The sequence below is a fragment of the Maylandia zebra genome, linkage group LG17 (assembly GCF_041146795.1).
Source record: "Maylandia zebra isolate NMK-2024a linkage group LG17, Mzebra_GT3a, whole genome shotgun sequence".
In the NCBI taxonomy this organism is placed as follows: domain Eukaryota; kingdom Metazoa; phylum Chordata; class Actinopteri; order Cichliformes; family Cichlidae; genus Maylandia; species Maylandia zebra.
The window spans coordinates 37,683,852-37,828,030 of NC_135183.1; the positions used below are offsets into that span (position 1 = coordinate 37,683,852).

General features: G+C 40.7%; 4 protein-coding genes and 2 long non-coding RNA genes across 8 annotated transcripts in view; 4 read left to right on the forward strand and 2 right to left on the reverse strand.

Moving 5' to 3' along the window:
• Window positions 1–2,775, forward strand: part of syn3 (synapsin III) — a 136,755-nt gene extending 133,980 nt beyond the window's left edge. For both annotated transcript variants that reach the window (XM_076875720.1, XM_024805808.2), the window contains exon 14: window positions 1–2,775. This exon is cut by the window's left edge and continues 2,984 nt beyond it. The gene's annotated coding sequence lies outside the window, so the exon portion shown is untranslated.
• Window positions 2,776–15,259: 12,484 nt separating this feature from the next.
• Window positions 15,260–65,972, reverse strand: rerg (RAS-like, estrogen-regulated, growth inhibitor). Of its 2 annotated transcripts, none has more exons than XM_004553858.4 (5): window positions 65,758–65,972; window positions 53,343–53,490; window positions 28,004–28,060; window positions 19,933–20,006; window positions 15,260–17,165 (listed from the first exon to the last, which is right to left on the reverse strand). In XM_004553858.4, the coding sequence occupies exons 2-5, from the start codon at window positions 53,401–53,403 to the stop codon at window positions 16,755–16,757; spliced, it is 603 nt and encodes a 200-aa protein (XP_004553915.1). In that variant the 5' UTR covers window positions 53,404–53,490; window positions 65,758–65,972; the 3' UTR covers window positions 15,260–16,754. The 2 variants fall into 2 exon arrangements, with proteins under 2 accessions (XP_004553915.1, XP_004553916.1); XM_004553859.4 differs by lacking the exon at window positions 65,758–65,972 and adding an exon at window positions 65,630–65,744.
• Window positions 60,357–64,598, forward strand: LOC143413206 (uncharacterized). The gene is made up of 3 exons (XR_013093821.1): window positions 60,357–60,463; window positions 61,048–61,201; window positions 63,851–64,598. It is a non-coding gene; the product is annotated as an uncharacterized LOC143413206 (long non-coding RNA).
• Window positions 65,973–71,179: 5,207 nt separating the features above from the next.
• Window positions 71,180–92,496, forward strand: LOC101479155 (plexin-C1). The gene is made up of 16 exons (XM_004553857.4): window positions 71,180–72,479; window positions 73,503–73,625; window positions 78,570–78,704; window positions 78,779–78,879; window positions 78,956–79,061; window positions 79,140–79,305; window positions 81,100–81,202; window positions 82,685–82,760; window positions 83,131–83,169; window positions 83,264–83,397; window positions 86,084–86,263; window positions 87,209–87,317; window positions 89,036–89,221; window positions 89,301–89,456; window positions 91,484–91,580; window positions 91,707–92,496. The coding sequence occupies exons 1-16, from the start codon at window positions 71,475–71,477 to the stop codon at window positions 91,760–91,762; spliced, it is 2,772 nt and encodes a 923-aa protein (XP_004553914.3). The 5' UTR covers window positions 71,180–71,474; the 3' UTR covers window positions 91,763–92,496.
• A 27,032-nt stretch (window positions 92,497–119,528) lies between these two features.
• Window positions 119,529–123,688, reverse strand: LOC101481754 (macrophage mannose receptor 1). The gene is made up of 4 exons (XM_076875788.1): window positions 123,365–123,688; window positions 122,759–123,145; window positions 121,716–122,066; window positions 119,529–121,495 (listed from the first exon to the last, which is right to left on the reverse strand). Exons 1-4 carry the CDS (start codon window positions 123,396–123,398, stop codon window positions 121,152–121,154), a joined length of 1,116 nt encoding a protein of 371 aa, XP_076731903.1. The 5' UTR covers window positions 123,399–123,688; the 3' UTR covers window positions 119,529–121,151.
• A 20,010-nt stretch (window positions 123,689–143,698) lies between these two features.
• LOC143413167 (uncharacterized) overlaps window positions 143,699–144,179 on the forward strand; it is a 1,292-nt gene continuing 811 nt past the window's right edge. Inside the window, exon 1 of the long non-coding RNA XR_013093773.1 lies at window positions 143,699–144,140. This is a non-coding gene — a long non-coding RNA (uncharacterized LOC143413167). The remainder of the gene's footprint in view (window positions 144,141–144,179) is intronic.

Sequence of the window (144,179 nt, forward strand, 5' to 3'; positions counted from 1 at the left end):
CTCATCTGTAATCTCAGATTTACTGCAGTGTCTTGTGTTAAACACTTTTGCAATTATCTCGTAGCTTTTGGTACTGTGTCAAAGTGGACCAAATCTGCATTTGATTGTGAGGCCCCTTAAAGGTTTACATTAAATTGTTCCATCTTACCTGTAAAGATTATTGCCACTTCATATATAATACTGCAGTGTGATAAGCCATAACCAAACCGTGAGTATTTCCTATCCCTTATGTGCCACGCAATAATGGCTGTGACGTTGCTGAAAAATTTAAATGTTAACTTTAAACACTGTGTCTATAGCCTAACTTGTCCTGGAGAGAAACAGCAGTTACTCTTTCTGGATATCAAGGTTATCTCAAGATATAATTATTTGCTCATTCTGTCAGGGTGAAAGATGAAAGAACTATGATGTCACTTTTCTCACATTTTGGGTTTAAAATACAGTTTAGGATCTGGCACGTTCCATAAATCTGTTTTATTGGGTCAAATTATAAACAATGACCGGACATCAAATAATTTTAGTTTTGTCACTACTGTAGGTTTGCTTCCCTTTTGTCTGAGGGTCAGATGTGGACCCGTACCTGATAGTTTCTGAGCTGATTTAATTGGAACTGAGCTGCAATGTTGATTGGTAACTACCTCAAGTTCAGCAGTGCTCTGCTGAAACTGACAATAGAGTGGTAGTACTGGACAAGATTTTGTGCACTGAGCATGGCTTCATGTTATAACTGATGTGCTCATAAAACAATAAACCTGCTGTGGTAAAACAACATCTAAGTGCAGAAGGAATGAGAGGAATACAATTTTGTTAAAGTCAAATATCGAGTCACACATTTTAAAATTCTTTGTCTCAAAATTTCCCCCCCAGTTTATACATTTCTCCAGTTTTTCAAAATTGTATTTAATTTTATAAATTGTCTTTCCTCTTTCATAACATTTCAGTTAAAGAAAACATTTTGTAACGTGTTACTAGAATGCAATATAAATTGAAATGATTTGGGCTCTTGAAGGTATCTGTGTCAAAATCTTATTTGAATATTGTATCTTTATTATTTCAAGTGATGTTGTGCTTACTATACTGTACATGTCACAGATTTCATATTTATGACAGATATTTTGATGTCACTTTTCAGAATTTTACTTCCTTTATGATGAAACATAGACTGTATATCAAAGATGGACATGGCCACTGCGCTAGCATGTGTTGGTTTGTAGTTAACAATCCCAGAGCTTTCACTTTCACATTTTGGTCATCAACATTTTGGTCTTTTGAGTGTATTTGGAGCTGATTAGTTAACACTTAGACTAGCTAGTTAGACTTGTTACCAAAGTGCATCCGTTATTCACTGTGATATTAATTTGGATGCCAGTTTTTGCTAACACCAGGCTTAAACCAAATGTGTAAACATAAAAAGGCTGTCCCCCTAAAACCCCTAGTGCTGAAAAAGCAAGGATGAAATTACAATTAGGAGGTTAGCTTACTGTCATTAACAACTTAACCATGGGCTAAAGCACTGCTAGCTTTAAATAGACTTAAAGCTAGCATTTAAGACCATAAATACATCAAAGTGTGAGAATTTTCCCATTTCAATGGAAATTTACAATGGAATCCAGTAGAGTCGCCCCCTGCTGTCATTTAGAGAAAATGCAGGTTTAAGGCACATCCTCACCAGCTTCACTTTTCATGTCCATCTTTAACATACAGTTTGTGGGTTTAAAAGGGCACTCTCACAGGTATTTACGCCCCAGGTTTACTTCTGCTCGCTCTCTTTGTCTCTATAGATGTAAGCATTTCTAGTAATCCCAAAAGGTTGATTCTGTTCTGGATGTAGCGTTTTCAGTGGGAGAAACAGGTTTCCCCAACCTTGTAAACAGGACATTTGCAGAATAACTGTCACTTGAAATGTACTGTTTCAGATTGGGGAAACCTGCAGTCAGCTGAGACTGAAGACGTCACTCGGATGAGTGACGAAATGTTTCTCCCACTGAAAACACTACGTCCAGAACAGAATCAACCTTTTTGGATTTACTTACCTGGACGATTGAGCATGCATCAAGACATTTCTAAGAATAGTTCACATATCATTTGTCATCGTAAAGAGAGGTGTTTGAGTTAAGCAGGTTGATAGCTATCTCAGCCAATCACAGTGCCAGATTCACCTGTTTCTCCCAAAACAGGTTGCTGATGTCACCAGTGCTATATCTGGGAACTTTTACAGTGTGTATGGAACGTATGCTCATTTCATAAAGCTTTTTTTAATTTCCCCAACATTGTTTTCATTTAATATATAACTTGGAGCAAAGGCAATACTCTGCTACCGGGGTTGGCTCATCGTGATTTGCTCTGGGTGTGTTGAAGTGATGCATAGTGTAAGACTGAATTAATATGCAGCCACAGAGACTTACAATGAAATACAGCTATTACTGAAAGCAAACTCAACTCTACTTTAATGTGGCATATGTACATGAGAGAAATAATGCCGTTGCACGGGTTCATTTGCCAGTTTTTGAGTTCACTGTGTCCCTTCCTCTCTGCTGAATGGTGGGTGATATTGTAAGTGTATTAATGTTGTGTATATTGGTGTAAATGTGGCATGAAAACCAACCCCTCTTGTGTGCCTCAGGTGTATAAATTTAGGCGTTATGTGATCTCGATGTCTGGCTGCTTATTTGTGAGAAGTGTGATGTAATTTATTAGTATTAACATTATTTCTGTACTTTTGTTCTTTTGTCTGAACGAAAGATTTCTGTTAATAAAGTAAAAACTTTTATTATACCTGTTGCCGTGCATTCCAGTCTCTATCAGTCATCTGCTGAGCTCCACTTGATCAGATTTGAAGGTTTTTTTCTCCATTTATGGTCATTGAAACAGAACGTTTGGCTATTACTGTACTTTTAAAAGCCCTGTTTGAAAAACGCAACTTTCAGAATATGTAGCGATAATCCCAAAATCCTTTCATCTTGGATTATTACCCTTTTTATATTTCTCTTGGCATGATGCTCAGGGTGTTAAAAGCTGTCTGGCAACACAAGGCCAAGGAGAAAGAAACCTGCCGGCATCCAGTGCTTCTTTTCATCTGCTGCCCACTTCACGTCAGGTCCAGAAATTAATTGTGTTAAGAGATGATATTAAACACACTCAGCTGTGAATATGTCACTGAGCACACACGAACGTGTTATAAATTCTCAAACAGCACGATCATCATTCAGGTATTACTACTTTACGACCGAATGTGACTGCCAGACTCGAAAGCCCAGCTTTAAGGAGTAAAAGACACAGTACAAGTTAAAAACAGTAAAAATTTCCTTTTCTAACTCGTTCTAATTCAAAGTTCCCACTCTGGTACATCCAGGTGACATGTAACACTCATGAAACACGTCCCAGTTAATATAAAGCATTTTAAACTCGAAACACAGTGGGTTAACAAACTCTTTTACTTGTCTGTTTTCTTGGGATTTGAAGCTCCTCGAGTTATTTAGTATGAAATCAAAGAGATGGCAGGCTTGTGTTCTGCAGATCATCCCGGCTGCATTTAACATCAACTGATTTAAAGAGGCAGAGACTGCAACCTAATTCTTCCCCAAGAATTCATCCCACATGCTGATTTATGTTATCTTCACAAAGGTGTTAAACTTTCTTCCCTACGATGAACCTCTGACCTCTCACAGCACCCGGTGCCTGCTCTCACTCTTTGTTCTGCAGCTCTCAGTTGTTTCACGAACCACAGTTGCATACCAGACCACTGGCAGCCTGATGGTAATCTGCTGCCAGTGTAATTTCTTGCATTCTTAAGGTGGAATGTCCAATCTTTTATCAGCCGCAGGTCCCTGCCTGCCTGCCTGCAGCCTCCACTGGCTGCAAAGAAATCCATTCCCACCACACTGTAGTGTGCAAATATCGATGAAAAATAGATGTAACTAAATTACTCTTCACCTCTTACCTCCAAATGCTGTTTGGGGCAGGAATCAAAGGGTCTTTACACATTTCCACAGTAAATTGATTAAACCAGTAGGCCAGTAGGGGGCATAGTCCATTCAGCTATACCCAGTCCACCCCTCCTAACTGTTTAAGGATATTTAAGCCTTCATCATGTTTCAGGGAAAGCACCTTCACACATCTTCATTTGCATCTCCTGGAAAACAAGTCAGTGCTGTCTCAGACAATAGTGGCACCAGTCTGTCTCTTAAGGATGGAAACTGGGAGTGATTTACCTGCAAGATAACAGACCAAAGTATTTTCAACTTCACTTATTTTCCCTAACATGCCAGCATTACATCTTATTGAGTTTAGGGCGCTGTTACAATAGATGTGTGGTGCAGTTGGGATCTGTCTAAGTCATGACACAGTACAATAAAGAAACATTAAAGCGCCCCCTGGTATACATTTTTAAAGGAATAATATGAAAAAGAAAACTGTGTAAAGTGGGTACTGTCATCGTTCTCAGTTTTTAAAAATATACTTGCCAGCACATCAGTCCGGTATTACACAGGATGCTTCAAAGCATGAACAGCTTCAATCCAGCAGCATCAGAATGGGACTTGTCCAGGTAAATGTGAAGAGGCAAGAAGGTGTTGCTTAGCAACAAATGGAACATCAACACGTGAAAACTGCACAAATAATTATTACATTTTGCATCAATGTTGTTTGAACACACACGCAAGCACTGCAGTGGTGCAAAAAGCTGCTGCTAGAGGATCATACATAAACAGGTCCTGTATGAAACTGTGAGAATGTAGCATCACAGTTTTCAGAACAAGTTTCGCTCAAACATTTGTTTGAGTTTATGCTCTCTGCATAGACTGTATCATGGATGGATTGTTTTTTCCCTCTGTGCTTACAAAATCCAGTTATGACCTTTTCTTCCTGCACAAAACATGACAGCAGTATTCATGAAAAAGCATGCCATACACTATTTAACTTCAACACAATTTGGTAAAACTGTTACGTATTTTAAAGTTTGTTCTGAGAGTCAGCGGAGGTGTGTCCTGCAGCTACATCATCTTAAACGTGGATCCGTAAGAAATGTTTCAAAAAGCTCCAACAGAAAAAGATGGTGAAATTGCAATGCACCACTTTAACCCTCAGTTTCCTCCCTAAAGTTGGGCATTTTAAAAGGAGACTAAGGAATGACTCACTTTTGGAAGTAGCCTCAAGTGGCAAACTGAGGAACTGCAGTTTTGTCACTTCTGCAGTGGGTTGAGTTAAATACTTGTCAGTGTCCAAAACGACTCGCAATCCCTGTTTTATATCATGATAAAACTAATCTATCACAATAGTCAAATTACATATTTGACTATGTTAAGGCTGAACACAAATGCTGTGTGCAAAATGGTGTGTCCAATGCTGGGAAATGTTTTATTTGTCTCTGATGACTGTCATGTTTTCTCGTGAAAGCTACAAGTCAAAGTGTGTAACTAGGAAGCCTGCAGGAAAGAGGGCATTGATTTCAAATCTATATTTAACCATCACTCTGTTTTATTCAGTTGTCTAACCTGTTACAGTTGGACATCATTTAACCCCTGTTTGAACACATATGTGTAGGTGGATGTGCACCCATGCGCCGACGTGTCCTGTATTTGGACACTTGAGCGAGTGTACATGTGAGAAACCCTGCTGTATCCTCTCAGACCTGCCCACAGTACAACAATGCCTCGGTCACCATAGTGAATCCCTTTAAAACAAGGGAAGGCCTTGGTTGTCATGGCAACTGCAATGCTTCATAAAGCACAGAAAGATGGAAGTCCTCTACTCTTGTCTCCAGACTTTGTTGTATCTCTGCTGACGTTTCTGTGATTCTACAGTAGGAAGGAGTGTTCCTGTCACTGGGCTATACATCCTTTATATCACTTTCACAACAAGAAACTGACACATGAAAAACACCAAAAGACCAAATCATCGGGAGAAATTTTGAACCCTGTGTCCGGCGCGTGTATAGATATGGACAAAAAACTGAACAAACTATCAGTGCAAGACCATTTTTAGGCACTTCTTGAGCTGGAATTTTATTTCCTTTGTGTGACGTGCTCCCTGTTTTTACAGCTAAGACATATTTCAGTAAAGAAAAATGAGCAGGTAGGGTGGTGGTGGTTTGTGGAAAGCGGGAGAGGTTAAGTGGTTGCTATTCAGAAGCACACAGATGTGTTTCTGTCACTTCAAAGGTCATTAAACTGACTTAGAGGTGGGTTTTGTAAAGTGTTAGTAAAGCCTCCTGCAGTTTCACGAGTTTCATCTCTAACTCATGACCCTTTCAAAGAAACTCATGGTGCACCATTCTACTAAAAGATGTTTCCTCATTTAAAGTTTTGATGGTGTTACTGGAGAGACGCGTCCACAACACTCAACCCCCTCATTATAGGGATCAAAAGTTCATATTTTTCTTTTAATTTGTAAATATGTGTTCAATCATCAATCAAGTTCATAAAGTTGCCTTAAATCGCTGAGATATGTTGATATTTCTATTGAAAATTAAGTGTTCGACCTCCATCAAAGGTCATTTTCAACCCTCAAGCTTTACACATTTGAAGATTGTCATTGTATTCATTATACAGTCACATGAAAAAGAAAGTACATTCTCTTTGTATGTATCAAGACACAATAAAAATAATAACCTGGTGCTTGAATACATCCTCAGGTGAACAGCAGTGACTTTTAACACTGTGTCATTATTTATTTAATAATAGCTGGTGATGGTTATGTGTATGACTTTCAGTGTCTCACATAATTGTGGAGGAATTTTGGCCAATTCCTCTTTACAAAGTCATTGAAGTTCACTTTTCACACTCCTGTTGTCCAGCAGGCGGTTCAGGAGCATTCAGACCTGCACTAGCAGACACAGGAATAGTTTCTACCCACAAGCCACCAGGCTGTAGAACTGCTGACATTCTGTACACACCATTACACACTCACGACAATTACAGGACTCTACACACGGTCACTTCAACAAATATTTCTTAAATGCTCATTGCACAAGTTTTTGCACAAACTGTAAATACCAACAATTGTCTCAAATTCTCTAAATTTAATACTGTAGTATTTTGTTTTTATTATATTTTATTATTATTACCACAATTTTCTTGTTAATTTCTTCTTAAATATAACGGCACACTTTCTACATGCTCATGCAAAGCTGAGGAGCACAAGCCAAAGAAGTGGTTACACTGTTTATCTGTATATGACCATAAAACTTGAAACTGGGCATTAATTTATCCACAGTTCTTTTAAGGTTTCACTACAACATTTCATCAGGTTTGACTGGGCTATTGCAACACTTTGGTACTCTGTTTTTTCAGATTTGCTGCTGAGCTTTGGTATTCATGCTCTGTGCATCATGTCCGTCCAAATATCTTCACTTTGGTCTTGGCTGTTCCAGAAATCTTGCTGTTGTGCAAATCCAACTTTGCAAAGCTAACGTCTGCTGCTGTGTTCTTTTTGGAGAGAAGAGGTTCTTTGCTCATAACTCTTTCAAACAAGCCTTACACATTTAGTCTTTTTCTAACTGTACTGTCATGAACTTTAATTTATAACAAAGTAACAGAGGCTCGTAGAGTCTGAGATGCAGCTCTTAAAGTTTTTTTGCAGCTCCTCTGAGCACTGTTTGATCGGACCTTGGGGACGTCCACTCCTGGGAAGGTTGGCAACTGTCTTGAATGTTTTCCACTTGTGTATGAGCTTTCTCACTGTAGAACCATGCACTGCATATTGTTTGGAAATGGCCTTTTAACCCATCTCAGATAGATGAACAGCAATAAATGCCTCTCTAAGATCAGTGTTTTCCTCCTTTGGATTGTGTTAACAGACAGCTGAATGCTCAAGCAAACTGCCAAAAATGTCTGCTTTCATAGAGCCGCTCACGCTTGCTGATGATCACTTCAGCGAATAGATTTGATCAGCAGCGCTTGGGTGTTACTTACTCTCTAGATCTCTATGAAAGCAGTCCACTTCTGGATTATGCTTTTATTTCTGTTAAATTAAATGGCACAGTGTAATATGTCACATGTCCTTGTTCATCTAAAATTATATGAACACCTGTTAAAATCACTAAAACCTTTGACGTTTCACATGGCTGTATTAGAAAAAAACAGTTTTGTTTCACGCTTACGACTCCGTACGACATTTGAAAAACATCTGAGTTGATGACGTTTTTCTTTTTTTATCATTTTTGGAAACAAACTCTTTAAAGTTTAAATTAAACAGCGTGTCACCAACCCGTTCTCAGAGGAATCATGGGGTATTTCCAAGAGAACAAAGTGAAGAGAAAAGAAGAGCTTTGAAGAGTCGATTTGTTTACAGAGGGAACATTACCCCTCTCTGCACGCCTTTCATTTCCTCCACTATGAAACTATCCTGTTTTTTTCTTCTCTCTCCACTTTGTGAAGGAAAATTTAATCACCGAGGTCAGGGCAGCACGTCTGCTACCAAACATAAAAATAACATCTGAACGTCCGAACTCACGTCTACTGATTTGTAATTGATTCATATAATAAATTATAATCTGTTGTGTCTCGGTAATGCTGTACATCTATTTTGTTTTATAAGCGTGTGCTGAATCACTGCAGAGCTCATTTTCCCCATGATTGCATATCTAAACAGGATGTATGGGGATATCAGCATCGAAGGATATGAGAGTTATTTTTGCTCCAGAGATATGAGCAGCAAGATTAGCGTGCTTTCCAAGAGGTTTTGCTGAATGCAATTAGTATTGGAAATGTATAATTTTCCCTTGTGTGTCGCATCAGTACTACTTTCTGTATAATAATTCTTCCATCTGTATGATTAAAAAAACATTTATTCAGCATCTGCTGCTAAAGATCAGTCTTTGAACCATTGCTGCTTTGTTGTCCACTGACTGAGCAAGTGTCTGGCTATGGCAATGGGAAATTAGTGATCAATAAGACAATAAAGACAATAAAGCAATAAAGACAACTAAAGTGAAAAAAAACTAAATATGTAATAAGTGTGTAGAGTCACTGTTAAACCTTGTCTAGCTTTGTAAAACTGTAAAGAGGTAAAAATCAGTCTGTAAGTGTTTTTATTGGAATATGTTTACCTCCAGTGGACTGTTTCCAATGGTCTACCTTAACTTTTAACCTCTTAAGCCCCAAAGTGGTTTCTGAGCTTCCTGCTCAAAAATGAAATGCCCAAAATTAATTCATTATTTCTCTGCAATTACAAACTCTGTGCTTACAATCTTGGTATCAAAATAAAGCTGACTCTTGTGAACTTTCATCAGAGGTGTAATTATTGCAGCAAATATTACTGTGTCAAAGGTACTGAGACTGGAACACAGAAAAAGTTAGTAGATTTTATCCTCACCTAATTTTTTAATTTACTTTTTTTTTTTTAGCATATAACTCTTTTAAAAATATGCCTCAGTTCACATTTCATTGCAGAAATTAAGTAACCAACATATAAACATCATCTGTGCAAAGATTTATGTTTCTAACGTGAAACAGTGAAAAATTACTGCACCGTAAATACATGAATATCCAGACGTTGAACAAAAAATGTCCAACTCTGGCACACAATGGACACCATGCCAGTTTAATTTTTTAGGTATTAAAGAGCAGAAATTATTTAATTTTATTAACAGGCCTAAATACGGAAGAGGATTAGGGCCACTGGAAAAAAACAAAACAATTCTGACTTTAATCTCAGAATTCTGAGATTAAAGTCAGAATTCTGACTTTTTTTTCCAGTGGCCCTAATCCTCTTCCGTACCTAAAAATGCTTTTTTTTTAAATATATATTTGTGAAGAATTAACCACACATTTACATGGCAATGGCCCTTTTCTGCCGTCCTCTGGCCCTTTAAGCTCTGAGAGGCTGTAACTTTGGTTTCTTTTGATCAATTTGCATGATTGACACCACCTGAGCCAATAGGATCACAGTAACGGTGACACTTCGGGTCACTTCAACCAATCAGAAGTTTTGAGGTCAAATCTCAGCTGGGCACAAATTTACTTCATGTGGCGTCTGTCCAGGTGTCTGCAGGTGGGTCTAAAATGGAGCTTGTTGATGGAAAACGGCTCTGATGCAGCTGGGCAGGTAACTGCTGATAATCACGTGGCTAACGGCTACCGATGAAAATAATGAAATCGGAAGCCAATTTCTGTTTTAGCGCATTTGTGTTTGTGTGGTCTTCTTTTGTGGCTCATTCAGTGAATTTTGGTCTGATCGTGGTGAAACTTGGTGTTTGGAGTCAGTACTAGCTCTGGAAGATAACCAGCCTTTCTATAGCCGGTTACGTGAAGTTTGAAGGATTTCTGGCTCGGTTTTGTTTGTTTAGCAGACGTGTGCACATTTACTTAACTGCTCGTTTAATCATGGCTTGTTTTCGTTTTGTTTGGTGGTTGTAGAAAGTGTTTATATGAGATTTTAGCTGAGATTCAGAGGTTTCTGTGGATACCACACATGTCAGAACATATATTTCTGACCCCGTGTTATAACCGATTAAACGTGATCTCCTCCTTTTTGCTTTTTGGCTTAAGTGCCTGGAAGTTAAATTCTGTATGTTTTTCTAATGAGTACTATTATAGTCCCTTCGCACAGAAGTGTCTCAATTTTGAAATGAGTATTTTCAACAGCTTTTATTTTTTGCTCCTCTGCTCAGTAGGACATGAAACTGTATATTGAGACACCAATCAAATCTGATTAAAGTGAGATTTTAAAAAGCTTCATAATTGTTTCAACAAGCTCGTGGTAGCTCCATTAATGTCTCCGGTCTAATCACTGCCTGTTAGCTGTATTCATATCACCATTATTAACTGTGTTTTATGAGGTTTTGTGGATGTGGGGATTGTGTTCTTGGGATATTCTGCTGCCATGGGGGCCAGTTAGCTGCACACTGAAGCTGGCAGAGCCTGAGCCGGACTGTTCACGGCACCGTGCACTGCTGGAGAGCTTCCATAGAAATGTGAGTGTGATTACATAATGTTAGAGCGACTTGCAAACAGTTTTGGGATTAATGCCCTACAGATTAATTAGCTAAATTCTCAAATGCGCTTCTGTTGTGACAAGAAGCTTAAAGTAACGTGGTGGTTTTGAAATTTAAAAACATTATAAATAATGTATTGTGATGGATTAAAAAAAAAAAAGTTATCCTGTAATGAAAAATGCTCAGTTTCCTCGTATACTGTAAACTGGTAACTGAGCAGGTGCATGACTTTCCCCCCTACATGACATAAAACCTTGACCTCAATCATATTTAAACACTCAGCTGTCTGCACGTTGATAATGAAGTCCTCCCTATGGAAACATGTGGAGTGCCCTAGTCACGGCACTGGGTCATGGACCCAGTGCTTTGTGTTTATTGGTGAACTGATAGTTCTGATTATTATTATTATGATTTATGCTTTTCTGCTTATGTTACATCTTCAGTCCTTGGATTGTGGTTTCTGTTTTGTATCATCTCTGGGCTTCAGGTTCCTATGTTTCCACGTCTTAGTGTCCAGTCTGCGTCTTGGTGCTTTGTCTCAGTTTCTTGTTTTACTTTTGTAGTCCTTGTCCCATGTTTATGGTTTCAGTTCTGCTTCCCCGTGTCTCATCATGAGTGCATTTTCCCAGCTGTGTGTTCATCCCTCGTCCTGTGTCGTCAGGTTATGATATGCTACGCCATGTATTCCCAGTTTAGTTAAACTCTCCTAGTTTGAGTTTTGTTTTTGCTCAGTACTCATGTGTTGTGTTGCCAAGTTTGTTTTGCCAGCAAATAAAGCTGCTGCCTTTAAGTTAAAAATTCCATCTCTGAGTCCTGCGCTTGGGCCCAACCACTGCCAGCCACACAGCTCACTGTGACAACACTTTGCTTTGATCGTTTCTGTTGTGTCTGTCAAAGGACTGCAGCTCCCACAGACGTCTGCTCTGAACCTGAAATGAACAAATTCTGGCCTCAACCTTGCGACTTTAAATTAAATTTACATCGTATTCTCATGTGTCAGGAGTGTCGACAGCTCGTTACTGAGCAGAAATCACCGTTGTAGTGGGAAGTGATTGTCTCCCCGTCCCCAGCAGCAACCAAGGAGAAAGATGAATCCATTTATCGTAAAATTGTGATTTCTTTTGTTTTCCTACAGAGGAGAATTGGTTTTCACAGCGGTGGTGAGCAAAACGATTGTTAAAATATCTTTCTATACTTTAAACCCTGCTCCTCATCTCCACTGTGCTACCTTTTGCATGACAGTTCCTGAGTGCTGTGTGGGGAGGTCTCCCATTTATTCCAAAGGTTTGTTTCACTGCCTCCACAGTTAGCTTCAGCGAGCTTTGTGAAGCAGCACAAGAAGCAGCTGTCCACCCGCTGGCAAAAAAGTTGTCCCCAACATGTGCAGTGTTTTCCTTGCCAATTTTCTACTGTGTATTTGTGGCGTTTATTTATGATCAGATAAAGCGATTTCCTTTGGGAGCCACACCTGCTTTGCTCTTGGTTCCCCCCTGCACCCCACAAACATCCCGGAAAAAATGCTGTGTGAAAGCGTATTTGCTGATCCATAGTTCAGTTTCGTGTGGCCCACCTCCTCCCACACACACACTAATCTAAGACACAAAAAGCAAGTTGCAGTCACAAATCTCCTTGGCTGCCACTGACACTGCCTCATCCATCCAGAAGCAGAATACTGTGGTGTCAGCGTGATCCGTGTGGGAGTACCAACAGTTCACAACCCGACCAACTTCCGCAGCACTGCAGCGTAACGGCATAAGGAGAAGGCACACAAGTTCAGCAGTCATCTCCCCTTCCTTTTGCTGTGTTTTCTGACCAGCTCTGCTGAATCTTCACTTATCTGTATTTTAACACAAGGAGGCGGTTTGAAGAATCATCATTAATGATTCCCTTCGGCTTTAGGATGGATTTTAGCATCTTGAAGTCCAATGCTTCAGCCTTGTTGCTGTTTAGTTACATTGGTTCTTAAACTGTGGGGCGGTGGTGAGGTGAGTTGTGGGTGAACAGGAGAGAAATATAAAGTGGAACTACGTAGAGTGAATTTAATTTTTTAAGGGGAGATGATTAAAACAGAGGTTGATGATGCTGTGGTGCTGATTTCACTACTGTTCATCTTAGATCACAGGGTGGTGAAGTGGGGCATGCCAGCAAAGGTTTGAACCACTGCATTAGATCATTGCTATTATCACTGTGGGTTTAATAGCAACTCCAAATCAGCACTGAATACTCACATTCCTGTGCTTAACTGTGGACTTCAGTCCTATTAATGCACTGTCCCAGTTCACAGTGAAGTATCACCTTTAATCACTAAATTAAAAGTAACTAAATATGGCTCATAATGTAAACAGCAGGGATGGCAAAACCATAAAATGCTCTTTTCTCCTGCTGGTCAGGATAAGAAGGAACCCTGTGGCTCCTTTCCTGGGTTATTATGAGATTTCCCACTGTAGTAATTATCTGCCAGATCGCTGAGCCACTCCTTTCTGCTTCATTTACAGTCTGTCTGAAGTAACAGGGTGTGCTCAGTGAGAAGTTTCCTTTTTTAACACAGGAGAATGTCAAAGATGTGTTGACTTTGAGCTTCTTGGCTGCTATATCGCATATGGAAGAAAAGCTTTTCGACGTGGTCCTTCTTAATCTAGAACTGCAGGAAAACAAGAGCAGGTATAACAAATGTTTTATAACTGCTGAAACAAAGCGCTACAAGAACCCTAGTGTACTAATCTAGGCAGCATTTGCAGTGAGGGTGACACAAAATCACTGTTCATCAGTCTATACATGGAGGTCACAAACACACTAATCAAGATTTAATGCATGGCAACGTTCCACCCAAGTCTAATAAGATAAATTAAAATTATTACAGTAAATGTCTAATAGTACAAAAAGAAATTATATTTTATATCCAAAATGTCAAACCTGAAAAGAAATGAATGAAAACTGCTATTTGACTGGTAAGCCAGAGGTTTACAGCAAAAGCGGCAGTTCTCAAATTTTATACCTGATGCTTAGATTGCATGTGTGGTGGGTAAAATTAAGCATTACTATGGATAATTTGCAAGTATCAGATGGTGTGCAAAAAACAGAAAAGGTTAAAATGTTACCCATGAAACACCTTATTACTCAGCGACTGCCATCTTGGCTACATACAACAATGGAAGTGTACACCAAACAATGTACAGCCTGTTGAAGGTGTATATAGCTAGTTCACTCACTTGGCCCACGTCCTCATTTTAGGTTTGACAGCATTTTAGTAGATAAAGGTGAACGGCTTGGACATGAATTGAGCTGCGGTTTGGGGAAGGCCTGAAAGGGGACTGGCGGCGGCTCCGGGACCTGGCAGATCCCCATGCACTAAACAGAAGTTAAAGAATTGAAAAGGGTAGGGAGGGTGGGGCACGTAAACAAGAACAAACAGATTGTAGAACTGGGGGAACATATATAGATAAGAACCGGAAGGAGTGTGTTTGGAGGCGTGGTCCTGCTCCTGAAATTCAGATACTTTGTCTCCAACAAGAACTGCCAATAATGTTAGTTCTAGCTAGCTAGCTGTTAGCTAGGAGCCAGGACCTTGCCTGTAAATTCATGTACTACACGAAGAAATACATATGAGGATGGTGCATTAAAAGCATGCTAATCCAAGCTGAGACACTGAGTTTAAACGGGTCAGGCTTTGTTGCCCAGTTGCAGTGATGCTGGAATCTGGTTCTGTGAACCAGAACTGGTTTGCCAAAGAGAAGAAACTGACTCTTTTTTTAAAGTGTAAAAATTGCACTTGAGGTAACCATCGTTGTTGGACACAAAGCCACTGTGGTTCATGTGAGCCAGTAGACTTAATCAACATCGGTTTTACAGCCTTTTCTCTAAGTCGAGACATTACCAGAGTCTGCAGTACAGCACCAAAGTAAGAGCTGTGGTGGAGCGTTACATCATTAAGGTTTCTTCTAATGAAAGAGAGACACTGTGGAAAACTACTGGAACTGGACGTATTCACATCTTTTAATTTGAAAATCCATGGTTATGTTAACGATTAGATTTGAACTTATACGAATGTCAGCTATCAGCAATGTCTCCATCCCCTTTGATCGCAGCTGATACAGGCTTTCATCATTTGAATATTTCATAATTTTAACAAATAAAAGCAGCATTTTGTGTTTGGAGACTAATATGTAAATGTGACATTTGATGGTGTGCATCCTGACTTTTAATGATCTGCTTGGAAGCATCTGTACCAATCAGTGATGATTATTTGAAACTGTTTAAGTGCTTCTCTTAAATTTTCTGCAGCCACTGAGGACGTTTGCATCAATTATGACCAACAGGAAAAACTGGTGTGATATGTCAGTCTTTTATTGTAAGTGCACAGCTGATTAGTTTCATCAGAGAAGTTCACATAGATATCACATTTCTACAATTACAGTATATTCTATTATAGATGACTCTTGGTTCTGTACACACCTAAGACACAGCAGTGCTTAAGGCTATATATTCTGTTGAACATGCTGTAGTTTACAGTATTAACATTATCGCCATGAAGAACATCCCAAGTATGTGATGGTGCTTCCTTTTGTTTAGAGCAGGGGTGTCCAACTCCAGGCCTCGAGGGCCGGTGTCCTAAGATGTGTCCTTGATCCAACACAGCTGATTTAAATGGCTAAATGACCTCCTCAACATGTCTTGAAGTTCTCCAGAAGCCTGGTAATGAACTAATCATTTGATTCAGGTGTGTTGAGCCAGAGTGAGAGCTAAAACCTGCAGGATACCGGCCCTTGAGACCTGGAGTTGGACACCCCTGATTTAGAGAAAACAACAGATATTGTATGCATATTAGCTTTAAGACGTTCCAAACCTGCGGTGCTTTGGGTTCCTTGAGGGGAAAAATGTTCAGTTCATGAGTCCTGGACAAACGCACACACCCTGACAGCTAATGTCAAAGGAACATCGTAGACTTGATCGTAAGGATTGCTTGCAAGACAGAGACGGACAGCTTTGTAGATCTGTCTGGAACCAAAATGAGTGAAACACAGTAGATCTACGTTTATCTAAAAGGAGTCCTCTGCTCCTGAAGTTCTTTGACTGCTGCTGACAGAATAGTACAACAGCCCCCTGCACATGAGATAGAAACAGGAAACTCTAAATCTTACTGTGCAATGTCAAAGTTTTGGATTCCCTGCATGTTAAATAGGAGAGCGTGCATGAATCATTTTCTGGATACTCTCTGGTTTGTTTAATATGTCAGTTTGTTTGATGAAAGAATAAAAGAAAAAAATTAAGAACCTTGCCATGTTCCTGATCCTTTGTGATCTTAGCTCAGGGGTGGGCAATCTCAGTCCTCGAGGGCCGGTGTCCCTGCAGGTTTTAGATGTGTCCTCGAACCAACACAGCTGATTTAAATGGCTAAATTAGCTCCTCAACATGTCCTGAAGTTCTCCTGGTAACGAACTAATCATGTGATTCAGGTGTGTTGACCCAAGGTGAGATCTAAAACCTGCAGGGACACCGGCCCTCGTGGACTGAGATTGCCCACTCCTGTCTTAGCTAGTCGACATGACTCATCAATGTCTGTCATCTCAATCCAAAAGCATTTCAGTTTTTTATTAATGAGAAATCATCTTTTATGGCTCCCAAGCCAAGTGTCATTCGTTGTCTCTTACAGCCTGAAAAGACAGTGCACTTGGATTTTATTTTTTTTCATCGAATAACAATTAGAGAATAACAGAAGAACACATTTCACACTTAAATCAGTCATCGTCCACTGATGGTCCAAAACATTTGAGCGAGAAAAGCAATTTTTGTTCCTGTCATCAGGCGGTAGCATGGCTCTTCCCTAGCTGCTGATCTTGGTCAGCATCTTGTTGATGGCCTGTTTGACATGAGTGGTGGAGCTGCGGCGTCTGGCTTTTCCCTGAACAGCTTTGCGGCGTCTCACCTCTCTGCAGAGCTCGTGGAACGCCTCGGCCACAGCGCCGCCCTCGTCGGCACAGGCAGAGCATTCGTAGAAGGCACACGCCATTTCGGCTGCCAGCCGCTCTCCTTCCTCTGTACCGACTTGCCGGACGTGGTCCAGGTCAGACTTGTTGCCCACCAGAACCAGAGGAACGTTCTTCGGTTTCTTCACCTCCTCTAGGAGGCTTCGGAGCGGCCCCACCTCCTCAAAGCTTCCCCGATCCGTGATGTCATACACAAGGACAAAGCCGTCACCCCAACGCATGTGACCCTCCCTCTGCTGGATGTCCTCCTGAGAAGAAGACAAGACACATGGTGCTGAAGCTGATTTAGAGTTTTACAGATTTTCCCATGTTTTTAAATAAAATGATGATGTAATAATGATTCATATCTATTTTATGTGTGAAGCTTTAAGTCTGTAGAGACTTTGCTGAACAAATCCATGTTAGCAGTTCCTGTTTCCAGTTCCTAAATTAAGCTAAACAACTGTAGCTTTTTGTTTTTGTTTTGTTTTTTTTACTGTAAAATTATCATAAAACACCAACCAAAGAAAATCTCAGGTAAAAATAACAGACGGAGCAGCTGGGGAATTTCAGATGTGCTGCCTTTACCTTTGGGTCCAGTGAAGCTGTAAAAGTCATATTAGCATTTTCCTGTTTGTAGATTTATGTTGATAATGTAGTTTCTCTCTAATTTTCCCACCAAGAAAACTTTTCATTTAATATTTTTGACTCAAATATTATTTAAACAGAACAGGCTGCAGTCAGCTTCTTTAATATGCATATACATTTTTAGCTCTTTTTGTGTTTAAACATAAAAAGACGTGTAGTCCTTTCTGATCTAAGAATCATGTTTAGTTCCTAACATTATCTTTGCACTCTGCCACACCCTCTTAAGCCCTACATTGAATTCTGCAGCCATCTGTGTAATGCAAACACTCGAGCATGTGCTCTTAATTTGATCATGTGGCTGCAGAATCATCCATGACCGATCAGAAAACACCTGCTTGGACTAGATGGAGGCCCAAAGGCTCTGATCTCACAGTTACCGACAGAGGAAGCTGAACAATTTATCGAAGAGTGGCCACATTTTTCAAAAATAGAATATTAGGAACCTGAATGGGGGGGGGGAAATGTTTTGCATGTGCATAATATACAAACAATATATATCTGATACAGTATGGTGCTGAAAACATTAGATATATTTAATGAATATTCATTTTAAAAAGGCACATTTACTATATATATATATATATATATATATATATATACACACACACACACACACACACACACACACACACACACACACACACACACACACACACACACACACACACACACACATCCAAATATGCTAAATAAATAATAATAATTTCTTTCTAACCCATTTTAAACATTAAGGAATGATTTTGTTGGAAGGAAGTTTTTTGATTATGTAATTTTCTTGTACCAGATGCCAGAAAACGACTTGAAAATACTGCATTCCTCCTCCAGAGGACAGATGAGTCTGACGTTTGTGAACCTGGCCGCCTTCTGAACTTAAGACTCCACCTCCATAAATTACAAGAGTTAGCACAATGCTTTGATACAATCATAGCCGTGAGAGGTCTGACATTCACTGAAGTCGTGTCTGGAAACATTCAGACCTCATCCTAATGCCAGCTGAAAATAGACTACATTGTAATGAGAGCAAGAGAGAGAGATGGCTTGGCTAAAGTGTCGCAGGGGAAATCAGCCGCCAGCAGAACACCTACGCAGCAGTGCAGCATATTTATCTTCAGCCCAAGGACTTACGCAAGCTCTCGCTCATGGTCAAACCTGGCAATACTTCTATTATACTCCAGGAAATTAACATCTTTAAGTGCCATCCACTCTCACATCCAGCCAAACAATTCTTCAAAACACCTGAATAATCAGAGGACAAGTTAACTGAATGATGTCTTTTCCATCTATTTCAGTCACATTCACATTCATATTTAATTAAAGTACATTTCAGAGTTGAAAAACACTTGACAAACACTTTTTCAGTCGACATAGACAGTGGGCTGTACACCTACTTTTGGCACAAAGAAACAACTGTGAAAATGAATGATGCAGAAAGACTTGTTATTTTTTTTTATTTTTTACAGACAGTTAGTTGGCATAAGGACTGAAGATGATTCATAAAGTGGATAAATGCTTGTTTTGTTATAAAGGCTTTGTCACAGTCTCAAAGGCCTAGAGCAGGGGTCCCCAACTCCAGGCCTCGAGTGCCGGTGTCCTGCAGGTTTTAGATCGCACCCTGGGTTAACACACCTGAATCAAATGATTAGTTCATTACCAGGCCTCTGGAGAACTTCAAGAAATGCTGAGGAGTCATTTAGCCCTTTAAATCAGCTGTGATGGATCATGGATCACCGGCACTTGAGGCCTGGAGTTGCCTACCCCTGGCCTAGAGACTGGTTGGAGACTCCCAGCAAACATCTGTCCTAAGAAAAATGTGTATCGCCCAACCAGTAGGTAAGTGATTTCCAGAGGTTGAGTGTCTTTGAAATCAGTTGCTAAAGGCCCAGCCAAACACCTGTCACACTCAGAGAAAAATGTGTATCCCATGACTGGTTTCTTGAAGTTGCAAACACTTCTCCAAAGTAAAAGTTGCATCTTTTGAAAGTTGTTGGTTTCAGCGATAAGGCAAAACCTTTACTTTGGAGGTGTACCTTCTGTGTTTCCAGTTCATACTTAGTTGGGGAGTGTTTCAAGACAAGCTGGTGTCTTCCAAACAAACTACAGGTGGCTGCTAGCGAGCAAGGCAATAACTAGTTTAGCACCCTGTTGGCAACTTATTTCACCCTACGACAGCCAGCAACCTCCAGAACCACTCCAGAGTAGTTTTCCCTTGTGACCGGAAGTTGCCGAGAGGTTGCCAACTTGTTTCTGGGCCTCTGCAACTGTGCAAACATCTAAAGAAATGCCATGAAATGTTTGATCTCACTACCACCCAGAGACTACCCAGTGTAATCAAAAACAGCAACATAGGCGATAAACTACTGAAAAAAGTTACCTGACAAATTGTCTCACCTGGCCTGCAGTGTCGAGAATCTCCATGGTGACAGCCTCATCGTCGATATTGGCTTGATGACGATATGTTGATTCTGCAAGGCAAAAAATGTGAGGAAATATTTTATGCAGCATTCAAAAAAAGAACTAAAGTGAGTCATTACTGGAAAACTGACACTTCCTAACATGGGAGTGGAACTCTTTTGAATATTCAGACGATGACACATAAAAGTGATGATTACTGTTTGCAAGAAGCTTACTCACACTAAAACCCTGCATCTTATCTAAGCTGTAATTTTATCTAAAATATGTTGGTGACAGGGCTGCTGGTGAGAAGTTTCAGGAAACTTGCAGGACTGACGCAGTTTACTGCATCACTGTAGCCTTCTTAAAACAACGCGCAACACATCAGAAACACATAGCAGATACCTTTCAAAGTGACGGCTCCAAACTCTCATGCTAGTTATAAAAACATAATGTGACAAAAAAACAAACATGTACTGCAAATGTCTGTGAAAGTTCTCAGCCAAAATGTTCCCATTTTGGACAGATGGTTTGAAAGAGGAGTGAAAGACGCCATCTATGTCTACTGTGAGCGACCATCTTTGAACAGAGGCGGGGCTTACGACACCAACTGTCTGCCATCTATAATCCAGTTTTGAGAGCCTTTCCCAGACACCTTAACGCCCACTTACATCCTGGGCCATCTGACCTCAGGAAATCACATGATAGGGTGGGGCTAGGCTTCTCAGTGAGCTCACCAGGAACCTTGGCTGGTTGTGACCTACACCCGTTTTCACACCTTGGCTCGTGTGATTAGGTAGAGGATCAATAGGGGGTCCATGTCCCTTTTGGGGGGGACACTCTCACAGGGCTTAAATCTGGGACTCTCCACATTTGACTGTAGAACTGAAGAAGCTGCTTGAATGAGAGTTGAAACGTCTTCAAGCAGCTTGAAGAAGTCCAGACGCTTTTCTTTTCAAGCTCCTTAGACTTCACTGCAAATGTTTTAGAAGTGTGGGCATCACAAAAAGCCAGTCAGAATGACGAACATGATTACATGCTACTAGCCAGCTAGTAATATATGGTTGTGATCAGACGTTAATATACACTCTTCATGTGCATGATGACTGTCATGGGAATTTTAGGCTTTTAATGCTTTTTTTGGGACTGTTTTTTCCCCAGGGTGGAATGCATGCATCTTTAATGATGTGAAGCTTGTTGATGGCTACCAAAAGCATCTGGTTAAGGTGCAAAGTTGCATGTAACAGACACCGGTACTCCGTGCACATTTTGTACACACGTGTAGAAGTTGCAGTAAGCTGCAGCAACAGCAGAGGGAGATGTTTTATTTCAAGGTAACATGAAAATAGTTATTGAAAAGTGTTTAAACAGACGTTATTAACGCATTTACATCTAAATACATATTAGCCTTTCTGGCAATTAAGGAGCCAGAAAGGATTAAGCTTATGTTTTTTGCTGAAAAATAAAATAAAAAAAGTAAAGCGCCTCGTGGCGACTGCTGTTGTGTTGTGCTATATAAATAAAATTGAATTAAACAGAATCTCCACCCTTAAAATGACTGCAACTGTAGCTCATCTGCAACAGTGGGTTGTTTATTAGTTACCATGGGGTCATTTTCTAGTTCTAGTCCTTTCAGGTCATAAACCTCTTTACACTTTGACCCTCTGTTTGCTGATGATAAAAGCCAGGCAGGCAGTGCAATCCCCCCTGTTTGACACAGTCAGAGCAAAGGCATTTGGGTTTACAGCTTCCCTTTAGAGACATTAGCTAGTTGTCATTGGCACCACATTTGTTTTTGAGGAACCATGTATTAAACATGTTCATGCCTGAGATGGGAGAGCATCATTTTTAGGTCAAAACAACTGCTTTTTGCCTGGTTCAGACAGATGCTGGGTAGCTTGAAGAGAGAACACTCTTTCTCTTCTGCTTACATTTTGGGGACAGGTTTTTCCCAGCATGCTGTCAGACTCTCCTGGTTGCAGGGTGAAGTTTGACTCTTGCAATGACCTGAAAACAGTCTGAGCTTCGCCTCTCTGTGATTTGAAAAACAGGATGAGAGCTCTGTATTGCCGGCACAGGTGTGAACTGTGACTGTGACCTTTCATTTGACCTCAGTCAGAGAGCAGGTTATCTGCCCGCCCCCCTTCGCTGTCATAAAATCCCATCTGTAAACACCTCGCAGGCAGGATCGAGGCTCCCTGAAACCTTTTTTGTGCAGGCAAACTGCCGGGATTTTCCATCGTATGACATTTTCCATGACAGGGCTTAAACCGATGCTTTCTTCTAGCATTCTGAGTGATTTCACAAAAAATCTCTTACCTCTGCTATCATGTACACAGAGGTCCAGGATTCCTGACTCATTTGTCCCAATGTCTAAAATGAGCAAGTACTCCATGTGCCAGTCACAAAGACTGTGCAGTTCATCTTTAGACATAATTTGAAATGTTATTTTGTTTGTTGCTCCCAAACGTCATAAAAATGCAGTGTGCATTTTATTTAAGCCATTGCAGAATTTTGTTACTGAGTGTTTGAACCTTTCAGACTAGACAAACACGAGGAACACGCTAACATGACACACAGGAACGAAAGCTGCGCCCACACTGGAAGGAATGAACTTCAAACCAGCTAAACTGTGTAACAGTTTGTAACACTACAAAGTCCGATTGTGCTTCTGTTTATATATTTACTGATTCTTCTGGCATGATAGTTGTAAAAGTTCTGGGAATCGTCCCATAAACATAAAAAAATCTGTCCAGTCTCTCATTCAAGATCATCTTCGTGTGCATCCCTGGACTGCTTTCAGCAGGGAGTTATTTTTAGATTATTCCTGGAGCTCTGTGCCGGCTTTAATTTCACTACAGTCCTCAAACTTCCAAGGTCTTTATGGACCATGACAGGTCAGGATCACAACCAGGAGCGTAGTTTTAGTCATAGTTTTTTTTCCTCTTTCACTGTACACTGTGAATTCAGACTAATAAAGCAGAAATCTGCTTCTATTGCCACTGTGTCCAAGTATACAATGCATTTAAAAAAGTAAGAGAAACACCCTTCAGTCACCAGCCAACATACCCTGGAAGTCCAGCCACTTCCACAAAATGAAAGTTAAGTTTTAGAATTTGGCAATGTGTCGGTGTCAGTAGTGCGATTTCCAGGGAGTGATCTACACAACTGCACTGGACGTTTGTCAAAAACACACCAAAAGGGGCCCATTGAAAAGGTTAAGGTGTTTGATTTATTTATGTTTTGGTTTTAACTACATAAGACTGTTTTCTATGAACCTAAAGCACTACACATTTGATACCAATGAAAAGAACTTTCATAGTACGTATTAAAAGAAAAGCTTTGAAGATAAGTTCTAAAGTATCACTTCAATCGAATTAAATGCTGTATTTCAAATGTTTTATTCTGACTAAAAAAAGATTAGGTCTTATTACTTTAAAAACCCAAGCCAAGAAGCGATGGAGAGGACCTGTCAGACTGATGTTCAGATTCTATCTCACGAGAGAGTTTAAAATGACAGGTCCTGCAAGGCCCCCTCTGCTGTGTGCCAGGTGTGCTCACCTCTCCGGGGGGGATAAATTGTGTTGTGTGATGTAAATGAAATGTCACAGGGAGCCAGAGGAGGAAGCAACTGATGCAGCTGTTTGGCTGCATTCACAAGGAGCCTCCTTAAGGAGAACCAGAGTCACGCTGTGCCTCGTGGGACAGCCTATTTCAGGAGCCAGCTCCCTGTCAGCTCCCAATCTGTCCACGTCCACACCCCAGTGTATCTGTTGATAAAAGCACTGGCAGGAGGCAGTGCTGGTGGTATGATTTAAGCAGGCTCACCATCCTTTGTAAGGGTCTTGGGAAGAAACAAAAATGACAGTGCAAACAGCTGCTTTACGCTGTTTTGGGATCAGGCAGGGAAAAAAAGTCTCAGTGTCGACAGTGAAAACCATCCAGTTTGTTGATGAACTCTGTCAGTGTGCGCTTCCATAAATTGCTCCAACAAACCAGAGAAAATGGTGCAGAGCATGAGCAAGCAAAAAAGCCGTGTGATATAATATAAAGCAGAGCTGCTGTTGTCATGCCAAACCACAGTCGCGGTAGCACACAATTAATTTCTGTGAGCCAAAGGAGATTAGAATCTGTAACCAGACGGTGTGCAGAGACAGAAATAACTTTTGCAATATTGTGGCCATGTGCAGTCTGAAGTGTTGTTGGTTCCCATTGTGCTGCTGGAAATGAGAGCCATGTAGTGTTTCTGCAAACTCAGTCTCTGTTGCTACCAGCCGAGAATTTAAACATACAGAGATCTGCACGTTTTTTGGTTTTGTTTTTTTTTTTTTTTTTTACTCCTGTTTTTGCATCTTTTAATTCTCTTCAATGATTGGTTCCTTAACTAGAGATGGAAAAAAAAGAGATTAAATTCTTGCCACACATTTTCTTTCTTTGGATGTGCAGGCTTTTATATGTAAAAGCTAAAAAATGCAGCGAATGCAAAAAGTGCTTTCTTTCTTAGTTATCAGAACTCACAGTTTTTTTTTTTTTTTGTTGTTGTTTTTCCCCACTACAAGCATGCTGACACAGACGATGGGCTAAGTTAAGAGCTGAAAAAGTATTAATTCATAAAATTAGCCCTTTTGGACCTTAGTTTAGTCTTTTAGCTAATGAGTGTGCAGTTTCACAGTCAGATGTATGCTTCCTCCGTCACATCACATCATATCCAGCACGAACACAACAACTGTGTGTGTGTGTGTGTGTGTGTGTGTGTGTGTGTGTGTGTGTGTGTGTGTGTGTGTGTGTGTGTGCACACAAGCACACTCATTCTTCATTCAAGTACTGATCATATCTGGAGATGCCCACATGTTCGTATATTTACATGATTCTGAGAATATGAATTTAATGTGTTAAGCAGTGGTTCCCAGACTTTTTTTGCTAGGCCCCCCTTTGTTTTACAAGAAAATGTTCGCGCCCCCCCTTCTCACGCACGCACGCACGCATCCTCCAACCACACACACCCATATTTTGCTCCATTGCGGTTCCTTTCACACCTCAAGCATTTAGTAAACAATTAGGAAAATACAAGTAACCTGCAATAAATTACAGGTAGAAAGAATGTAAACTACTAACTCTATTACTCTACGTCCACGCCTACAGGGGTATTTTTGGACATGCAGCCGTTTCGTCCACATGTAAACGGCGTTTCAAATCACTAAAAACGGAGATATTTTAAAACTCCTTTTCCCGTTTACGTGTGGACGAAGAATACAGAGTTCGTCACGCAACGTCAAAGGTAGGTGCCTTTTTTCACGTCACGCTGTGCGCCACGTTATTGTTTACATGAGATGAATTGCAGAATGGCAGATAGAGACAAAATACTGTTAATCTGACTATCTGCAGGTTTTACACGCTTACATATACACATGCATTTACCGTCCCTCCATTTAGAAAGGCAGAGGCGTCACGATGTGATTATTTTACTGTATATGTAATAATATTCAACATTGCCATCAATGCATTTTTCAAAAAATGCCTCTCTGTGCAAAATGGGTTTAAAAACATAAACAACTGTGGGATACTGTTTGTCCGTGATTTGAAGAGCCCAGCGCTGCTCCCCACGAAGGGAAAACCAATTCTGCAGGGGAGACCTACCTCGGCACTTGTGCAGGTGAAGCCAAAGGGAAGACATGCTTCACCATATTTTCTAGTCTTTGGCTTAGAATGAAGTTGGTTTGGAAACATATTCAGCGATGCTTCATCTCCTGCTTTGCATTTCTGCATTTCTATCCTGCAGAAAATTGTCTTCGCTAAGCCTGAATTTTTTGCAGTCACAGTAAATCTACTGTCCCCTGAAATAAAATCTGCCTTTGAAGATGCACAAGATAGCTCTGCTTGGGCTGTTTCGTACATCTAGGCTGAAAAGGGACAATTCACTGCAGGGAATAAGATCTGAGCTTGTTTGTAAACCTGATCCAGATAAATAGGTAGATAATAAATGGAGATGAATGGTGAGCAATAGCTACTGGAAGGCATACTGAGATAGATGGAGTGCAGCCCCCACTGCGGCAGTAATTCTCCAGCATGCAAACCCCCTACCTGTGCGATCTGCTCATAATAGTGTTTTAATGATGTTTTGAGCACTTTGAGGGTAATTTCATCCAGGCAGTCTGATTGGTCACAGACACCCTCCAGCGGTGCTGTTATTTCCATTACAGACCTCAAGGGGTTGTGACGTAACCTCTTGTTGTAACCAAGGAAGCAGTTATTGCTCTTTTCCTGATTTCTACCACATTCCCTACTTTGAGTTTAAACAGCAGACGTGTAATATGAAGCTGGCACAGTGGCAATACATTATACTGTAAAAAAGTAGTAAGATGTGGATGGGTGGCAGCTGAGTATGATCTAAATGCCACGTAGGCTAAATGTAAAAGAAATCCAGAATCATATCGCTTTAAAGTGTTTCCTCTTTGTTGGTCTAGCACCTGAACATATCTCAGCAGTCTCACAGGCATATGTTGAGATGTCACACAGAGGCCATATTTATTTTTATTTTTATTCCTATTTATTCTATTTATCCCCTTCGTATATTTTATTTATATTGTCTCTGTATTTATATATATGTGTGTGTGTGTGTGTATAACTCTGTAACTTCGGTCGTTGCTGTGCTTTTTTGGAAATCGAATTTCCCAGAGGAACCCACCCGAGGGATTAATAAAGTTCTATCTTATCTTATAATGACTGTGATCATTATGTTATTATATGAAAATGGATTAATTATGCTCCTGAGTGCGGTCTGCTTTATGTTGGTGATTGCACTGTACTGCACCATGTATTGCTAAGAACAGGCAGGCTATTGAAGGAGCATCATGTGAACAGTCCAGAGGCGCTGACCTGCCAAGCACAGCCAGGAAATGAAAAGCACATTATAGAGGAGGCACTTTGTGTCCCATAATTACAATGTAGAGAACTGGTTCAACCAGAGTATGAAAAGGCCAGTTCTACTGTATATAATGCACTGATAAGAGAAACCCCCCAACAACAATTTTACATTACGCTGAGTTGTAGCAGTTTCAGCACTTTATCCCAGAATTTTTAATGAATCAATTATTGCTTTTATTCTGTTTTCACCAGATAAACATTTGTGCAGAAGATTAAAGTGCTAGCTCTGTGCTGGCCATGATAGTGCCCATGATATAACTCCTGCACCTAGAATTTCCATTTTCTCTTTTTCCTGTTAGATGAGGAGATTTGGTATATATTAGTGCTGTCTGCGTTAATCTCGTTAAATCTCTCATCGCAGGGTGTCAACGCGTTAGCGCCGTCCAGCCCCACATGCAGGGCAATCCACGTTAACTCGCTAACGAAGATTTGCCGCATTAATGCAGTTATGGAATTAACGTTATTTTAATGAGATTAACGCTAACAGCACTAATATGAATCTATGCTAACTATGAAAACTAAAATGAGCAGCAGCTAGCTTACCTTAGATTAAAAGCTGGAAACTAGCTGGGGAAAGCCATTACCCTAGCTGTGCCAAAAGCAAACACATTTTCATTATGTCATCTTTAGAGAGGTTCATGCAGGAAAAATGCCTGAACAAGATGTTTCTCCTGCTTTCAATTTTTGGCTAAACTTACAGAAAGAGGGCACAAAGCTAAAAGTAATGCTAGGCTAGTTACAGAAGATTTCACATTAGCGGTAGCATGGCAGAAAAGAATCAAGGTGTTGCAATGGTCCAATCAAAGACCAGACCTTGAACTGACTGAATTGCTGTGCTGGGACTTTAAGACACCTGTGCCATATAACACTTGTATGACAAAGTCATACAGAAAACCATTACTTCAAGTTATTGCTGCTAAAGGTGGTTCTACAAGTAACTGGCTTAGGTTTTGTAAAATTAGTGGAATCTGCTGTGTGTTTTTTACACCTGGGGATAGCTTTAAATAATCAACTTAGTTAAGGACTACATGTATTATAAGAACTTCATATAAAACCATAAAATTGACAGTGTGCAATTTCTGCAGATACAGGAGATGGCAGTAACAGCAGCAGGAGGGGATACACGTTTCTTGGGCTGTCTTACCAAGTGTGGGGTCATACTCCCAGATGAAGCGTCTGGTCAGAAATCTCACCACCAGAGCTGCAAAGAACCACAGGACAAATGTGTTCAGCATATGAAATCAGCACACGAGACACACAGCAGGGTGGCAGTTTGATTTTAAGTATTAAATAGTTTTCTTTTTTAAATAGACTGCATACTGATTCATGAATACACTTTTTACTACGTAGATGAAATTAACTAAAAATTGATGACCATTTGTTTATAATAGTGAAGCTCAATCTACAGCCCTAATATGTACATCCACTAACATGTATTCTCAGAAAATCAGCTGTGGCTAACGCACCGACAGTCCATAAGATCCAAACCACTTTAACACACATTTCATCTAAATGCTAATACCCACTGGAAAACGTCCAGCTCATTAAGACAGAGTTCAAACAACCTTGAAACATCAGCTCTCAGGTTTTATCAAGAGCATCTTCTTCTCTGAGACAGGATTGTTGGCCTGCCTTTGACAGTATCAGCCTTCCTTTAAAAAAGCATCCCCAGTGAGCCAGTGACTCACTGTCTTAATGGTTTACCATCAACAAGCAATCTGCCGCACAGAAATGTCATTTATGCAGGCTGAATTAGACAGCCCTTCCCTGTTTATCAGGCACAGCCACACACCAAACCCTCTTTCTCAGAGTAAAATGACCTGTAAACACTGGTGTAAAATGTGTTCAGTTAGCTGAATGCTGCAACATTTCTCCTTTTAGTTCAGTTGTTGGGAGGGGTGATGTCACTGAAAAAGAGACCTGCTGTATCAGTTTACTTTATGTAAAGAGATTAGCAGAGAAAATAAATGTGGTGGCTATGAGCTCATTCACTTTCACTCGGAGTGAAATGAAATGATTGAAACCACTCTCGTCTGTCAGTGAAATATGGATTCAGCTGTAGGAGGTGGGCATCTCTGTCATGGTCCAAAGGTTTTGTCTAGTATTTGCTGAATTTTGGTTCCTTTTGTTGATTCTTTTGCTTCTAATGTTGTGTTTCACTGTCTTTGCCTCCCTCTGTCTCTTGTGTTCCAGTGCCTTCTCTGCTCTTTTATTGGGGTTAATATGAACCTTCATGTCTTAGTTTTAGCCTTGCCTTTTTGTTATTTTCTGTTTACTTTGATAATTGAGGTTGATTGCGTAAAGTGGTCAGTGTAAAGTTATGTCTTTTAGTCTTTATTTGGACATTGGCTGCTTTTTCACTCATGTTCCATCCCGTCCTTGTACCTGACCATTTCTAGATAAATAAATCAGTACAGGTATTTCACATTTTCCTAGTAAACTATAAAGAAATGACAGGTGGCTTGAGATTCACCATTCAGCATCTAAATGGACCGTTTCTCACGTAGCGCTTTGGTGCTTGTTTGATTGTGTCCATGTATTTATACAGTCTTCCCCTGCATTTAAGTTCTAACGTTCACACACCAATTAACTCACACAGGGATACTTTGGCCCCCCAGTTCGAACCACCAACCTCCCAACTGGAAGATGAGCAGCTCTACCTCCTGAGCCACGACCACCCTTCATGAAGTTCAAAGACGTTCCACAGGAAGACTGTAAGTCTATTTACTTCATTCACCTAAAGCTGGACCATTTAAATGAGCTGAGTTTTGCACTTTGGCTCAATATCGACATGCTAAGCTTTACTGACCTACCAGGCGTTCACCGGATTGATTTGTCAATCCGTGTTCTTAAAGGTAAAAGTAGGGTAACTTTGTTCTTTTATCAGCATTTAACTTTCTTCACAGTGGTATAAATAAAACAGTATGGCTTTAGAACTTATATTATAAATGAATTTTTAGTAACAAATATGTTAAAGCAACATTAAAGCCACCCAAGTCTCTTCACACTTTTTAATTAGCTTCGACTCACTGCCATTGGGACTGCCTGGCTTTCATGAGTCCAGGTGGGTCTCTGTGTAATCATGTCAGCTTACTGAGCTCCTACTTATGGAAAAGAGCTCATGAAGGAACAGTTCCTCCTTTGAACTTGAAAAAACAGGCCTGTCTTCCAATTAACCAAGTAAAGGAAGAAAATCCACAATGAAAAAAGGAGTGAAGGTGAGCCAGTGCCTTTGAGCTCAGGACAGTAACTTTCACGCATGAGGCAGACTGCAAAGCTTTACCATTTTATCAGCCAAATTGGTCTTTTACTTCAGCGTTCATCATTCCTGTCTTGCTGATTTTGTTCCTCAGGAAATCACAGCCTCCCTTTCTCGCTAACAAATTCAATGTGTTTTTAGGCAAAGGGAGTCCGGGTCATGTAACGTTCAATTATCCCCTGAATGCAGTGAAAACAGAACAGTGGCAGGTAATTTGTCAATTTGCTGTTGACAAAGCAGACGAGCGTGCATATTTATTCTCGGAGCACTTTTCCTTTTCCCGTTCAACCCTAATTTTGCCGTTGAGGTTTTAGTGGCGGTGGCCTGGATTCCAGGTGGCGAGAAAAACCAATGGGGTGTGAAGTCCTTTTCTCATTAGATGTAACTCTATCTCCTGCTTTTCACTTCCACGGGAAAGAAAGGTACACACGGCAGAGAGGAGCCTTTGTTAATGTGCATCAGTGCACATTGTGGCCCAGATTCACTGAAGGATTGCAAACAGAATAATGTGCAAGGTATCGCCAAGCTGACCAGAACACAAAAACAGGTGATTTACTGACTGTGTGCAGAGAGAGGAAAGCTGATAACAGCGCTGGCATTTACAAAAAAGCCTTTCTGTGCTCATCACATATTGCTTATGTGGATACCATTTTCTAGTTTGATCCTTTTTTCTTTTTTTTAACAGTCTGATAGAGGCGTTGCTTTGGCTAAAATGGAGCCACACATTTTGCAGCGACTCTGAATTAGAGTTGCATTTATGCTTTTAGCAGCCTGTGTTATTATGTTTTGAAAGGTGTGATCAAAAACTGGCATTTAAAAAAACAAAAACAAAAAACAGTCCAGCAGGAATAATGACCTTCCGGCCACAAATTTCAAATCAGAAATCAGAATACTAAAGTGAGTGGCCGACTATTTTTTTTTTTTTTTTTTTTTTTTTAAATGACTGAATTTGCATAAGCAGGAACACCCTGAACACACATCTGTTTGTATGGTGGTTGGTAATATCCAGGCGATGCTAAAGGGGAGACGGAATGAAATTTAATAATAAAAATAATAATGGATTGGATTTATATAGCGCTTTTCAAGGCACCCAAAGCGCGTTTCAATGCCACTATTCATTTACTCTCACACACTGGTGGAGGCAGCTACAGTTGTAGCCACAGCTGCCCTGGGGCAGACTGACAGAAGCGAGGCTGCCATATCGCGCCATCGGCCCCTCTGGCCATCACCAGTAGGCGGTAGGTGAAGTGTCTTGCCCAAGGACACAACGACCGAGACTGTCCGAGCCGGGGCTCGAACCGGCAACCTTCCGGTTACAAGACGAACTGCCAACCCTTGAGCCACGATCGCCCCATATGAAATTTAAAAAAAAAAAAAAGAAAAGAAAAAAAACCAACCTAAGAATTAAACAGATGTTAAGGCAAATCCAAAACAAGACACAAAAGAAAAACAACTAACAGAGTAAAACAGGAAGCAAGTTTAATTCAAAATAGGAACTGAAGCCAAATAATGACCAAGAAAACCTCTAGAACAGTAAAGCAGTCTTAACAGGAATTTGAAAATCAACAAGATACAGATGTAATACAATATAATTTAAGCCTAATATTACATTTGAATTCATAATAAGGCCTCAAAACTGTAATTCAAAACTCAACCAACTCGACTATATCAACTGAGAATTCAAAATAATGAAAAAGACCCAAGGACCATGAAGCAATGTCCTGGTCTGCTTTGGTGAAGGCCCACTGTGGACTAGATCAATCTTCAAATACATGGTAACTAATGTTGCTGTCTGCTACACATTTAGCATAACTGGGACCAAAAAAAATAAACTAAGCATTAAAAACAGGCTGCTGTTTGGCAATAGCAGTAAAGTCTTAGAGGTAATAAACCAATAATAAGTAGTATGTGCTTGCTAGCATCAGCTAATATTAATCAGCTTAAATTGTGTTTATTCTACAGCAGCTTATAACTCCTGCATTGACTTTTGTCAGTGTCACTGGCTACAACATTACCGCTCCTTAGCCACAAATAAAACAGGCTGTGTGTAGCGATGGAAAGTAGATCAGAGTAGAGCCGCTGTTTTATATTTTCTCTGGTGTTTATTCTCTGGTGTCACATAGCCTGCATCATGTGGCTGGTTGAAAAATTCTCTTTATATTAACTATTGCCTTATAATGTCTTCAGCTGCTAACGGTTTCTTCACAACTTGACATTTCCCAACAACTGACCGCAGCTGGAGTCAAAGTAACAAAAAACAGATCTGATCTTATCAAATTGTTCAGCTCAGACTTCATAGGGCAGCTGCGAGCTGATGGATGACAGAGGTTTCAGATTTACGTCAGACACACCATCCGTAGTAGGTGTTTGCCAAAAGCTTCTTTTATCTGAAGTGACCTAATCACATTAGCGGCAGAATGTTGGACTAATTGCAAACAAAGCAAGAGCAATTAGTGGCGCCCATGCCCCTGTTCTGAACCAGTGTTGTGTTACTCATTGAACAGTCTCTATTGATTCCTCATGACCATCAGACGAACACCCACAGCTCTTTAGTTCCTTTCAGCCACAAAAAAACACCTCTTCGCTGTCTCTCCCAGAGCTGTGGCTCTGCAGTCAAGTCCTGTACCTATTGTGTTCGTGTCACGTTGGGTCATGTCACACAGCCAGCTGTGCTGATAAGACTGGAGGAGAAACGGTTACATGGGAACTGCCTTAAAAACAAATAATAGAAGCGAGAAAATTAAAATGTAATAATAGAAAACTTGAAATACTATATATACAGATATGAGAAATAAAGTTTACACAAGACTGTTTTCAGTCTTGTGTAAACCACCCACGCTGTTTCTCTAGGAACAAAGAAGGTAAGTAGCAGTGTGACCACCTCTGTTAAAGTGTGGGCATTAATAGAGTTTAACAATTGCACCAGGATGATGTCTGTGCTCAGACTGTGCAATGATCAGGGAAATTACAAAAAAACAAAACAAAACCAAGAGCTACAAACTCTACAAGTGTCAGTCAGCAGGTTAAATGTTAAAGTTCATGACAGTACGATAAAAAACTAAAAAGACTCAACAAGTAGGGCTTGTCTGAAAGGGTTACCAAGAGAAACTCTTTCCTTTCTATAAAGGTGCACCTAAACAAAGCACAAGATTTCCAGAAAAATGTGCTTTGAGCAGATGAGACTAAAGTGGAGATCTGTGGCCATAAAGCAAACTGCCAAATGCTGCACATCAGCACAAACACATCACACCAACTGTTGAGTTGTTGGTGGTGGAGGGGTGATGATTTGGGCTTGCTTTGCAGTATCGGACCTGGACACCTTGCAGTCATTGCTGTGTAACTGAAAGCTACTACATGACAAACCAGCATACAAACTGAGCTAAACTGAGCTACATTTTCCCCTTGATTTAGTGAAGATTATCTAAAGAGAGCAGTAGCTGGGGGATCAGAGGGGGTAATGTTAAGTACAGCTGCCTTCTACCAGGTGGAAAATGTTACCACATATTTGGACGCATGGGTTTGATATTAATATGACTTCACGGATAACTTTATTTCTATAATACCCGCGAGAGCTCAGAAATACTGGCAAATGTGATTAAAAATAATCAGCAGCAATTGAATTTCACACAGAATTCAGTGTTGGATCTGGTTTAGACAGATCATAGCATTTGCCTGTGCAGATTGATGCCATCAGACTTGTAGTACATTGGCTGCTTTTATGTTTTATGTGAACAGAAACGGGATGAATCATTAACAAGACATTTCTGGGGTTTTATTGCATTTGGTTTAGAAAAAAATGGCCACTCTGCTGCTTTGTTGGCAGACAAGAAGCAGCAATTTACACATAATGTTCTCCCCAAAAGCTTGTAAAGAGTAACACTTACCAGGAATCTGTAAAACAAAACGGACAATTTTGTTCTGATTCTGTCAACAACTTTGAGATTGTACGATTCATTACTAGTTTAGATGACTAGAGGATTACTATTTGTGCAGCCGGCCCCACCCCTTAGTCAATATCATAACCATTTACTTCAGAGACGTTGACAGGATTACAGGTCACAGCTCGCTCTCCTTTAATTATCGATTTATGGTTCCTGCAAATCCTCTCAGCAGTTAAACGGAAACTGAGGAAATGAAGACGTTTTATTTATGCAGCTTTGCAGATCCATTACCCCCTGGTTCGAGGATTACTTCTGAGAATCTGAAAAGCTTCTGCAGGAACTAAATTATTTAAGAATGGTTAAAGTCAACATAAAGTGATGGACAGATGAGAGAAAGGCGTACAGCAGCGTGGCAGCTTGATGCTTACAGCGCTGACACAAATGTATTCAATGTTTTTATTAACTTGAGAGATTTCACCTCATTTTAAAGTACTGATGAATCTGAAAGCAGTTTCATGGAAACAGCCAGCATTTTTTGTTGCTTTTTTAAATGCCAGTCAACTAATTTCTCCAACTGTGGAAATGAAAACATTACTGTGCTGGACTGTTTCTTTACACACGCCAAGATGTGACAGCCCTCATGCTAAAAACAAGCAAACATATGACCTACAAAAGCTCCCAAACCACTTCCTGAACAGTAGGTCAGGTCACAGTTTCCAGTCTCAGAGCTTTCCCAGACTTCCTTTCACCACCATTTTCCCTGGGGCATGACTGTATCTCATACCACCAACCAATACACCAAGCTTTCTTGGAACAGTTGAATACCCATAAACCATTTTTCAGCCATAAGGATGTGTGTGCTTGTCTGTTTAACATGGGCTGTTACGATTCCCAAAGCTGCCAGGGTAAATATCCAATCCATCTTAATACAGATAGATGTGAGGGCAGACATCTAATCATCTCAGTCCCATTCCAGATCAGATTACAGCTCGCCAATCACGCTCCCATTCATACATATATATTTTAAATCGTTTTAAAAGCCCATAAAGAACGGATGTTGGAAGTCTGAAGTGAGTGGAGTAACAATAACACACAAACCAGTAAACATGTCAACTCCCAGGATTGATGGTGTTACCCTCTGAGCTGGAGTTCAGAGCCTGAGCATCTGAGTGCGATGCATGAGGATGAAATAACACGAACTTTTAGACCTTTGTTAATCAAAACTACCAGAATTAAGAAATAGAAAAGAATCCTGTAGAAAACTTCACTGATTATGTTGAGACCTAAAATGAAAACGTATCTGTATAAAAGCAGCTCAGCGGGACAGCTCTTTGTTTCGAGCTTCAATTTTTAGCATGTCCTGCTTACTTAGAGGTTAGTGTGAACCAAGCATGACTTCAAGACAGCGCAGCAACAAAATTGTTACATTAGGATTTAGCTTTTAGTTACATGACTAGTCATGCTGGCTGCTGCCATGACTCCATTACGCCGCCTCCTCCAGTGTTTTGGTCCTGAATGCTGTCAAGGTTTAGGTCTAATGTTGCCACACACCCAATCGCATAAATGGAATATAAAAGTAAATCAAACTGAAGTCAAATTAAACTTTTACTCAAGTAAATGTACAAAATGTTGCTAATAAAATCAGTGGTAATGTGCATTATATAATTAGAATAAGATTATTGAAGGATTAGTGTATCACTTGGAGTTTCTTGTAATTTTGGGTTATTTAAACTAATATAAAGCATTACACTTTATTCAAAAGTAAGTCGAGGTGAGGTGAAATATATTGTGATTCATTTATCTGTATAAACTTGCACTAAAGTAGCAGTAAATATAGCAGATAACCTTCTACCACTTCCTGAGAGCTTAATAAATTTACATTCATAAAATCCCATGTCAGTAAAATCCATCTTTCTTGTCAAACTTGATAGTGACATAAAAATATTGGGACTGTTTAGCACCAGTGTTGGGCAATAACGGAATATGTGGACCGGCGTTACATATTTAAAATACGAAATATGAGTAACTTTATTCTGTTACAGTTGCCGCTCAAATAGGTGATAATTAGAATACAGTTACGTTGTGGAAATAAATGGATTGCACGGCGGTCTTTTCCTCTTTCTTATGTTTGGCTATCTTCTCTCTAATTTTGGTAATTTCACACATTGCTGGAAACCCAAACAAAACACGCAATGAGAAGCTCTAATGTGAGCATCCTATAAATGTTGATGGTGTCAGTTACACAATGGACCCGGAGCCAGCACAACAGATCCAGCAGTGCACGGGCAGGAATGCATTTCATACTTGGAAATTCTGACACCACTTTACCTTTAAAGAAGAAAGGGATGATGGGCAAAATCTGACTGTGCAATGAAAACTCTCTCAAGCTGCTCTCAGCATCAGAAGACTCCAACCTAAAGAAACATCTGGAAGTAAGTTCTATTTTAAAAACTAACGTTAGCCTGCTGCAGCTACCTTGTTTTAGTTGTGGTAGCTACCTGGGTTATGTGCTCTGCAGCATCTTCGATGTACTATTGCTGTGTGATTTATTACTATTACTGAAGGCTACTCACCAACAAGCTAACATCTAACATTAACTTATGTTAACACAAGCAAATATATTGTCTATTCAGAGAGATTTGGGCTTAACGGCCAATTGGTAGAGAAAAACAAATGAGAATTTGCAGGATGTGATATATCTGACTACAATCAAACCCCAGTTAAATAATATACAAATTAACTAAATCAAATCAAACTAAATATTCAGCCCATTCACACCCTCAGCTCTCATCTGATAGTTTACCCCACGAACAGAGGATAATTGGGGAACTCCAATCAGGTGAACATCATTAGGCTGTAATCATGTGTGCACATCATGAATCCAGCCTTCAGGGAGTTGACATCAAAAGAACATTGATTAGTGGACTTCAAAACAAAAGCACAACAAAATCAAAACTTCCTGTCAGACACTGCAAGAGTGTGCTTCACCTTAGTGAGGGAGGTGCTTCCCAGCACCCCCACAAACACTATAGTGCACAGCAATAATTAAGTCATTAGCATCAGTCTTGCCTGCCTTGCTGTTCGTCATCAAGAGCATATATATAAGATTGTATTCAAATTTTAATTAGCTGACAAGTGCTAGCAGGTTCCTTACTGGGAAAAGTCAAGGACTGTCAGAGTGAAACTAGAGCCTCCATACTGATACAGCTGCTGTTAATTAATTTGATATTTTCACAATAAAATGTATTTAATATTGACCAGAAGGTCAATGAGGCAGTAGCTCATCCGGCCCAACATTCCTCACAGTTTACTGGTTATTTTCTGAAAAACAACAAATGCGACTTTGTCCTTGAGCACAGTTTGAATGTGTGCAAGTTTGTATAGATTCTGACCAATACTGTAGGAGGACTGATTCTGGTGAGCTGTGGAGGCACACACGGATGTGTGGATGAATGGATAGTGTAGACCTTGGAGCTCGCAGCTCCAACAGCAAAAATGGGAACATTATAAAGTCAATATTTAGTAACTTCCCAGCAATGTATTTTACAAACTAGCTGGCAACCACCTTTCTCTGTATCTGATTTAAAAAGTGAGTACTGTACTTACAGTGCAGCGTTCATCATATTAGATTTATCTGTGAGGAGCCAGTATCGGCTCAACGACAGATAGTTTGACCTTTAATGTCTTTCTCGCATATCTGAAATCAAATTACTGTTTAAAAAAATTATATCAGTTGGGAGTGTTAAATCTGCTACGCTGTGATTACAAGCTGCATACGAGCCGTAACTGTATGTAAACAGGAAAGCAAAGTTTAGCAAATGCTCCAAGGAGCCTCAGCTATGTTCTGTTCCCAGAATACCAAACGCAGTAATACTTGAAGAAATCTCATCATCTCTCTTCCCCTCCTGATCAGATTACAGCTGGCCAATTATCACCACATGACTCATCTCTTTTTCTTCTCCATGCCTACTCATTAGTGACAGAGGTTCTCAGATTCCTGCTCATCATACAGCATTTAGTTTAATGAGATGTCGGCCATAATGAGCACAAGTGCTCTTGTGAGAATAATAGAGGAGCGTTCTGCTTTTCTGCCATGTTTACTTTGCCATTAACCATAGTAAGATTAATAATTAACCCTTTTCATAAACAACATTAAAAACAGAAAGAAAATGTTTTACATGAACAGCTCTCGAACAGCTGTATGAACCCCACTCAATCTGTCAACTACCAGTTTTTAATCTCAAATCCCCTCCTCAAAAATACTCCAAATTAAGCACGCTGTCGGCATACTACAAAATCAAAGAGCTTTGTAAAACATAAAAGATTCATAAATCATCCGGTGGTGCCCAGGAGCAGCAGCAGTGAAAATGAACACATTTGTCTTTGTATCAGTGTGAACAGCGTCCGACCTGATGCTGCAGACGGCCTATTTAAATGCCGTTGTGTGATAAACACATTCCCAGCGTCATGAGTAGATATTTTGGCAGCTAAATTGGTTTCGCTGCCTCAAGCCAGGTTCTGGTAATAAATCAAACGGCAATTAAACCATCAGGTGTCGCGCCGTTTTACTCTGCCGAGCTGTTAAATCGCTCCCCTCTGTAAATCTCTAATGCAGAGGGATTTGCTACACTTGCGAGCAATCTAATTAGATACGACAGTAACATTACGACTGAGAGAGATAACAGGGATTCAGATCTTCCGCATACACAAATATAATTTAAAGACCTGCACGGCACTTAGAAAGCTCGACTCTGATTCATCTGTGGCTGCTTTCAGCTCAACAACTGTTTTTGCATCACTGCCTGTTTTATCTTTAAGCGATGTCTGCTCCTTTTTTCGTCTACTGCTTTGAAGCATCAACTTTGGCATTTTGACCACCACCATCTTGGTTTTTTCTTATGTGGACGAGACAAGCGAAGGGTGGAAATCTGTGGGAGTATCTTTTTCTGTATGTAAAAAATAAATAAATAAAAAAAGCCACTTCCCAGTGATTGCATTAAGAAAAAGCTGGTGATGTATCACACATTTATAGCCTTTTAAGATTTTGAGAAAGACTTAAGCATACAGCAGTGGAAAAGTAATTTGGCTGGTTTCTTTGGGCATTTAAAGGTGGAAATGGGAGCAACAACACGGGGTAATGCCTGGATTCTCCATTGAGCACATTGCAGTTTATGGTCTCCGTGTCAAAAGGTTAATGATTTGTAATCGGGGTCTTTGCAGGTTAAAGATTAAAGTGGCTCCAGAGAGAAGCTGCGCAAATATTTAATAAAACTGGCATAAGTGAGATCACTTGGCTGACAACAGTAGCCATCTGCACTCTTAATTCAATGACTTTTCTTTTGAGTCTGTTGAACTACATCCAACCTATGTGGCCACTTCATTAGATGCACCTGTTTAATTGCTCATTCATGCAAATATCTATTCAGTCAAACACATGGCAGCAGCTCACTGCATTTACAAGATGACCTGTCGGACAGAAAGGGGAAGAAAGGTGATTTAAGTGACTTTGAATGTGATTTGCTTTACTTGGTACCAGATGGGGTAATCTGAGTATTCCAGAAACTGCTGATCTAATGGAATTTCCCCACACAAGCATCTCTAGGGTTTACAGGGAAAAGTCAGAAAAATCAAAAATATCCAGCGAGCGGCAGCTCTGTGTGTAAAAATGTCATTTTCACTCGATCTCTGCCAGCTACAGAGAACCGGTGAAAATGAATGGCTGAAATGCTTTAAGCTGATAAAAGGGCAACAGTAACTTAAATGACGACTTGTTAAAAGGAAAGCATGCAGAAGAACGAACAACCTGTTCGACACTGAAGCAGCAGAGAAACCTCTACCTCTGTGAGCAAAGAACAGGAAAGTGAGGCCCAACAAAATTGGACAATTAAAGATTGGGAAAATGGTTTGACGAGTCTCAGTTTCCGCTGCAATATTTGGATTGTCAGAAACATGTTGCAATGATGTTAGGGATCTTTCCATGGCACACCTTGGGCACACCAAGTTAAAAGACCATACTATCTAAATATTGTTGCTTGTCTTTTGTCATAAAGCTCAGAAACTGAACCTCAAACAGCCCTCAAGAGGCCTCCACAGTCGCGAGATCCCAGTTCAACAGAGCACATTTTGGGATCTGGTGAACTGAGAGATTTGCATTATGAATTTGTAGCGGACAAATCTCCAGCAACTGTGTGATGCTGTCATGTCAATATGGATCAAAATCTATAAGAAATTCTTCCAGCATCTTGTTGAATCTGTTCAATGAGGAATTAAGGCAGTTCGGAAGGCAAAAGGAGGCCCAACCTAAGAGTGCAAAGTTGTATCTAATGAAGTGTCAAGTGAGTGTACTCAAATCCTTTGCCTTCAGAGTTCATTTATTCACTAATAACTTCACTATGGCCAGCAGACATCTTTCTCATCTAATCAGATTATTTTCACGTCAAGCTCAAGTAACTTAATTACAGCTAAGAAGTTTCAATAGCAATCAGCTCTGTTAGTATAGCACTCCAAAGAGGCCTAATCACCTCTTGTAAATCACTATGCATCTTGAGTGGAGCAGTGTGATGTATCATGACGACATACTGTATGGTTCAGAGCAAAACTACCCGCACAAAGAGGGACTCCAGTCATGACAACAACAGAGGTCTTGCAGTATTACATCTAGGCGAGTGATGCGAATTGATTTTAGTCTCTTCTGACCCAAAAGTAGTTTGTCCCATATTTTTGTCAGTACGGGACAAACCGGCTTCACATCCTTTGGCTGAATGCGCGTTACCTTCACAGGCAAAGACAGATGTGGCTTTGTTTGAGCAGTGCATATTAAGTTCATTTTGAATGACAGTAAAGGTCGGATAAACTCCCCTCCACTAATCTTTGGATGGGATCCATGAACACACAATGGCAGAGGGTGATGCAAACATTTTCCTCAGGGCCCTGCAGCTCTGTAACACAGGACACCAGAGAGGCTTTGATTTCACGTCTCTGAAGATGGAAAAGGACAGAGGCTTGCACTCGTGGGGTTAAAACAGGAAGGGCGTGAGGATCCCAACACCACACTCATCCCTTTAATTTAGTCTTCTAACAATAGCACCACAGCGCTATTCATCATGAACCATTTGCAAGGCTGATGAGACGCTGCGGTGACCACACCTCATGGAGCGATCTTCACTGCGGTTACGGGCGAAAAGGTTAAGTGCTGTGTAGAAGAAGCAGCTGAGAACAAGCAAAGCAAATATTTTCAAGAACAGCCTCAGTATTAAAGCTTTCAATTTTCCTTGCAGCAGATACTTTGAGCCCTGTGGAGCTTAAACAGAAACCATTCAAGTTTAACCACTTAATGCATAGTGCATCATATTTGATAGAGTTTTTGAGCCTTTACATCATCACTGGAATTTCATCACTGGGGCAGAGATTTCATGGCTCAGGCTTTAAAGTGATATTCATGGTTGCACAGCCAGTTGATAGTGGTTTGGGCCATTCTTTTCTGTGAAGAATTAAGACTTATGTTAGGACTATATTCATAAGAAGAGCCTTTCCACCCACACAGATTTATATTTGGTGGTATAGCTCTAGCTCATGTCTCTTGAAACATTCCTGTGCATTTGTGGGCATGTACAAAAAGCCTAAGATAATAACTGAGTACTGTATGTCACTTAAAGGAGGAAAAGCTGGAAAAAGGTGGGTTGCAAAGTGGCTTGCTAATAATTGCTAATGCAAAAACCCACCTAAAGATCAGTATTTGCATTCTTTACTTGTTTATTTTCTCACATTTGAAAACTTTTAGTTTAATATGCTAAAACAGATCTCAGGACACTGATGGAAAAGTCACCAGTATCATTAAGGGGGCAAAATTTGCTAATGCTAATAATGGCTATAAGCTGAAATGCATCGCTGATTTAGCTAAAAGCTCCCTACAATGTCATAGACTGACTAACTGCAATAAACAATGATTTGTGGAACAATCTTTGATGTGGTGGTCGACTTCTGTCCCCCTCTATTATTCCATATGAGCTTATCAGCTGTCATGATTTGCACAACCACAGCAAAGAGCCACAGTGGAGCCTTATAAGGACAGCATTGATCCTGGTTTGGGTTTTTTAGGCTCTGACAATCTGCAGTTTCACATAAGCATATAAATTTGGTATCGATAATTAAGAAAACTGTTGCAGTAATATCCACTTCTAATGTCTTCCAAAAGGCATGCACACATACATGCATGCAGAGTAAAAATCTGCAGTTTTTGGAGTTGAATGACAGAAAAGCAGAAAGATGCTACTGCCCAAAAAATGTGGGAAGGCAGAGGGTGGAATAAATCAAATAGAGCTGAAAGTGGCCCTGAATATTAAACAGTAAGCTGAACCTCAGCTGATAACGCACCCCGAGAAGTAAAAAAAACAAAATACTTCATGGATTCATCATGAAATTTTCAATGAGCTGCTAATCTCCAGAGAGAGAGAGTGTGTGTGAGAGAGAGAGAGGTTGTGAAAAGCGAGGAGGAAAATAATCGGTGATGAGTCACGCACCGGCTGAGGACAGCGGCGGCTGTCCGAGTACATGAGCGGAGAATGGATGTGGATGTGTGGAGGCTGAGAGGAGTCAGAGGTGTGCGCTAAAAATAGTTCAGCAGAAGAAATAAGCGTGGCCACTCGACAAACTCATCTTCCTGTGACACAGTCATTTCCTTTTATGGCTCCTCTTTATCTTTGTATATGGCAAGGAAAGACTGATTTTCTGGTATTTATACACAGAACATTGGCTTCCTTCACTCCAGAAATACATCATTTGTAGTAATATTAGTAAAATCTGTGTAGGTGTGTGTCAGGTGAATAGGAACACGGGGGAGGGTTGGATTCTGAGGCCGCCAGATAGCCTTAAGAAGGCACAAACAGAAAAGGTGAATAGCACAGTCATTCTTTTCCTTTCTGAGGACAAAAAGCAGCTCTGGGCAGGAGATGCAGCACATTCAGAAGGAGAGGGAGTGGAGGAAGATAGAGAAAGACCAGCTGAGTGTGGGCATGCTAAGGGAATTCACTTTCTTTGACATTTTAATGAAGCTTCAGAGATGGTAGAGGATGAGGCATCAGAGGGACTGATGATGTCTATCTGCTGTCTGAATAGTCCTGCTCCTTACTGTAGCTGAAACTCAAACATGCAGTTAAGACTTTATTCTTAATGACCTCGTTTCACACATACGTGACGAGAATTTTAGACACGTTGAAAGTTTGTGAAAAGGCACCATCAATTCAACAGCTTGCAATACTCAATATCAGTGAGTTCTCAAGGAGACAAACCACTTCCAGTTCACCCACAGCAGCCCACTGTGGGCCTACATGCAGTCCAGCTTTGCCAGCAAAAAAAATAATCAAGCTGGATATCTACACTGATACGGACTGGATAAAGTGTTAGGCACAAAAGATGCCACATCACTTGATGGAAATTAATATTATTAACCTACAGCAAGGGTGTCCAAACCCAGGCCTCGAGGGCCGGTGTCCTGCAGGTTATAGTTGTGTCCTTGATCCAACACATCTGATTTAAATGGCTAAATTACCTCAACATGTCTTGAAGTTCTCCAGAGGCCTGGTAATGAACAAATCATTTGATTCAGGTGACCCAGGGTGAGATCTAAAACCTGCAGGACTCTGGCCCTCGAGGCCTGGAGTTGGACACCTCTGACCTACAGAGAGCTGAATTCAAAGACACCCAAAAAATCAAAGTGAAAAAAATATGCCCATTTTGCAGCAACTCAAAGTGATAGATGTAGTAGTTTTTATAGCTCCCACACGGTTGACCTGACAATGTCTGGGTATGCTCCTAATGGCATCCTACAGGATCTCCTCACAGATCTAAACCAGCACATCACTGAGCGTTTGATTGGTTAAGTCCCTTCTGTGACTCTGTCCAGCTCTCATAGAGTAACTTCTGGCAATTACACACAGAGCATTTAAAAAAATTAAAACTAAAGGCATATCATTCCTTTGCCTTCATAGTACATGTTAAAGAAATACTTGTGTGATATTGATCTCTCATCTGGCCACTGCTGCTTACTCAGTTTGCAAATGACAGCACTAACACAAGCTGATCGTACCCATTTCTGCAATAACATGGCTTCATTTTTTGGAAAATGGGAGGAAGTACTGATGAGTCATCTACTTATATAAAGTCTGAACCAAAGCATTTTATTTAGTGACATAGCAACATAGCCATCTCTGGAGCCATATAGCCACCATGCCTAAAACATGTTTTTACGCTGGCAGCATACGCTGAACATGAATTCTGCAACAATAACCTGAGTGAGAAGTCATTCTTCCTTTGTTGCCCTGACTATACTCATCAGCCGCTGTGCACAGAGTTATCAGGGCATGCAGGGTCAACAATTTCCTTTCACACAGCAAACACTCAACTTGCACACTTAATTACTTTGGAAAGGCATGTTCAGATAAATACGCAGCCTTACTGTAGCTTTCTCAGCTTTCTGAATAAAAGAAAAATACTTCCTGCCCATTTTAAAAGGTAATTAACGTCCTCACCTTTAACCTGCAATCCTTCCAATCAGTGTCCAACTTTAGCAAAGAACCAAGTGGAGATCCTGCTGATAATCTGATACATGTCAGCTACATAACGGCATCCAAATCCAATCACTCATGCAATTGTGTCCGGATTAGAGATGGCACGATACCACTTTTTTATGTCCGATACCGATATCATAAATTTGGATATCTGCCGATACCGATATGAATCCGATATAGTCCATATTTCTGTAAAGTTATTTATTTCATATTCTGTATAGTTTTTCATATTTATATCCTGTTCATAGCCTGTACATAGCTTGTACTCACTACAGCCTGTACATACTTATAGTTATAGCATATTCACAACATACTTCATACCGTGTACATTATAACATACCATAATAGACCCATTTCTGTAATATACTTACATATCTATACTATTGCTAATATATATTGTAATATATCTATATCACTAAAGCACTTCTGGATGGATGCAAACTGCATTTCGTTGCCCTGTACCTGTGCATGTGCAATGACAATAAAGTTGAATTCTATTCTATTCTATTCTATAGTGTTTTTTAATCAACAAAACTGTTTTTTAAATATCTTGCTGCATTTTGTATAAGTTCATACTCAAGTTTAAAACAACAACTACACTAAAGCTATTCTGTTATACCTGTATGCAAAAAAAAAATATTTCATAGTTCAGCAATACTGATCAATCTAATAAACTTAAACCTACACCATCCTCCCTATTCTGGTATTTTAAAGAGTACTTAGCATATATATTAAGCAACCTAACTAATAGAGTTCCAACTCCCAGCAACAATAAAAATAAATAAATAAAAAATAGGGAACCACCCCTCACGCTCCACCTCATGATGCTTAATCGACGTAATCAACCTTAATTTGATGCAGTGTGAAAAAAAAATGCACAGAAATCAATTATTTTTCAAGAAATATTAAATAGATTCAACATCTTTCTTCAACAAAATTGCAGACTGCACAGATGGTACCTTCCCAAAGGAAAAAGTACTATAGCTTACTAGGGTATATATATTAGACTTAATAGTCACTATATACAGTAATTGACTTCTATTCATTTTACATCAAATTAAAACTTTGGGTGTCAGATAATTATTTATTAAAAGCTAGACATTTTAAATGAGAATAAGAAAGAAAAGTATGTCTTTGCCCCCTTTTCCCTGTTAATGCCCTATCGGCCCCCCTGGCTAAACTTTGCTAGATCCGCCCCTGCACAGTTACCAGTGTCAGCTACGTAGAAAAAGATCCTGGAGTAGAAAGTAATATTAAATAAATTCTAACAACAGCTGATCAAGCTTAAACGTGCTGCTGTTGTTCAGCCGCTGGTTTCCTCTTTCTGGTGCAAAGTGGGCCAAAAACAAACCAGAGTCACGGACTCCCGACAGAAAAGCCGATCAGCTGATCGTTAAGCAGCTTCATGATTGAAGTAGCAGCCAGAAGAGGCAGTCGCTTGTTAAGCTTAACGCAGGAATGCTTTACAAACATTCAGAGATGGACTTACACACTTGCTTTACTTCTCTCGGGATAACTTTATCGGAGATGAAATGCCGGGTTGCTAGCGAAGCTCCACATGCTATCCAGACCACCGACAGGTCCCGCATGCCACAGCCGCTCTATCACGTGATGCATACTGCTCCGACGTGCTAACGTTCTGAGGTGAGTTACGGCGTGTTGCAAGTTTTGTGAGGTGCTTTCGTGATATTTAATGGATCGGATTACATTTTTTATTTTTCTCCGATATCCGATCCAGTAATTTAGGTCAGTATCGGACCGATACCGATACGTAATATCGGATCGGTCCATCTCTAGTCCGGATGCATCTTTTTTTCCCCTCTCTCAAGCAATGATCAGCTGATCCTGATCAAAGAGAAGAACACAAACGGCTGTCGTTTCTTTCCGTTGGCTTCTGCCTGGAAAATGTCTATAATGCATGAAAAAGAGTCGAATGCTAGTGTTTTAAAATCACCTCAATCAGGGCAATCACTAAAGAACAACCTGACTCTTGGCAGTCACTTGCTTTTTTTTTCCTTTCATTTGGACCTTTTGTTTCTTGCCATCTGCTAAGAGCCCAAGATTTACCTCTTTTAGCTCTGTTTTGGTCTCCACGTATGAAATTGTGCATTAAGGCGCCATACTCATTTTCTACTTCAATCATATTCCAGGAACACAACAGTGCAGACTTATTAATCTGACATACTGTGAGAAATTAAATTCATGCATTATTTACTGGACGTTCCTGCTGTCTGGTGATCTTGATAACTTTTTTTAAGCACCTGACCTCGGCTGCATGTTCGTGAGCACCTACTTGACTTTTCACCTAAACACAGAGAGGACTGGCTTGCTGAGCGAATAAGCCAAATTTAAAAGAATAAAGCCTTGAAATTTGATCAACTCTTATGTAACATATTCAAGTGCATAAAAGTCACTTAGCGCTTTGCACAGCACATCACTCACACTCTAAAAGCCATTTGGGAACCTTTTCAGATCTCTTATCTAAAACCAGTCAAATCTACTTCCGACCCACTGATTAGAGCACTTGTTCTGGGGCATAATGCAGTCTATGAGTCACACCATATGGCTGCTCACCAGGTCCGGTACGGAGAAAGCAATCAGGAGGAGTCAAATATCCAGTCAGCTTCACAGCTTTGGGCTCTGTCAGCTGTCAAAGGCTGAGGATGTGCCTGGAAGCTCGAGCAGCAGGACAGGCAATTTGCGCTCTTCTGCTTCTGCACCCTCGGAAATAGCTTGACTGTGCAATGTGAGGAGGTACACACAAGCATTGTTGATGGATGTCAAATAACTGGTGAGTTATTTGATCACTCTCCAGGTATTTCATTTCACCCAGCAGGAATCACAAGCAGTTGATTTTGGGAGCAGCATGGCCGCTGCAGTCAGAACGTTTGACTGTGCCATCTTTCACCAGGTTTGTTTCAAAATCAGATCACACTGTAAAGTCAAACTCATTTTCTTCATTAGAGATTATATTACTGTAAGTGTTACAACATCTCATCCATATTTTGTTTTTCTGCAAAACGAAAACGATACCAAATAATCTTTTTACAGTAGTTTTTCACAGTAGAGTCCAGTAGTGTCTTGTTTTTGTGGCCTCGTCTCCCCTGTCCGCCCTCTGAATGTCTGTTTACATCTCCAGACCATACATCAGGCTGATCCACGGTCCTCTTCTTGGCATTGAATGTGGTAAGCAAGTGGTATTTCAGAAGCAGACACATTTTAGCTCACTCCTTTGTTTTTGTTCTGCTGTCTGGCTGTCAGACAGGCCAGTGAGAGGGGGGGAAGGCGGCATGTTTGAGGAGTGATGAGACAAGAGTTTTTACGAGCTGGCGCTTCACACGCCTTGAAGTTAACTTTCCGAAAGAATTTCCAGAGAAGTTTCAAAGCACATTTCCCTCTGTTAATGTGAATGCTGTATAAACAGACAGAATCAGTGAAAGCCAGCCTGTGAAAAACACTTTCTTACAGTTATTTTTGTTTATTAGTAATTACTGTCAGCACATTCACAGCAGAAGGAACAGAGCACACACGATCAGCTTATGAAGATGACAAAGGCAACAATACTAGTAAACATCATTTTAGTACTAACGTTGCTTTTTATATGTGGACTGAAACATTTAAGCTACACTAGGCTGAAGTCACAACAATGAACACCTCAAGGCACTTTATATTGTAACGTTAAGACCCTACGATTATACACCAACAATCAGATGACCCCTATGAGCAAGCACTTGGCAACAGTGGAAAGGAAAAACTCCCTTTTCACAAGAAGAAAGCTCTGGCAGAATGAGACTCAAGGAGGAGGACAGGACAACAGACACCTATGAAGAGAAGCCAGTGTGGGAGAAATCTGCTCTCTCTTTCTAGTCCCAGTACTCCCACTCCAGCCTTTTGGATCAGTTGAAGGCTTCTCAGGGAGTTTCTTTTAGAACCACCTGATAATAATGAATTACAATAGTCCAGTCTAGAAGCAATAAATGCTTGAACTAGTTTTCACCGTTTCACTCTGAGACTTTCCAAATTTTGAAAGAAAGGCAGGAACATATCAGAAATTACTTCAGGATTCCTCACAGTGTTACTGGGGATACCATGTTTCTAAAACTTTAGGGCAGAGTACAGTAACCTCAGTTTTATCTAAACTTAGCGACATGGATAGAAAAAGCTGAGTATCATTGGCATAGCAATGAAAATGTACGATACGCCTTTTAATAATACTGCCTAAGGCACAGGTGTCAAACTCCAGGTCATTGTAAAGAAATGTAATGTAATGAAATGTAATACTGGCAAATAAGAGCAGTTTCAACTAGAGATGGACCGATCCGATATTACATATCGGTATCGGTCAGATACTGACATAAATTACTGGATCGGATATCGGAGAGAAATAAAAAAAATGTAATCCGATCCATTAAATATCAAAAAAGCACCTCACAAAACTTGCGACACGGCTCCGACAGTCTCGGTCGTTGTGTCCTTGGGCAAGACACTTCACCCGTTGCCTGCTGGTGGTGGTCAGAGGGCCCGGTGGCGCCAGTGTCCGGCAGCCTCGCCTCTGTCAGTGCGCCCCAGGGCGGCTGTGGCTACAATGTAGCTGCCATCACCAGTGTGTGAATGTGTGTGTGAATGTGTGTGTGAATGGGTGGATGTGTAAAGCGCTTTGGGGTCCTTAAGGACTAGGCCATTTACCATTTAACTCGGCACATAACCGTAGCACGTCGAAGCAGTACGCGTCACGTGATAGAGCGGCTGTGGCGTGCGGGACCTGTCAGCGGTCTTCCGATTACAAGGCAAACGCCCAACTCTTGAGCCACGATGGTAAGGCTCAAAAAATGTTAATATGAATCCCAGGAAAAGGTCCTCTCTGTAATATTCTAAAATTTATTATAACTGTAACAATCTGTCAGTGTGTGCAATAAAGATCCTGGAAGTCATTTCTGCTGTGAGTCCTCTCTCTATACAATAGAGCTGTTGAAAGATGGCGAGGCAGCAGAGGGAGAAAGTGCCTCTACGCTCAGATATTGACTGATGTTCTCTGCAGTGTTAAACATAATAATCTGCTGCTGTATTTTTCCTAATACAGCATGTATTAAAAGTCAGAAATAGCTCATGGAACAGAATATTTACTTGATGTGCAGCACTCTGACAAAACTACTGAAAAGCCTTGCTGCAGAGGAGCTAAGAGAGCTCACAGCATCTGCTGTGTGTGTGTGTGTAGTAGGCACAGCAATTGGATAAATGGGTCTTATTTTCTCACTCCACTCCGCTCTACGTCTGCTGAGTCAATAAACCAAAAGACTGCAAACTGCTAGAAGAGCCAGACTTAACACACTCAGCTCTTTATTAGAGCTAGAGCTCTCTGCAGGAGTCCAAGTCAGACCCTCACAGGGAGCCTGGCACCCTGGAACCCCATCAAACAATTTTGAGACACCCCAGAGGTCTGCTGCTGATCATTCAGAATAATCACAGCTAAAGTGAAAATACCACCGGTACTGCTGTCCAAAGTAAAGATGAAACACTGATACCCGACATTTTTTTCCAAGTTAAACTAAGTATCAGAAATCTAAAGTGTTTGGAATCAGAAGGAACATTTAACACTCAAGGACTGCAAATTGTTCAAGGTTTTCGTCGGTTGAATTGATAGCAATTTGAACAAACCTGACAAAACATGCAAACAAACAAAAATGCAGCTCAAAGATGGAATTTAGTGTTCTGAAAGAGATTTATGAAGTTCACAGTGTGCCTCCAAAACAACATATTAAATCTGCTTAACGTTGTTATTTTGCTTTTCCTCCCTGTTACAATGTGCGCGCAGGGGGAGTGTAATTTATTGCCCAAATGCAGATGTTTTCCCACTGAGAAGCAACCTGATTGATCTGATAGCATCTGCCAGTTTCCAGTGAAGGCCTATGTTTAGATGAGAGCTGCTCATTGCTGAAAGGATCACCAGGGCTACACGAAGCATCAGATGTGGCAACAATGCCTGTTATGCTGTGCTCTGTTTTTGTACATTAAAATAAAGCAAAAGGGAGACATGCTGGTGACACGAGGATCAGGCAAATACAAAGCTGCAGCTGTCCACGTGAAGATCAAATGTCCATGTGAGAGAGGAAGAAACCTTTCATTGAGCAAGTGGCTTTGTCACCAGAAGAAGGAGCATCAGTCTCATTGTTCTCAAGCTTGTTACAATTTTCTGTTCTTCTACACTTTAGACAACAACTTAGGAGACGAGCACTCCACCAAAACTCTGGAAAAGGCCTGTGAGAAAGTTCTATAGCTCAGTCCTCGCTGAAATATTCCCCTTATCAGACTCCTTGAGAAGTTTTTCACAGACACTCCGTCTGAAAGGATGAAACCAACTGACTTCAGTGAGCTGTGACTTCTCTTTCAGAGTTATAATGAGCTGCAGTTGTACTGATATCTTGAGTAAACCACTGACTGGCCAGAATGACATAATGTATGTTGTTCTCAGCTGACTGCAGGTTTTATGTGCAACAAGTTAAAAACATTTGAAACATGAAAAAAGAAAAAAAACTATCTGCAATACACCATCAACTGCACTTTGATTTTAGTACAAATGACAAATGCTAACCCACTCAATAAGAATCAGTGTAAATAGAAACCATGAGGCATGTGAGGCCCAGAGACTAATCAGCCAGAGCACAGAGCAACCTCTGGTCGCTGAGGAACAATGTGTGTCCTCTGACAAGTTGCTAAAGGTTGTTGGAGGTAGCTGTGGAACTGGTTTTTAAACCCCATTCGATAGGTCTAGAGCCTGGTTAGTGGCCTGCGGTTACTAGGGTTACTAAGTGTACTCTGCAACTGGCTGGCATGTGGTTGCTGGAGGTTGCTGGTAGCCACTAGAGTGTAAAGAGGTATATGGTGCTGAATCAAAAACCGGCTCAGCTCACCAAGCAGAAAGTTTGAAAAATGCAACGCAAACTAAAACAGAAAGTTTGCCTACAAAGTTAAAGTTGCACCCAAGCCCCAGTGTTTTCTCTTTGTGTTGGTTGCAGTGTTAAGGCCCAACATTTTCTCTGCAGGTGATTGTTCTCAACATTCATAAAGCTAAATGCTCCATTCCTGCAGACACCTGGAAATTGCATGGAGGTTGCAGACGTAACTGTTGCAATCTGCTGACGAAAGCAAATACAGGGAGGTTTTGGTGCATTGGAGGAAACCTCCAGCAACCACTCGCCAACTATTCAGGGAATATGGATTTTTCTCTAGCAAGCTGAGGTTGCAAGGGGGTCACTGACCAGCCTCATTTGAGCCACTGTTTGTTCCAAACACAGATGTGTTAGCATGGCTACAGACTTTGCAGCCTAGTCTGATGGCAAGGCGAGAAATAATCACAAAATTGCTACAAATAAAGAGGTTTTTTTTTTCTTTAAAGTTTGGACAACTTTAGTTTTAAAACTAAAAGACACATTTTTGTGCCTGTACCACTTAGGTTCTAATGAGTAAAAATATAAATACTGTAAGTCCTGAGTGTCTGAAGGCAGTTTCTATTGAAACTCCTGTCTGAAAGCACAGGGACAGCTGTAACTTGCGATTCATTGGGACATAAAGATTGCATGGTCATGGCTTTCTATCCAGGCACAGGACTCAATATATTACATCTTGCAAGCATTTCACAAACTGCTGTGAAATTTTTTTTTGTACTATTTTATCTGTTTCCATCAGCTTTTTCACACGTATTTTGACAGTTGTGTGACGGTCAAAATACGTGTGAAACACTGCAGGAAATAATCAGCAGTAACCGTTTGCAGCAGTTGGAAAGGTTATCAGTGAGGTGCTTTTTGTTTTGTTTTTTTCTTAGAGAAAATGAGCAGTGACATGTTCATACATTAAAGACAGAAGCCGGAACACTAATCTTATTTCCAGAAGTTAAAACAGAAAGTCGCAGTAAAAGACGGGAACTGCAGCAGTGTGATTGACACGGACAGATGTCAGCTCCCTGATATATATTTTTTTGCAGGGGGGGATAAAAACTTGATGAAATGATGAGCTTCCAGCACCAACATCACACTTTTTAGTTCATGGAAAGAAGCAGCAGATTCAAGCTTCAAGGTATGTTGTGAAGAAGAACCCAGACTTACGTCAGATGCCATCATCCTCACTGACGTGCTTCAGAGCTTCACTCCTTCCACCTGGGGGCTATGAGCCTCTCAGTCGTTATACTTCTCAGTGCAGCACTTGAATTGACCTCCAACGACATTTTAATGGCCTCCTTTAACAAAGAGGAGATCCCGCCAAGGCCTGTTTTCCAACATCTGATTGCTACATAGAAGCAATCAGGCTTGATTTGCCGCCAACGGGAAACACATGGTCTGTTTTATTGCAGAGAAAACGTACACGGTGCCAGCTGAGTGTGAGTGGCTGCAGCTTATGGAGGAAAGCTGAAACCAGATGATAATGACTCAACTTACTTATCTGTGGGAATGAAGGCTTTTAAGCCAGACCGATAACAACCACCTACTGCATTGGTGACAATGCAAACAAAGTCAGTATGATTTTTATAGCAAGCATAAAAATCCTGAAGGGATGATGGAGGGAAAACACTGGAAAGCACAAACTATGAAGACACAATATGGCAACATTAATGAGGCGGAAGGAGATTGGGAACAAAAACCACATTTATGCACCTAGTCCTATGGTGAAGTTGTTTAATATATTAGTTTGAGCCACTCGAAGAACTAAAAGTGTGCGCACAGTAAAACAGTCCTTTGTTAGAGCTCGAATGTACACAAACACACACAAGCACACACTGATGTTTACCTGACTTTCCCACCCCGGCTCTGCCGAAGACGGCCAGCTTCACCTCCGGGCTTTTGGCCATGACAGCAGCTGTGACGAGAGAAGCTCAGCGAGCCAGTCAGTGATCTCCGAGGTCAGCCCCAAACATCCTCCATCCAGGAAGCAGCGTCTGAGGAGACGAGGTAATGCGTCTACGTTTAGCTCCACGAAACATTCACGAAACATTTCCACCATCAGAAGTGAGTCACAGAGAAAGTGTTCAAGGAAGCAAGCAGAAGTAGCAGACTATGACTGAATGTGATGAAAAGGAAATAAATAGTTTTAGCAAATAAAATGAAATAATTCATACGTCAGTGTCACATCACTAGTTGCAAATAAATATAAAAACCTGATTTTATGTGGACACGGTTGCATAGATAACATGAAGATTGAGATGCTAGCAGCTCTTTTAAGAAGATGGCCACAAATTCAGGACCAAAGCATTTTCTCTCTTCCTTTTTTTTTTGCAATTTTTGGTACTGAAAGGATCAAGTTCAGTCTAAAAATGAGTTCATTGTGTACAGGTTAAAGAAAATATCAGTAGAAAGGCTGATTCACTTACTCAAGAAATGAATGAAACGATGTGGAAATATGTCAGCTCTCAGTGGAAAAGAATCATGCGAGATTTCTACACTGATATGGACTTTGTAATGTGTTAGAAATGAAAAGATGCCACATCGTTTGATGGAAATGAAAATGATCAACATGCAGAGAGAGGGCTGAATTCAAAAGTCAAAGTGAAAGTGAAAAAAAGGAGAATACCAGGAAAGGAGATACCAGCTTTAAAACACTTTATTAATCCATCAGCAGTCACTGAGGATGAAATGCACACTGCAACCTTCCTGCAGCTGTCATCTGTCTATGGAGCTTTAATCATCTGAAGGTGATGGCCCTCACACACCTCTCACTGTACCTCCACAGGAGAGAACCGATACAAATCACAAACCCACAAATCAGTGAGTTTTCCATTTCCAACAACATAGTGAAGTGAATGTTGGACAGTCATGTCCATCTTTTTTTTAGGCTGTTGATCTACCCAGGCTATGGTTTTTTATGTTGGTGCATGAAAAATGTGAAGTGAAAAAGACAGGAGAGAGAGGGGGAGAACACCGAGATCTGAAATCATCCATTCAAAAGAAAACACCAGTACAGCCAGATGAAACAGCCACACACCCGTCTGTTTAATAAGAAAACAAGCAGCTGTGGCGCTGTCTCTCCTGGTAATTGACTCTAAAGTTCTGGCCTGATCACTCTGTTTTTCTCCTGGATTCCACTCGGACCTTTAACCTGAGAACAAACAGATACTGACAAGGCTTTAATTCAAATCTTAGCTTGATGACTTCACAGCAATCCTGGGACAAACTAGCTGGAGACTGCTGTGTTTCCCATTAGCACCAATGCTGACAGAGAGAATGTAACACCCCAGGTCTATGTGGGGAGTCATGCTGTGTTTGGCTGGGCAGCTGCAGCTAAAGATAATTTTCATTTTTTCTCACTGCGCTGCAGTTTAGCGACGATGCGTGCAGAAAAACATACAGCTTAGTCACAAATCTACTTAGGAAGCAAAGTTGTCGACATTATCTGTTTGCAAATCCTTTATTCTAATGTGCTGCAGTGCAGAGGTGCAGCTTGTCAACCACAAGCCACAGTTAAAGGTGCAGTAGGTGGGAAGGGGCTACCTTTATTTTTCAGCCTGTCTGTCTTTGGACACTTCAACACATGGACGCTGAAGTAATCACTATTCCTGTATACCTGCCACCCGTGCAATGATACTCAAAGTAAGATCTTGGCTTGCTGTAGGAACCAAGATCTCCAGCTCTCAGTCACCTGATGCCAGTGATCAGGAGGAGTGACGCCTCAGTTAATCCTGCTGTGTGTTAGTCAGCTTTGATACAACATGAGGTGAAAAAACTCTGGCAAGTGACAGTCTCCCCAGTTACTCAAAGGTCAGACTGTGCCATGCTCAGAGAAAGTGTAATAAGCCAAGAGCTACATCTCAGACTCTACGGGCCTCAGTCAGCATGTTGAATGTTAAAGTCCATGACAGTAGAATTAGAAAAACACTGAGCAAGTGTGGCTTTTTTGGAAGGTTTTACGGAACATAGGGTCAGAACATGTCAACACAGCTTAGTTTGCAAACTTCGATCTGAACAAATCATAAGGCTTATGGATCAGTGGCGTTGGGACACATGAAACTAAAGTGGTAATAATTCAATTCAATTTTATTTATACAGCGTGAAATCACAGCAACAATCACCTCAAGGCGCTTTATATTGTAAGATAGACGCTACAATAATACATACAGAGAAAAACCCAACAATTATATGACCCCCTATGAGCAAGCACTTTGGCGACAGTGGGAAGGAAAAACTCCCTTTTAACAGGAAGAAACCTCTGGCAGAACCAGGCTCAGGGAGGGGCGGGGCCATCTGCTGTGATTGGTTGGGGTGAGAGAAGGAAGACAGGATAAAAGACATGCTGTGGAAGAGAGACGGAGGTTAATAACAGATATGATTCAATGCAGAGAGGTCTGTTAACACATAGTGAGTGAAGAAGAAACACCTAGTGCATCATGGGAATCGCCGAGCAGCCTACACCTATTGCAGCATAACTAAGGGAGGATTCAGGGTCACCTGGTCCAGCCCTAACTATATGCTTTAGCAAAAAGGAAAGTTTGAAGCCTAATCTTGAAAGTAGAGATAGTGTCTGTCTCCTGAATCCAAACTGGAAGCTGGTTCCACAGAAGAGGAGCCTGAAAACTGAAGGCTCTGCCTCCCATTCTACTTTTAAATACTCTAGGAACAACAAGTAGGCCTGCAGTGCGAGAGCGAAGTGCTCTAATAGGGTGATATGGTACTACAAGGTACTGCAATAATATTGCACAGCACCACAATTAGCAAGAAACACAAAGATCTCATGCCAGGTGTCCAGCACGGTGGTGGAGGGGTGATGATTTGAGCTTGTTCTGCACCTACAAGACCTGGGCACCTTGCAGTCCCCGAGCCACCCACGAACTCCTCCGTACACCAAGTATACGAGAGTCAAATGTGTGGCCAACAGCTAAACCCTGGATCATGCAATACGACAATGATCCCAAGCAGAGCAGCAAATCTACAACAGAATGATGTTGAACAGGCAGATGTCAAGAGACAACAGTAATTTGTTCTGTGAATTATTTTTAAATGTACACTCTAATTTAACACCACATAACTTTGCCGTTCAATAATTAAGACAGCCATTTATAGCGTGCTGAAGTTTGTCAGCCAAGTTTTTGAACAGATTTATCGTCAGTCACCGTTGTGTACATTACATGAAGCACAGACTGGACTGGACTTCTCGCTCTTTGTTGGCTGAAATGAGCTACAGCAGGAAAATGAGAGAAAGCTGAAACCGGATCACACGTTCGTGTGCCCAGTTAAATAAAAGCTGTGCTTGGTTAATATGTTGCTGGCACTGACACACACCCAACTTCACACTGGCTGAAATTATTAAGTGGCCAGCATCCAGTTTTCTTCTCCTTTACTCCAGGCAGACGCTTAAACACACACATATGTTTTAAACTAACCTTTTCCCCTTCATAGCAACACACATATGTCTATATATGGTGTGACAGCGTGCCACTCTGTGTGACCCAAGTGGAGATCGATCATCTGTCTACGTCTCCTACTCGGCGGGTGGTGTCACGGCAGCTGCCAGCATCTTTAAATATTTGTTTCGGTCATTGCTGATGTGGCTCCGATAACCACACAGCACAGTCAAAGCAGTGAGCAAAACCGCTGCTGTAATAGCAATAATGACGTTGTGTTCTGTCCTCCCAGCTAAGTTTGTGGTGTTTGGCAGTTTCGAGGACAAAGATGAATGACTGAGTTTAACCCTGAGTGGCATTCTCCCACTGTTCAAGTTTGAAACGTGTCATTACATCTCCAACCAATATTAATATCACTGCCTCGGTGATGCAACCTTTATTTCCTGAGTGCTTAGAATGAATGAAACTGCCACATTTAAACAGTCATTAAGGCTGGGTCTAAAATCAAGTCACAGACTCCCATGTCTTTAAGACAGAGGAAGCATGTTTACAACCTGGTTTAAAACAAACAGTATAGGGGTACATTTTTCACATGACCCACCCAATTAAATGCTATTAAGGCTTAAAGTTCTGATTAAGTGTGTGGCTGCTTTTAGAGACAGGCCAGTTCATCTTGTTTAGTCTTTGTTTTAAAGGACACTCTGAGCAGTTGGCTGGTTAGTTGCTCCAGTAAACAACGTGTCGACACAGCACTCACATCAAGGCTTTAAAACGGGACATGTCTGTGAAGGTTCTCAGTCATCCAGGTCATCGTAGTCAAAGGAGCTTGCAAAGAAAAGCGTCTGGACTTCTTTAAGTTGCTTGAAGACGTTTCACCTCTCATCCGAGAAGCTTCTTCAGTTCTAAGGTCAAATGGTGGAGAGTCCCAGATATAAACCTAGTGGGAGTGACCCCCCACAGAGGGACAAAAGGACCCCCTGATGATCCTCTAATCGCCTGAGCCAAGGTGGGAAACTGGGTGTGGGTCCCAATCAGCCAGAGTTTCGGGTGTGTTCATTGTGAAACCTGGCCCCACCTTATCATGCGAATTCCTGAGGTCAGATGGCCCAGGATGTGAGTGGGCGTTAAGGCGTCTGGGAAGGGATCTCAAAACTGGATTATAGATGGCAGAGAGTTGGTGTCGTAAACCCCCGCCTCTGTTCAAAGATGGTCGCTCACAGTGGACATAGATGGCTTCTTTCACTCCTCTTTCAAACCATCTGTCCTCTCTGTCCAAAATGTGAACATTGGCATCCTCAAAGAGTGTCCTTTATCCTTAAGATGCAGATGGACTGCTGAGTCTTGTCCTGTGGAGGTGGCTCTTCTGTGTTGTGCCATGTGCTTGTGAAGTGGCTGTTTGGTCTCTCCAATGTCTGAGCATTCCTCACTGCACTGTACAGCATACACCACATTGCTAAGTTTGTGTTTTGGCGTTTTGTCTTTCGGGTGAACCAGTTTGTGTCTGAGCGTGTTGCTGGGTCTGAAATACACTGGGATGTCATGCTTGGAGAAAACTCTCCTGAGTTTCTCTGATACACCGGCTACATAGGGGATGACAATGTTGTTGCATCTGTCTTTCTTATCCTCCCTCGCTGGTGTCTGGTCTTCTTTTCTGTGCCTCTTTGCTGACTTTAAGAACGCCCATTTAGGATAGCCGCACGTTTTGAGTGCTTCCTTTACATGTGTGTGTTCCTTCTTTTTCCCTTCAGGCTTAGAGGGAACATGTTCTGCCCGGTGGTGTAGGGTCCTAATTACTCCAAGTTTGTGTTCCAAAGGGTGATGGGAGTCAAAGAGGAGGTACTGGTCCGTGTGTGTGGGCTTCCGGTAAACTTCGATGTTGAGTTTGCCGTTCTCTTCAATGTGCACAGCGCAGTCCAGGAAAGGCAGACAGTTGTCCTTTGTGTCTTCCCTGGTGAACTTGATGTTTTTATACACAGCGTTGATGTGCGCAGTGAAGGATTCCACTTCTTGTGTCTTGATTTTGACCCAGGTGTCGTCCACATATCTGTACCAGTGGCTGGGTACTCTTCCTTTGAAAGAGCCAAGAGCAAAAACGGGACTTGACAAACCAGTGGGTGATACCACTGTAGCAACATCCATCTGTTTTGCCATCTATGTTGATAACGTGGTCGTCCTATGTATAGTAAATGGTGGAACCACAGTCTCTCCCCTCTGTCTATCCGACGCAGTAGGAAGCAAAAACATGGCATTGAAGACGAGCGTTCTAACCGAGGTTTTTTTTGTGAAACTGACAGCACGTACGCTTATCAGTGTAATCACAATCAAACGGCACTTAGATCCCACCTGTTAAACAAGCTCTGTAGAAGATCAGATATGAAATAACACTAGAAACTTATTTTGGCTACTCTGTTGCTCACAGGGTTTTACATAGTTCCACATATTTAAGTTGGGAGACTTTTTACAGTCTCATCGTGATCTCGCAGCAGGGATCTTTTGCATATTAGGTAAACACTATGATATGGAGCCATCAGATATGAAATTATACTAACAACCAAAAACAACTCCTGTCTGTTTAAAGACTCATCGCTTCCTTAGTTTGCTGTGTACCATAATATACCGCTCAAACACCGACATTTTTCCCATGGAGAGACTCACAAACCTCTACATGCTGTGCAACCACACCCTGCAGCGCAATGGCTGCCATTAGTTATCAGAATAAAACTCTTGGACCCGTTGTCAGAGCCCATGCCGGTGCAGTGGGTCCTGGATTCCTCGTGGTGCGCAACAATGCCCAGCTTCGTGTTCCTAGAGCAGAGTTAGGCAACTCCAGGCCTCGAGTGCCGGGGTCCTGCAGGTTTTAGATGTGTCCTTGATCCAGTACAGCTGATTCATCTTGATGCATTCTCAATCATCCAGGTAAGTAAATCTCCAAAAGTTGATTCTGTTCATCTGGACGTAGCGTTTTGTGGGAGAAACGTTTCGTCATCATCCAAGTGACGTCTTCAGTCTCAGCTGACTGCAGGTTTCAATCTTATAAACAGGACATTTGCATAATGACTGAAACCAGCCCACTGAAGGAACAATGGGCTGGGAGGTCAGTTCCTTAATCATAATTATGCAAATTCTCATGACCGTTGATCAACAACCACTGATGAATGGCCAGGAGTCCCATTCACAGAGAGTTGGGGAATGGCTGCAATCACAGCATTGTAAGATGCGAAAGATGTACCCTTAGGCCCCTCCTCGATTCAGAGATGGTCTTTCCCTTTTCACGTAAATGGCCTCCTTGGGGGTTAATCAGATACAGCTGATTCAAATTGCTAAATGACCTCTTCAGCATGTCTTGAAGTTCTCCAGAGGCCTGGTAACGAACTAATACTTGATTCAGGTGTGTTGATCAAGGGTGATAATTAAAACCTGCAGGACACCGGGCCTTGAGGCCTGGAGTTGTCCCCCCTGTCCTAGAGGATAAAGGAAGTGATACCACTGACGAACCCCCAAGTCTTTCTGACCAAAATTCAACAGAACACCTCTGGGATATTATATTTTGGTCATTCCAACGCTTCCAGGGTGAGAGGTAGGGTACACTGTGGACAGGTCGCCAGTCTTTGAAAGAGCTAACATAGAGAGACGGACATTCACTAATCTAATCTGAGCTATCTAATCTGTTTTGTTATTGGTGTCTATCTAACACCTGCATTATAAAAGTTTGAGGGGACATGAGTATCTACTGATACTGGAGTTAGCTGTGCACCAGACCTGCTGCTACTTCTGTAAAACACACCCTCTGTCTTCTAAAATGCTTATTCACTCCATCAAATGCTAGCTATAAGAATTAGTAACATCCATAACAACAGTGCTCTAAAGGGAGATAAAAGCTTCTCTTTTAGCTCCACGCACAGTGTTTACACTGACAGTAGATGCTAAAGGAAAAGTCTTCAGTCGAATGTAAACAGGACATGAAGGGAATATGTATGGCTGTTACAGCACTTTTTTTTCTGCCTTGTTTCTCACTTTTACGCTCGTGTTTGCTCTCCCTCTGTTTCCCATCTCGCACACATTGCTGTAACGACACAAAAACACACACACACACACACACACACACACACACACACACACACACACACACACACACACACACACACACACACACTGCTGCAGTGATCCCTTGCTCTCCCACGCAGCAGCAGGGAATCACCACTGAGAGGAAGAAGAGAAGCACAGAGACGTGTCTCCCTATCGACTCGGCCATTCGTCTTCCTGTTTTGCCTTTTATGGCCTCCACACCTGCTCCATCCTTCATCCAAACATACATGTATGTACACACACACACGCACACACCTCAGTCATGCAATGAAGTCACAGGATGATCTGCTTTAGTGAAGCTGAGGTGTCTCTCTATTTTACTCAACGCATGTAGAGCTTTTTTCTGACAGAGAACAAATTCCAGTGGCTGCCAAGACAAAAACAAATGATATGTTGTTTCAGCATGGATCCAAGGTCAAAGAAACATAGGATCAGCCAGAGAAAGGAAAAAAAACAACAACTATGAGCCAGGATAAGCACTACAAGTAAAGCAGGGATGCATTTTAAAGAGCAATTTTTCTCACATTCTGAAAGACCACGGCCTGTGTGTTTGCCACCTTTATGTGTCAAACGTGGTAATCACTATCAACTTCATCTCACCTGCATGCGGTACAGAGATAAGACAAGCTGTGACTAGCTTGGCTGACCTTAGCACTGCACTCGTCCAGCGCTAACAAAGGTGCATTTGCATGTTGTCTCTTGTAAATATGGAGCCTCCTCTTTTTCTTCTGCTCTTTTTAAAAAAAAAAAACCCGATAAAAACCTGGCTAGCTGAAGTCTGATACTGTTGTTGGATAACAAATCACTGCTTGAATCTGAAGATGGGGAAAATAAGAAGAGGGAAAGAAAGATCTCAGGATTTACTTCAACAAGTGAGTGTTTACCGTGACTGTAGTCTAGCTTAACTAGCATGCTGTAAAGACTAGTGAAAACTGTTGGCCCAACTTTTTCTAAAGTTAATAAAAATGATCTTTGGTTCAACTAGAAGTGCCAAAAATTCAGTTCCTTAAGGTATTTGCCCTCTGTGAGAAATTCATCCATCTGAATACAAGAGTTACAGATGTGTTTACTTTGACTGACAGGCAGCTACAGCCAGTAAGCGCCTGCCAGGCCTTACCGCCACCATCTGGAATTCTTGACCATGGTCGTACACAGATTTCCAGATCAGCCACCCTGTGCTACCCAAACCTGGCTGGGCAGAAATGTCCCCGGCAGTTCATTATATCTGCCAGGCTTCCAGTGTGTTATTATTTGTGCCATGTTGCTATTGTCTGTATTGTCTGTTGCCTATTGTGCAGTGTACATTGAGAGCAAAGAAGTAACCTGAGCCCAATTGTGTGTACACACATACTTGAGCGATAAAGTTCTGTACTGTTAGCAGACATGCGTGTCTGTTTGTCGCATATATACGGCTTATGAATGCATTTCTGCTGGTGTTGCTAGTCTTAACCAGCCGTCCCCAACCCATCAGGCGGGTCCGTGAGTGGTTTGGTACCAGGCCACAAGAGTTGAGGCTCGGGTGTGAAATTTATGATTTTCAGGGTTTTTATCGTTAACTCGGTTTCCCTGGGTCTTTTCCCGGATTTTAGGAGGACACTGCTAATAAAGTTACACAATTACACAGTGAATTTGTGTTTATTATTATATTTACAAAATACCACAGTTTTTGTCTTGGTCGTATCATTTTATTTTGTTGTATTTATCTGCGACACCTTACGGAGCCCTGCAGGGGACATGGAAGAAAAAAAAATTAAGACAGACTTTTGCGAGATCTCGCAAAACAAACTCGGGTTCTCGCAAAAGTTTTGCGAGATCTCGCAACATTCCAACAATGGCGGCAGCTACTTAGTTGTAATATTACTCTTTCTGGGTCACAAAATACACTTTTAAGATATTTTGAGGTGTGAATGTAGTTGTGTAAATGTCAGATACCTGCTCGGTTTACAAGACATCACAAATTTGCAAAAGTGCTCCGACGTTTTCGGAGATCTGACACCCACCATCTCGAAGCTAACGGGAGGTCGAGACCTACTACAGCCGGGAGGAACACCGCTTTCCCGGCACATCGTGCCTCGATCTCCTGGTCGGCTTCGAGCTGGCGGCCTCCGAAGAATGCGGCTAAAACTTTTGCGAGATCCCGAGTTTGTTTTGCGAGATCTTGCAAAAGTCCGTCTTAATTTTTTTTTTCTCCCATGTCCCCTGCGGGGCTCCGTAACACCTTAAAGGCCGGTCTGTGAAAATATTGTCTAACATTAAACTGACCCGTGGTGCAAAAGAGGTTGGGGACCGCTGGTCTTAACTAGCAACACTACCAGTCTTAACTAGCCAAAATGCTACCGTTGACGCATCACAGGAACTACGTCCATTTTATACATCTAGTTTATTACAGAAAAGGGTCTTTTTTCTTTGCTTTTTTTGGCTGGGTGGAATGACTTCATTCTCAGACAGTTTTTGAGCAACACATGGTAACGGCAATGCTTTAGGAATTCACAGCACCAGACTGTTTTTAAGCTAAGCTAAGCTAAGCTAAGGGTGTCCAGACTTCATAGGTACAAATGAGCGATCTCAGCTAACTCCCATCAGGAGACTAAATAAGTGAATTTCTGTATTTTCTACAACATTCCTTTAAATTGACTTTCAACGTTAATTAGAACATTCTTAACAAATCAACATAAAAGAGGCGAAAGACAAACTCGCTGTGTACGGCAAAGGTTAAAAACAGTCAGCACTAACTACAGCATGTGATTAGAAATGACTACAAGATTAGAAAGCAAATCCTGTGATCCTCATCAGACTGTGTCTTAATAAACTTTTCCATAATTGGCTACATAGCCAGTGCTGTCAGTGTTTCTGTGAAGCTGTTCTTGTTTACTTTCAGGAGAGGCAAAAACTTTAACAGAGAAATACAAAGAGTGATGATTGATGGACTCGATGCCCTCTGTCCAGGATGCAGCAGTGTGCTTATTTCGACACGTGGACCTCTGCTCTGCAGGGACTTCATCCAGACTGTCAAACTGGGCACGTGTATATATTTTTTTCCACTGTGTGCCCAGCTGGCCTTTTTGTAATTTTTACCCTGAGAAATGAATCTGGGTGGTGGTGCTGTGGTTGACTGAGATTACAGACCTCAGTGCTCCAAACCAAGGGAGGAGACCTGCTGCACCACAGGCTATAGAAAGACGGCAAACCGCAGGCCTGTCATCAGAATATACAGTGAAATGGTGCGCAGCCTCTGGAGGGAAATTAGTGGGGAAAATACTTCTGCAATGCCCTGACTCTAAGAAAACGTTTAAATTATATTTTTAGTTAAGTAAAAGCCGAAAAAAGACGCTAGATTTTCAGTAACGATCCAGACCAGGCTTTAATATTATACAAAAAATTCCAAAAATTTCTACCATATGGTGACACTGGAACACCAACCAGGGGTGACGGGTATCTGTCACATGATCATCATCCTGATACATAAATAGAAGAAGGAGTGGCTCAGTATAAAAGCAGAACTCTTCACAACTCTTCTAATAAATTTCATTCAAGTTAAAGTAAATAAGTTTGGCCTCATTTGACCTGTTAACAAATAAGTCAGTGTGTACTCTGAGATTTCCTTAGGAGCAACTTTAACATTGAACTTGATACCATGCAGAATGGCCCCATTCTGGACATCATGCTAATTTATATGTTAATGATATGTTGCTATTATCTATGAATTAGTGTTAACATTAAAGTGCATTGTAACTAGTTGCGGTGATTTTTTTCTTATAGGTTAACACGTGTTTATGTAATCATAATCTACTTGGAAGTTCAGTTCAAGGGATATTAAGTAGCAAAAACTGAGAGTATGTCGGTTGTACTTGTGTTTTTTAGTAAGTGCACCAGTTACAGTGCTTCATCAGAAGGCAGAGACTGTAGTGCTTCACAGCTCTGTTTACAAAAAGGACTATTATACAGTTATTTAAGCTATTATAAACACAATATAGCAACATTTATCTCTGTTTTAAATATAATGAGTACATGCATTTTATTTTTCATTATTATTATTACTATTTATTAATTAATTATTATTCTTATCTGGCCTTCAGTCCAGATTGAATTGATTGAAATTCAGTGCATAAGCAGTATATCAAAGCCACTCAGCATTTCCTTGCCCCTCTTCTTCTGCCCAGTTTGGCAGGCACCAGTGCTGGGCGACAGGACCCTAATTCCCATAAAGATTTGGCCTGTTCTGCAGTACTCGGGGCTGCCCATGAATGCGAATGGAGAAGGAGAAGGGAGAGTAACACGAAACTGCATATTCATAAAGACTGAACTCTTTTGGTTGTATTACAAAACTGGATTCTGGCTTTCTCTTTCATTGCTCCATTTTAATTTCCTAAATAACTGACTTGCAAGACTTTTCCAACTTGCAACACGTCACTAAGACCACAGACTAAATTACATTAAGCTATGGTTAAGGTTAATTTAAAGCAATCCCAGCAACACTTAGGATAGACTTTCCCCCCATGAGACTCAACCTCACCTCAGGAAACACGAGCTTCCTTAAAAGGATTCCCTCAGCTGCTAATATATCAGACCTCTTGGCCTGACCACAAGTCTGATCGCTTCCACGCCTCTATATTGCGGGGATTTCGCCTCACGAGAAAACACCGGCAGGGCGACTCACCGGTGACCGCTGAATTCAGTAGTAATTCCTCCGGTGATGAAATCAAGAGGACAGAAATGGGGGGAAAGAGAGGAAAACAAGAAAGAAAAAAGTTGACAGGTCCGATGATCGAAAATAATGTGTCTGACCTTCTGAGGTGCAGATGCGGACGCTGCGCACCTCTGGGCAGAGGGGGAGGTGAACACGGATAGGTGGATGGACGGGTGGATGGAAGAGGAGATCCTGTCCGGGCGGACCGAGCAGCAGCTCTGACGGGGATGAATGAATCCCAAAAACAGAGCCTCAGTGCAAATATATAGAGAGGAGCTGCTGGAGTTCCCGACACTCTGCTGCCTCTGACCGGGCTGATGCTGCGTGCCGCTGCATGAGCACAACGAGGGGGACAGCGGCCTCTGGTGGCGGGGAGCAATAACACAGGCTTCGAGATTCTAAAGGAAAATTCCACTATTTTCCAGTTCCTCTCTCATTTCGCCAAACCCCCTAAAGATTTCAAAGATCTCAAAACGTTAAACGATATTCTTCCAAACCGTCTATGTTAGATTTTTTTCCAGTGTTTTGGCGGCATTTAGGCAAATGACACGCACAACTTAAATGTGCTATGACATGTAAACACAGACACTTTTTCACTTTTATTAAACCCTGGCTGACTTTAAAAAGAGCACCACAGAAATGTACAGTGGACTAAAACGTGTTCAGACACAAAAACAAAGTGGGGAGTTTGTCTGTGAAGGTTCAGCCAGTTTCAAGCAACTTAAAACAGTCCAGATGCTTTTCTTTCCAAGCTCCTTAGACAAAAATGTGGAGTTATTTAAAACTTTAGACAATATAAATCATTAAACTGAGAAAAGCAAAATGATACTCGTGAAACTATATGCAGCAGAAAGCAGACAAAGAAAATATATACAGTCTGAGAACATGGCACCAAAACTGTATAGTCCAGTAGAGTCACGCTGCATACATCCAGCAGCCAGTTTATTATGTGTGCCTGTTCAGGTCAAACTGAGCATCACGATGGTGAAGAAAGATGATAGAATGTGTCGTGGCTGTTGATGCCAGACAGGCTGATTCTGCTTGGATTTTCCAGAACAATGATCTCTGTGGTTTACAGAAAATGGTATAAAGAAGTTGAGATATCCAGTGAGCTGTATTTTCCTGGGGGAAAATACCTTCCTGATGCCAAAGGTCAGTGGAGAATGGTCAGACTGCTTTGAGCCAATAGTGAGGCAACAGGAACCATTTGTTACCATCAAGGTGTGCAGAAGAGCAGCTCTAAGTGCACAACACAAAGTAAATGGGCTACAGCAGCAGAAGACCACACCAGGTGTCCTGATCCTCCGGTCCTCTCTAGAGCTCCGTTTGTTTTGGATGTTTTCTCTCCCTCTTCATTCCTCCTCCTGGTCCTGTTGAAAACACGCAGTTCTTTGAATCTTTGGGCTGAAGGAAGGACAATACTCGGTGTATAAATGCTCAATCAACAATCATTTATTTGCATACAATTCAACAATAAGAGCATTAGAACGTCCGGACGGGAGAGATGCTACCAGAGGGTCAGGCACATGTCTCAAAATGGTGACGGGTTGCTCAGCTTTTTATAGTCTCTAGTGGCCCCCAGCTAGTCGTAAAAGCCAAAACATCACATTTTTTCTCTGTTACAGCGCCTAAGTTATGACCTCGGCAGTTGTTTCTCTGCTTTCTGTAAGGTGGGGGTGTGGAATGTGGTCTGTCTATCTCCCCTGTCTTTAGACACAGAGTCTCCTGCTTACAACCTTCTCTTCATGATTCAACAATTAAGCATGTCAAGAAAACAGTGTAACACATTCCCAGCAGATCAAGGATACAGAGTGATGCACATTTATCTAATGAACTAATATGTGAATATGTTCTGTTAACTCAAAAGTATAATGAGAACTAAACTACATACAGATCACACACTCTATATTAAAGGGTATAATATGATCTACAGCAGTATTCTAATTCAACTACTTTGATTACATATATAAGGTAACATATAATAACAGAATAATATCACAGTCCCTGCCTCAATCTCCACGACTGCTCATCATCACTCACCTGCTGCATGATTGCTCTGCCACTACTTAAAGCCACGGCGGACTGTTGTTCATTGCTGGGTTGTTGTGCTTACCTTCGTTAGTGTAGTTCCAGCTCTCTTTGTGAATCTCCGAGTCTCATCGTGATTCCTGGTTTTTCCTAACGATCCTCAGGATCCCTGCCTGTTTCATGTGGACCCTGCTTGGATGAGTGTCAGTGAGTTTCAGCGTGGGAGTGGATTGAGTACGAGTGAGTCACAGACAGTGTGAAGAGGACTGTGGACGTGGACCCCTGCCCTGGACCTTCCCCTAGATTTCCTGGAGCCCGTGTCCCTTCATCAATTCAATTTTATTTATTTAGCACCAAATCACAACAAAAGTCACCTCAAGGCCCTTAAATATGTACATATGTGTATATATTTCACTTGGTGTTGTTGTAAATAAACCTCCCTTTACATGCACAGCTCTGAGTCCCGCATTTAAGTCCTGCCTGACCAGCCGTGACACCAGCCGCATGTTAGCTAACATCAGTCCATCAGACACTTTGATCCACAGCAGAACATTAAGAAAGCAATGAAATTATCCTCACTTTGCTGTGGATGTTATTGACCCACAGAGGGTTGACTCAGTGTACTGCTGCTTGTTAAAACTCTTAATTTGCAACAACCAAAGCACTGTTTTACTATTAGTTTGGGTCGTCATTGTAAAAACAGAAAAAAACTTTCTTGTGTGATACATTATGTCTGTCTGCTTTCATAAAATGCTACTTCAGCTAGTCCTGTATGAGCTCCTTCTTAGGGAGGACAGCGGCCTCTAGTGGCCACAAGTGATAACAAAGGTTCTGAGTTTATAAAGGGGAATCCCTACACCTGTTTCACACACCCTGCCCGGGATGAGGGGCTACAGGCAGTTTTTGGGGCACCGTCCCAGTTTGCTGCTGGTTTCGGGGGGAGCTGGATGTTCTGGTGTGGTCACTGACCCGCTCCCTTGGTTGCTTGGGGTGGCTAGGACCTCCTTGATGGGAGGGGCTCTGCCGGGTGGTTCTTGGGCACCTGTGGCCCTTTGACCCTGTTCTCGGACCAGGGCAGCCAGCCTCTAGCGGGGTCGACTACCTCTGGTCCTCTGGGACTCTCACCCCTTAGCTATGGGAAACCCATCTGGGCCCTTCCTGCTTCTTCTACTGGAATAGATGCGTGGATGACGCAGATGTGTGTTGGGGGCTTTGGATGGCATGTATCATATTCTGAGTGAGTGTTTAGTGTTTTTCCACCTTATTTACTTATAAATAAATAACTAAATAAATACGTTTTCAATTACTCTCTCCCCTTTATCTAAATCCCCCTAAAGTTTTCACCCAGCTATACCCAGTGAAAGCAACATCAGCAAAAGGGAACTCTAGAAGCCCGAGAAATATCAAGGGCTGAGGGGGGAGCTTGAGAAGATGTGGATGGTGAAGGCAACAGTACTAGTGTGATAACTGCAGCATCGGGGCAGCTACCCCCCAAATTGAGCCAGTGGCTCCAGCAGATCCCAGGAGTGATATCAGAGATCTCTGTCCAGAAGAGCGTAGTCCTGGGAACGGCAAAGATAATGCGCCAGGGCATGTGTATCCAGTACACTTTCCAGCCTAGGTCCCACATGCTACTCCTGGGATATGAGCAAGAGAGACAAAACTGAAGCTATATCAGCTCAGACATCATCTAGATTAACAAGGTTTGTGTCGGAACAATATGAGAACAGCATCCATTCCAAGCCTTGAGTTGGAGCAATACTCGAACAGCATATGGAAGAAGGACATCACCAGACCCTGACACGATTCATGCCTACTGGCTAAAGAAACTACCTGCACTCCATGAGTGTCTGGCAGCACATGCAGCACAACACTACATGCCTTTGCAACTTCAGGTTGGGGGTCTGACTCCCGACCAAGGCGTCTGAATCCAGTAAGGGTCCTTTTAGAGGTTTCAGAAAAACTGGAGAGGACTAAAGGAGAAGTGATGCATATTTATGGGACCCAAACACACTGTATGGCAGCATTTATTGAGAACACCTTGATGGCGATTATTTTATATTGTGTCACAATTAAAGAGGGTTGTTATTAGCTTCCGGAAATCAGCTTTAGTGTCGAAATCTAGTTTTCAGCTAATGTTTTTTTATTGATTTAAAACTTAAACTTCATCTTACTCTGTGTTGAGGGAAAGGGAACTACTGTAATTGTGCCTCTTTTTTGTTCCTGGATATTCATACATACAGAAAAAAAGACTTCAGGGGCATAAATACACATATACCATTGTGAAAATATTCTTTTTAACAAGAGAGAGGACAGTTCTCATAATGCTGGACACAAATGGAGAACTGATTCACTTGAGTCTGTTGGATCAGGAAATGTGACGACGCTGCACTTGTGGTCAACTAGACCACGAGTCACATGCCACTGTTCATCAACAACCCAGCCGTGCATTACAGAAGCACTTACGCCTTACTTAAACCTTTTTTTTAATTGTTTGCATGTTCAAATATTCTGTGTATTTTTGAGTGAACGGACTGTTGATGGCATTCTGTTTATCATTAATTATGATTTTATATCGTAACCATAGTCACGACACTTAACACTTTTCATGTTTGAGATTTGTGAACAGAGATTTGTCCTCACACCATCTTTCACCACCACTGCGGAGCAGCTTTCCGGCCGACTCCACACACACACACACACACACACACACACACACACACACACACACACACACACACACACACACACACACCTCTCCCTCCAGGCCCGGTGTCACTGAAATGGCTCCTCTGCAGTGGAGCCATTTACCACACCTCCGCCAAAATATTTAACAGAAAATATTCAGAGCAGCACTTTGATACTCACACGTTGGGACTTTGTTTCACTCAGAAACAAAGTCCTATAAATATGTTTTAAAACCCCCACACCTGTACTAATGAAGATGCTGGTGCACAACTACATTTTCTTCCTCTGAGTGGTGATTCCATGCTGCTACATAGGAGAGCAAGGGATCACTGAAGCTGTGTGTGTGTGCGTGCATTAAGGTGTTGAATAAATATGATTAAATATTAAGATTTTGTCAGAACCCTTATGTCATTGTGTTACAGGACATGTTACAACTAACCCAGACTATGGGGTTAATTGCATCATTTCACTCTTTGTGTTTGAGACCATACCATGCAAGTACTAATTGTATTGCTGAGAAAATAGCTGTACTATTTAACAGCAGAGACATGTAAATAGTTTGCATTACATTTTGCATCCACTACTTTAAAAGAGCTCGAAAGCAACAAATGCCAGAAACAGGGGAGACCGGGTATAGTTGTAACTATTTCTGGCTATTGTACTCACAAACACATATGCAGCGAAATATTGCCATAAGAATACAACGCTGAACTACTTCCTGTTCACCGCAGGGGTACAATGCGAAACTTTTTTTCGGAAATGAAGACACTGAGAGAGTGCTGCTCTTAAAAGGTTGCACACGTTAGACAACTGTGCACGTCAGAAAGAGGATGTGTCTTGTCTTCCTTAGTTTTTTCTGACTTCATGGCACCGAGAGAGAGGCTGCTACTGTTAACTTGTCTCTTAGATATAATTTCTGACAGGATGTAAAAAAAGCCGAACAGGCTTTGTTCTGACGTTTCGGAAGGCAGTATTCGTCTCAGCTTTTAGACCCACGCTGCGCTTTTACGCACAAGTCTTGAGACACCACGTCAGAGAGAGAGAGCCGAGTGCCGTGCCAGACTTCGCTGTGTAGTGGAAGTATTGCTGTAGGTTCAAGATGATCCTGCTGCTCGCTCTGCTTTCTGTTCTCTGCGGAGAACCGGGTTTGTGCCTGGAGGAGGATGGAGGCTTCACGTTTAATGGAGACATCCGTCAGTTCGCCGTGACCTCAAACACACTTTACGTCGCCACAAAGGAGAGGCTGTACCAGCTGAGCCACGGCCTGAGTCTGATCAACAGTCTGACCCAGAGAGGAATCTTAAAGACCGGAAACCAGCAGGATGATGTCCAGTTTTACCGGGTTTCTGAGGCAGCTGAGTGGAACGCAACTTTCAGCATCAACGTGCTGTTGCCATTCACAAAGAATGACTCTCTGATCAGCTGCGGTGTGACTGACGATGACTGCGGTTACTGCGAGATTCTGGACCTGAAGAACATCTCCAACCTTCTGTACAGGGAACACTTCCAGGTGGGACCTCTGACGAACAGCAGCAGGTCTGTCAGCTTTCTGGTGGATGTGAAGAAGAAAACTCAGACCGACGCTTACATTCTGACCGCGATCCAACAAAACAAAGAACAGCCCGAAAACAACAAGTGTGGTATTAATCAGCAGGCTGTCAACCTTCAGAATACGGATAACAAACAGGGTGGAGGTATTTTTTCTGTGACTGATGGAGCTTCGGGCGAACCTGGGATCAAAAGTAAAGGTGACGTGGAGTTTGTTGACGGGTTTCAGATCAGTTCAACCATCTATCTGTTCTCCAACGTGCTCTCAGCTCGAACAAACAGAGTCCGTCTCATTTGGCTCGAAGGCGATAAAAGTAAAACTGACACACTCAGGTCTCTGCGGGGCGCGACTCTCAGTGTCTCTAACGGTGAACGCAGCAGACTCGTGGCCTCCTCGGTCATCCCGGGGGAGCAGCCGGTGCTTTGGAGCGGCGTGTTCGGTATCGATGGAGGAGACACCGACACCGAGCTGATGGTGTTTGACATCAGCCCTGATTACAGCACGAACACCGACAGAGATCCAGACTTCTACACCTCTGCGCCAACAGAAGCGACGGTGGGTCGCTGAATAACTTAAGTTTATTTTTTTAATGGTTATTTTTTGTGTTGAAACTGTTTCCACCTGTCCCATTTTTTTCTCTGGTTTGTAGAAAGTAGCATTAAGTCATTGTTATGTGGCATCAAAAAGACATAACAACTGTAAGAAATGTGCAGGGACACAATCTACTGTATTATTAAACTAAACAAAAAATAATTATGGTGGAACTAAAATAACAGCGACGAATCAAATAAATGGCACAAAATATTCCATTAAAAGTTTTAAAAATATTTAGACTTTAGAAAACAGAAAAAAAATCCAGGGCCTCATATTGTAAAAAATGAACTAAAAGTCATGACTGAATAAGGATTCTGAGGTATTTAAAGTACTGTGTTGTCTGCTGGTTCATGTGAAGATGTTTGATTTATTAAAAACCATAAAGTATACAGACCAGCTTAAGCCTTCTGTAGAGTTGGTGCTGTGCATTCATAGGACCTCATATTGATTCATTATCAGAATATTAGTTTTCCAAACTGTAAGTAGAAACCATGTTGCTGCAGCTGCTGACCAGCACAACTCTCTGGATTTTAGCAGCTGTGGATGGGAGATCATTCTGTTTAGACAAGACGTGTTGTGTGTGAAACTGCATCTAATTAGTATTCAATTAAGTAAATGTATATAAACAGAAATGATCTATAAAAAAGTTTAGTTCCATTGATTCTTTAAGGCTAATTTTTAAACTGTACACATGATGTAATAAAAAAAAAGAAAAGAAAAAACCCTAAAACAGTACACGTGACATGTTGCCACATTATGTACTTCTTAATTTTCAACTGGCACTACGAAGTATTTGCTAGCACTTAATTTTTTGACAAGACAAAAATACAAAGTGAATAAATAGAGGTCACTTTGATGGCACAACAACACAAGGCTTTTTTTAGACTTTGAGTAATGAGATGCTATTTCTATATCAGGTACTTTCAGTACTTCTTCTGGTTAGTTATTTGTAAATATCCAATCTGCTGGTTGCCTGTTTTTCAGCCAAAGATCCTGAAACCGAAGGCAGTGCTCTTCAGGCACAGCTCCATGACCTCTGTGCTGGCAGTGAGGCAGAGAGGCTGGATGGTTTTCTTCATTGGGACAGGAGACGGGCAGCTCATTAAGGTGTGTATTAAGTAATAGATATCAGTTAATAGAAATAAGTATCTAACACTGCCTTCTGCTTGGATTCTCCTCCATCACTCATCATCCTCCACCTGCTTTCATGTAGTTGACAAAAAAAACCCCATTCAGCAGAGATTCTGTATTGACAGCTCACTCACATCGTTAAAGAATCATATTGTGCTTGCTTGACACAATATTTACTATATTTACTAAAGTATTTTCTTTCAGGGTGCATTTACACTCATGTATAAATTATAATAGTAGCTTAATGGCTTTAATGGATGGAGGAATGCAGCTCCATGTAATGCCTTCCTCTGCCATAGTCTCTTGCATTTTACTGTGATCTAATAAAGCCAAAGATTAACTGAGTTCTCTTGCCACTCCCACAAAGTTAGATAGATGCTACTGATGTCAGTTAGTGAAGTGATTTTCAGCAGATGAATCTCTGACTTAGGGTAGCCACCCAAACAAGACAGACTACCCCGATGCACTGGCACAGTTTACAAATGTGAAACAGGGAGCTCATACTACCACAGTAATCTGAGAAGCACATGAGTGTCAGGTCAAACATCTATATAGGAAGGGAAGAAAGCTTGAAACCACAATCAAGGAAGTCTGGAACAATGTTAGTCAGTTTACCGAGATGCAGAATGGTTCAATGAGAAGCATGATGAATAGATGAATATGAAGTACAATATAAGTACATAAGTGCGACTCTGAAAGCTGCCAAACAAAGGCTCACAGCTCAAGCCACTAAGCTGAAGAAATAAACAATAAATGGTCTGTTCTCCAAAGCTCCAGTTCTGTTCTCCCAGCTACAACGAAATAATAACATGGGAACAGATGCACCCTGAACTGCAACTGAGTAATACTGGAAGAAGAAGAACTGGCTGAAGTCGCTAGCAGCATTCCATGAAAGGCAAGTGAACACTTGCTCAGAAATAAAAACAGGATGAAGGCATCTACTCCTGTTTGACAGAGCAGTGCACCAAGACTCTTAGACCAGGCAGACCACCCTAAACACCGCTGCACTGACTACGAGAAAGCCTGTCACTCAGTGCCCCACACGCAAACACTGGAGTGCTTGGCACTGTATCAGACTAACAGTGCACTAAGAACATTCATTCAACAACCCCAAAGGCAATCACTCATGTCACCATAAAGTTTCAAACATATCTAGGTGATGCACTGTACCTACTGCTTTTGCATAGACCTCAACCCTCTAAGCCAGCTTATTGCAGAGAGCTGATACGGACATTAATTCAGGAGTGAAGCGATCATCAGTCAGCTCCTTTACAATGAATGATTGCAAAGAGAGTGAAGGTGATGGAGTTGCCAGAGGGCAGAGAAGCAGACATAAAGGATACAAGTACCTGGATATCCCACAGGTCAACAGGAAACATGACAGAAATGCACAAAGGTCAGCCACAGTCAAGTACCTCAAGTAGACAAGATGTGTACTGAGCAGCCAACTGAGTGGTAAAAAGTGTTGGGATTAAAACTACAAATACATAGGCCCTGACAGTCATTAGACACCCAGATAGAATAATAAGCTGGCCATAGGAGGAGGAGGATGCCACTGAAATCAAAATACGAAAACTCCTCACAATGTACAGATATCTCCATGTTACTAGCAATGGGAAGCGGGAGGGTGAGGATCAGCGAGTGTCAGAGCCAGAATGGAACATGGAGCATCCTCAAATACATCAGAGAGGTGGTCCCTAAAGACTAACTGCTTCAAGACTGCCTCGGCAGTTGAAGACACATGTTAATGAGGAACAGGAGGAGGAACTATCCTGGACGAGCAAACCCCTGCATAGGCCGTACCACCGACAGGTAGACAAAGTGAAATCCTGCCAGCCGGTAAAAAGGCCAGCTTAAAGGACACGGCCTCTGATCTTGTAGTTATGGTTGTTCTTGTGCTGCCATGATCATGTAGGAGTCCACTACACCTGACAGGACCCAAGTTGCAGGCTGGCCAAAGGTACCCCAGTGACTATTCAGTACAAAGTAGCAGGATGTAAGATGAAAGCTGTGTACACTGAGAAGCACAACCAAGTGCCTGGGACAGTGTACAGGAAGACCTTTTCCCCACTTGAAGTCCCCAAGATCCAATGGAAACCAACCAGACAATGTGGTGGTTGACAAGGAACAAAAAATGCAATTGTTTTCTTTTGAATAACCGCTGGGTTTGCCACATCCTGGCAGACAGCAAGGTCGGGAAGGAGAGTGAGAAAAAAGAGAAATACCAAAGTGCTCTCTGTGGTAACAGGAGCATTAGGAGTTGTAGCCCCCAAATTGGAAGAACGGCTTCAGTAGATTCCAGGCACAACATCAGAGATCTCTGTTCAGAAGAGTAAAGTCCTTGGGACAGCTAAGCTAAGCACTGCCCCCAGATTCCCAGGCCTCTTGTAGAAGAGCCAATCTTGAGAAAGAACACAGACATACCAACCCACAGGGAGGCAGAGGGGGGTCTTATATACATTGTATATCTTTTTCCATTAAAACACCTGTAAATTACTTACTGCTTAAAATTATTTTTGCATTACTTAAAATTGCTAATAATTTAATTTGTGTCTCTTTTCCTCTATATTACCTGAAGTTACACAATACTTTAAATTCCTTACACTACTGTGTAACTGTCACAATGTAACAATTTCATTTAATTCTAGAGGAATTCGACGGAGTAAAGAGTAAAGTGTTCTAAAGTGTTTTTCTAACTGGATGCTGGCAGACAGTAAATGTTTCTGATGACACGACTCCTTTTCCGGTCACTATCTTGCAGCATTCGTGCTGATCCTGTTTAGAAATATGACACCATTACATCTGAGTGGGCCTCTGAAACGTTGCCATGATCTCAGCATTCAGCACCGCTGCTGTTTGCTGCAGATATTTCTATTTTATTGCAAAACTGTTCTTTTCTGCTTCTTAGTCATTCTGCTATATAGAGCATGGCTTCTTCTAAGGAAGCAGCATGGATCATGAGTGCATTCATTTCTGTTTGTGGTTGAATACGAGAAGAGGAGGAGACAGATTTGCTGCACTCTGAGACATTGCTTAATCGATCTGAGAGTTTAATGGAAGTGTTTGTTTCAACATTTGAAATGCTGCCATGAGGCTCCATGTTACCCTCACCATCATTTTTAACACCCAGACCTTTAGCATGGATACCAACTGTAATACTTTATTTGGCTTAATTGCAATATAAAATGTTTGTCAATTAAAGGTCATTATGGTCGCAGTATGACATTTGTGTTCATACATGCAAAGAAAGTGAACTGATCACAAACAATAAAATATGTCCACTTTCTCAGACCTTATGTTATCTTCTTTTAAAGGTACATGAAGTATTTTTAGGTAATTTAATAGAAAAAAGAACATTGTGCTCATCAGTTATACAAGAAAGTGTGCCATTACGTCTTCAACCAAAGTGATACATTCTTATGAACTTAGACATCATCCATTAAAAATACATAAAAGGAGGCGTTTATTTGTGGCAGCTAAACAACAACAGGTGGTTATCAGGTGAGATTATGCCAGCTAATTTAGGCTCAATAGTCCTAAAAATCCCACTTTACAGTTTGATAACATTCTCACATCATATTAGAGTTTCTTCATTAAGTGTCTGAGATCAACAGTATTAGATCCACTTCAAAGAAAGTTTCACAAATGTAGGCTAACAGCAGCTAAAAGAGGCTAACAGCTGCTAACAGCAGCAAAACTAGCAGCACTCGCCTACAGAAAAGTTCAGGATATCCTCAAAAACTTGTCTCATTATCACTGCCATAACTGAGCTTTACTGACTTATGGACTCCAAATGGACTTTCACAAAGTTTTACAGCCTCCTCCAGAGTAATTAGATGTGGTGTATTGCTGAGGTAAACAGCAGACATATTAAAAGGACCTGAAATATAAACAAAATATGACCTGGTTGAAAACAGTCCGGCCTAAAACAGGTTTAACTTTACGGTAACACCTACAATATAGCTGTTACAGGCCTTAGAAGTGGACTCTGAACTGGTTTTAATCACTATAAACTTTTAATGAGTTGTGAGATGTTCCACTAATATTTTTTTTTTAAATTTTGTTCCTGTTTTTGTAACTTTAAAAAAAAAATGTATTGGCATCCAGTTCAAAAAAAGGATATAATGGTCAGTGTTCATTTTTTTTATTAAATTTTCTTTGCTTCAAAAAATGTATTTATTGTCTTTGTACTATTTAAAATTAAATGTATTTTTTAAATGTCTGTGCTGATATGACCCAATCTGTACAACCCTCAAAAGTTGGCGGTATCACTCTAACATGACCGCCAACCAGCTTGTAGACCGGGTTTCTTTAACTTGGATCTGGGGGTTGTTTTGAGCTCATGCTCGAGGTTGGTGCCTTGTGATCAGGTCTGCAGAGGGGACCAAACAGAAAAACTATCACACCAGAGCTGCTGACTCACGGTGGACTCCCACATGTTCCACTGGTCTCATGTCAGTGTCTGATCATTTTATCACCTTTTGTTTCCCTTGCACTCTCACACTCACCATGACATCTCTACACATCTCTTTACGCCTGAGTATCCTGAATTCATGTTTATCCTATTTTTCATATTGTCTGTTTTTGGAGACAAAGTTTAAAAAGCGTATTTACAGCTATTATTAAAGCTGTTAATTTACATTTAAAAAGCTGCATCACCTTCATTTTAAGACCCAAATATATTTTGTGACTACATGAAATTTTTCATGGGGTCAGAAATTTAATCACTCTGACTCATACACTGAGCAACACAATGACAGTTGGAGGATGTGATGAAATTAGGCAGCAACAAAGAGTTCTCTAAAACAGTAGCAGTGTTTTCTACACATTGTTTTTTATTTCTGCGCTGGTGTGATCCCGTTATTAGTTTTAACCCAGTGTTCAAAGGCAAATTTGGCAAAACCTCCTTCTTGTTGTCAGCTGTCTGTGGACAGGAACTATCACGCTGGCTGTCCCACGGTGCTCTACAGGACCAGTGATGACCGCAAAGTGTTTCCCAAATTACATCTGGATCCAGTGGATCAGAAACATGTGTATGTGCCATTTAGTAACCAGGTACTTATATTTTTTACAGATTATCTGAACGTCACATGTACCTGTGCTGCATTTGACAGTGTTTGTTGTTCTAGATAAAGCGAGTTCCTGTGTCGAAGTGCAGCACGTACACAAATCTGCAGGAGTGTTGGTCTGCACAGGATCCATACTGTGTGTGGTGTAGCTCTAAACGCAGGTGAGAGAAACAACACGTGCAGCTGACGTCTTCAAACAATTCTGAACTTGGTGATGATTACTTTTTCTTCTCGTAGCTGCACATTTGAAGATGACTGCACAGATTCAGACTGGCTGTCCATTCCTGATGAGTCCCAACACAAAATGATTTCCCACAGAGTAGAAAAGGACACAACCGGACAGGTGCAGCTTACAAACACACTCGGGACTGTAACCATTTGTGGCTTTCAGTTATTTGTCAGTTTTGTTCTTCATTTTCAGATCTCACTAAAAGTCCACGCACACCTGACTGTGGGTGAAGAAGTGTCATCGAGGTTTGCCTGTCAGTTTGCTGCAAGGTCTGGCTCGATTTGTGTTTCGAATAGCCCTCCTCCACAGTTCCCACATTGCACCTGCATCCTGTCTGATCGTACACTTCCTGCTGATGGTCAGTGGCTTTTCAGAAATAATTCCAAGAATTAAAAACACTTCACAGTAAAAGTTGTTTATTGATTTGCAACATTTGCCAACATAAGAAAATATATTATACTCAGATATAATGATAGAGGTTCTCTGACTCTGTTTATTATTATATACTGGCTCAGCTCATTAAAACAGACATATCACTACAGGGAGTGCAGAATTATTAGGCAGGTTGTATTTTTGAGGAATAATGTTATTATTGAACAACAACCATGTTCTCAATGAACCCAAAAAACTCATTAATATCAAAGCTGAATGTTTTTGGAAGTAGTTTTTAGTTTGTTTTTAGTTTTAGCTATTTTAGGGGGATATCTGTGTGTGCAGGTGACTATTACTGTGCATAATTATTAGGCAACTTAACAAAAAACAAATATATACCCATTTCAATTATTTATTTTTACCAGTGAAACCAATATAACATCTCCACATTCACAAATATACATTTCTGACATTCAAAAACAAAACAAAAACAAATCAGCGACCAATATAGCCACCTTTCTTTGCAAGGACACTCAAAAGCCTGCCATCCATGGATTCTGTCAGTGTTTTGATCTGTTCACCATCAACATTGCGTGCAGCAGCAACCACAGCCTCCCAGACACTGTTCAGAGAGGTGTACTGTTTTCCCTCCTTGTAAATCTCACATTTGATGATGGACCACAGGTTCTCAATGGGGTTCAGATCAGGTGAACAAGGAGGCCAAGTCATTAGTTTTTCTCTTTTATACCCTTTCTTGCCAGCCACGCTGTGGAGTACTTGGACGCGTGTGATGGAGCATTGTCCTGCATGAAAATCATGTTTTTCTTGAAGGATGCAGACTTCTTCCTGTACCACTGCTTGAAGAAGGTGTCTTCCAGAAACTGGCAGTGGGACTGGGAGTTGAGCTTGACTCCATCCTCAACCCGAAAAGGCCCCACAAGCTCATCTTTGATGATACCAGCCCAAACCAGTACTCCACCTCCACCTTGCTGGCGTCTGAGTGGGACTGGAGCTCTCTGCCCTTTACCAATCCAGCCACGGGCCCATCCATCTGGCCCATCAAGACTCACTCTCATTTCATCAGTCCATAAAACCTTAGAAAAACCAGTCTTGAGATATTTCTTGGCTCAGTCTTGACGTTTCAGCTTGTGTGTCTTGTTCAGTGGTGGTCGTCTTTCAGCCTTTCTTACCTTGGCCATGTCTCTGAGTATTGCACACCTTGTGCTTTTGGGCACTCCAGTGATGTTGCAGCTCTGAAATATGGCCAAACTGGTGGCAAGTGGCATCTTGGCAGCTGCACGCTTGACTTTTCTCAGTTCATGGGCAGTTATTTTGCGCCTTGGTTTTTCCACACGCTTCTTGCGACCCTGTTGACTATTTTGAATGAAACGCTTGATTGTTCGATGATCACGCTTCAGAAGCTTTGCAATTTTGAGACTGCTGCATCCCTCTGCAAGATATCTCACTATTTTTGACTTTTCTGAGCCTGTCAAGTCCTTCTTTTGACCCATTTTGCCAAAGGAAAGGACGTTGCCTAATAATTATGCACACCTGATATAGGCTGTTGATGTCATTAGACCACACCCCTTCTCATTACAGAGATGCACATCACCTAATATGCTTAATTGGTAGTAGGCTTTCGAGCCTATACAGCTTGGAGTAAGACAACATGCATGAAGAGGATGATGTGGACAAAATACTCATTTGCCTAATAATTCTGCACTCCCTGTAATAACAGAGACACTGACATTCATCGTAAGTTTTTTTTTTTAATTTACAGGCCTTGATGTCACAGTAAAATTCAGACTTGGGACATCACCACTGTCACAACGACTGAGGTTAAACGACTGCTCTAACATCAGGGGAGCGCCAAGTTTCGTGTTGTAAGTCCATCAATATCAGAAAGAATTCAACGACTCACTGTGGACAGACTACAGTACATCAGACAGATCAGACAATCAGGTCACGGTTAGAAATCAGAGAGAATGAAACCTTCATGACCAAAGCTAGAAAAGTTTAATAATTGTAACTGTATCAGACGTTGTTAGCGAGTGGTCTTTATTTTGGTGTAGTATAGCCATCGTCAAGACAAAAAGGACATCTGGAGGTGTACAGAGACTTTTTAGACAGGAATTTTTATCAAGTGAGCACTCGCAATGTGCTGTGGTCTGGAGTTTCCCCAGAGCAACATCATCATTATTGTTAGATGTTGTTAGTCAGCACAGTAAACTAACACAGCTTCCTAAATTCAGCTGTAGTCAGAACATCAGCCGGTTTCCCCCTTAATTCCTGCAGAATAACGCAGACTGAATGTTTCTGCAGTTCTCACTGAAGTGCATGCCAAGATTAAAGCAGAGACTAAAATATAAGAAATTAATAAAATTAATAAATGAGATATTAGATAAAAGACACATGAAAAGTACGAGAGTCGTCGCATCCTCGATTCCTCGACTGCTTTCCTCTTGTCTCGGCGAGTCCCACCAGACGTGTGAGCGCAGACACGTCTGCAAAAAAACATTTTCAGCTGCAAGGAATATTTTTGGTAAAATTTTATGTTTTGTAGGGTGCTGAATCCAAAACTGATCTCCATTTCCCTCACATACAGTTTTGTTTGCAAAACAAGAGAAATTTACATTTTTTTAAAAAGCGCAACCGCGATGAAAAAAATCAATATTTTATTCCAATTAACTCGGCATAATTTCTCTGAGATTCCTTACTTTCACTGTGAACAAACTAAACCTGTTAGGACGCGATCATCTGAGGTCCTCACACTGCCACCGGACCCCCCTCCTACTGACCCCCCTTATTTCCTCGCATTTTCTATGTGTATTTCTCTTGTGTTAGAAATATCAAATTAATGTAAGAAATCATTATTGGAAATGTTTTTTTTTTTTACTCAAGTATAGGATACCAGATTTTGACTGCTTAATTGTATACTTAATTACATTTAAAAAATGAGGTTTGCAAGAAAACCTGACGAGATGGGATTTTAAAAATATTTTTCCTGTTTTCAGTGAGTAAAAATCAATAAGACACAGTCAAACAATCCTATGCAGTGTTTTGGTTGCCGACCTGTAATTCTCACCTGATGTCAGTAAAACATTTGTTATAACAAAACCACAGCTGTCTTTTATGATATCAGATCAGTGTCCACGATGTTTTATACTTAGACAAAATGTGACTTGTTACTGAATCTGGTCCTTTTTTTAGTCCCACACACAGAAAGTCTGATCACCTTAAATGACTGAAACAACTCACAGTCAGAGTAAAAAGAAAGCTGTTTCCCGTCTCTTCTTCATGCTCATCTTTTTTGTGATTACACCTTTTATTTTGTTCATCTCATCTCCAATATGTCTCCTGTCCAGGTGTCAGGAGTGCATCAAAGCTGGTTGTGGATGGAACAAAAACAGCTGTTCCTGGGCTAACCAAGGAAAGACTGATGTACTAATGACTGATTTTCTGGATTTTCATACTTCATATCAGTCTGTGCTACATTATTTTAAAGTCATCACTTTTAACATTGAGCAAGAAACATGGGATTGATGGTAGAAAATGAAACTATTAAACATACACCAGAGATGCTAAAGAACGATTTTTTTAACTTAAAAAATGTTATTCACCAAGTGCTTATTGCTTCATCAGTACAATGATTTACATGTCTAGATTATAAAAAAAATGTCAATACTTTTATTAGCAGTTTTCTGTTTACTCCTCTTTTTGAACTAAACTAACGTTAGCTACAACAGGTCCTAGGTCAGTCCTGATAGATTATAGTGCTGTGCAGATGCTAAGTGCTGTATCCCTCCCGCAGGACAGAGCTTGCAACGATTTGGAGTCTGGGAAGAAATCTGTGAGTCTGATCCTCATTATCCCCATCCAGTAGAGGTCATGATGTCAGCAGAAGGAAACTAAATGATCTGATTATTTTTGTGTGTTGCTGCCAGGGGCCGGAGATCTACTCCATCACTCCCAGTGTGGTGTCTTTCTATGGGAGTAACCATGCGGTGTTATCAGGTCAAAACCTTGGTTTTGTAACACGAGTGAGGATCCAGACGCATGCTGAATGTACTCCAAAAGAGTGAGTCACTGTACAGATCACTAAGATGCTGAGAAATAACTGAATAAAGAGCAGATTTTAATCCAGGGGAACACCACCCATATTACAAACCAGAGGTGCGGACTCGAGTCATTAATTTTATGGCTTGAAAAAAGACTTGTGACTTGACTTGGACTTTTACACCAATGACTTGGGACTTGAATTGGACTTGAACCTGTTTGCTTGAAAAGGTTTGCTATATTACTCCAAATCTAAAATTGAACAAGCATATTATATAAAAAGTGTGCACCATTTATTCATTCATTCACCACACTACGTACTGTGTGCATGAGCTGTTGCACAGCCAATCAAATTAACCAGATTTAAAAAAAAACAAAAACAAAAAAACACTCAAGCCAAAAATGCTGCCAAGAGGAATTTCTTTCAGGTACATAAACTACGAAGTAGTCAACAAAAAATGAAATGCAATATGCAAAAACATGCAAGAAGAGAATCACAGCCGAAGATGGAACAACTTCCAACTTTGTCCGACATTTGAAGTTGCATAAAGAACAGTAGGTGGTGCTTCTCTTTTGCTACGATGTGATAGCTGACTTCATCTTACTAGCAAATGTTGTCCAGGCTACGTTGATGATATTGTTTGGCTTTCACGTCTATGATATTTTTGTTATGCTATTTTAAATCCAATTCTACAAGCGCATCTAACATGCAGCTTGTTATCTCACAATTGTCGGTGGATGGTGAGCGGGGTCTGTTTCAGAAATTGGGTCCTGTACCTGAACGCAGGGAACGCACACTCTGTCACTCAGACATAGACACATACAGATACATATGTGCACAAACAGACTAGGCAGGAGAGAGAGGACATGCCAATCACAGCGCACTACATTTACTGCAATGGTTCTTTGTTTTCTACTGTGGAAATCTCAGCAGTTTTTGTCTGAATAGAAGTTCTGCTTTTGCAATTTTCATTCAGGGGAAGACTATTCCTACAGCTAAGTTTAATTGAGCTGCATTTTATAGAGGTGCAATTTCAGAATAACTTTGTGTATATTTTGTAAGTTCACGTGTTTCATCATGTGTTGAGATAAGTGGTCTCCTTTTTAGCATATAATTGCATTTTTTTTTCTTTTTTCTTTTAAAGACTTGAAAAGACTTGAAATTCAAAGTTTCAGACTTTACCAGGAACTTGATACTTGACTCTTGACTCGAGTATAAAAACTTCAGACTTACTTTTGACTTGCAAAACAATGACTTGGTCCCACCTCTGTAACAAACAGTGTTGGTCAAGTTACTTGAAAAAAGTAATCAGTAACTAATTACCGATTACTTCCCCAAAAAAGTAATCCTGTTACTTTGCTGATTACTTATTTTCAAAAGTAATTAATTACTTAGTTACTTTTTAAAAACACGATTTACAACCTGAAGAGGTGATAAAGTGATAGATCTTTCAGCCCAATTCTACTTTTTCTGCATAATCCATCATACAAAATGTAATCAAATGGAAAAGTCTCTTTTTAAAACTTGTTTTATTAGTTTTAATCTTTTAACTTTATGCATCAAGCAAAAATTAAATTATCTGCAACATTCTCTGACTGGAAGAAATTTGTTTAATATTTAAACCTATTTTCTGCACATTCCAGCACATAAAATATATATATATTTTGTGTTTACACTCAGTCTTTCAAATAGATGCAAGTAAAACACAGCAGAAAATAAATAAAGTCAAAGACTCAGCGGTCCTGTTGCTCTATTTTCACCTGTAAAGCAGGAGTGGGGTAGGCGGAGGTTTACCCTGGTGCAGGTGTGCCGCGGTCAGTGGAAGAATCCCATTACGTCGTAGCTACTCGGTGCTTGTTTAGGGGTTTTTTTCGCTGTAAAAAGAAGTTTTCTTCCCACGCACGATGGACACTAATGTTTTTGTCACTTTTTATGGAATCAAACTCAAAGTAAGGTCAGTATTTCCACGCTTTAAACGCTGCATGCTCATACTCTCTCCCGCACTCGATATATGATCCATTGTTGATCTGCACACAGCTGTTGTCACAAATGTCGCACTTGCTTACGTCACTGTCATGAGACATTCTCGCAAAAAAAAAATCACGGTTTTAGTAACGCAGTAACGCAGCGTTCCTACGGGAAAGCAACGGTAATCTAATTACCGTTTTTGCAATAGTAATCCCTTACTTTACTCGTTATCTGAAAAAAGTAATCAGATTACGCGTTACTGCCCATTTCTGGTAACAAACCACCATATTCTACAATTTGGGAATATGTGAGTTCTCACCCAGCACTTATCGATGGCAAAATAGTTAAAAATGAGTTTAAAAAACACTGATACAGATTTCATTGACAACAAATATTCATTTTTACTGGACACGCTGATTTTTATTTATGTTTTTTTGGCTTTGGAGCTTTTAGACTCAGGCTTGCAGAAATTAGGACAAATGATGCACAGTTTGAAACGCAGATTGTTTGGTTTCTGAGTGTAAAACAGAAGGAGGAGAAATGTACTGTTGTCTGCACAGTAAGAAAAAACACAGCAGTTTACAGCATGCAGTGAAATTCACAATGAAGTCTCCCACACAAAACAATAAAATAACTTAAGCATTGAAAATTAAGGTGCAAACAACGAAATTAGTAAAAACCAAAAAAAGGTTTTCTGCATGTCGTGATGATGTCACTGGGTCTGTGTGTCTTTGCTCAGGTCTCCTATTTGGGACAACGCTGGCGTCAGTCTGACGTTCCACATTCCCAGCACAGATATCAAAGGTGTGGTCCGTGTGTGTGTTATCCTAGAAGATGGTAGTTGCCATGGTGACGCCAACATCACTTACCGCTCATTGCCATCCTGCGGCAACATTACTCCAAGCAGCAGCTGGATGAGGTAAAATTAGTTTTGCACAATTCGTTAGTGATAACTGCTGATCGTAGATCCACAACTTCCAGAAGCCGAGGTTACAGAAAGAGTTTGAACTCTTTGCTTAATGTCAGTTTCTTTGCAATTATGATTAAAAGAAACTTGTGCTGATAGTTGTTTTTGAGGAGGCCACCTTTGGGAATCCCCAGACGCCTAAGGCCGTCCCTACCCTCAACCACAATAGCGAAGGCAGGACCAAACCATGACCCCCCAGCCATATGTGCTCCATATGTCTCATTTAATGTGACATATGGAGCACACTGTCTCTAAGAAATTATCTTCTGAAGAAGTGCAATAACAAACCTGATTAATCAAAATCATCTGCAGATCATTTTATTGGAGATTATGTATCGTAATTTCAGGAGCAGGACCACGCTTCCAAACACGCTCGTCTATAGATGACAACCTTCTGGTTTCCCCAGTTCTGCAAGCTGTTCATTCTCGTTTACATGCACCACCCTCCCTCCGTCCTTGTTCTCCATTCTTTAACGTCTTCACTTCTATTTAGTACACGGGGATCTGCCAGGGAGCCGTCGCCAGTCCCCTTCGAGGCCTTCCCCAAACCACAGCTCAAGTCATATCAAAGCATTCACTTTTACCTACTACAACGCTGTCAAACCTAAAATGAGGACGTGGGCCCAGCTAGTGAAGTGGGGAGTCTTCCTGAGGCAGATAGTCAAGGTGGTGTTAATCATCCGAATCTAAAACTACATTAGTTTTATTTATTTATTACAAATATAACAGGTTGGCAGGAAAGAAAATAGACAGATGGTTATTTTTCTGGTCCATCAAACAATAAGCTTCTCGTTATTCTTCAGTGAGATCTGCTGGATCCAAGGATGACTCACTTCTCTGTGATCAAGAGTCTTTCATATTCTCTGCTCTGCATAAATGCTGCTCTGTGTTTTGCAGTGGGAAGAGGAAGCTCACACTCATGGGGTCACACCTGGAGGTTGCTGAAGGAGTGAAACACAGCCACACCAAGCAGGACGTCGAGCTTCCCAGAAACAGCAGCTATCAGGTCTGCAGACACACACAGTGGAAATGGGACTGTTTATTATAAATTGAATACGTCAGTCTAACATTCTGCTCTGAGTTGATGGACTCACTAGCTTGGGAAACCTGGGAAACACTCGGTGAACAAAGTTTCAGAGAGATTAGCTGTGACTGAAAGAGTAACCGATTGGCGTCTTTGTCTAGATGAACGATTAATTACAAAAGTGTTCATGTTAACAATGAGCAAAGTAGGTTTTCATGTTCCCGATCATTATCTCTTTAATGCACTCTGATGTGTCCTTTTCTGTTGAATATATGAATGAGAAAATGAAAGTGAGGGTCAGACAGATGGTTCAGTGCAGCAGGAATGAAGAGGATTTTGGATTTACAGTCTGACATTTATTACAGCTACAGTTTTAACACAACTTAAATGTAAATATTTCTAGTTTCTTAGTCAAGAATTCCTGAAGGCTCCGTGCTTCCAGGAAGTATTCAGAGCGCTGCAGTTGTTCCAGCCTCATTCCAAAATGGATTCAATTCATTTTCCATTTAAAATTCTAGAAACATTACCCGAAAAAAGACTAAATGAAATACATTTGCTTGGAATTCCTGCAAATTTATCAAAAACAAAAAGATAACATGTAAGTATTCTCAGCCTTTGCTCAGCACTTTGTTGAAGCACCTCTGGCAGCAATTACAGACCTAACTGTTTTAGATTATGATACTATGAGCTTGGCACAACTATTTTTGGGAAATCTCTCCCATTGTTTTTTGCAGAACCTCTCCAGCTCATCAGGTTGGATGATGAGGATCGGTGCACAGCCATTTTCAGAGAGGTTCAGTTGGGTCTGGGCTCTAAATTGGGTCACCCAAGGACATTCACAGACTGTCCTGAAGCCACTCCTTTGTTATCCTGACTGTGTGCTTAGCATTGTTTTCCTGCCAAAAGATGAGCATCCTCCTCAGTCTGATGTCCAGAGTGCTCTGGTGCAGGTTATCATCAAGGATGTCACAGTATATCGCTGCATTCATCTCATCTCAACCCTAACCATTATTCTGCCACCACCATGCTTCACTGTAGGGATAGTATCGGCCAGGTGATGAGCAGGTGATGAGCAGTGCTAGTTTCCTCCCAACACTTTGCATTTAAGCCAAAGAGTTCCATCTTTGTTTCATCAGACCGAAGAGTTTTGTTCTCATGGTCTGAGAGTTCTTCAGGTGCTGCAGAAATGATTGTCCTTCTGGAAGGTTCTCCTGCCTGACTGTGGCCCTTATAACCCGACTCAGATTGGCCAGGCTGCCAGAACTATGAAGTCCCCGTGGTTCCATACAAGAGGCCAGCATTTTTGCTCATTGGGACCTTTTCTGTACCCTTCCCCACATCTGAAAAGGCTGGAAATACTTATGTATATGTTATATTCTTAATTTAAAAAACTATATTTGCAATAAGTTCAAACAACTATCATTCACTGTGTCACTGTGGTACACTGTGTGTAGAGTCTTGAAAGTGAATTTTATCCATTTTGGAATAAGGAATAGCTGCTGGAATGTTTGGAATAAACATGACAAAATGTGGAACAAGTGAAGTGCTGTGAATACTTCCTGGATGCACTTTATGCTCAACAAAATAAGGTGACGTAAGCATTCCAGCTCTTTTGGAAATGTGTTTGTGCTTGGTTTACCTTGACATCATCATCTGCTTGCTGTACTGTCCACACACTAAATACATTCTGTGTTATACAGTCAAAGTCCTTGCAGAGTCTCACCTATGACACACCTGCAGCTGAAAAAACTTTGAGCAGCAGTGTGTCTTTGAAAGTAGCCAATCAAACCTTGGCCTGCTCCACAAACATCACCTACTATCCGGACCCTGAGTTTACCAGCTTCACGGCTATAAGAACAGGGGAAGATGTACGCGTCACCATACAGGTAATGTTGCGTCTGTTGAAACAATCTACTAACATATGACATCAGCTCACTGAAGATCAGACTTCTGTTGTTGTTTCAGAAAAAGTCAGACAACCTGGAGATGTCAAAAGAAGAGTTATCAGTGTGGGGCGTTCAAGACAAACAGGAACACCCCTGTATCCTGGAGGCCAAAGAGATGGATTTATTTATCTGTCGGATTAAAAGGCCACCCAACACAGAATTTTATGACTTAAAGGTAAATCTTTCTTTTAAGTGTGATTAATGTGATAATAGGTATAACATCACAACATCTCTATTATCTTACAAAGTCCTCAGAAGTGTAGTACTGTGCTAACAATTTACACCATAAATACATTTCTGGTATGTTTTCAAATTACTGTTTTTTTGGGGTTTTTTTGAGCTTTAAAATACAATTAGCAGAAGAAAAGATCAAATCAGCGCTATTTGCCTTTAAAAATGTCATGAAATGGTCGTGTGTGGCAGGCAGGAAAGGACCCAAATGCAGACTTGTAGGCAAAACTCAGAAAACAGCTTTATTTGCTGAATAAATAAACAATGCAAAACTAAACTGGGAAACCTAATGAACCAAACACACAGAGAATCACACAACCATGAGGGTATGACGTGACAAAAGGCAAACACAGGGTTTAAATACACGAGGAGGGAATGAGAAACAGGAGGGAAACACAGCTGGGACTAATCAGACATAATGAGACAAAGGGAAGCAAAACTAGATACACTGACATAGGACAAGGACTATCAAAGTAAAACAGGAAGCATGAGACATAAGCAGACTTGACACAGAGACGTGGAACATGGCAGGTTTAGACCCAAGCACATAGCACACGGAGACCACATGAGACAGAAAAACTAAACCTTCACTAGAGTCAAGACACCAGGAACACAAGGAGGGCTTAGAAACAGAACATGGAGCACAGAGACAACAGTAACTAACAGTGACAGGGAGACGTGACTGACTGGGAAGAACTGACTTTAAAAAATACTGACACGGTTCAAATGATGCATGCGCGTGAGGAAAACAAAAGAAGAAACCAAAGAAAGCTGACGAAATGCTAACCAAGCTGAAAAGGGATGAAGAGAGACAACGGGACAGATGGACACAGGCATGAAGACAGCACAGTGACCATGCAGAGTCTCACACAAAAACTAAAAATATTCAAAGCTGAAGTCAAAAGTGAAGTGAAAAAAAGAACTAACTTGCATCAGTTATGCTATGAAAAGGAAATTTGGAGAAATTCAGGAAACAATTCAAGAAGAAATAGCAAAACTTAACAAAATGCAGTGCTGGGTGACAGAATTAGGAAAGTGGCACAAAGAAGCTAACGAGGCCCTTGTGATGTTGTTGAGCCATGCACAGCAGATGCAAGGAAAAAAAAAAAAACCAACCTTGAGCAAGATCGTGAAGAAGCAGCATCCATATATTTGGCATACCAGAAGAAACAGCCTATACGAAAATAAGCATCCATCTGAAAGACGGGGTGAAACTGCAAGTGACCTATGGAAGAGGGGGATTGCACTAGAAGCTTCAGGAGAGCAAGAGGCTAGGACGCTGGGAGAAACTGGAGCACCACCAGGAAGGCAGCAGGTGAGGGCTGGCAACCTGAACGGAAACAGTACAACAAGTGAGGGAAAGCTAATGAGAATCAATCCTTTTATGTCAGGTTTCGCTATGCGGCAGGCAGGGTGGGACGAAAATGCAGGACTCAAAACTCACGAACACAAACTTTAAAATAGCTTTATTGCTTAAGAGCTCAAAATGTGCTATTCAAAATAGCTCAGGTAAGACGAAAACCAGTAACTCACAGACTGGCGTCCAACAGGGGCCCATGGATCACACAGCTTGTGGGGAGAACAAAACAAAGACCACGTGAAGACTGAAGTAATGAGACATAGTAAGCAAAACTGAATATAATGTACACGGGACTATCAAAATAAAACAGGAAGGAAACGGCGAGAACGTGAACCTGAAAAAACTAAACAGAGACACCTCTGGGAGGTAAATAAACACAGAGACAAGACTTCCACAACAGACGCTGAAGACAAGACAGAGATGAAACTGGGACATGAAAGGAACGAACATAGTAAAACAAAAAACCATGAAACAGACATAGAGATAACAACAGTTCTCTACAGTCGTTTTCAAATTGATATTTCTTTCAAAATGGTAGTAATAGAGGAAATACTGTGACCCAGTGCTCTGTTGAGACGTCCCTCTGTGAAATGCGTTTTTGTGTTTTCTAGATAAAGTATGGTGACAAGACAGTGAGCCTCAGTAATCCTCCACCACACAGTGTCTTTCCAATAGTACTTTCCCTGCTGATACCCGGTATTCTTGCTGGTAAGTTGGCTTTTTCTTCAAACCTGGACACAATTTCTTAAAAACGCCTGAAAACCTTTTCTACTGCAAATTGAAGATGTTCTAGTTTTTCCGCTCAGGTCAAATCTGTTACTGTTTGTCTTTCAGTGTTGTTGGCCATCTATCTGTGGCGGAAGAGTCGCTCGGATAGGAATGGGTTTTGACCACCGATGCCCGTCTCTGTATTCAAGTGATATTATATTTGAAGTCTTGATGTCTGTTTTTCCCCTCTCTTGGGATTAATTTCTGTGTTGTTTAATTCAGGTGTATTTATTTTTTTATTTTCAAAAAAAATTTCAGGTTTCTCAATTTTGGTTGATTGGCAACCTCATAATTCGACCTTAACTCAAGGTAGTTTATGATACTGTAGGTTAACGTTCGGTGTGCGTTCCAGTTGTTGTATATATTTATTAATTTTATATATGTTTTATACTTTACATCATGCTTGAAAGGGGTTATTGATCTAAATCTCCTCCGGAATGCAAATAAAAGCTTTCCTACAGTGTTGAATTATTTTGTTAAATCAGCTTCTACTATTTCTGCTTTCCTGATACAGTCTTTGGCTGTATCATATATGAAGTAATTGTATTTTTACTGTAATTGTATATTTAATAAATATTGATATATGTGCAACAACATTTGTTTCCCATGAATGAAATTACCTGAGAGAGAAAGACAATAGAAAGCCATAATACTGGTAGGCCTTCTAAAACATTTAGAATCAGAATCAGAATACTTTATTGATCCCTTACTATTACTTTGCATCCATCTGTTTGGTCACTTCTTGTGTGTCAAAAACAACTTCCCAGAGCTGACCATGGATATCTCCTTTGCTGCACTCTAGTAATAACCCATGTTTGGAGGTATCCGATATAGTATAGCATGTAATAGCCCTATAAATAAATCAATAAAACTACTTAACCCTCTGATGCATGAATTATGAAAGCCTTGGTCAAGATTTTTTTCTTAAGTGCTTTTATTCTTCTCAGGACATGAAAAAAAATGTTCAACTCTTTTTTTCCCCAAAAATATGTTTTTTTATAAAGTTATAAACTTGTCCACTCCAGTGGACTACATGCGCCTGAGCACTTAGCATGAAATACTGTGAATTTACTATAAAAATTAATTACCTTGTGTTCTATTGTAAATATACAAACACTTGTTTGCTTGTATCCTTTGAAAAACATCTCAGCAATTTTTTTGGAACTTTCAACTCATAAGGCCCCAATGTTTAGACGTAAATAACAAAACCAATCAACAGTCCTAGCTGTGAATCCTACACCTGAATATGGCAAACTATCTCCAACAAGAGCAACATTTTTGAGTCTACACAGTTCTATAACGATGCAGGACAGTATTACCAAGCCCTTAGTAGCATGCTGGAAGAAAACACAAACTGACATCTTAGTCTCTGCATCTCCAAACACTTCTGTGTTCATCACACCTAGGCTGTCCGTAGTTCCTATGTCTCTGTTCTGCTCTGGCAGCCACTCTCATCATCACTGGACTTATCACTGAACTCATCATCACTGCACTCATCAATGAAATCATCATCACTGGAGCTGGATGGAATTTCCTGGACTATTCTGTACGCTGCCTTATTCTTTGCTGCATTTGAAGTCTACAAAATATGATAAAATAATTATTATAGTAACTCAAACTACAGCTGATCTGCACAGAAATATACATTTTAAATGAGTAGCTTATAAATGTAACAATTATATGCTTACTTATAACCAAAACAGTCCCAAAAAACAGTGAGACAATTTATGACTTATGTTAAAAAAATATAGTGGGTAATGCATGATGTCCACTACAGTGGACACATGGTTAATCGTAGTTTTCTACATATTAGACATAACAATTTCTTATTCCAAACAGATAATATCCTTCCCTAGATGTTACTGCATATCATCATATTTTTTTTACCTGTTGGGCTCTTTTAGCATAGAAGGATTGACAGGATATGCCAGCAGTGGTCGGCAGGGGTGACAGTTTGCCTGCCATCTTTGATTCAGAGGAAATTTACTTGCAGTTGCACTAACTGAACACTGAATTGACCTCAATGGAGCATGGCAGCAGAGAGCACTCTAGAGGCTAATATGCAGTTCCACCATAGAAACCAATGCATTAAAGAGATATGTACGTTTTAGTAGCTGTCCACTCCAGTGACCACTATGCATCAGAGGGTTAAAGACACTCTGTGTGTGTGGACTGCTGAGAAAATAACCGAAGAGATTCATGAGTCTTTGACTCCGTCCTGTGGTCAGAGACAAAGACCCATGTCTTGGTGTGCTTTTCTTTCCATTCTTCTTTCAAAAACAAAAAAACAACCACACCCTTCAAAACATGCAAATGGGAAGGGTGTAGGGTAACATTGTTTCTATCAGTCCAAAATGCATGTACATACATACTTACATGCAAGCATATTATGATCGCACTGAGAGAATAAGTCATTAACAATGACACCAAAAACATCGGTATCATAATGATAACCATCCCCACCAATAATAAGTCATTAGTAATAATACTGACCTGCTGCTGTTTGTGGATGTCATAAGTCTCACAAGCTATCCTGGCTGATGTCCATCCCCAACACTGACACTATACTCAGTCAGTTTAATTCAGTGAATAAATCTAAACATCATCAAACAACAACAAGTGAAGGTCCCATATATTTCAATATGAGAGATCATTTGAAAGAACTGGAGATGATTTATTGATGTACAGAATTCAGTTTGAGGTTAGACTCTGATGACCCATCGCAGCAGAACAGAATCCCAGCGGTGATGGGGATTAGAGCATGTCCTGCAGACTCTAGATCCTGGTGGTGGACATGAAGATGGAGGCTTAAATGGAGCCTGAGTGACGAGAGAGAGGAGGTGATGGGGAGGAGGTGGGTTGCACAAATGGGTCTGCAAGGGAGAATGACAGATGGGAGATTTAAAGTACATGGAATGAAGGCTGATTGTCCTGAAGAAGGGTGACAGAAAGATGATTGGGCTAGACCAGTGATGTCACAGTCAGCTTGACAGCATGAAAAGTGGATGTGATATAAAGCCAATGCTAAGTTTGTTTCTTTGTTGTGTTTTAGTAATAGGATCGTACCCTAAACAAATGTTTGAAGTTGGAGTTACTTAATTTAACCCTTTTGAATGTAGTCTATTTTCTACTGTGAAAGTCAGAAAGACCGAGTTGGATGAGGCTCTGCTGTATTTCTTGTGGAGGATTTGCAGCTCTTTGAAGAGAATGAAAGCTTTCAGGGCCTTCGTCCAAAAGCATGACCCCACCTTTATCCTTCCATCGAGAAAGACACTCAAGGAAGTGGTGGAGGACAAGGACAGCAACATCAAGGAGAAAGCCACGGCTGACCTACAGAAGGGGGATTTTGTTAGTCCAGCTGAAATGTGGCCTTCCATTAGCATAGATGGGTATATTGGTGTGACTTGCCATTATGTCGCAAGTTACAAATGCTGTAATTGGGAAGGCTTTAGGACCCAGGGGATGAAAGGGAGGGTATAAAAGTAGTAGCATGTGCTCTTCTTCTCTCCTTTGTGCTGATGAGTGGCTGTGAACAAGGGTGATTTGTGAAGGCAAAGAGCCTGAGATGATTTTGTGGATGTAGGAGTGATGGTAATTTTATATATTTGACATTAAAAAGGGATATTTATGCATTGAAATGTGATTTATATTGTATTGTCTCCTACAAGACTGGCTGTACATGTGATTGTCTCACTGCTTTTTCCTCTTTCTCCTTTTTTGTTGCATTTTTCTCCCTAGTTTGTTTTAGAGCATGTATGAATGTATGAATAGTATAAAGGCGCTTGACGGTTATTGTGTGGTTTTAATCACTACACTAAGATATTTGGTGCCATATAAATAAAACTACATTTAATTTGTGAAATGTCCAGCTGCTAAACCTCCTCTCATACTTAATTTGCCCACACTCTAAATCATTTTATAAAGTAGGCCTGTGACTGAACACCTGCTCTGCAAGAAATTTGCAACAAATCCTGAAAATAGTTGCATTATTTGTGACTATGGACAGATTCATGAATGCATGTCACTTTAACCATTTAAGCTCACGATGACAGAATGTTTGAGGACCAGAGTACTGGCATTAAAAGATAAGATAAGATGCCTTTATTAGTCCCACAAGTGAGCAATTTCATGTTAAGGCTGCCGACCTATTGCACGCAATGGCGGCGCCATCTTTCCCTCCAACCATACATACATTACACAAAAACATCACATGGGGAAGACAGGTCAGAGAGGTATAACAATGGAAAAAGCACAACATGAGGAAAGATAAGGAGAAAAAAATAACTCCCCCCAGATTGAGCTCCAACAGGGAGATCAGGTTGAGAACAGAAAAAAAAAAAAAAAAAAAACACACCTCTGCACATAGCACATAACAAAACAAAAAAAACAAAAACTCTTAATACCATAAGGAAACACATGACAAGCAACAGGGATGCGTGTAACTTAGGCTTACACTTGAAGGCCTGCACACCAGATCATTCTGGGTACCAGCCTTGGTCACGCTGCATGACCCAATTTTTAAAAATACTGCATGTGGACATCTGAATAAGGCCCACGAAGCACAGACTCTGGTGTGTGCTTCACTGATACCACCACCACCAGATTGTGAGCAGTTCCAGTTTTTATTTCACTATAAGTGATATCAGCTAAAAAAGTAATGTGTTTGTTATGCCGATGCTTTAGTTCTCATTAACTCAGAAGCACAGCCGTCAACATCTACAGGCCCACCACAAGCTCCGCCACCACAGCAACCAATCAGCAGCAGCATCAACCACAGTGATCACAGACTTGACAGACAGTGTGGGAAGTTTCTGACAACCGGGTTATAGAAACCCCAGAGTGCCCACAGTTACATGAAAGAGGGCATTATAAGCTTTATTATTATTTGGTATCAAAAAGCCACATAATCTAAGGAAATATGCTTTCATTTAACTCATTCACTGCCAGCCATTGGCAGTGAATGAGTTAAACCCATTGACTCATTCACTGCCATTGATGGCTATAGCCGTCAATGGCAGTGAATGAGTTAAAATCAGTTCATTTGTACAGATGAACTGACTAAACTTTTTGAAAATCAGTTATGTTAATAATAATAATAATAATAATAATGTATTGCATTTATATAGCGCTTTTCGGGGCCCTCAATGTAACAAAATCAACACAGATTTTCAACAGTACAGACATATATAACGGCAAAAGCTACTCGCAGCAGCTCTTAGAAAGTTCCGGATGTTCGATTCTGTTCCTGCTCTGACTTCCTGTTTCCTTCACCCACTTTGTGTAGCTTGACTCAGGTTTCTTGGATTGTCATGAGTGTTCGCAATCAGCTCTAATTTTCATGAAACTAGAGTAAAGTGGACTTCATGTTGAAGGTATCTTTGATACCGCAATCAAACATAACTGTATGTTCTCATCCTCCTTCCTAAACGTCAATATTAGCTTGAATTCCTCTCTTGCTATCTTCTTCCAAACTACAGCACTTCCTTCATCTGAACTGATTTCACCTATCGCCCATTTCCAACTTGGCGTTCCAACCAAACTTTCATCCTCACTCCACTTCCTCCCTCGTTCTCGTCCTTTTCTACCCGAGACCTCTGTCCTCCATACCCATATCATCCTCGTCCTCCACTTTCTTCCAACAAAATCAAAGAGGCTTTTCTCCTGGACTGAATGCAGTGAATTCGTCAGTCACAGCAACATTTAAAAGCTGCTGCCCTTTAGACAAACTTGTAAACTGCCAGACGGGTCAGTTTAATAAGTTCACTGTTGGCAGTTTTCTGTTAAACCTTGTGAGGAGGACAAACACAGAAGAGGGACTAAAATGACCGATCATCTACAGTTGTGTAACTTTATTTGACAGATTTATTCACGGCCTTCTCTTCCTCTCTTTCAAAGAAATCTAACCCACATCCTCAGTTGGTGTTCCTGACACAAAATACCAGATCCATGAGCCATCCAGGAATGTGTACGAGTGGGATCTGTCTGCTGAGCCCTGCAATGCAATTCACAGAGATGGGCTATAAGCGTGCACTCAGCACCGTTTTTTTAATCAGAGTTCTTCCAACTGAGTCATGCAGCTGCTGCACACAGGAAGAAGTCCTTGAAGCACACGTGTGGAGGACACAAGGGTAAACTGTTTGTGTAGCATCCCCGGTTGAAAAGATGGTCTCTCAAACTGATGGTTCACAATCCTTTTATTAAACAGCCGTGTATGTGAACACACCGTAAGAGCTACAACATACAGAATAAAAGACTATTAGTAAATCAAACAGTGTGTTACCTTTAACCTTTTGACTTATTCATTAATCACAAATTAATTCTCCTTACCTTACATAACAAATAACACTAAAACTTGTAAATTATTTCATATAACAGGGAAATCGTGGCATCGCTGCCTAAACATGACGAGGTACGTTAGCGCCCTCTAGTGGGTGAAAACTTAGCCTTTATGCTTAGTAGCGGTCAGCTGCTATATGCTCCGTAAAACAACAAAATAGATATCTACCAGACAAACTTTGTTACAAACCTTGTTCCCTCATCAACCAGGTGCTAAGAAACTGCTTTCAACTCAGTGTTGCACCTTAATAGCCGTTTTGTTTGTGACCGACACATCACTAGTAGCTGATAGTTGGTAGCTGTGCAGGGTGGGTCTAAGTTTTTCCAGGGTGCCACGTAGGGCATTAACAAGGAAAGGAAGGCACAAAGACATGCTTTTCTTTCATTCTCATTTAAAATGTCTCACTTTTAATAAATAATTATCGTAATCTTACAACCAGATTGTCAGGAAACAAGATGGCGCAGAAAGAAACAGGCGTGGTGAAAATTGTTTGGTGATTCTAATTAATTTTATGTAATTCTGAGTAGCCTATAGATCCTGCCTGGAATTAGGTAATAGTAACAAAGGGAAACGAATAAACAAAGGATAGATATCTAAAAGAGGAGAAAATGGCAAAAATGAAGAAAATCGAAGAGGATTTGGAGGAGATCAAGCTTTCACTTAATTCATTGTCGACGGATGTCAAGAAAGTAATTGGATTACTTACGTCTCTGATGGACCAAATTAAAGAGCTAAAAAACTTGATTACAGAGAAAGACAAGAAAATCCAACTCTTAGAAATGAGAGTGGAGGAGTTGGAACAGTAGACATGGCTTGAGGATGTCATCATTACTGGTCTGGAAACCAAACATAGGAGTTACGCGAGAGTCATCGAGACAGGGATCGGTGTAAAAACTGGTGGTGATGAGCCCCCGGTAGAGAGCTGCAAACACTGGAGCGGCAAGTTGTGGAGTTTTTTGCGAGTAAAAAACTGCCCCTGCACAGTAACAACATTGCAGCATGCTATACCCTTCCCAGAAAGAATGCAAAGCACCTCCAGCGATAGTAGTGAGATTTGTAAATCAAAAACACAAAACTGACTTACTGAGGCAGTCCAGACAGCTGAGAGGAAGCGGAGTATACTTGAATGAACATCTTGCAAAAAAGAATGCAGACATCGCCAGACAAGCTCGCATATTACGGAAGGAAAAAAAATCCATGCAACTTGGACGAGAAACTGTAAAGTGATGATAAAGCTTAATGGAACATACATATATATATATACATATACATATATATATATATATATACATATATATATACATATATATATATACATACATATATATATACATATATATATACATACATATACATATACATATATATATACATACATATACATATATATATATATATATATATATATATATATATATATATATATATATATATATATATATATATATATATATATATATATATATATATATATATATATATATATATATATATATATATATATATATATATATATACACACACACACATACATACATACATAGTGGGGCAAAAAAGTATTTAGTCAGCCACCGATTGTGCAAGTTCCCCCACCTAAAATGATGACAGAGGTCAGTAATTTGCACCAGAGGTACACTTCAACTGTGAGAGACAGAATGTGAAAAAAAAATCCATGAATCCACATGGTAGGATTTGTAAAGAATTTATTGGTAAATCAGGGTGGAAAATAAGTATTTGGTCAATAACAAAAATACAACTCAATACTTTGTAACATAACCTTTGTTGGCAATAACAGAGGTCAAACGTTTACTATAGGTCTTTACCAGGTTTGCACACACAGTAGCTGGTATTTTGGCCCATTCCTCCATGCAGATCTTCTGGAGAGCAGTGATGCTTTGGGGCTGTCGCCGAGCAACACGGACTTTCAACTCCCGCCACAGATTTTCTATGGGGTTGAGGTCTGGAGACTGGCTAGGCCACTCCAGGACTTTCAAATGCTTCTTACGGAGCCACTCCTTTGTTGCCCGGGCGGTGTGTTTTGGATCATTGTCATGTTGGAAGACCCAGCCTCGTTTCATCTTCAAAGTTCTCACTGATGGAAGGAGGTTTTGGCTCAAAATCTCACGATACATGGCCCCATTCATTCTGTCCTTAACACGGATCAGTCGTCCTGTCCCCTTGGCAGAAAAACAGCCCCATAGCATGATGTTTCCACCCCCATGCTTCACAGTAGGTATGGTGTTCTTGGGATGCAACTCAGTATTCTTCTTCCTCCAAACACGACGAGTTGAGTTTATACCAAAAAGTTCTACTTTGGTTTCATCTGACCACATGACATTCTCCCAATCCTCTGCTGTATCATCCATGTGCTCTCTGGCAAACTTCAGACGGGCCTGGACATGCACTGGCTTCAGCAGCGGAACACGTCTGGCACTGCGGGATTTGATTCCCTGCCGTTGTAGTGTGTTACTGATGGTGACCTTTGTTACTTTGGTCCCAGCTCTCTGCAGGTCATTCACCAGGTCCCCCCGTGTGGTTCTGGGATCTTTGCTCACCGTTCTCATGATCATTTTGACCCCACGGGATGAGATCTTGCGTGGAGCCCCAGATCGAGGGAGATTATCAGTGGTCTTGTATGTCTTCTATTTTCTGATGATTGCTCCCACAGTTGATTTTTTCACACCAAGCTGCTTGCCTATTGTAGATTCACTCTTCCCAGTCTGGTGCAGGTCTACAATACTTTTCCTGGTGTCCTTCGAAAGCTCTTTGGTCTTGGCCATGGCGGAGTTTGGAGTCTGACTGTTTGAGGCTGTGGACAGGTGTCTTTTATACAGATGATGAGTTCAAACAGGTGCCATTCATACAGGTAACGAGTGGGGGACAGAAAAGCTTCTTACAGAAGACGTTACAGGTCTGTGAGAGCCAGAGATTTTCCTTGTTTGAGGTGACCAAATACTTATTTTCCACCCTGATTTACGAATAAATTATTTACAAATCCTACCATGTGAATTCATGGACTTTTTTTTCACATTCTGTCTCTCACAGTTGAAGTGTACCTCTGGTGCAAATTACTGACCTCTGTCATCATTTTAAGTGGGGGAACTTGCACAATCGGTGGCTGACTAAATACTTTTTTGCCCCACTGTATATATATATAGGAGTCAATTGTATGGAAGAGGACCAGAGTCAGGCTGTAATTTGGACATGGGACTGTGATAAGATCACCGGATTTTCACTTTATGTTGGTAGACAGATGCCGACTGCTAATGTTGTTTCGTCTTTTGTTTTTTTGTGAGAATAATAGTCATTTAAAGAATACTCATTTACAATGAGCGGTGATTTAGATTATAAATCATATGACTTTGAAGCCAATATTGATCTAGAAGGGAATGTGCTTAACACAATTAATGAGACATGTGAATATTATATGGAGGACCAATTTAGAGATAACGTTGATATAAGTAATACATTTTCTTTAATTGCTTTTAATGGCTGTGGCTACAATGTAGCTGCCATCACCAGTGTGTGTGAATGTGTGTGTGAATGGGTGGATGACTGGATGTGTAAAGTGCTATACAAATACAGGCCATTTACCATTTACCATTTAATTGTAGAAGCCTATATAAAAACTTTGCTCCGATTAATGATTTTTTGCATAGTTTGAGAGGCAAGTTTAAGGTAATTGCTTTATCTGAAACATGGCTAGATGAGAAAAGGGGCTGTGATTTCTATATTGACGGGTATGAGTTATAGTACATAAATAGATCTAATAAGAAGGCAGGAGGGGTGGCACTTTTTGTTAACTGTGATCTGAAATGTAAACAACTTAAAGATATGTCTATGGTTATTGACGACTTAATGGAGACTCTTACAGTAGAACTAGAAATGGAACGAAGAATATAATTGTTACTTGTATATATAGAAAGCCTGGAAAAATGTATAGATGTAGTGGAAGATTTATTAAGTAGGGCTAAGGGAAATAAGACTTTCTGTTTGTGTGGGGATTATAATATTGATTTTCTAAAAGAAACTAATCACAAGAAACAAAACCTAAGAACGGGAAATCACAAAACGCTGAAGAACTTAGAGAGCCAGAAAATCAAAAGACTAAACCATGAGAAAATCACAAAATCAAAGAATATAAAATAATCAAAACTTAAAAACTGGGTCACCAGACTCTCGTCCATGACAGTATGTCTGAATACCTGCAGCCTGTGCATCATTTACAGATGCAGCATGGCAGTGTTATTCACAGTGCTGCTGTATAACTCTTAGGGATGCTTCGGGGATGCTGAAGTGACTGAGGAGGACATCGCTGTTTCTGTGTGTAACATATCTCCAACCAACAACTTTTCTTGTCAGAAATAAATCTTTGACTTTTTTTTAATCAATTCACTTATTTCTCTTTTTTTAAAATTGCATTTTGAAAAGATTTTTGTAAAATTCTGTTTTTTTATTTAGAATTAGAAAATGGTTTTTGAAGTGAGTTTTCTATTGAGAGTTGAATTCTTTTTTTGACATCCATTTTGAAATGGTCATTAGAGAATAAGCCCTTAATTGATAAATGATTTCAGTACCATCCCTAACCACAAGATGGCTCTCCAACACAAGGAAGGGAAGTATCTCTCTACAGGCAGTTTGTCAATACTGCCCGAATACTTCCAGTTAGTCTCTGTACACAAGCAATATGGTTCTTTATCACTTCGGCTTTACACAGAAACACAAGAAACAGTCTGAGCTACAATAAACACTGACAAAAACAATTAAACCCCTGAAAGAGTGCGGAAACAATCAAACAATCAGGCATCTCCGACCCTTGACCTCTTCATTGTGGCCTTAAACTATGCTCAAGCCTTGACTACGATGTCTTCATCTTCCAAGCTTCTAAGGAAGAAAGATCTCTTGGTAAGTGAGGCACACCCTCTCAGTCAACGGCTAATGTGACGCCTATCTAAATTACCTCTATGGTCACTAGCATATTTAAGCTACATATAAAAAACTTTTTTTTTTAAGTTTGTTAACTAGTTTCTGGTTTGTTCTTCTTCTTTGTAATTATTAGATTTTATTTGCTTTTATTTTTTATTTTATTTATTCATTCAAGTAATCCCTAAGTACCATAGGGGGTTATCCTATCAAATTAGCATGTGAATTACATTTTGATGGTGGCAACAAAGTCATTAATTAGCTGCTAGAAAAGAACAGAAACAGAAAGCACTAAAATCCACTTATGTTACAAGTAGCAACAAGAACAAACATAAGCAGGTCTTACAGAAATATTCTTAATAACTGTAGTTTGTTCATAACGAAGCAGTGAAAAGTATGCTGCACAAGACTGAGTGCCCTGTTGATTGAATGTTTCGCCCAGGGTACCTGCTGTTGCTCATTGCTTTTACTGAGCAAAGCAGCATTTTTACCACAAGGTGACACAGTTGGCTTTTCCTGCACATCTACTAACATTTTTATGTAGTAAGTCTTTAAAGATTTTCTGTATTAAAGTGTATGAAAGACAATTAACCCATTGCTAAATTAAAAAGTAAACAGTCATAAGCATGTCCTGATTCAACACATGGATGGCCTGAGGACAGAAAATCCTCTTGAGCCTCTCTGTTTTTGCTTGGATGGTTCTGAACCTTCTGCCTGATTACAGAAGTTGGAAAGGTTTATTGCTGGGATGGGACGGGTCCTTCCATATCAGCATCTCCTGGTGTAAATGTCCTGTGGGGAGGGGAGGGCAGTCGTGCAGCCGTACAGATCACTCTCTGAAGAACGTTTTGGTCTTTAGCAAAGCTGTTCCCGCACCAGGATGTGATGTTCTGTGTGAGGATGCGCTCCACAGCGCCTGTATAGAAAGTCCAGAGGATCACTGGAGCAAAGCCGAACTTCCCCAGTTGTCAGAGGTGATACAGGCGCTGCTTGCCCTTTTCGGACTGGACCTGAATGTGGGCAGACCATGTCATGTAAATGGTAAATGGCCTGTATTTATATAGCGCTTTACTAGTCCCTAAGGACCCCAAAGCGCTTTACACATCCAGTCATTCACCCATTCACACACTGGTGATGGCAGCTACATTGCAGCCACAGCCACCCTAGGGCGCACTGACAGAGGCGAGGCTGCCGGACACTGGCGCCACCGGGCCCTCTGACCACCACCAGTAGGCAACGGGTGAAGTGTCTTGCCCAAGGACACAACGACCGAGACTGTCCAAGCCGGGGCTCGAACCGGCAACCTTCCGATTACAAGGCGAACTCCTAACTCTTGAGCCACGATCGCCCCATGTTTGAGGAGATGTGGACACCGAGATACTTGAAGGACTGCACCCTCTACACTGGAGCTCCATTGATGACAATGGGCTTTGTGCTGACTCATTCTGAAGTCCACCACAAGCTCCTTGGTTTTGCCGACATTCAGCTGGAGGTGGTTATACTGGCACCACGATGTCAGATTCTTCACTTCATCCATGTAGGCCGCCTCATTGTTATTGGAGCCCAACACCACTGTGTTGTCAGCAAACTTCACAATGGTATTGGAGCCGTGGGTGGCCACACAGTCTAAAGTATAGAGGGAGTAGAGCAGTAGCGAGAGTACACACCCCTGTGGCGCTCCCGTGTTGATGGCGATACTGTCAGAAATGCACCAACCCACCCTCACCACCAGAGTTCTGCCAGTGAGGAAGTCCAGCACCCATGCAGACAGACGACTGATGAGTCCTAAATCCCTCAACTGTGTGAATAGTCTACCGGGCACTATTGTGTTAAATGCTGAACTGTAATCAATAAACAGCAATCTCACTTAGGCTACGTTCACTCCGATTTTTTTTTTGTCTGCTTGTTCACACTACAAATAAAATGCGACAGCAAACGCGCTCTAGTGTGAACGCTCAAAGCGGCCGCATGCAGAAAAGAAGACGTCACACACAACGCGCTCTGTTTAGACCCAGAGCAACAGTATTGTTTGACTGATGGCCGTTAATATAAAGACTTCGGTCTTTACGTTTCCCAATTTTTGCTTTAAGTTATTTTGTTATTTACATAATAATGTAAATAACCTAATAATGATCCTTATTGCTGTTTTAGAGGAGCGGTGCTTCAAAGGATAGTTGTAGATTTCTGTCAGAATCTGCAGATTATACAGTACAATGAAAATGTTCACGTTGTCTTCCCAACAGTTTCACTGACATCTACACGGGATGTCCAGGAAGCATTCACAATGTCTTCTCTGGCGCTGATAATTGGAGTCTGTCTTGTGTCGGTGACGTAAAAGACGGATTTAATGCGACATGACCATCAAACAGCGGTCGCTTTCTAAAACATCAGATATGTATCGGCTTCAGTACAACATACGAAAGTGACCCAGATCGGATTTGAAAATATCGGATTTGCGCCGTTCACACTGTCACACCATGATCGGATAGATGGGTCGCATAGGGTCAAAAAAGTCGGATTTGATGCGCTTTCACCTGCAGTGTGAACGTAGCCATAGTTACCCTGTTTCTTGTCTATATGGCTAAGGGTGGTGTGCAAGACATGGGCGATGGCGTCTAGGTTGGTAGGCGAGTGGATCTGTTAGAGAAGGGTGCAGTCCTTCTCGAACACCTTCATTACTACAGAAGTCAGTGCAACAGGCCAGTAGTCAATCAGGCATGAGGGCATGTTGGACTTGGGCACAGGGACGACGGTGAATCTCTTGAAGCATGTGGAGACCACAGACTTATCCATGTATCACTCACTTAAAAAAAATCAACCAAACATGTAATTAAAAAAACTATATATAACCTCCATTTGTTCTCATGCATAACCACACTGAAGGACATAACAAAAGGGTGAGAACACTAAAATCCTGATACATTAGAGAAATGTGCAGTCAAAAATAAGCAATATGGAAGATAAACTGGCAATATTAGTACAACTATCCTACCACAGTAAGTTCTATTGGTTGTTAAGATAAAAAGACAAACATGATAATAATTATTATTAGTTCCTGTTCCAAATTCAAGATTCAAGAGATTCAAGGTTCCTTATTCGTCACATGCATAGTTATAAAGTATAGCTCACAGTGAAATGTAACCAGACACGCTCCTCGACTTGTGCAAAAGGGGGGGGGGAGAGAGAGAGAGGAACTATTTCTTTACTATTTGGGACTCTTTCATTTATAATAAGCATCCTTTTTGAAACATGTCAGTTGTGTTTTTCCTTGTTTGATGCAATTATTAACACATAATGGGCAGATACTGTTGTAGGAATGCACTTTTAGTTTCATTTCTCAGTGTTCAGCATTTCAGGCTTTGCAGCATTGTTTGTGTTGACCCAACTGACAATAAAACTCCCAATCCAAGGAGCATCCTTTCAGTCATTCATTCAAGGATCAGAGGTGGGCAGAGGGTGTCCAGCAACAAAAGGTAAGAGTTTCCAGTTTTCTACAAGTAATTTCACATTAACTTTGTTACATAGACTGGGAAAGGTAATTTATATCATGAAGCTAGTAGCAGTTTTATAGAAAAGTTATCGCTTTTTAATTTTTTGGAAATACATATGTGCACATGCGGTACATTCGTCCTGTTCAGGGAAACAGAGGTCAATTGAAAGTCCATAGAAAGCTTTTAATTTTTTCTTACACTCACCAGACGATTACTCGTGCTTACTTTTTTCTCTGTGTAATGCTGTAGTGTTTTCATCTTGCAATATAACATTTCTTGTGAATTTACTTTGTAAATCAAGCTTAATGTAGAGATGTAGATGTATTATACAGCACTGTGTGTCAGCTGTAGTTATTTTACTTTTTCTTCTCGACTTTCACAGAGTGAGCGTTCAGTGTCTGTGGGTGAAGTTCAACATACAATGGCAATTGCAGGAAAACCCTTGCCAGACTGGGACAGTGATGTCCTTGGCTGTTGTCAGGATATGAAAACTTGTAAGAAGCCAGTTAAATTTTACTGACTCACAGATTAAATTCAGGATTTTTTTTCCTCGTTTGTGTTGCCTTCATCTTTTGAGACTTGTTACCACTTTATTGATGTGTTTCTGTGTTTTTGTGTTTTTCAGGCTGCTATGGATTCTGGTGCTGCCCCTGTCTCGCCTGCACTGTTTCAGGAAACTTTGGAGAGAACAGCTGTCTCCCTTTATGTGATATATGTGGCCCTGGTATATTAGCAGCCTGTGGGATACCTATCTGTGTTCCTCCTGCAGTTTTGTCCTTAAGAGCTGGCATGCGAAACCGATACGGCATCAAGGTATGAAGCATTTGATGGTGACACTGAACTCAAAAATCAACTTAACTAGGAATTACAAATCTTATTCACCAAATCAAAAAAAAATCTATATTGGATTTAATCTATGCCTAAACCTTTTTTGTCTAACATTCACACACATAGTATCTCTTCCGAGGAGATTCCAAGGGATTAATCTACCAAACTTCTGATTGTTAGATTTTGTTGAACCTGCTCTTCCACCTGAATTACACAAAATCTGTATGCTTGTATTCCCTTTCTGCAGGGCTCTCTCTGTAAGGATATTGTACTTTCCTGTTTCTGCGAGTGGTGCTCCTGGTGTCAGATGCATCGCGAGTTAAAGCATCGCAAGAAAAACCCGACTGTCATCACTATACAGAATAACCCTGTTGTCAGCATGCAGCCTATTCCAACTGTCCAGCCAGCAATGATGATGATGCCTGCGCAACCAGTTGCAACTGGTTTCGTGTCTCAACCAACAGTGGTCATCCAAACAAAGTGACACTCGTAGAAGTCTGATGCTGCTCAGAGTGTGTTCTCATGTATTTACTTGTGAAAGCATAGAGTCTAATCATGCTCATGTTAAATCCTTGCTATTGATTTTGTAATTATCAAGAAAATTATCTCTATTAAAAGTTAGCATAAATGATAGGAATGATGATTCACCTATTTGAAGTTTAGTTACAAATATGGATTTACGTTGTAGTTATAATAAAGTAATAATAATGTTTTACTGACTCAATAAAAAAATGAAATCACAGATATGGGCCTCATTGTGTACCTTGATCTTACTTTTCTGAGAGGTTTTTCAAATAAGTGTAACACCCGTCCCACGTTCTACTGAGAGGGGCCCTGGGTTCCTATTGTTACTTTCCTACTGATATTCCCTTTTTGATACTTATGATATAAAATATGCAATAAAACTACACTACAGTGGAACCCCGACTTACGAAATTGATCAGAGAAGTCGGAGACCTCCGTGAGGAGCCTTCCGTTAATCCTGCACCACTGAACCTGTTGATGCTGGGGTATTGTCTCTGGATTAGCCTTTGCACAACATAGATGAGATGAACAACTCTGCAATGACCAGAGGCAAATAAAGCAAAGTTCTTAAAGGTTATGGGACTTTTGTAACGCAGAACTTTAGAAATTGTCAAATTCTCATGGATGTTCTGATTGAATATACAACAGCAGGCTATCGTTGGAAGATCCAAAAGAATAGGAATAGAAATACATTTCACTGCAAATAGTTTGGTTTATTCATTTTATCCTTCCATCCATCCATCTTCATCCACTTTATCCGGGGCCGGCTCGCGGGGGCAGCAGCCTAAGCAGAGAAGCCCAGACCTCCCTCTCCCCAGCCACCTCCTCCAGCTTATCTGGGGGAACACCAAGGCGCTCCCAGGCCAGCCGAGAGATATAATCTCTCCAGCGTGACCTGTGTCTGCCCCGGGGCCTCCTTCCGGTGGGACATGCCCGGAACACCTCACCCAGGAGGCGCCCAGGAGGCATCCTTGTCAGATGCCCGAGCCACCTCAGCTCCTTTCGATGTGGAGCAGCAGCTGCTCTACTCTGAGCCCCTCCCGGATGGCTGAACTTCTCACCCTATCTCTAAGGGAGAGGCCAGCCACCCTTCGGAGGAAGCTCATTTCCGCCGCTTGTATTCGCGATCTCGTTCTTTCGGTCACTACCCACAGCTCGTGGCCATATAGGGACGTAGATCGACCGGTAAATTGAGAGCTTCGCTGTTACACCCAGCTCTCTCTTCACCATAACAGACTGGTACAGCGTCCACATCACTGCAGCCGCTGCACCAATCTGTCTGTCGATCTCCCGTTCCCTTCTCCCATCACTTGTGAACAAGACCCCGAGATACTTAAAAAAAACAAAAAAACAAGTTAGACCCTTCTCTTATTAGCAGTTACAGACCAATTTCAAATTTAATTGCTGGAATTTTAGAAAAGGTTGCGGCTAAGCAGCTTTTCAGGTTTTTAAATCGGGAAAACAGCATGAAGGAAGTAAGACAGCGCAATGAGGAACACTGAAACAATGCTACACATGCCATAGATTCTCCAACAGTTCACAATCCACCAGATATACGTTTAATCTGAGATAAGGGGAAAAAAGAAACGACAAACGACACACAGCTAAAAGCAGACAAACGGCCAACAAGGGGAAATATGAAGTCACTCAAATATTTAACGTAGCTTTTTGTTGTAACTTGCTTAACAATGAAAAATCTGACACCAGGAAAAGATTTAAAAAATAAGCTTCTGTGGTGACTATTTTCAAACTGGAGTCACAAACAGACTTTCTACACATTTGATAATTAATTTTATTGATTATTTCTTCGTAAAATAACTATACAAAAACACAGGACTGACAGTCTTTTCAGTCAGTTACTGGGATTTAAATTAAAACCCAACATGCAAATTTGTTGGAGGTGTTTTCTGTCCATGTGGTCTTCAAACATCATCACCAAGTCATCTAGACACATATAAAATAGTTATGGCTTTAATTAAATGACCCACATTTATTGTCTCAACTGTAGAAAACGTTTCACACACTGCCTCCCTGTGGTCACAATTCGAAACTACATGACAAACTGGCTTAATGAAATTAATGTTATTTTAACTGGATTTGAAGAAAACAGCTGTCCCCTCTTATGAGGTATATGTTCATTACCATCCTCTTTACCTCTTTGTGTTCCTCCTGTAGCCTTCTTTGTGAGGGCTGCCATGCAAAACAGATATAGTATTAAGGTGTAAAGCACTGGATGATGGCATATTCTGAACTAAAGGTGGAAAGACAAAAACATACTGTTTGTTCCTTCAGTGGTGCTGGTTTCAGTGCAAACGTACTGTTTATAAGGCTGAGGAAACCTGCAGTCAGCTGAGACTGAAGAAGTCACTTGAATCAGCGACGAAACGTTTCTCCCACTGAAAATGTCCAGATGAACAGAATCAACTTCTTAGGACCTACTGACCTGGATGAGCATGCATCTGTAATGATCTGTAAAACTAACTAACCCTTTAATATGTTTTTTTCTTTTGTTCTTCTTGTTATATTTTTGAACTGTGAGATTGATGTTTGATGTATAATAAAGTGTCATGATCCAACAGTATTTAAATCTCCTCTTGGCTTTTCACCAGCAAGCAAATAAGCAATGAAAAACACAGATGTTGTGTCAGCAAAATAAAATTAAAGCCCAAATAAAATGTGTACACAAAGTAAAATGGTAGAAAGACACACATGGTAACATTTAGTAGCAATTGCAGTCCATCCCCAACAGGTTGATTCTGTTTATCTGGACGTAACGTTTTCAGTGGGAGAAACATTTCGTCACTCATCCAGGTGACTTAGCTGACTGCAGGTTTCTCCAACCTTATAAACCTTGACACACTTCACCTCTCTAAAGCAGGGACAGTAATACAGTGGGATGCAAAAGTTTGGGCAACCTTGTAGTCATTATTTTCCTGTATAAATCGTTGGTTGTTACAATAAAAAAATGTCAGTTAAATATATCATATAGGAGACACACACAGCGATATTTGAGAAGTGAAATGAAGTTTATTGGATTTACAGAAAGTGTGCAATAATTGTTTAAACAATGTCATTTTATTGATTCCAAAACCTTTAGAACGAATTATTGGAACTCAAATTGGCTCGGTAAGCTCAGTGACCCCTGACCTACATACACAGGTGAATCCAATAATGAGAAAGAGTATTTAAGGGGGTCAAATGTAAGTTTCCCTCCTCTTTTAATTTTCTCTGAAGAGCAGCAACATGGGGGTCTCAAAACAACTCACAAATGACCTGAAGACAAAGATTGTTCACCATCATGGTTTAGTGGAAGGATACAGAAAGCTGTCTCAGGGATTTAAGCCGTCTGTTTCCACAGTTAGGAACATATTGAGAAAATGGAAGACCACAGGCTCAGTTCAAGTTAAGGCTGGAAGTGGCAGACCAAGAAAAATCTCGGATAGACAGAAGCGACGGTGAGAACAGTCAGAGTCGACCCACAGACCAGCACCAAAGACCTGCAACATCATCTCAGCAGATGGAGTCGCTGTGCATCGTTCAACCATTCGGCGCACTTTACACAAGGACATGCTGTATGCGAGAGTGATGCAGCGGAAGCCTTTTCTCCGCCCACAGCAAAAACAGAGCCGCTTGAGGTTTGCTGAAGCACATTTGGACAAGCCAGCTTCATTCTGGAAAAAGGTGCTGTGGACTAAAATTGAGTTATTTGGGCATAGCAAGGGGTGTTATGCATGGAGGAAAAAGAACACAGCAGTCTAAGAAAAACACCTGCTACCTCCAGTAAAATATGGTGGTTCCATCATGCTGTGGGGCTGTGTGGCCAGTGCAGGGACTGGGAATCTTATCAAGGTTGAGGGAATCATGGATTCCACTCAGTATCAGCAGATTCTGGAGACCAATGTCCAGGAATCAGTGACAAAGCTGAAGCTGTGCCGGGGCTGGATCTTTCAACAAGACAATGACCCGAAACACTGCTGAAAATCCACTAAAGCATTCATGCAGAGGAACAAGTACAACGTTCTGGAACGGCCATCCCAGTCCAGACTTGAATATTATTGAAAACCTGTGGTGTGAGTTAAAGCGAGCTGTCCATGCTCGAAAGCCATCAAACCTGAATGAACTAGAGATGTTTTGTAAAGGACAGTCCAAAATACCTTCAACCACAATCCAGACTCTCATTGGAACCTACAGGAAGCGTTTAGAGGCTGTAATTTCTGCAAAAGGCAGATCTACTAAATATTGATTTCATTTCTTTTTTTGTGGTGCCCAATTTATGCACCTGCCTGATTTTGTTTAAACAATTATTGCACACTTTCTGTAAATTCAATAAACTTCATTTCACTTCTCAGATATCGCTGTGTGCGTCTCCTATATGATATATTTAACTGACTTTTTTTTTTTATTGTAACAACCAACGATTTATACAGGAAAATAATGACTATTAACAAGGTTGCCCAAACTTTTGCATCCCACTGTATCTGTACTCATTCACTTCTGTTCTTCAACGTCTTCAAGAAATTTAAAGAAGTCCAGACGCTTTTCATTCCAAGCTTCTTAAACTATGATGACCTGGATGACTGGGACACTTCACAGATATTCAGTATTATGTTTTTTTGGAGAAAAATACCGTTGCCTATTTGTCTAGTTTAATGATCTGTTTGAGTATAATATCCCATTTTGTTGTAAATATGTGGGTAAGACAATCAATAAATCAATCCGCAGAATAACGGATGACTTTAGGTGGTGTTTGAAAAAGGAAACACCACCTAGTTCAAAATAGCCGAGGATCTCTAATTTTATTTTAACAATTTAGGTGCCACAGCAGTGTGAGCTGTGCTAGAAACAGAGTGGAGCAGAAACACAACAATAATTATAACTTTACAAAAATATTTTAATTCCCCTTCGTTAAAATCAGATGAAAGCAAAGTACCTCTGAGGAAGGTGTAAAATCCAAAAACATAACCAGTGAGAGGAATTCCCGAACCACGAGCACAGAGTAGCACAATGAAATAGGACAAAACATCCACAGCAGTGTCCAACCAGCAGTTAGTAACCCAAGGTGGAAGTTTTCCAAACATGACTGCCAGGTGGTCTGTGAAGCTGAGAGATGCAAGAGTGACTCTTCAAGAACATATTCCCCACACGTTACCGTTCTAATTTACTGTCATACATAAAAGTGTCATTCTTTAAACACCTTTTAAAAACATTTTGTTAGTTTTTGCTAAACAGCACTCTGGGTGGTAGTTGGCATTTACATAACTCAAACTGGCTATCGTCATTTATGCTTCAAAATCCATAAGATGTTTTTTGGTGTTTTCCCTAATAAAAGTTACATCCCCTGAATCATAGTTGTTATTCACCTCTGGCTCTCTTCTACATTGTGTCTTCATTCTGTCTTCCTTCTCTCACACCAACCAATCACAGCAGATGGCCCCGCCCCTCCCTGAGCCTGGTTCTGCAGGAGGTTTGCCAATTATCTATGAAGCCCACATCGTTTCTGGGACACCACTCAGACAGCCAGCAATGGTTCTGTCGGAGGTTTCTTCCTGTTAAAAAGGAGTTTTTCCTTCCCACTGTCGCCAAAGTGCTTGCTCATAGGGGGTCATATGATTGTTGGGTTTTTCTCTGTATCTATGAAGCGCCCTGAGGCGACTTTTGTTGTGATTTGGCGCAATATAAATAAAATTGAATTGAATTGAAGCTCATGGCTCTCCAACGGGAGATTGAGAGACCATTGACGGACATTTAGATCGACTGTAAAATTGACATGCAGTTGTTCGCACTAAAGGAAACCACCATCATTTCATGCAGTTACCATATCGGCGCCAGCTGTGGTCTCAAGGCTGGAGCTGGACAACAAAATTTCTCCCTGATAATAAACTGTGTTTAGACTGTTCCTTCCCATCCTATGCACCCTCATCCTGGATTCCAAACGCCTTCGAACGCTTATCTCCAAGGCCGAGGTCAGACGGTGGGTCTGGGCCCAGCGCTGGATTAATAGCTGCAGGGCAGGATGGCTGTGTCTACATCGGCTCACCTCTCACCCCCTTACCCACCCCAGTTGCTCGTCATGTGGTTTATGGTGTTGTGATGTGGAGATGTATGTGCTCTCTGTGCAGAGGAGTTGTTTTTGTTTTCTGTTCTCATGCTGACCTGCCACCAGGAGGCCAGAATGAGTAGAGGTCTCGTTTTTTCCCCTCCTCCACTTGCCCATTGTATTGTACATTTCATTGTTTTTCCAGGTGTAAACTTTGCATGTGACAAATAAAAGGCTTGATCGATTGATGTCACTTAAAAAAGTTTCTTTTTCACCATTCAAGCTCCCCCCGCTTTTCAGGTTTTCAATCGGGAAAACAGCATGAAGGAAGTAAGACAGCGCAATAAGGAACACTGACAAAATAGATTCTCTAACACTTCATAATCCATGAGATATACCTTTGAACTGAGATAAGGAAGGACAGATCTAAGACAAGGGACGCACAGCTAAAAGCAGGCAAACTGCCAACAAGGTAAAACATAAAGTTACTTAAAAATATTTAACATACCAATAGTTGTTTGTTGTGCTTGCTTAACAAGGAAACAGCTGACACCAGGAAATAATTTAAAAAATAACCAAATGTGTTTTGGAGTTTGTACGTGCTTTGTCTCTAGGGGCCACCGTATATATTTATATATAAACATATATAAATAAAACCACGCTTTTTTTTTATCAGTAATTCCTTTTGTGCATAATTTTATATTGTTGTTAATAATAAATGAAAGCAACCTGAAGAGCTGGTTGGTAGCCGGCTCTTTCGGCTCTTTTTAGTGAGCTGAGCCGAAAGAGCCGGTTCTATAAAAAGAGCCGGAAATCCCGTCTTCCTTCTCTCACCCAAACCGGTCGCAGCAGATAGCCCCGCCCCTCCCTGAGTCTGGTTCTGCAGGAGGTTTCTTCCTGTTAAAAGGGAGTTTTTCCTTCATACTATCGCCATGGTGCTTGCTCATAGGGGGTCATATGATTGTTGGGTTTTTCTCTGTATCTATTATTGTATGATCTACTGTACAATATAACTAATGTTGTGATTTGGCGCTATATGAATAAAATTGAATTGAATTGAATTTCTTCGTAAAATAACTATACAAAAACACAGGACTGACAGTCTTTTCAGTCAGTTACTGGGATTTAAATATAAGAAAAAATATATATTAAATTATTCTTTAAAAGCTTTAAATACAAAATCATTCATCCTGCTGTTTAACTGCACTGCTCATTAAAACCCAACATGCAAATTTGTTGGAGGTGTTTTCTGTCCATGTGGTCTTCAAACATCATCACCAAGTCATCTAGACACATATAAAATAGTTATGGCTTTAATTAAATGACCCACATTTATTGTCTCAACTGTAGAAAACGTTTCACACACTGCCTCCCTGTGGTCACAATTCGAAACTACATGACAAACTGGCTTAATGAAATTAATGTTATTTTAACTGGATTTGAAGAAAACAGCTGTCCCCTCTTATGAGGTATATGTTCATTACTATCTTTACCTCTTTGTGTTCCTCCTGTAGCCTTCTTTGTGAGGGCTGCCATGCAAAACAGATATAGTATTAAGGTGTAAAGCACTGGATGATGGCATATTCTGAACTAAAGGTGGAAAGACAAAAACATACTGTTTGTTCCTTCAGTGGTGCTGGTTTCAGTGCAAACGTACTGTTTATAAGGCTGAGGAAACCTGCAGTCAGCTGAGACTGAAGAAGTCACTTGAATCAGCGACGAAACGTTTCTCCCACTGAAAATGTCCAGATGAACAGAATCAACTTCTTAGGACCTACTGACCTGGATGAGCATGCATCTGTAATGATCTGTAAAACTAACTAACCCTTTAAAACGTTTTTTTTCTTTTGTTCTTCTTGTTATATTTTTGAACTGTGAGATTGATGTTTGATGTATAATAAAGTGTCATGATCCAACAGTATTTAAATCTCCTCTTGGCTCTTCACCAGCAAGCAAATAAGCAATGAAAAACACAGATGTTGTGTCAGCAAAATAAAATTAAAGCCCAAATAAAATGTGTACACAAAGTAAAATGGTAGAAAGACACACATGGTAACATTTAGTAGCAATTGCAGTCCATTTCCATCCTTATCCACAAGTTGGCTTCAGTCTCAGGCGGCATGTGCGCCCAAAGCACGCGCATCTCGAAGCACAATACTCCAGTCCACCAGTAGGTGGCAACAATACAACATGGGAATTAGATTAAATATCCCAAAAGGTTGATTCTGTTCTTCTGGACGTAGCGTTTTCAGTGGGAGAAACGTTTCGTCACTCATCCAGGTGACTTCTTCAGTCTCAGCTGACTGCAGGTTTCCCCAACCTTATAAACCTTGAGACACTTCACCTCTCTAAAGCAGGGGCAGTAATATCTGTACTCATCCAGTTCTGTTCTTCAACGTCTTCAAGAAATTTAGTCCAGACGCTTTTCATGACAAGCTTCTTAGATTACGATGACTGGGACACTTGTACACTATATGTGGGTAAGACAATCAATCAATCAATCAATCGATCCGCAGAATGACGGGTGACTTTGGGCGGTGTTTGAAAAAGGAAACACCACCTAGTTCAAAATAGCCGAGGATCTCTAATTTTATTTTAACAATTTAGGTGCCACAGCAGTGTGAGCTGTGCTAGAAACAGAGTGGAGCAGAAACACAACAATAGAAATCGACGTCTTCTCTGTTCAGGACGTCTTAATTATCACACCTGGTGTTACGCATCCTGTCTGCCTAATACCAGGTGAAAACTCACTGTATACTGGAGCCTGCATTAAATATGTGGAAGGAGCTTATGATCCTTTGTGATGAAGACCTAAAATGCTATTCTGATATTCTAATAATATTATATTATCTAATATTCATGTTGCAAAATGTAAGTAACAAACAATGAAACAAAAAACAAATAAACAAACAAAACTAATATCTTTAGTCTTCCGTGAGACTATAAAACAGGCCATCTCAGCAACATCACCCTAAATATTTGCCAAAATAAGTTACAAATAAAATCCTAGGTTTTTTTCAAGTCTGTTGTAAAATTAGATTAGCTGTCAAAAATTTGCACTGAAGACGATTTTGTTGTTGCAATAGTTTCTGGGAGTACTGGACCCCATTTTGCCTTCACCTACCACAGCAGGGTGCTAAAAGCTTCCCCTGAGATTTTGGTCCATATCGATATGTCAGCATCACACAGTTACTGGAGATTTGTTGGCTTTACATCCATGATGTCAATCTACTGTTTCAATAATATGCTGCAGTGTAAGTTGGTACCAAAGTGAAGTAAATATCCACAACACCAGAGTTTTTATAGTTTCTGTTTTCAAATGACTGTTTTTAGTATTTCTTGCTCAAAAGTGTTTGGTTTAATTAGTTTAGTTTAATTTGTAAATACTTTATGTCAAAAGTCAGCACAAATTACAATAAAAATACAGAACTTTTTGAAAGTAGTTACACTGTTGTTGGCATTAAGAGTCTCAGTAAATACATTCATCAATCCCTCATCAGACCAGCTCATGTTTTTTTTTTTACCAATATTACAAATACTGAAAATGGAGATATTTCTCCCATGTTTTTATTTTTTATTTTTCTGTTTTCCAAGGTCACATAATCGTTTTTAGATTTTATTTCAATTTTTAGTTAACTACAGGGTTTTGTTTTTACATCTAGTTTTAATTTTGTATTTAGTTTTAGCTAACTATAATAACCGTGCCCCACAGCATTACACCCCCACCACCAGCCAGAACTGCGGATACAAGACACGATGGATGCACATGGATGGATCCATGCTGTAGGCCATCTACAGTTCCATATGTGTTGTATTTAGAGATGCTGTTCTGCATATCTTGGTTGTACAAATTTCCCTTTCAAGCACATCTCAAGGATGCTGTTGCAGTGCAGTGTTTTTAATTTTCTATCATCAAGTTGCAGTATACAAACCAAAGGTTCTGTTTGGTTTTGCTCTTTATTTGCAAAAGAAAAACACAAAGTCCAACTCTAGCAAATCTGTGTATATTTTTAAAAAACCTCAACTTATCTGTTAACAGCATGTTAAGGATACATTTTTCTCACATACACACACAGTTGAATAGTATCATAGATGGTTCACATAAATTATTTTACTTATACTGGCTCTAACATTAAGTATACAGCATATTTCTGTATTAGTAAACTGTGTACATGACTAAAGATGATATCCGATCTCGGACAGCTAGATAAAGATGTCCACTGTCCCCTCTTCTGCTTTTTCTCGTTCTGTAAAGAGGCGGTGTGTATTATGGTTAATGTACATAGCCTCTGAGAGTGTATGACATTGGGAGAGCATGGTATGTATCTTTTTACCTAATGCAGCATTGATGGATCCAGCCTCTTCATCTCCCTCTGGACCCAATCATCGTCTGGATTGGCACACACAGGTTTGGACTTCTTTTTCATCTGAAACCTACATATGTGAGTATCATTATTTAAAGTTCTCAAGCTTATTTTAGAAGCTCACACACTTCATTAAATGTCGATCATGCACTTCCTAAATTGGGTTTTTCTTTTTCCGTCAGTCTGTGCTTATTAATTATGCTGGAATTTGACAGTGCAGGAAAACAAAACCAGTCAGAAGTGAAGGATCTTACACTGTATACTCACAAAACAGCTGTCATGTTGCAGACAGTGTTCGGTTCCTGCATAGTGTAACCGACGATGTTTCTCTTCTTTTTTATGTCGTTAACATAGCCGAGGCAGCACTTGCCATACGAGCCTGGAGAGAAAGTTAGAGAGTAACGGAGAAATAAACCACCCCGCTTGGAAATGTTGTGGACAGTGCTGTCCAGTATTATTCCCACATCCCCTCACTAAAAAAAAACAACAGGTGTTCAGAAACAAAGACAAAGGAATGAGGCTTCAGGAACTGTGGTTAATCCAAGATGTGGCATAAAAAACCCCACCAAAAGATGGGTGCATATTTTTAGTCAGATTTTTAGAAGATACTGTGAAGAGCTGCATGGTTACATTTCTGTGAATTCTGTTAAAAGTAGATATTTAAGTGGAAATGTTGAGTTCTGCATCCAGTCCATTCTGTTTGACTTACCTTGTGCCAGACTCAGGTACGTGCAGATGAAGAGAAGAATGAAAACAAAAGCATGAAACTTCATCGCTGCTGCTGTTGTTCTTGTTGTTTTGCTCATTGCACAGAAACACTAAGAGATTAAATAAAAGAGCAAAGTCAAACAGAAAGGTGGAGGCAGAATAAATCACACCCACTGCTTTACAGATGTTGGGCAAATATACAGTTTTTTCCAAAGCAAATGCCTCCCTCTGTGCTCTTTCATAAGAGCACAGAGGGAGGCATTTGTTCTCATTTCTTTAGTTCAATCTAAAAAACATCCCAAAGGTGCCCTCAACAAATTTGATTCAAGCTACAACGACTACAGCAGATACAAAGTAACTGAAGGTCACGTCATTAAGAAATCAGAGAAAACATCCGTCAATGATTTGGCACAGGAACCAGGATGTGTATATTAATGAGACCAATAGTGTGATACTGAGTTCAGTATGTAGCCCACTATATTGTGCTAAATAAATCATTTTTTGGGAAATCAAAAAATATGTTAAATATTGTACTATACTAAATGAAAAATGATCACCTGTGAATAAAAATATACACAAAATGTATAATTTGTGTTGACCATCATGTCTGGTTCTGAAGAATCAACATGCTGGTTTAAAGCTTATAAAAATTGCACAAACTCTTTTTGCCTCAGCTGCTGCGTTTCCATTTTTATTTGTAAATTTTTCACTACATCACTGCATCCATTTTCCATTTTCCAAGCAGAATGTAAAGAAATGAGGGGTGGTTCTACACTGTCGCACAGACCATATGGGAAATGTGAACATGTTTAATTGCTGTGAAATTGTTGGCTCATGTGAACCATCTAGTGTTCTCTTAATTACTTAAAAAAATCCTGAACAATACACACTTTTTTACTGACACTAATGATAAAAATATTTAATGTTTAATATTTTTGTTTCAAATTTCATTATCAGTTATACCAGTGTTCCCAGTTCACAGGAAAATCTGACAACATTGTTAAACAGGGTCAGAAAAATAAAAATAAACATTTTACTTAAGTCCTTAAATTTAAATAATTATATATAAACATTGCATTTGGGGGGTTAAGACAGTTATTTACATATTAGATATTATATATTTTGACTTACCTTGTGCCAGACTCAGGTACGTGCAGATTTTATTTTTATTTGAATTTTATTTTATTTGTATTCTTTCACTTATTGTTGCATTTGTGTTGTTGCTGCCTGTGTTTGAGTAATTTCTGTAACTGTGAGACACCTGCTGCTGCCGATCTTGGCCAGGTCTCCCTTGAAAAAGAGGTTTTTAATCTCAATGGGATCTTCCTGGTTAAATAAAGGTTAATAAAATAATAATAAAAATAAATAATCTTATAATTGCTGTATACACTACAAAGCCATCACCTTATGTTATCTAACAGGTGAAGAGTTATTGAGCTAGAACAGATTCCTATTTTGTAACAAATATGTGACAGAATACAAAGAAATAAACTTCAAAAGAAAAAGAAAAACAAAGAAATGCTATCGTTGTTATGTGTCGCTTGTTTCTAGCCTGGAAACAGAGAAAACGTACTTTTAACAGTGTTTTTAGGCTGTGATTGTAACTCTTGTTTTTCTTTCTCCGTTGCTGCAGTCGGTCTCTGTCTCATTGGTCCAGTTCTCATAGCAGACAAAGCCGGTCATTGACCCAGAGCCACAGATCAAGAGCACAGCTGTAGCACAGTCCCAGCCAGACGTGGGCTGTGTTGGTGTTCTTGGCTGCCTCCTTCACCAGTTCCTGCTGTTCCGGGTTTGTGATGGAGACCAGGTCAAACATGCACTCTGCATTATTTTAAGGCCTCATGCTATTATTTTTCTTTCTTTAATCAAAGGTTTTTGTTTCTCTTTGTATGTTGTTTTTTTAAATAAAAAATTGTTACTTGCTCAGGATAAGTATTACTATAAATCTTGTATCTTTGTCAGATTATGGAAAGTTTATATAAGCATACAAATGCTGTGGTATATTTTACTCTACAGTACGTATCGCTTTTAAACTTATTTAGGAATAAAGCATTCTACAGTTTGAAAAATAAAAAACAGCTTCTAACACATTAGCTTTGAGGACCAAATGTTGCCTTAGTCCCTGATGTATCCCACCCACTAACAGGCTCTATGATGAAGAGATAATCAGTGTAATTCACCTTACATGTCCGGGGTCATAATTTTATGCCTGATCAACTTAAATGATTGTTATGTGTCATCTGTTTCTAGTATTGGCACATTTTTAACCCATGGCTGCTACACTGCTTTTAAAACCAGTCACAGAGAACAGATGAAGTTAAACTTCTCTCCATCATCTTTCTTGAACCATTTATGTTCTCCTCCTGTCTCCATGGCTACAGCCAGGTTGCAATGTCCAGTGTCTGTCTCATTGGCCCAGTTCTGATAGCAGGCAAGCTGGTCATTGACCCAGAACCACAGATCGAGAGCGCAGCTGTAGTGCAGTCCCAGCCAGACATACGGAGTGGTGGCATTCTTGGCTTTCTCCTTCACCAATTCTTGCTGTTCACTGCTTGTGATGGAGACCAGGCCATCATGGTGCTTTCTGCAGTAAATTAAGGCGTCGTCCCAATTTTTGCTTTCATTGATCAGGATCCATTTTTCTGTCATGAAAGAACACATGATGTTCGTTTATAAGAACAGAAGAAAACTCCATAGTAGTTTGTGTTATTTAGCTTGATGATGAAACTTATACCAGCGTTCCTCATGTACACTTCTTTCAGTGAGAATAAGAAAGATTTAAAAAATTATTTTAACATTTATTCCTTCAGTAAGAAAACTGACAGAAACCAGATGTAAAAGCTGAATCTTTGCAAATCTCACCATCATAGCAGAAGAAAGGTTTTGTGTTGTTACAATCATCAGCGCTCCATTTTCCTTCTTTGTTTAATGCAATCATCGTACACTTCCTGGTGCCGCTGTCAGTTTTAGACAGCTCTACAGTCAACTCATCGACACTTTCCCAGTGTCTGTAAGAAGAATTACTCCCATCTGACCACCTCCAGGTGTCTCTGAACAGGCCGATCCATGATGGTGGTTTACGAGATAATTTACTGACTGCTTCCTTTAACTGTTCTGCTCCACTGGCCAGGTCTGTGTGGTGCTGTCTGCAGTAGCTCTGAGCCTCACGCCACTTTTTTTTTGTGTCAATCAAATGGAGTGATTTGTTTTGTTCTGTGGAATAAAGAGAAAAAAGTGTCACAAGAAATGCACATTTTTTGATCTCAGACAATAGTTTTTTTTCATGAAAACTGGAAAATATTAACCTGGAATACTGAAAATTGTGATCCTTTCATTGTGCTGTATTGTAACAATAAGATCAATAATTAATGACTAGCTCAATAATTCATACTGCATGTCGAAACAACCCACTAACAAAAAATGCGACTTAAAAAAGAGTCCAAAGCTGAAGTATGATTGTAAAAGTACTTTCATGTTTTACTCTCTGTAGCAACGTTAGGGGAATACCCACTGCTGTGACATCATGCTCAGGATGTCTTTGCTCTGTGTGGCAGAGAAACAGTTCTCTGAAGTTTTATTCTTTCCCAGTTAAATTTACCCAATTTATTTCCTTTCCTTTTCATAGTCTTTTATTTTAGGTCACGAGCAGTTGTCTAAGCATTTCACTGCATATCGTACTGTGTATGACTGTGTATGTGACAAATAAAATTTGAATTTGAATTTTATGTTATTTTGTGTAATACCATTTGGCACCACAAGATGGTGCAGTAAATCAATGAAACATACAGTCTGCTCTGCTCTAAAAAAAAAAAAAGCAGTGCTTCTTTTCATATTCATTAGAGGTGAATTATATTTAAATATGAACAGTTATTTAATTAATTAATTAATGATTGCCTTATTCTCACCATTATAGCAGACAAAAGCGTGATTGTTAGAACAGCCAACATCCACCAGCCCATCAGGGCTTTTAATCCGTCCACAGTTCTCAAGATGTTCAGGTTTATCATTAGGTTCCCCTACTTTCCATTTCATCTCTTTATCATGGAACTCCACTCCTGGCAGAGACCAGTGCCACATCCTGTTTTCTCTTCCTGAGATGCTGTACAGCCCAATCCAGGCGTTTGCTTGATTCTCTGTAGAATCTATGTACAGAGTCTCCCTATATGTCACGTCAGGCACTGTGGCCAGGTCTTTATATCCTTCTCTACAGTAGCTCTGAGCTTCGTCCCATGTTTTAGGCTCTTTAATAAAATAGTACTTATAGCGCTGGCATGAAAACAAGGAACACTGACCTAAAAAGAAAAAAACAAATATACACCTTCATAAATGTATAAACATAATGATGTCAGAGAAGTCATTAAGAAAGTTAAATCAGGAGGGAAGACATCACATAAAGAAAGCAACACATGCCTAAAACGAGTAGTTTCAGTGCTTTTAGTGATTACACAGTAACAGTGCACTAATCTGAAGTGAATTATTTTGTAGTTTTTCCAGTAAAATGATCTACTTACCCATTAGAATGAGCAGAAAAGGTCTCCAGTGCATCTTTGCTCTGTTTGATAGACCCAGTATTTCAGTGTGTGGTTAGTTTTTTTAAAATTGTTGTTGTTTTTAGAAGTGGAGAAAAGACAATTGTCAAAGTTAATATGGTTTCACTGCTTTGTCTAAGAAAGCTCAATAGAAGGACGGATAGCAATAACAAAGGAGGGAAATGTGCAGATGATAAAAATGCAACTAAACAAGGAAAATAAACAAGAAGCTGAGACTTTTTGTTTTGTTTTGCAATTTCACAGCTTGGAACAGCCGTTTTAACACAAACTGTTTTACTGCAGGACTATTTCATCACTGCCTTATATTGCTATTTTTGTTTCTGTCATTATAGCCACCCCCTGTGACAGCAAACAAGAATAAAACATGGGCTCTACATTTAATATGTGAAAATACATTAATATCAATCTCTAAAGAAATACATTTTAACCTCTATTCTGAGCCAATAATGTCAAATTACACTACAAAGTTTCTACTTACGTCAGGTTGTTCCTCTGTCCCTGCTTCACTCTGATCTGTTCTTATTCTGGGTCATTGAATGAAACATTCAGCTCTAACAAGAGGATTCTGTATTATGTATTTGAACATTCAAAACAGAAGTCAGTCATTCACAATCTAATCTAGATGAAGCCATGGAAAACAGGAAAGACGACAGGCCGATCTTAAATTCAAAACCGGACCAGGAAATGTGCAGCTATTGCACATTTAAAAAACAAAAACATTTCAATAAATTCAAATTATCTGTCAACATAATGCCTTTCATCCACTTTGAAGGTGAGATTCATATCATATGGTTATTTATAGCTACTCTAAAGATGCAGCATTTGACATCTGCTTTCTATCAGTGTACTTTATGAAGATGAACTGAAACTTTTACTCCCACGAATCCCTTTTTTCCTATTTAAAAAGCACACACAGCTGGTGGATGTCAGCCACGTGAGCCAGTGATAATACTCAAGTGTGTGACTATCTGTGATGTGTCAAATTCTAGTAGATTTATATCAAAGTTTGCAGTGATCAGTAAATCTAATTGTGGTGGAGGTGTGGTCCCTGGATCAACTGCAGGGGACGGGTGGTGCCAGGGAGGTTGGTGGGTCAGGTGGGGATGATTTATGATGAGGTTTTCCCCCTTTTCAGTGATGTCACAGACCGGAGATGGAGGGGGAGGGTGCAGCTGACTGCAGAACTGGCTGCCGTGGGTGCTGAGAGTGAAAGTGTCCCTGAGCGATTAATAAACCCATAAAGGTGAACACGGGGTGCTGGCTCCTTTACAGTTGTTTACAAATCATTTTTATAGCAAATGAAAAAGAAACCAAGTGTTTGTTCCATCACTTACCTTGAATAAGAGGGACAGGAGACCAGCCACAAAGGCTGGCACATCCCACATCGATGGAGACAACACTGAATGTCACACCGCTCAGAGAAAAACACTGAAACATGACTGTAGAAAAGTGTGGTCCACACCGAATAGTCATTAAAAACATACGAACAGAATTATATTAAGGTTTGTAACTTCATCATGCACATATTGTTATTAGACTTTGTTGGTTCTCGCTGGATGAAACTGGATGCAAAGAAGATTAAAATCTCGTAGTGACTGGTTGGGTCGCTGCAGTTTTTCATGTTGGTCTGCAAACACAAAGTGTCACAAGGAAAAACACTCATTCTTATCAATGTTATATAGATCAATATTTAAGTATAATTTCCCAATAATACACATCTTATGTGTAGTGAGGTGTTTTATACTAGTGTGGTCATCCTGTAATAAATATATAACAGTGTTCAAAGAAGTAAACGGAGAATAAACACAAAAGAAAAGTTATTATTGTTTGTAGCCTGGACGATGCAACAATATTGTATTTTTCCAGACTTGCTAGAAATATAAGATCTATCACCGGTAAGCCTGTCAGAAAGAATAGATGAAGTTTAACTCTTCATCTGTTTTCTTGGACCACTCGTCTTCTCCTACTTGCTTCTACAGACATGTCAGACTGTCCAGTCTCTGTCTCATTGGTCCAGTTATCATAGCAGAGAAGCTGATCACTGACCCAGAACCAGAGATCAAGAGCACAGCTGTAGCACAGTCCCAGCCAGATGTGTTGGTGTTCTTGGCTGCCTCCTTCACCAGTTCCTGCTGTTCCATGTTCATGATGGAGACCAGGTCAAAGGTGCACTCTGCAGTAATTTCAGGCCTCATCCCGTTATTTGCTTTCTTTGATCGGGATCAACATTTCTGCCATGAGTAAACACAGATGTTTGGTTGAATCTGAGGACATCGGGCTTCAGTAAGAATGACATTAAAATGTGAGGCGAAACAAAACAGGGCACAAAAAAACAAACAGAAGAAAAAGTACGAGTTAGGCTTTACGTTTTGACTTTAACATTTTCCCCGTATCATCTTTACTTTTCTTACTTTACTTCATTGCTTTGCTTTCTTCATTTCAATATGGCATCTTACTTAAAATTCTAAAATTAATTAAGTAAGAATGCTGACAAAGACCTTATTTAGAAATCTCACCATCATAGCAAAAGAAAGGTTTTGTGTTGTTACAATCATCAGCGCTCTATTTTCCTTCTTTGTTTAATGCAGTCATTGCACATTTCGTAGTGCCACTGTCAGTTTTAGACAGCTCTTCTTCAACTCGTGCACACTTTCCCAGTGTCTGTAAGAACAGTCACTCCCACTTGACCGCCTCTGGGTGTTTTTGAATGATAACTAATAAGTAAAAAGTTATATCAAAACTAAGAGAGTGAAAATGGTGAGTGAAGAGAAAATACTCAAGTAAAACCCTCAGCAGCTTAAACCTGTTGCAGTGTAGCTGGAAGCAGCTCTCCAAACTGGGAGCTGGAACGGCAAGGGCGGGGTAAGTGGTCAGATTAGATCAGATTGGTGATCAATTAGATCACCAATCTGATCCAAGGGGTGCTGTGATGCAAAGAGCTGCCGAGTAAAAACCAGCTTCAGGATGAAGGAGTGCATTGCCAGAGGATGGAGGTGGCAGACAACAGGACGGCTGAGGGAAGGAAAACAAAGGCTGAATAAATGTTTCTATGAACAAAACCCTCTTTCTGTGAAACTCTGTGGTGGCCAGCACTAACTGTGGTTAGCTGAAGACTTGGCAAAGAGTCGTGGTGAGCACTGCTCATCAGTACTGGCAGCTCAGTTGCCAGCAGGTGTGGAGACACGCAGGAATGCAGTGACTCCACCCAGGGGTGGAAATGACGACTCGGTGGAAAAACCCAAGCACTCACCCGGACCATGACAATTTCATGTTAGCACTACTGGCACCACTTTCTCTGGTTTATAAAATATAGTCTATTTCGAGGAAGAACAGTAAAGAAAGCATGGAAATGTACAGACTTTACTATTGTTACTTCAAGTTTTAGGAATATCTGCCTCCATTCACTGTAAAAAAACAAACAAACAAACAAATAAAAAAGACTTCAAATAAATATTTTTATAAAAGAAAATGGTAAAAACATTCAGACCTGGACATTGGTCTTCATTCGTCTTTGATTGTCTCCCCTTTGTGGGCTAAGGAAGAATTTACTGCTGGAACAGGAGGACTGTAATCTGCATTTGAATATTAAAAAATAAGTCTGAATTCCACTACATCCTTCAACATCTAATTTACATAATGTCATGTAAGCAGAAGAGACAAGAGGCCAAACAGATGCTCTACTGCTCCTCAATCCAAACTGCTCAGCCCGACTCTGTTCCTCTGATATACTTCTTCCTAATCCTGTCATTTCTGGTCACTCTCAGCAAACATCTCAACATCTTGAGCTCTGCCTCCTTCAGGTTTGGCTCCTGTCTTTCTGTCAGTACCACTGTCTCCACCGTCCTTCTGTGGAGTGCACATTTTCAAGCCCCAATGCTTTTTAAGTGTTTTGACTACCACCATGCTGGTTTTGCTGGAGCCATAGAGTACTGCATTTGTTGAGGGTAGAGTGCTAAGCTATCAGCTAATGCTTTGTTATTATGAAGCTACATCCACTATCTGTACAAGTGCATCGGAAACAGACAATAAAATACAGTATGAGCCACCAAATCTCAAGAAAAAACTTTTTGGATCATCTGTATCATTCAGCGAGCTAAACATAGTGAACAGTCTCAGGTTCTGTGAGCTGAGGTGAGGTCCACACACAGGTCAGCTATAGCCACCACTAGGAAAACAGACAGGGCTGTGCCCCCCCCACACCCTCTAGCAGATCATTACATGAAGGAACCTTTTAAAAACAAACACGTCCATGCTCACAGGTGTACACACGGGTGATCACACACACAAACTACACCCTTTTTGGCTCCTACCTCAAAGCACACTGTGCGCTCTCGATCTTACGTGCTGCACAATAATGTTTAATATTTAGTATTTACAGTTATATTCCCATATATCATCGTGATGTTGTTTATTCTATAGCTCTCGTTTTCTTCTGCTTGTTTTCTTTTTTCATTCTTAACAGGTGAAATTAAAAAAGTATCTACTGTTATCTATTGTTAGCTAGTTTCTTGTGATGGTGTTGTTTTTATTATGTTGCTCTTTGTTGTTTGTTTTCTCTTCTGGTTTTTTATCTCCATACAGGTGATCCAGTTGTTTTGTTTGTTTTTCTTTTTTTTCCCTTCCCCCCTTTCTCACCTTCTCTTCTCCCCTCTATTTTTCTTTCTCTCCCTCTCTTTCTGTCATTCTTTCTCCCTGTCCAATCCCCCAGTCATGTCTGTCTTATCTTTAAAAAACGAAAATAAAATAAATACATAATTATAATAAAGGTCAAATGGACCAATATGGCAAGGCCATGATGATCCACTTGGTAAAGTAAATCCACTTGGCATCTTTCTTGGCCTTCAGACAACAATTCTGATGGCTAAAGATCCAAACGGGACAGGCAAAAAAAAAAAAAAAAACGAAAACAGAAAAACGAAAACACAAGAAACACAATCATAAAATCAAAACAGGAACCAAGACTCAAAAATATTAGTTCTGTATTTCTCAAAATTCTGTTTAAGATACCATTTTGTATAAAATCCTGTGAAAGTTATTATCACCAAAATTAAATTGACTAAATAAATAAACTTGCTTTTTAAATCTAGTAAAGGAGTAAGGTATACTGCAAGTGAGAAGCAAGTGTCCAAAGTTTTTATCAGTTACATGAAATTGCCAAAATGAAGCCTTATTTTCCTCCTAAAGACCCAGAAAAACTCATTCATGCGTCCATCACCTCTAGCCTGGACTACTGCACGTCTCTCTATTTAAACAGCCTTCTCTCCAGCGTTTGCAGTTAGTCTAACACTTGTCTTTTAACAGGTGTTAGTATGTATGAACACATCACTCAGGCTTTACACTGTACATTATCGTACTGATTTTAAGATTCTTATAAGATTCTAATTATACATGACAAACATGACAAACTCAGAATTTACATTTAAAGAAAAGTAACTGCAAAAAACAACAGGAGCCCTTAGAGAGCCCCGAAGGGCAAGGGCTACACAAAAACACTGACGTTTATACTGAGATGGAAATCTGGTGTAGTGTATTCATCTTTTTGTGTCATTGTGAACTCATTTAATGTGTATTGAAAAAAAATGTTTCAAAGAGCTCAAAGAAAGTTCTTATAACCCCTAATAACTAATATATCATTTAAAAGTTTGGATATGATCCTTTGGAAACTAAAGCTTTATCCTAAATTTTATGACCCTGACCTTGTACCTATACATAAGGTGTAGTTTATAATCTTTAACCATTTGTATGGAGCAGATTTTGGCTTATATGAGCTAAAAGGAAACCTTGAGATTCTCTTGAAATTTGAAGCTCAAGGTCAGATGCTTAGCCACACTAGGTACTTGTGTCCCCCAAGGCCTAGTATACTTTGAAGTTTGAAAATGCTTCACAAAAAATTGTGAGTAATATAAAGTTTTCACTGATTTTGGGCAAAAAGAAATTGCCTGTGCTGTTCTTAGTATCTACCCTCACATAAAATTTGAACATACTTTGAAAACTGTGGTGACTCGACAGATGGACAGACAGACAAAAAAAACTAAACAAATGAAACCAATTACATACTCACTCCCTTCAGGGGGAGAAAAGAGTTTTACTTGCCTTTAATCATTCAAGCACTCATTTTCATCATATTTAGAGACTGTGGAGCTCTCTTTAGAGCATTCAGAGGGTGTGCTCAACATTTACAACGAGCTGCACCTCTGGGCAACACTTTTGCCATCTGTCACATTAAACAAATGTCCAGGACAAACATCCCAACCTTTTCTTTTTTATAAAACTTATAGTTGTTGGGCTGAATCAGATAACCCTGAACCATCCTTTAGTTGTTCTGCTGTAGGTTCGCGCTGCTGGTTGACTTCCCATGATGCACTAAAAATGTCTTCCCCTCTTTTCTCTCCCAGTGCGTTTATTCACACCACCGCTGCATGGCAATGTTTGTCTGCTGCCACAGTCTGCGTTTTATCCAAGATCTCTCTAAGCGGTCCTTTTCTCTCGTCTCTCACCTCTATACTGGTCAAGCTGGATGCTAGCTGCCCCACCCTGAGCCTATAGGACAGCTAAAGGTCCTTCCTGTTAAAATCGAGTTCCTCCTTCCCACCAAGTGCTGTGCTTAAAGGTTCGTTTGATCATGTGGCTCGTCTATTTCATATTGTAAGGTCTTTACAATATAAAAAGCCAAAGGAAAACTTTAATGTGGTGCTATATAAATAAAACCTTATTGAATTTCTTATTGAATTTAAATAATATTATTAAAAATATTTAGAAAAGGGAAAATTCACAATTCTTAAATCTTTTTCGACTGAACTTTTACCCATTTCCAGACATTCATTTTTAACATCTGCTGGTGAAACTCAAAATGTACTTACATCATCAGATGACCTCAGTTTGCAAAACTGGATTAAGGTTGAGTGTGAGGAAAATGTGAGTCATTTTTGTGGAAAAACATATCAAATAACGATCTTAAAGAAAACAAGAAAACTGCAAAGACATGTGTGCAGTTTGAAAAATTGCACATAAACATCAGTCAGTGTTTGGCAGTCAAACTAAGCAGAATAAAGGCTACAATAAAGGCTAAAAAACCTAAAAGAAATCTTTAAAAGAGAGATCAGACGTTTAAATAATTTTGGCAGATTATTTTTTTAATTTTTTTAAGGCTAATACATTTGTTAAATTACATTTTGGTTTCAATCATCCAACTGACTGATGACCACTTTGCACATCACGTACCATTAACCAAATGATGACAATGAAAAAACATCAGCATGACAATATCAATCACATTATTGTGATTTCTTTAACAACACGCCTGTTGTTAAATTTAAAAAAAAAAAAAAATGGAAATTGAGGTTTGGCCATCCAAAAGAAGTACACTGACTGTGTTTACAGCGATGTGGTCAACAGGTTTGCCACACCTCGGTGCACGTTATTGTTTTAACCTTTTTTTATGTGTAATAGTTCTGGTTCGGCTGCATTTTTTTCCGAGGTATCTGAGTAATGCACGGTGCACATGCAGCATGTTCTCTCAAAGCTTCCTGACTTCACAACAAGACTTCCAGCTTTAACAGGTAAGATTTTTTGGTTGCTAGTAAAAATGGAAATTTATAATCAAAACAGTGAGAGGTGTGAGATTATATCAAACAGCTAGAACAGAGAAGAAATCATTTTTATCGTATTTTAAAAATATATATTTTCTGAGGTGTAAAAAGCTACATTTGGAAGATGACTTGTAAACGTCTACAAAAGCTTGCAGATCTAACATAAAACTGATCTGTTCTGGCTTTCACCTGAAAGATGTAAACTAATGTAATCATTCTGGTCTTTTAACAAACATTTATGGTCACTGAGTATTTTAAAAACATGTTTATTATTTCTAACTAATGTTTTGTAACTGATGCACGTGGCACTGTGTCGAGTTTGTGTCTTTTTTTCTCCTTCTGTAAAAGTTATCTTTTTAAAGTGCATACAATTCTAACTCAGCTCTGTAAATCATTCATCAGTCAAACAACTAGTGTTGTGTTTTTCCTCCAAGTGGGATTGCACAATCGTGTAATTTACTTTTCCCACACTGAGCTACCTCGCCCTTGTTCTTGATACAACTGTGTGGTAGTGGCTTCCAGGTAAGTGCATTGCTTAGGTGTGGTTAACAACATGGTAACAAATTTCATACACACAGCTTAACACTACCCAATGTTGCTGTTAACAAATCCATTTACTGATTGCACTGCCTTTGTTGCATTTTAAGAGTGGTTATAAAACAGACATTTTCGTAATCTTTGGGGAAATCTCTAAATACGCTGATTTAATTGTGTTTTATTTTTGGAAAAAAGTTTCAGGGAATTATTTTAGTCTTGGTAGCCAGGATCGGTCCACCAGGACCTCCGCTCCTGGCTTGCCGCCCAGCTCACAGTGCACCCGACCCCTATGGCACCTCCTGTGGGTGGTGGGCCTGCAGGAGGATGGGCCCATGTCCCCTTTTCTGGCTGTGCCCAGCCGGCTCCATGGACTAATGCCTGGCCACCTGACGCTCACCCTCGGGCACCGTCCCCAGGCCTGGCTCCAGGGTGGGGCCCCAGTAACCCTATCCCAGGCAGGGTGAACTGTTCCCTCGATGGTCTTGTCATAGGGGTCTTCTGAATCGCTCTTTGTCTGGTCCCTCACCCAGGACCAATTTGCCATGGGAGACCCTATCAGGGGGGCAGAAGCCCCCAGACAACATAGCCCCTGGGACCCCTGAGACACACAAACCCCTCCACCACGATAAGGTAGCGATTCCCTTAGAGATAGGGTGAGAAGTTTGGCCATCCGGGAGGGGCTCAGAGTAGAGCCGCTACTCCTCCACATCGAAAGGAACTAGTTGAGGTGGTTCGGGCATCTGACAAGGATGCCTCCTGGGTGAGGTGTTCTGAGCATGTCCCACTGGGAGGAGGCCCCGGGGCAGACCCAGGACATGCTGGAGAGATTATATCTCTCGGCTGGCCTGGGAACGCATTGGTGTTCCCCTGGACAGCTGGAGGAGGTGGCTGGGGAGAGGGAGGTCTGGGCTTCTCTGCTTGGGCTGCTGCCCCCACGATCCGGCCTCGGATAAATGGAAGAAAATGGATGGATGGATGGAGGGCTGAATTATTTTAGTTCACTAATTCTAGGAGGTCAGAGTTCAGAGTTGTGATGTCATCAGTAAGCGCAGAAGAAGAAAAAACAGTGTTTGAGAGCATTGTTTGGTGATGATATGCTATGCTGCCTGTAAACTCCAAACCTGAAGTGAGGAGAATAAAGAGAGTGAAGTCATGTCTCTCTGAGTGTGCAACACTTAGATATCACTCATCAAAACAACACAGTCAAAGTTGCATTTATTGTATGCAATACCATGAGGTCATAAATATTTGGTCTTCATACAAATGAAATAGCTGTCAAGCTGGGATTTAAAGTTTTTTTTTATAGGGATTTGCCTATGGTCCAGTGCCATCCCAGTAATTCTTCTATTCTTCCTACTCCTTTTTAACTTGCAAACATATTCACTTAGTGTACATTAGATACCTTTTGATGTTCAATTCAGTTCAATTCAATTTTATTTATATAGCAAGAGCATTTGCTTCAAAGTGTTTTGTACTGTAAAGCAAACGACCCTAGAATAATAGAGAGAAAACCCCAACAATCAGATCACCCCCTGTGAGCAAGCATAGGGGGAGAAAAACTCCCTTTTACCAAGAAACCTCCAGCAGAGCTGGGCTCAGAGAGGGGCAGCTACCTGGGTGTGAGGGAAGTCACATGACATTTAGAAAACAAAACTTGTTCTTTGTCTAAATCAGCCTCTTAATGAGGAATATGTGCTAAACGTGAAAGTTTTGCATTAGGTGTTCTTGCTTGGTACTGATTTCCATGTATTAACAGGTACAGTAACCAGTCAACAACAATGACAGCCAACTGGAATACTGACCTCTTTGGCTGTTGTGACGACATAAAATCTTGTAAGCAACCAAAGAATTTTTTTATTTATATTTCCCTTTTATCATCATATGCTGCATTTAGATAATGTACTAAAACATAAATAAACATAAATATTGTTTCCAGGCTGCTATGGTTTCTGGTGTTGCCCTTGCCTCGCCTGTACCGTTGCAGGAATGTTTGAAGAGAACCGCTGTCTCCCATTATGTGACATCTGCAGCCCCGCTGTGTTATCAGCCTTTGGGATACCACTGTTTGTGCCTCCTGCTGCCTTGGGTCTGAGGGTTGGCGTTCGACACAAATATGGCATCCAGGTAAAACCCTATAACACTTATTAATAAAAATATTATTCTGACAGATATTTTTTAGGCTCCCACTGGTAAATTACTAACTAAGAAATGGTACAAGTAGTAAAATGAGTATAGTTACAGAATATTTCTCTACAGGGCTCTATCTGTAAGGACATCGCCACTTCCTGTGTCTGTGTGTGGTGCACCTGGTGCCAGTTGCATCGCGAGTTAAAAATTCGCAAACACGGCACCCATGTCGTCAACATGCAGCCTACACCCACTGGGAAAAATTGAGAGTTTGTTATGGCTTCGTGCTGAGGTTGCTCCTCGTTGGTGTGATCTGTCTTCTAAGATCTGTTATGTTTGGTCTCACCAAACTAATTGATATTTGGTTATGATGGTCTTGCTTTTGACCTTTCTTTTCCCTCTAAGGATTTCTGCTGTGATACACTCAAGACAAGCATCGTATGTTTTATATATGCATGGTTTTCATTGCCTCTCTGAGCTAGCTCGTGACATGTAAGTTAATTATTTTAATGCTACAATAATGATGATCATGACAATTGAGAAACTGAGATCAATGACCCTCAAACACATCTACAAAAATAAAAGTGAACTCTACTAAGTTCTTAAATCTCTGTGTGAATCTGTAACTTTTTTAGACATACTAACTTTGTATATGTAAAAGTATCTCAAACTAAATCCATCTAACCCAAAAGTCCTGTTACATGAAAAACAAAACATGCTGTAAACAAGATCAGCCCACAGTCACGGGTAATGTTGTTGTAATGTTATGCAAATGTGAAAAATACCTAAATGGAAATGTTCTATTTCAATACTTGTCTAAGAGATCATGAATATCAATTTGTCCGTGATGCTATGATTTTCATGATTACTTGAGATCTGTTTAATCCCACCATATGAATCTATGATGTCATGACAAGCAAGGAAGCAATGCTTGTCTTTCTGTAAAAAGTCACGGATGCACCCATGAACATGGTTGGCTTGGTGGGCTTCCAGCTGAGAGCAGATCTTCAGAGGAGAACAACGGCAATGTTGGATTAAAATGAGTCCACAATTACAGTATGATCTGCAAATATACAGACATAATGCATCATTACACATTTTGTACACAGTCTCTAGAGTGTTGTTGTATACATTGTGTGACAGTGAGTGGCCTGACCGGTTTCAAACTCAGAACAACAAACACTTACAGCAGAACAAAAATAAACTGATAACCACTAGATTACTGTGATTCAGAGTCTTGTGTCACTGTGATTACACCTAGGTACACAAATAAAACTGCCACAGCCACAAGGTAGGTAAAATGACTGGTGAATTAGCTTTACCTGCTGATAATTATTACCATTGCTAATCTACACTGATGCCCCCCATAAATGCACTATAAACACCCTATGGACGTAACCTTACACCAAGGTCAACTGGACTATTTTATGCTTGCTTATAATGGATTGGATTTATATAGCGCTTTTCAAGGCACCCAAAGCGCTTTACAATACCACTATTCATTCACTCTCACATTCACACACTGGTGGAGGCAAGCTACAGTTGTAGCCACAGCTGCCCTGGGGCAGACTGACAGAAGCGAGGCTGCCATATCGCGCCATCGCCCCTCTGGCCAACACCAGTAGGCAAGTAGGGTAAAGTGTCTTGCCCAGGGACACAACGACCAGGACAGAGAGCCCAGGGATCGAACTGGCGCCCTTCCGGTTACAGATGCGATTCCCAACCCCCTGAGCCACGGTCGCCCACCTGCAAACGTACAGAAATCGCGCATTGTTACACATTCTGTACACAATCTCTAGACTTTTGTATAACAGTGAATGGCCTGGCCTCTTTACTCCAACTTGATCTGATCATTTAGGATATACTCCCTCTTGTGGTGTAATGTAGGCATAGCCGCTCTCAATAGAAGAGAATAAACCTTTATTGTCCCGCGAACGAGAAGTTTGGGTGTTACACTGCTCTTACAGCAAGGGGAATATAAAATATAGAAGAAAGAAAAAAAGTGGTCCATATTAAACATAAGCAACTGAAGTTATACAGGTAACAATGTACAGAAATATGTATAAACATTGTACGGAGATATGTACACGAGTGTGTGTGTGTGGGGGGCAAACAAGCTGATGAGTAAGTAACCAAAAGCTGGTTGTCTGACAGCTGCTAGCGCTCCTTCCTACACTGTGGGAGTGAAAGTCTACTGCTGGACGAGCAGCTCAGTGCTCATGCAGGGGATGGGAGGTATTGTCCACGATGGATGTCAGCTTAGACAACATCCTCTCCACTCCAACCTGCTCGATGGACTTCAGCGGACAGTCCAGGACAGATCTGGTCCTCCTGACCAGTTTGTTGAGTTTCCCCATCCCTCTCTGCCATTCCACCACAGTGTCGTAAAAAGTCCTTAGAAGAGTACTTACAGTACTATATCTCATTGGAGAGCGCACATTATTTTGTGACAATAAAATAACATTTTAAAAACACAAACATTATAATTAATTGATGCAGTGGTTCCCAAACTTTTTTTGGTTTGTTATGTTTAAAAAAAAAAAAAAAAAAAATTATATATATATATATATATATATATATATATCCACAATGACGGCGAAACAACTAGTAGCTCAGTGTTCCAACATTCGAAAGAAGGGACTGCTCTCACAGCTAGAGATTGACGAGGTACAACACAAATGCTACGGCAAGGAGGAGTCAGGACGCCAGGTCAGGGGGGAGATATCATCACCCCCACCCGAGATTGGGTACATAGCCCCAAGTGTGATAGGAGAAGGATCGTTGAGTGCGAGAGGAACTGACCTGAAAAATAGGATCATGGCCAAGCTTGAAACCTGGATCCCCCGTAGCCGGTTACCAAGATTACGTGAAGTACCCTCAGAAGGTCTGCTAGATGATGTTAATGCAGCACTACGGGCAATACCTACAACCACGATTACCGACACTAACAAGCTGATCTACAATACGGCAGCAGTGATCAGTGAGATGCTTGGCTACAAGTGGCAGATATCCAAGAAAGGGTCTCCAGTATGAAGAGTTGGACAGCACCAGGGCCCGACATGGTTCACGCCTACTGGCTGAAGAAGCTAACTGCACTCCACGAGCGTCTGGCAGCACAAATGAACCAGCTGCTAGTTAACGAGATACACCCGGAATGGCTAACTGAAGGCCGGACGGTCCTGATCCCCAAGGACCCCAAGAAGGGACCGGTCCCCTCCAACTACCGACCAATAACCTGCCTCAGTACTACATGGAAGCTCCTGTCAGGCATCATATCGGCTAAGATGAACAGGCACATGGGTCAATACATGAGCGGGACACAGAAAGGAATTGGCAAGAATACCAGAGGCGCAAAACACCAGCTACTGGTAGACAGAACAATCAGCCGAGACTGCAAGACCAGACTGACCAACCTGTGCACTGCCTGGATTGATTACAAGAAGGCCTATGACTCAATGCCCCACAGCTGGATACTGGAATGCCTAGAATTGTACAAGATCAATGGGACCCTAAGAGCCTTCATCAGGAACTCAATGGGGATGTGGCGTACAACACTAGAGGCCAACTCCAAGCCCATAGCACAAGTCACCATCAAGTGCGGGATCTACCAAGGAGATGCTCTGTCCCCACTGCTGTTCTGCATAGGCCTGAACCCCCTCAGTGAGATCATTAACAAGACTGGCTACGGATACCGACTACGGAACGGAGCAGTTGTCAGCCACCTCCTGTACATGGATGACATCAAGCTGTATGCCAAGAGTGAACGAGACATCGATTCACTGATCCACACTACCAGGCTATACAGCAATGACATTGGAATGTCGTTCGGACTGGAGAAGTGTAGTCGGATGGTAACAAAGAGAGGGAAGGTAGTCAGAACTGAGGGGATTGAACTACCAGAAGGGAACATTGCAGACATAGAGGACAGTTACAAGTACTTGGGGATCCCGCAGGCGAATGGGAACCATGAAGAGGCCGCTAGAAAAGCTGCAACCACCAAGTACCTGCAGAGGGTCAGGCAAGTCCTGAGGAGTCAGCTGAATGGTAAGAACAAGATCCGGGCCATCAACACGTACGCCCTGCCCGTGATCAGGTACCCTGCTGGGGTAATAGGCTGGCCAAAGGAGGAGATAGAAGCCACTGACATAAAGACAAGAAAGCTCCTTACCATGCATGGAGGGTTTCACCCCAAGTCCAGCACCCTGAGGCTGTACGCTAAGCGGAAGGAAGGGGGCCGGGGACTGGTGAGTGTCAGCACCACAGTCCAGGATGAGACAACGAACATCCAAGAATACATTGGGAAGATGGCCCCAACTGACCGAGTGCTCAGTGAATACCTCAGGCAGCAGAAACCCAAGAAAGAGGAGGGAGACGAGGAACCATCATGGAAGGACAGGCCCCTGCACGGTATGTACCACCGGCAGATAGAGGAGGTGGCTGATATCCAGAAATCCTACCAGTGGCTGGACAAAGCTGGACTGAAAGACAGCACAGAGGCACTAATCATGGCAGCACAAGAACAAGCTCTGAGCACAAGATCCATAGAGGCTGGGGTCTATCACACCAGGCAAGACCCCAGGTGCAGGCTGTGTAAAGATGCCCCAGAGACAATCCAGCACATAACAGCAGGGTGCAAGATGCTAGCAGGCAAGGCATACATGGAACGCCATAACCAAGTGGCCGGCATAGTGTACAGGAACATCTGTGCCGAGTATAACCTGGAAGTCCCGAGGTCAAAATGGGAGATGCCCCCAAGGGTGGTGGAGAATGACCGAGCTAAGATCCTGTGGGACTTCCAGATACAGACGGACAAAATGGTGGTGGCTAACCAACCGGACATAGTGGTGGTAGACAAACAGAAGAAGACGGCCGTAGTGATCGATGTAGCGGTTCCGAATGACAGCAATATCAGGAAGAAGGAACACGAGAAGCTGGAGAAATACCAAGGGCTCAGAGAAGAGCTCGAGAGGATGTGGAGGGTGAAGGTAACGGTGGTCCCCGTGGTAATCGGAGCACTAGGTGCGGTGACTCCCAAGATAGGCGAGTGGCTCCAGCAGATCCCGGGAACAACATCGGAGATCTCTGTCCAGAAGAGCGCAGTCCTGGGAACAGCTAAGATACTGCGCAGGACCCTCAAGCTCCCAGGCCTCTGGTAGAGGACCCGAGCTTGAAGGATAAACCGCCCGCAGGGGCGTGCTGGGTGTTGTTAGAGATGGCACGATACCACTTTTTTATGTCCGATACCGATACCGATATCATAAATTTGGATATCTGCCGATACCGATATGAATCCGATATAGTGTTTTTTAATCAACAAAACTGTTTTTTAAAATATCTTGCTGCATTTTGCAAGTCTGCAAGTTCATACTCAAGTTTAAAACAACAACTACACTAAAGCTATTCTGTTATACCTGTATACAAAAAAAATATTTCATAGTTCAGCAATACTGATCAATCTAATAAACTTAAACCTACACCATCCTCCCTATTCTGGTATTTTAAAGAGTACTTAGCGTAAATATTAAGCAACCTAACTAATAGGGTTCCAACTCCCAGCAACAACAAAATTAAATAAATAAAAAATAGGGAACCACCCCTCACGCGCCACCTCATGATGCTTAATCGACGTAATCAACCTTAATTTGATGCAGTGTGAAAAAAAATGCACAGAAATCAATTATTTTTCAAGAAATATTAAATAGATTCAACATCTTTCTTCAACAAAATTGCAGACTGCACAGATGGTACCTTCCCAAAGTAAAAAGTACTATAGCTTACTAGGGTATATATATTAGACTTAATAGTCACTATATACAGTAATTGACTTCTATTCATTTTACATCAAATTAAAACTTTGGGTGTCAGATAATTATTTATTAAAAGCTAGACATTTTAAATGAGAATAAGAAAGAAAAGTATGTCTTTGTGCCCCCTTTTCCCAGTTAATGCCCTATCGGCCCCCCTGGCTAAACTTTGCTAGATCCGCCCCTGCACAGTTACCAGCCGTCAGCTACGTAGAAAAAGATCCTGGTGTAGAAATTAATATTAAATAAATTCTAACAACAGCTTATCAAGCTTAAACGTGCTGCTGTTGTTCAGCCGCTGGTTTGCTCTTTCTGGCGCAAAGTGGACCAAAAACAAACAAGAGAGACAGACTCGCGACAGAAAAGCCGATCAGCTGATTTAAGCAGTTTCACGATTGAAGTAGCAGCCGGAGAGCGAGAGGCAGTCGCTTGTTAAGCTTAACGTGGGAATGCTTTACAAACATTCAGAGATGGACTTACACACTTGCTTTACTTCTCTCGGGGATAACTTTGTCGGAGATGAAATGCCAGGTTGCTAGCGAAGCTCCACATGCTATCCAGACCACTGACAGGTCCCGCATGCCACAGCCGCTCTATCACGTGATGCATACGTTCTGAGGTGAGTTACGGCGTGTTGCAAGTTTTGTGAGGTGCTTTCGTGATATTTAATGGATCGGATTACATTTTTTATTTTTCTCCGATATCCGATCCAGTAATTTAGGTCAGTATCGGACCGATACCGATACGTAATATCGGATCGGTCCATCTCTAATATATATATATATATATATTTTAGGGGTGCAACGATACACATAATTCACGGTTCGGTTCGGTTCGATACTTTGGTGTCACGGTTCGATATTTTTTCGATACAAAAAAAATGTTCATGCCTTTTTAATTTGTCATTTATTAAAATTATAAATATATATTTTAACTCAAAAGTACAGTTTTTAAATTTAACCCTAACCCTTGTTTTTTATTTTGACAGCGAATATGCACCTGCGGACCACTTATGTGCAGCCCTGGTTATTTAGCTCGTCATATTGCAGCCACAGAAATTCTTTTGTCCATGAAACCATAAAGCTGCACTTTCTTTTTGCCTTATAGTCTGATTTGTCATAACTTCTCCGTTTTGTGGTAAGCTTTTCTTTGGCTGTCACTTCTTCACCCTGACCTGTCTTATTTGGCTCAGCAGAACTAAAATATATATCTGTCTGTGAAGGTCATCGTAGTCAAATATATATCCTGCTGCTTTTACACACACACTCACATAAGCTCAGCGATTCTCTGCGCGATCAACCTCTCACATGTTTAAGCTGCGGGAGATTTCACTTGTCATGTTTGCATAGTAAGCTAACAATTAATAAGACGATGTCAGAGGAATTGGTGCACAAATTATCATCACTCACAGATCAGTGCTGTCGCTCTCTATACACAGTTCACGCGATTGCAAAGTGAAAGCAAAAAAACAAGTGCAAATTCAAACACGATTTCAATATGTCACATATTGACAGTGGCTCACCGATGCCAATGATATAATTACCCAGCTACATTTCCGAAAGAATGCAAAAGCATTGACATATATTTTTCCTTCCTATAATAGCCCGACGGGCAGGGCAGAGATAGATTTTGGTAGCCCGACTGGAAAAATCGCTAGCCCCGGGACGTCGGGCTAGCGATATTGCGAGCCCTGTATCTGATTGAGGAATCACTCATCTTTGGAAAAGAGAGTTTATTACAGAGAAATGTCTCTTTCCAAAATAAAAGCTATACTATCCGCTTCTTCTGGGCTATATTCTCAGCAGCATATTAAACAGCTGTCTAAATGACTCGGCTAAAGTTAGTAGCATGCTTGTTGTTTTTGTCTTTGCACTAGGATGATGTCGGCGTAAATGTGCAGTCATATTCGTTGTGTTCCCACTAGTGCTTTCAGGTTAATCTTGTTGAAATGACGTTAACGCCACAACACGGCAAATCTCCGTTAACGAGCTACCGCCGATCGCCCCGTGCATGGGGCTAGACGGCCAACACGTTAACGAGCTAACTGTGCTAACACACTAGCTCCCACCCATGTAATTGAGCATTGCATGGCACATCCAACATACTGTTTTACTTTAGTCCATGACTCGCTTACCTTCAGCGTCATACGTCACATGAAAACCAAAATAATTCCAAACGCCAGATCTGAATGAGGGTGGGGGAGGTCCATGTTGCAAGGAGAGCTTAACTTCTGTCTCGCTAGCTTGCCCTGCGCTCTTCCTTCCGACGATGCTGTCTGTGTTGCGCGCTCAGTGAATCTGCGTTCGACTACTCCGCCTAGGCTGCACTGTCGACCCTAGGCGGAGCAGTCGAACGCAGATTCACTGAGCGCTCAACACAGACAGCATCGTCAGAAGGAAAGTTGATAAAATAAATTACAAATGTTGTATTGTTCGATACATATGCGTACCGAACCGAAAGCACTGTATCGAACGGTTCAATATCGATACGAATATCGTTGCACCCCTAATATATATATATATATATATATATATATATATATATATATATATATATATATATATATATATATATATATATGTGTGTGTGTGTGTGTGTGTGTGTGTTCCTTTGTCCCAGATCAAGGAACACTAAATTTCAAAATAAATAAATTGTCACGGTCCGGGGCAGCGGCCGTGTGAAGAGTGGAAAGGAGGACTCAGATGCAGCACTTACTCAGATGTGAAGGTGATTTATTGACAATACTGAACATAAAGTGGAGATGGCAAACAGAACTAAGGATGAACTAAACTGGGAGAAACTACACAAAGGGAGTGGCAAACCTGAACATGAAGGGAGAACAGCAGGGAGAGCACGCAGGGGATTCACGGAGAAATGCAGAGTACGCAGGGTAACACAGAGGATGAACACAGACGACGCGACGAGGAGCAGAGGAAAACACACACTATAAGTACACAAAGAGACACTGGGAAATCACACACAGGTGGGAGACACAGCTGGACCTGATTAACCTGATGAGACAGGGGAACACTAACACCAGGGACCAATAGAGGGAGCACAAACCCAAAACCCAGTATCTAAAATCCCAAAACACAAACCATCCCAAAACAGCCCAAGAATAATAAAGAGAATAATAACAATAAGGAACACAAACACAAAGTCACTGAGTCATGGCCGCAGGACCATGACATAAATACATGAATGAATAAAGAAACTGTTGATTCTCTACTTGAATTACAAAGCTGATGCTGCTTTTGATATGACAGCTAAATGTCTTTATTCAAACTATCAGACCCCTAAAAAAATCTGGAAAAATTTAACGTACCTGTGTACGTTAACAGTCACATCTAAGTCACCTGAGACTAGAACATGATCATGACTATTATCAGCAGTTTCCGTTTGTTTTTTTAAGAAACACAACAACAATAAAAGGAAACTTTGTTTTAAAGTAAATTTATATGTGTATGTTTTTTGACATTTATCTTCAACAGACATATAGATGTTGCATTTGTTTGTATGTTTAAAATGAACTTGAACGCACTTAAAACACAAAGAGAAAAGTTCATTAAAAATATAGAGGAACTTCTGGGCATGATCTTTTGATTTCCTTTCTCTGTTTCTATAGTTTCAGGTTTTGCAGCATTTTTGTGTCAAGCCAATGGCAACTCTAAGCCACTCCCATTACAAGGTACATCCTTTCCTATATTCCTTATCACAGGTGCACACAGGGAGTCCAGCAAGACCAGGTAAGACCTTCCACTATTCTACAATGAATTTTACATCATCTATCGTTTAGTGTGATTCCTTTATGGTTCACGGTGTAATACTGGATGTATAACGCTGTAGGAGATGTGATGACAGAGGGAATAAAATGTAAGTAAATTTATGTAAATTGATACATTCTTAGAAAGAGATGAGTGTTTTTTTTCCTGTTTATTATTGACTCTCTGTATTGGTAACTGTTTATCTGCAAAGGTGAATTATATGCAGGGCTGCAGACTGTAAGCTGTCTTGTGTAGAGGTCAGGTTATATTGAACTGTACTCTCAACCTCGTGACTGTTTAAAATGAACTTGGATGTTTTAGGAAAGTCAGTGTTTTACCTCGTGGTGTTTCTGGTGTTTTTCTGTCTGACGCTGTTGCGTTTTTAAAGCTCAATCTTAGTCTTTGGAATCAAGGATGTATAAATCAGATTTAACTGAAGAATTACAGACAATGCACTTTTCATTTCTCCGAGCCTATAGTTTCAGTTTGTTTGTGTTTATTCAACCATAAAAAGATGCTGCTTCTAATCGAAGGAACTATGTAATTTTCTGAGGTAGAAAGCTTTTTTTTTTACATGTATATATATTTGAATTGTAGCCAACATACAGTACAGTGTTCTTCTTTCTATTTTTCGTAGTTAATCTTAGCGATCGCTGGAACAAATATTTTAAGAATTTAAGGTTTCTGAATGAACAAGCTTCGCTACAAGGTGCTCCAGAATCTAATCTGATCATCTACTGCCTAGATGTCCTACACAACAGACGGTTCTTTCTGCAGATGCATTTCTTTAACTTTGGTTTACCCGCTCCTCTACTTTCACAGAGCAATCCTATAGCATCTTGGCACACAATGGCAGAGAAACCCTTGACAGACTGGGACAGTGGTCTTTGTGACTGCTTTGAGGATGCACATACTTGTAAGAAGCCAGTTAAAGTTGATTGACTCATAAATTGTA

Excerpts from the sequence above, each read along its gene's own strand:
- rerg (XM_004553858.4), bottom strand. The coding sequence starts at position 53,403 with ATGGCCAAAAGCCCGGAGGTGAAGCTGGCCGTCTTCGGCAGAGCCGGG. Across the intron at positions 28,061-53,342 it reads AGCCGGGGTGGGAAAGTCAG|CTCTGGTGGTGAGATTTCTG; the intron begins GTAAACATCAGT and ends GGTTCTTTGCAG. Across the intron at positions 20,007-28,003 it reads GGAGTATGACCCCACACTTG|AATCAACATATCGTCATCAA; the intron begins GTAAGACAGCCC and ends TTTGCCTTGCAG.
- LOC101479155 (XM_004553857.4), top strand. The coding sequence starts at position 71,475 with ATGATCCTGCTGCTCGCTCTGCTTTCTGTTCTCTGCGGAGAACCGGGT. Across the intron at positions 89,457-91,483 it reads CAGAATTTTATGACTTAAAG|ATAAAGTATGGTGACAAGAC; the intron begins GTAAATCTTTCT and ends TGTGTTTTCTAG. Across the intron at positions 91,581-91,706 it reads GATACCCGGTATTCTTGCTG|TGTTGTTGGCCATCTATCTG; the intron begins GTAAGTTGGCTT and ends TTTGTCTTTCAG.
- LOC101481754 (XM_076875788.1), bottom strand. The coding sequence starts at position 123,398 with ATGCACTGGAGACCTTTTCTGCTCATTCTAATGG. Across the intron at positions 123,146-123,364 it reads TTTTCTGCTCATTCTAATGG|GTCAGTGTTCCTTGTTTTCA; the intron begins GTAAGTAGATCA and ends TTTTCTTTTTAG. Across the intron at positions 122,067-122,758 it reads CGCTTTTGTCTGCTATAATG|AACAAAACAAATCACTCCAT; the intron begins GTGAGAATAAGG and ends TTTATTCCACAG.